The 109,225-nt window shown below is 35.1% G+C and overlaps 1 protein-coding gene, 2 long non-coding RNA genes and 1 pseudogene across 4 annotated transcripts; 2 read left to right on the forward strand and 2 right to left on the reverse strand.

The window, feature by feature from the left end:
• The first annotated feature begins 10,755 nt into the window (after positions 1 to 10,755).
• Positions 10,756 to 11,332, forward strand: LOC119071822. Its single transcript, XR_005086725.1, has 2 exons — positions 10,756 to 10,903; positions 10,985 to 11,332. It is a non-coding gene; the product is annotated as an uncharacterized LOC119071822 (long non-coding RNA).
• A 25,710-nt stretch (positions 11,333 to 37,042) lies between these two features.
• LOC119071732 lies at positions 37,043 to 96,901 on the reverse strand. 2 transcript variants are annotated; one of them, XM_037176762.1, is made up of 5 exons: positions 96,343 to 96,901; positions 52,018 to 53,648; positions 51,587 to 51,949; positions 38,314 to 38,475; positions 37,043 to 37,580 (listed from the first exon to the last, which is right to left on the reverse strand). In XM_037176762.1, the coding sequence occupies exons 2-5, from the start codon at positions 53,357 to 53,359 to the stop codon at positions 37,462 to 37,464; spliced, it is 1,986 nt and encodes a 661-aa protein (XP_037032657.1). In that variant the 5' UTR covers positions 53,360 to 53,648; positions 96,343 to 96,901; the 3' UTR covers positions 37,043 to 37,461. The 2 variants fall into 2 exon arrangements, with proteins under 2 accessions (XP_037032657.1, XP_037032658.1); XM_037176763.1 differs by lacking the exon at positions 38,314 to 38,475 and having other exon boundaries at positions 96,343 to 96,708.
• On the reverse strand, positions 42,264 to 42,399 carry LOC119072111 (annotated as a pseudogene).
• Positions 55,637 to 74,737, forward strand: LOC119071841. The gene is made up of 3 exons (XR_005086745.1): positions 55,637 to 55,647; positions 59,172 to 59,177; positions 74,617 to 74,737. It is a non-coding gene; the product is annotated as an uncharacterized LOC119071841 (long non-coding RNA).
• Positions 96,902 to 109,225: the final 12,324 nt, after the last annotated feature.

Below are 109,225 nucleotides of genomic sequence, written 5' to 3' on the forward strand. Positions count from 1 at the left end.
AATTCCAAGGCAGTTCAGTGCAGCACTGCCTCCAATTCGGTCTCTAAGAAAATAATATGATTGGTCCAAGAATGAAGTTGTTTGAGTTACGCTTCAACTATTCTGGACAATTGAGATATCGCATCGCTCTAGTCAATACTGTCTTTTATAGAAACATGTGTGCTAAAATTAGTGAAGTAATAGATTTCGTTTCTCTAGAGAAAATTTTTTGGGTCAGAATATTGATAACTGGATAATGATACTGGTGATGTGACTGTTATGTGTAAACTAGGTAATAGAATTGCTTAAGGTAAGTCATAGACATTTTACTAACGTGAAAAACAGTCGACAACGGTGAAAGAGCCAAAAGATGTGTCGTAGGAAAATTAATATTTTCATCGTTGAAATGTCTAACTGTATCTTGTAAACCGAAACGAATTATAAGTGTCTTGACTACATCAGCATTCCGAAATTATGTAGAAATTATGGCAAACCATGCACCGTACCGTTTTTGGATTATAAATTTTAAAATTGAATATCATAATACCATTTGCAAGACCGAGATGTTTACATAACATTTAAGCATCAAGTCCATGATTATTTTCGTTTATGACAAGCGCACACATAATTCTATTTACTCTTGATCATGAACACTCGTTACTTTTTATGATGATGGTGAATGCATATCGTGACCATCTTAAGATTACAAATACATTTCTTGTAAATATATTTTTGCTTTGTAACAACAACACAAGCGAAAAAGATATCGTTTAGGATTTTTTGTTGTTGTTGCGATCGATCGTCACGAATCGAACAACACAGAAAAAAAGACAATAAAATGTTCAATGCATGCATCAATGCAATGCCACAACAACAGCACCTTCATCTTAATAAATTCCATTGTGAAAAGATCTATCCGCTGAAAGTGTAAGTGATGAAAATTTCATTCTTTCTGATCAATCGCGCACGAGAAATCATTTTAATATCAAAACAAGTTCATTGCAATATATCCATCCATATGTGTGTAGGTGTTCAATTTAATATATATAAGAACAAAAAGTCATCCGAAGCAGACCCAGAGGTTGTGCGATTATTTTTTTTTTCCTGTTTTGCTGTATAAAATTTCTGCTGTAAAAATTCATTTGTTCTGCACAGCATAACGGAGATATTTTGTTGGCCGATCTTTGTGATAATGATTCCCATGTTAAATGCAAAGAAAAAAGATATTCAATACTGATATGGTAAGGCGAATAAAAAGTTGCATAGGTCAAAACATATGAGAATGTTTTTAACTGAATAAAAGCCACATAAAGTTCTCGCTGCTAAAGATTGAAGCTATCTCGTTGTGCTAGTAGGTTTATAATACGATTTAAACTTATATTAAACGAAAAAAAAGGGAACTAGAGTTCAATGTGTGTTACTGCTAACAGATCGTGTTTTATTTTGCATATTTAAGGCAGTATGTGAAGAATGTTAGAACCATATGTGTAGTCCATACATCGTTTGTATACCATCATTTGACTTAGTTCGATAAACCATTTCTGTGTAATTCACCATTTTATCCATTTAAACCAGGTCGTACATGTTGATTATCATCTGTGTCGTTTGATGTATTTTGTCTGCACATTAACCATTCATAGTTTTAACATCAAATCTGTTACTTCTTTTGATCTATATAAATGTTCAACGGTTCGATACAAAATCTAGTACTTCATTAGATTTGACATCAATTTTGCTATATAAGAAAGTGCTAGCCAGAGTTTTTTTTTCGCCGTTGTCGTTAGCAGATGTAACAGATTCACGCAGCCTCATTATAAGCCCACAGATTCGTGAGCTATGTCTTAATTCAGAACCTTGAAAATTGAAATAAAACTGGAAAGTGATCTTGTTTTGCTCGTTTTGACAACTTTGGGTCGTAACCGTGTCGGGGGTTTTGATTACTGTTTTTATGCTTTGCCATAAAGGCTTTGGCAAAATCTAGGTTTCATTTATAGAGGCTACGCAGATTGCTAAAGGAATAAACACAAATGCGGTCTAAGTAGCCTGCTGATATAACTACGTGGAACATACAATGTATGTGCAACTTCGAAAAACTGACTTTTCCAATCCCTGACGATGCTTCGTCTTACACCTTGATACCATGGCAGAGTATAGAGTAAACCAGGTAGGAGCAGAGGACGCAAACACATTCAAAGGATTGACGTAAATCCCGTTACAATCGTTATTAATTAACTTAATAATTAAGCGTTTCGCACCAAAATCAAAGGCGTATGCGTTTAGGTCCTTGTCTCATCGACTACTCTTGCCTAGTTAACTTTACACTGCCTTACTTAGTACAGATACCTAAAACGCTTAACCTTCATTTATCGAAAGTCAGAATTTTTGTTGCAAGGACATGAGTTCTGAAGACAGTCAAACTAAAACTTCTGTTTGTACCTAATCGCTTTTTGTTTTTCGTTTCAATTTCTACTAAAGATGGCTGGCAGCCTGGGCAGTATAACATCCATCTACGAGAGAGTCTAGGAGAATATAAGAGTTCATTAAGCAGCACATGATTTATTATCAGGGCATATACTAATTGCCGTGTAGCTGGAGATAGCTGGTGAACGTTATAGTAACGTTTGTTTAATTTATGTTCATTGAGCTGTGAGTGGATGGAGTAATGAGTGTCAAGCCAACCAATAAATGCAATTGGAAGTAGCGATGCTATATAGATATAGACCAGAGGAAGAGAAACCAGCTGTAATTCTTCATAAAATTATTTTTAGGACTGTAACGATAAAGACTACATGACACTTCAGTATAATCTAGGCATATGTTTTCTTGATCTGTTTCTCAGTTGGTCTACTGGTTACAAACATAGTGCTCATTTTATGATTACACAGTTAGAGATGTGCGGGCCGAGGTTTTTTCAAAGCCCGACCCGACCAGACCCGACCCGAATCGCTGGTTTTCAAACCCGAACCTGACAACTTTTTAAGGCCCGAACCCGACCCGACAGTTTTTCGGCAAAACCCGACCCAACCCGGCCCGACCCTCAGTTATTATACTGAATGGAAAACCCTAAATATAAATTAAAATCGCAGAGTTGTTCGTTTTTACTTTTAACATTAACTTTAAGCATTTGATTCATTACACTAGTAAATGTGTACATTGTAACATCATTTCACACTAACTGAAAAGGGCCTTCAGGGTTAGCATGTAAAAAGTACCCTTAAAGGAACTAAAGCTGATGATACATCATTCGAAAGATCTTGACCTAGAACTACTATTAGTAGAGTAGGAAACTCCAAAATGAAGTTATAAAAAAATTCATTAAAAAATTTGGCCATTTTTTTTTAATATGTTGGAGGTACAGAACTAACTCGGTATTTTGACCATTGATTGCTTTTATGCACATTTCACAAAAATTTTTCCAGATTTAAAAAAATGGTAGAACACATCCAATATTTCAAAACAATTTTTCTCTGAATTTCTTCACCCTTTAATAGGAGCCCAACAAATCGGTAAAAAAGTCACAGATGTTACCCCCAAACATTTTTTGATTTTTTTTTAGATTTTTACGTCAACAGACTTGAGAGAAATAAATGAAAAATAAAATTCACATTTTCGTCTATCACTCCACTGCATAATGGATTTGGATTTCTACAAAAAGTAGTTCCAGGCCAATACCTTTCGAATGATAAGCTTTAGTTCCTTTGGGCGCCCTTTTTCAGTTTATCAGTTTATCACGACTAAGTTAGTGAAGTGCTCTGAGAAGTAAAATACTTTTTCGATGATAACTTTATATAAATGCGAACTTTTTAGAAAAGTAGCTTCATCTTTTGATGCCAAAATATATAAAGTTTCGATAGCCACTGGAATTTTTCGGAATAATGAGTTCCCTTCGAGAAAACTTAAAAGATCAAAAAATGTGGTAAGAAATCACAAATTTATTGACTATTGACTATTCTCACTATCGAAACTTTATATATTTTGACACCAAAAAATTCGCATTGACACAAAGTTATTATCGAAGATCGAAGATTATCGCGGAGCAGAGATCTTAAGTAGATGATAAAGTCGTAATTGTTTTTGTCGGGCCGAGTAAAGTTTTTTCTTGAAACCCGACCCGACCGAACCCGGCCCGAATCGTTGAATTTAAAAACCGGACCCGACGAATTCTTGAGACCCGAGCCCGAATCCGGCCGGGTCGGATTGGGTCGGTTCGGATCGTTGTGTTTCGGGCGGCCCGCACATCTCTATACACAGTAGCTATTTCACCAATACAAACAAGTTTAATACACTTTTGTTTGTACGAGTGAATCATCTGAATCATCATTCAAAGCGAAAAAAAACGGCTCGCATACTGCGCAGTCAGTAAAAAAACGATCTTTTCAATCAACAAATATTACAATAAATAAAAATCATCCGCTCTGTTACTTCCTAAAGTTCCAAGAATACATGCCGCATTGCCTCTTTGTATAGCAATAGAAATTTTCTGCAACAGATAATCTTTGGAACGTGGCTCCCCTGATGCTCTCTTCATTAATGATCCCAATTTGTCAATAAATTTCTTTGTTTCTGGACCCATGCAGCCTAATGATTCAAAGGCAAGTGGAGTCAATAAATAGTTTTCTTTAAGACGTATATAAAGATTATGTTTAAATCTCTCCGCTTTATCTGCAATAGACCCTGCTTTCTTAGAGGATTCACTGATGTATGAAGGAGCCAAAGTATCACGAATTGTTACATCCCATAAAAGTGATTTTCCATGACTCCATGGAACTACTGTCATACCATCAGGTCCTTTACCGTCGTCTCTAGAAACACCAGGTGGTTGCAAAATATTGGGAAATCCTGCAGCGGAAAATGCATGACCAAAAACATTATTGACAGAATCGTGTTTAGCAAGTACAAGTATACAGACACACAAATTAACAAATTTGCAATGGTACAAACGGTGTAAGAAAACTAAATAGCCCAACGTATTTTGAACGAGGCTAAAAAGTTCAACAATTTCTAATTTCGAAAAACATTTATTTTGTTATGACAGGTCTTTAGCGCAAACTCAAATTTCATGACCATTATAATGCTAAAAATTGGATATTCGAGACCAAAGAAAAAAAAACCAACCGACCAACCAACGAATCGTTATCTCGGTCTGGAACTTGTTGTTTACTCTGTTTACGCTGTTTTGTAATTTGTTTAAAACGAAAAAAAAAAATCGAACCACACCAGATAAAATGTTGTATGCGCTGAGAGACCACTTTTTAAACTTGAACTTTATTTATCGACAGAAATTTTTAGATTACATAAAACGTTAAAGCTTATAAAAGATCATGATTCAAAAACCAATTTAAATAAATAAAAAATAAAGGTAAATTAGATCGATGAAGGAAAATAACAACAACAAAAAACCGAACGAACTAACATTCGTGGTTTAATTCATTACAAAAGATAAAAAAAAAGTTCAAAGAACTGAGAGGCAAATTCGAGACGTGATTCTTTTTAATGAACTCTTTTGCATCGGTATTACTAAAGCATCACACACAGCATACATCATGCTCTACGTTTATGATGAAGTTATTCTCAAAGATTTTATTTAAATTTTGGAAAAATCTAAATCGAACTTTTGATACTTTTTCACCGATTTACTTAACCATGAATCTTAATTTAATATCATATGGCTACAGGCGTAACTAATTAAACTGCATTCTCGGCTGTTGTCTCTATACGTATCGAGTGTATCATGCAACATATCAACAAAAAAAAAACGAACAGAAAAATGTGTTTAATCTCCCGATGAATTGCTTCTTATCAAACATACCATCATCATCCGGTTACAAACAATTCTACATTAATCAAAATTGAGCCCATTAATTTACGGCTCAGCATACGTTCTTTGCATCCATTAACCAAAAAAAAGAGCATCAACTGCGATTCTCTTAGTGAAAATCACTTATCGCATTGTGGTTCTAATAAATCACTTGAGCTAATCACAGAATTCAATTAAATACAAAAAATTATCATAACTCATGTCCCAGCTTGTCCTCCCTCTGCAGCAAGCACATTGAAACGGTTTCTGAAATTAATTTAAAACTTCTTCACTATTCACCGAAGTGTGCGCCGTATAGCTAATTCAGATGTGTGGAGCACCATATATTATAACAATTATCCAACCTGGTGAGATAGATACAAAATATACAAATATATGCAACAAGGAGGAGATTATCTCTGACCGAGGGAAATTTGTCATTTTGAAATGACCGCGGAAATGGTTAAACAAATGAGAATTTTGTTTATGGTATGATACAGTCGCATAGATAGACGCAATGGAATTAATTTAAAGGAAATTAATTCGCCAATTATAGTTTAGAGGAATTGTACGTACAATGTCATATGACGTTGGTTTATGACCTTGATTGTATCATCGACACGCCGGTTGGTGTAAATATATTTCAGGAAGCATTAGAGTAGAATTTCTATTTTAAGCTTTTTTAATTCCATTTGTACTCACAACAGGATCAACTAAGCTATCACATACGGCTATTCATGTGTTATCGATAACGACGACAAAAATAATGACAAGTTCTGTGTAATATTGTCCTTTATATATAGTAAAATGCAAAACTGATTGAAAATACTTTGATCGATGGAAGCAATATACCAGATAATATTACTGGTCATATGTAACAGGTTAATCTCTCGCAGATGTCAAGTATATAATCACTTATAACTATCGAATATTTTAATTCTTTTGTTCTGAGTGTTGTCAATTAAGTCAATTAAGTGATACCTAGTATATGTGAGGGGGAAACTACGCGGACATATACTGGGACAGGTGCTATTTGCGATGATCGCTAATAGAAGGAAATAGTGGGCAAATATAAGGAAATTGTGCGCCAGTAGATATCATTTAAAAAATGCCCCCAACGGAACTAAAGCCTATGATACATCATTCGAAAGGTCGTGGCTAGAGGTGAGCGGGCCGAGGTTTTTTCAAAGCCCGACCCCACCCGAGCCCGACCGAATCGATTTTTAAAACCCGAGAACCCGAAATCCGACAGATACTGAAACCCGGCCCGACCTGAACCCGAACCGAATTAAATTTTTGAGACCCGATAACCCGAAACTTGACAGATACTGAGACCCGAAAGATACTGAAACGCGCTAAAATCGAAAATTATTTGGAAAACGAAAAACAAAAATCATTTTGAAACAGTTTCTTGAATTTCTTCCAAGAAAAACGAAATTGACTAAGTTAGATCCACTTTTAAGTGTCCAACGCCGTGACTTTACATAGAAAATTTTAATTGGGTCGGTTTTGGATCTTAAATTTGAAACCTGGCCCGACCCGAATTGAATTTTGGAAACCCGAACAACCCGAAGCCCGTTATAATTGAATCTGGTTCGGGTTCGGGCCGGGTCGGGTTCGGGTCGGGCCGGGTTTTTGGCCAACTTCGGTCAGCCCGCTCACCTCTAGTCGTGGCGTTATTGACGAAAATGTGAATTTTGTTTTTCATACACTGTCTAGTGTGTTGACGTAAAAATCTGTAAAAATTGTATTTTTACCTGTGGAAAATGAGTCGGCAGCATGACCAAAAATTAAAATTCCAGAAAATGGCAGATTATTATCATTTATGATCGGCAACTTGACTGGACTACACAAAAAAGTGTTTTTGGTAGAATATCAGCCCTAAAAAGCACGTTAGGGGTGAGTTTTTGGGTATGATGGTTAGTTTTATCTGTAATTTATATCTCTCGATGACTGTAACTGAATATTCTGTGATTTTTTGCAGAACATTTGGACCCCCGTTAGCTGTAAAAAAATTCATTCAACTATTCTTCGATAAATTGGGGTGTGTTCCACCACTTTGAAAAATCTGAAAAAATTACATATTGTACATCCCATGAAGACAATTCAATGAACCAAAAATGGTGGTAGCACTTTTTGTCTAACAGATGGAAAAAAATCATTCAATTTTTTTTCCATTTTTTCACCCTTAAATAGGGATCAAAAAAATCTGAAAAAAATCTCAGATGGTAATGTTACCCTCCATATAGACATTTTTTTAAAAACCTTTACAGATTTTTACGTGATCACACTAGACAGAAATAAATGAAAAACAGGACTCACATTTTCGTAAATAACTCCATCGTAACTCCATTTTGGAGTTTCACACTCCACTAAGAGTAGTTCTAGGCCAAGACCTTTTGAATGATGTATCATAGGCTTTAGTTCCTTTAAGGGCATTTTGCACATACTAACCCTGAATTTTCTAAGCGATGTTCAAATTTTGTTGTCTGGTAACATCGATGCCTTTTAAAGCTTTAAACGAGCCGTCAGAACAGTCGGAGCGTTTGCTGCGACTGAGCCCCGTACAAACCCGTACATCTATTGCGCACGTGACCCTACTTCGTCCGTCGCCCTACTCTTACCGTAAGCCTATTGCGCCCGTAAACGTCGTAAAATTCTTATGCAATGTGTACGTCTTAAAAATTGCGCATAGCGCAATTACGAAGCCCCGTACGACGTTCCTTTCAAAAGTAACACAAACTACACTTCCCACTGGTCAGTGATTTTGGAATTATCATTTTCACCTATTTATATTGATTTTACAAAAATCCAAAATGGCGGCCGACGGCCATTTTGTTAGGAGGTGGAAAGTACAACGGCTGCTTTACATTCGTTAGTACCTTTCAAACAAACAAAAATTCATGAAATTCGGTTAAATTTTACTCGAGATATTAACAAAAAACACCACCTTCACTGTACGGCCGAGTAGCCACATATAAGCTCACTCCAAGAGACCTAGCTCACGCTCCGGTAAATGGAATTTCATAAACTTTTTTTTCCCTGATTGGTACGGTCAATACCTATCTAATAAATTAAAATCTATCTAAATCCGTTCAAATTTGACTAACCTACAAGCAAAAACGGATTGCCGCCCTGTACCTAGTTCACACCAAGGGGTCTAACTCACGAGTCGGTCATCCAATTTCCATAAACTTTTTTTTTGTGGATAGGTATTGTAAATACCTTTCATTTGATGTATCACTTACAAGTGTAGCCTTTAAATGGCCAGAGAAATCTTTGGAAAACGTTAAAACACTTATGGGGCCCCAGCTCTGGCCCCATATTCGAACTTAGCCTCACTATTTCAACTACCTTTCAGGGAAAAAAAAAATTTTTGAAATCGGATTTGATTTACTCAAGATATCGACGGACAGACGGACAGACGGACAGACGGACAGACGGACAGACGGACAGACGGACAGACGGACAGACGGACAGACGGACAGAAGGACAGAAGGACAGACGGACAGACAAAATTTTTATTGCGGATTCGTTATCTATGAACATAGGCAAACACTTTGCCCTTACCGTCTGCTTCGAATTCCATCAATTACACACGGCATCGTAATCCTATAAGCCCCTTCGTACTTCGTACGGGGCTAAAAATGTCAATTGTGTTCAGATAAGATAAGATCCACCCTAGCTAGACGTCATTCTTTAATTGCTAAATGTTTGCCTCCATTTCGATACAGAGTTCATCGTTTAACAAAATCCTATGAAATTATTTTAAATCAATAAAATAAATCAAACTTTATCAGTGAGAGTTTTCGTCTTGCTGTACCTAATTTATTATTATTTTTTTAATAAATAAATGCTATACGCAGTTCATAAATGATAATAAATGAAAAAAAAAATTGAAATGGTAAAGTAAAAAATGATTTTATAACTTGTTTATCGAGTTACGACGAGATATGTATAGCTAGCTCAATGTACGGAGACAGAACCCCTCTGCTTGTACACAACACACACACCGTACAACCTTCTCTAGTGCTGCGAATTGAAGAGGAAAAAAAATTGTTTATGATCTGAGATCGGATCCAATATAAAATTATCTCGGTGCAAAATCACATAAATGCAGTTTCAATTTAATTAAAGAGTTTTAAGTCATTTAACAGGTCGTTTTATTGGCAATTTGTAAAAATAAATGTAATCAAACCAGCTGTGCTGTACAACTACATTAGGAGTTCGATTTGCAATTGCACATATGTATGTGATGCATTCAATGAGAACGCACTGTTAAGTTGCACACTGTTTGCTATAATGTTAATTTGCTAAAATCTCTTGATTAAAAAATCAGATTTCTTTGAAACGTTTACATGTAGTCGATAACTTATCTTGTATAAACGACATCGGTGGATTATTTTGCCATTCTTCTTAACAAAGGTCAAAACCTTTTAGGCCCTTAGAAGAGATCCCTGAAATATCAACATTTTGTTTGACTATCAAATCCATTTTTCACCTGTAGCTCCTGAAGTAAGAAGATCCGGAAAAAAATGATCGTTCGTCGAGTTTTGTTCCTCTAAATAAAACCTCTATGATCCCTGCTAACTCAGATTTAAATCTGCCTCTCCTTCTGTTTAGATTATTGCTCGATGGAAAATCTTCTACTTCATTAGTTTTAACAGACATTTTACTACTCATGGCAAGATTGACTAGCAGATGACCACCTGTGTCCCATCTTCTTGGACAAATGAATTTTATAGAAATTGAAAGTTGAAAATGATAAAATTGCCCTTGGCTCATGTGCTCATCAAAACATATAATTTAAGTAAATTTCGAAATAATGTTCTAATCTACCTAATAATTAGAGTGTCCAACATGCAACGCGTCAGTTAGAATCACCTTGCACTATATAATGTGTAACCTTGCACGGTTTGTCGCATGAGCGTTAATAATCAATAAATTGGAGAGACAGATTGGAATCACACGTGTTCACAAAACACTTTTAGTTTTTTTAAATGAAAAAGGTATAGCAGGCAACATTACAAAAAGTCGGTCTGAATACAGAGGTATTGTTGGTGTCGGCACTTCATTTCGATTCAAAGTCAATAATTAGCATACAGAAATCTGATTCAGATCTCACTGGTGAGTTGTTGTTATATACGATTCAACTGAAATCTGTGAATAATTTCTACTCGAACAGATTAGTCGTCTATATCTTGTCAGACAACTGTTAATCGTCAGAATGGCATCCGTCCCTGAAAAGGAAACTCTAGAATCATGGGAGAAAATGATGGCGTGCTGTTTTTCCTGTGGATTTGTTTGGTTCAAAAAGGGCTGTGGATCGTCCTGCTGTATCAATGTGCTACTTGGAATGTGTTTGGGCATGTGTTGTGTCAACATTTGCCATGCTTGCTCATACGTAGGTGAACCATCTGATTATGAGAGTCCATGTGCTGTTATAGCAGTTCATGGAGAACGACGGCCTATTACAAAACAACCACATTAAAGCACAAAAGAAAAACCTTAGCCTTTTAGCCCAGCAGAATAAATTCAAGTTCACATTTTGGTAGACAAATTATTGGTTTTCTGAAAATTAGTCAGCGACGTGATTGTTTTTTTAGAGTTATGTGTTATGATCCTCTACTTACCATATTTAGTTTTAATCTAACATTTACTATGTGACACCGAATTTATAGTTTTGATAGATTTTGAATCATTCATGAAACATCAACTCTTTTCTTATTGTTGTAGTCAAAAAATTCCTCGAATTCATTAAAGTTGCACTGGCAAGCCTATTGATTTTTTTCATTCTTACCGTCTCACCATTTGTCAATTTCATGTTGTAAGTATTCTGATTGCCCGAAATTTTATTGAAATATAATTCTGTAGTTCTTGCAGCTTATTTGTTCCCATTCACTGCCGGAAATGAAAGCACGTAAATTATTGTCGAAAGAAATGTTTGATCTAAACGACAAGAGATTCGATATAGTACTGGTGACTACTATATCGAATCTGTTGCTTCGAATTACCCAAGTATTTTCGACAGATTGATCCAAAATCTGTTACTTCGTTCGTTACATATGTAGCTCATAAATATTTTGTAGCTGTTATCGATAAAGGGCGACCCAGTACTGCCACAAAGAATGTCACCAGAATTTTATTCTAAGTCATATGTTATTGACAACGACAAAAATATCAATCACATCCTATAGTGAACCTCGGTTGGCCTGTAGAAGCGCCACAGTTTTCTTCAGCATTTCATTCTTTGCGCTCTATTTTCAGGTGAAATAACTTCACTCTGGTAAAATGAAGGTTCTGAGGTTCAAGATTCTGGTTATGACAATTTTGAGTTGATCACAAAAGCGGTGACACACAAATTAAGCGTTAGTTTCCAAACAGAATTTCCCTTATTAAAGCCAAGGTTCTGAAAGAACAGGTTAAGACACTCACGAAGTCGCGATAAACGCACTCGATACAGATTGTGTGTGAAATCAACTTGAAGAAAATGTTTTTTAGGAAAATTCGGAATTTTGTTTTTGTTACGTTGCCTTTTTCAAATAAACTTCGTTGCCGCTGAACTCAATTTGTGTGTCACCACCTTCGTGATCAACTCAGAGTTGTCTTAACCTGGTTCTTTCAGAACCTTGGATTTCTCACACTATCTGTAGTGAGTGCGTTTATAAAATTTGGTTGTCTTGGTTGTTGTCTTCCTATTCTTTCAGAACCTTGGGTAAAATATCGATGAAATGTCATAGCTATGAAGTTGGTTCACAAATAAATAGAGGGCTGACATTCGTAAACTTATGACGAAATAATAAGCTAGAAATGGAGTGGAATTCTTCAAAAAATCTACTACAACTAAGCGTTAGTTTCCAAACAGCATTTCCCTTATTACAGCAAAGTGAACGGTAAAACAAATGAAGTAATAGAATTTACATGATTCGGGGCCGAAAATGAGGGCAATTTTTCAAATTTTCTCTGGTTTTCAGCCCTTTGCATGAAAATTCACATGTGTACCTGTTTGGGACGGTTGATTTAAGGCAATCCGCGAAATTGGTACACAAATGACTATTGTACTGAAAATAGTTATACATCGAATTAACCGGAAGATTTGATCATTTTTTTTACTTCTGCTACGCTTTCCATCTGTGACGAACTATTACACACATTACGCACTTCACGTTGCTACCGCGGACCACATGAGTAATTAGTTTTGGGCACACTTAATGTCAGACATACACCTAAGAGCGATTTTTCAACCATACAAAGTTTCTTATTAGAAATTTGTGTTAGCAACCACAGTTAGAGGAAATAATCAAATGTCCATTTAACAAACTCTATTCCGAAGATAATATTACGCAGCCAGTTAGCTGATAGTCACGACAAATTGTTAAAGAAAAAAATAAGAGTCACAGAAACCGTTGCTTTGTAATGAATGAATAACGAACCATCATCGACGTTTTTCATATCAAATAATAACCATCTTAAATATTGATGATTCTGTACGTAATATCTGTTCTTCATCTATTATTAAAATAACTCATTAATTTAAGTACACATCATTTGCATTCTCTGCCTGAACTATAAACACATTACTCATACCATTGGCGAACGAAATTCTTTTCGTATGATTATCAAAATATGCAAAGTCTTCGGGCTGCTACCATCGGATCGTTTCTCCTCATCGAAGCATCAATAACATTACCATACAGCCACAAGAGATCTTATAAATAAAAGCAGAGAAGATGCTTTTTTACAATACCTTTGGGAATGAAGATAGTTCGTTACATCAGACTGCATTTATTTATATCTATTGGAAGAGGTCATGAAATATAATTTCGCACAACCGTAAAACAGTTATATATGCGCCTCTCTCTATGGTTTGTTCTTATGATCAGCGAATCTACCACACGAAAGGCGATCTGTTTGCAAATCTAATTATATATTTAAATATAAATTGTTTATTTGCGGTAGCTTCTATAATTAGGTAGTATTTTATGGCCGGATTGACACGTTCCCACAATTTTCTATCGATTCATTTCTGAGAATTTATTTAAGATTGGGACGTCGCTTTGATTGTAAAACAATGTGTGAGGTATAGAGAGGATTCAAATTCAGATTTTTGCATTACCGATATGGCCGTCGCCGGCTACAAATTTTGTTGCATGATTGCAATTTTGTTTGTAGAGTGATTGAATCTGTAAGGTGATGATGTTTCGGAAAAGGTTGAACTGTAGAGCTTTCGCCTGTGACAACACGGTCGGTTATTGTAAAAGATGAAGCTTGAAAAGCTTCCGATGAAATGGTTTACCGCCCGTTGTAAATTGTATGAGGCCTTCAAAGACGGTCAAATTGCTTGACCTCCGTACTTGTAACAATGATTGTCAAGGAAAAGTTGGTGATTTGAAAGCTTAAACAACTAGAACAAGAGTCAATATTCTATTTAGTTCCTGACGTTTTTCCACGGTTAATTTCTTTCTGTACAATTCGATTTCCTGTTGTACACAAAAAGTTTACTTTGTACAAAAAAAATCGAATTTGTAAACATGACTTTGTACAAAAAAAATCCATTTTGTACAAAAAATGTCCATTTTGTACATAAAAAGTCTAATTTGTACCAAAAAAATCGAATTTGTACAGATGACTTTGTACAAAAAAAATCCATTTTGTACAAAAAACTCTATTTTGTCCAAAAAAAAAACTTTGCTTTGTACATAAGATTATTCTTTTGTATATTTGATGACATCACAAAATATGTAAGCGTTAGTGGCGGAGGTATAAAAAAAGCGGGGATACAAAAACAAATTTCTAATCATTGTTGCTGCCAAATTGAATGAAGTTATTCTGTTACGTTTTGATAGTAGTAAAATTGCGACGCAGGCCTAAAAAAAGCGGGGGTCCAGGGGGCGGTAGCCCCCTGATACAAAAAAAAATCTAATCATTGTTGCCGCCAAATTGAATGAAGTTATTCTGTTAAGTTTTTATAGTAGGGGAATGGCGCCGCAAGCTTAAAAAAAAGCGGGGGTCCAGGGACCGGCAGCTTCCTGATACAAAAAAAATTCTAATCATTGTTGCCGCCAAATTGAATGAAGTTATTCTGTTACGTTTTGATAGTAGTAAAACTGCGCAGCAGGCTTAAAAAAAGCGGGGGTCCAGGGGGCGGCAGCCCCCTGATACAAAAAAAAAATTCTAATCATTGTTGCCGCCAAATTGAATGAAGTTATTCTGTTACGTTTTGATAGTAGTGGAACGGCGCCGCAGGCATAAAAAAAAGATGTTTCTACTCATTGTTGCCGCCTAATTGATCAATAAGTCAGTGTTTAAATGTGGCCGAATTTGGAAATTTCTCTAATTTTTTTGGGGTAGAGCCCCATTTAGGTAAGGCCGCCTGCGGGGCGTGGAAGAAAAGCTCGCCGCAGGCGCGGGGGTGATGGGGCAGAGCCCCCCAGCATAAAAGATAAAAGTTTCATAAAATACAAAACAAACGCATGTATCTTGTGTACAAACCAAGAATCTTATGTGCAAACCAAGTATCTTATGTACAAAACAAATCTTTTTTGTACAATGTCATCTGTACAAATTGGATTTTTTTTGTGCGAATTAGACTTTCTGTGTACAAAAAAGACTTTTTGTGTACAGAATTGAGTTTTTTGTACAAAGTCATGTGTACAAATTCGATTTTTTTTGTATAAAATAAACTTTTTGTGTACAAAATGGATATTTTGTGTACAAAATAGAGTTTTTTTTTGTACATTAGGAAATTGAATTGTACAAAAAGAAATGAGCCGTTTTTCCACACATTATGACTGAAAAACAAGTCCACTACCAAAAATGTTTTAACAAAAGTTATTTGCAGCAACTTTTTGACTTCTCCTCCTTAACTCCAACTCTCAAACTACATTATCTGTAATCTAGGAACCCATACGAATTCAACGAGCTATCACACGTTACTGCAGCTTCAAAATTGGCCGAGATATTGATGTTTGTATGAAAATAAGCAAAATTTCGTTTTTTCAGATAACTGAAATCGCCTACGTTAGTTAGTTAGTTCCTATGGGAAAGTGGATCCAGCAACTCCTAAACGTTTCTATAGATTTTCCTGAAATTTTGGTTATAGCCTAATATTGGCCCAAAAATAAGAATTGAATTTTCAAAAGTTGGAAAAAACTTCCTAATCTTCCGTCGGATTTTTTGATGGATTTGGGTTATATTCGACATTAGTGAGGTGTTCCAAGGTTGGTTCCTAAATTTTGGGATGACAGATGATTCCTCTGGCACTACCTAACTTCCATCGATGGATTTAGGCTATTTTCGATATAAGTGAGGTGTACCAAGATTGGTTTCTAGATTTTGGGATTCAGACTGATTTCTCCAGAATTTTTTAATTTCCATTAGGTTTTTTGTTGTTGTCGAAATGACATACTTACAAAAGTGGTGATACCAGTCAAAAAACCCTTAAAGGGTAAATGTGACGCAAGTCCTTTATCTTACTTACAAAATAACTGATATCGCTGAGGGTGACGCATTGTGCGTCGAACGCAAAAGTTTTATAAACAAAAAATTGACTCAAAAAATTTGTGAAAGAATATTTTACAACAACAAATTTGCGTCACAAGTGGCCGATTTTGAGGAACCTATTGTTAGGAAAATGGTTTAAAAATGCACTGAAAAAATGTATCGAATCATCTGCTACTTGTGACGCAAATTTCTTTTTGTAAAATTTTCTTTCACAAAATTTTTGAGCCAATTTTTTGTTGATAAATCTTTTGCGTACGACGGCGATGCACAATGCGTCACCCTCAGCGATATCAGTTATTTTGGAAGTAGAATAAAGGACTTGCGTCACATTTACCCTTTAAGGTTTTTTTGACTGATTTTATATTCTGGCGAACCAAAAATCTCACATTCTCTTGTCAGATTGAGAGCGAAAACGAAAACAGTGTTTCCCACCTTATCTTCCCACTTTTGCTTCCCAGGTATGTCCAATTTTGTACGATACTCGGACCAAAAAGGTGAATTTTTGACTACGACGTGTAGCGGGGTAAAAGCGTAGCGTAGTGTCAAAAATACAGGTTTTTGGTCCTAGTTACATAATATACTATTACGAATAAAGATCTCACATTTTTGTGAATTTTTTGCATTGTTCTGTGGAACTTTAGAATTTGATTTTTGGGTGAATCAGTGAATCAAACAGTCTGGGTTAATCAGTGGATCAAACAAATTAATTTAAAAATGTTGCTAAATGGCATCAAGGTCTTCACATATTTTAGCCATTCCTTGTTCACACTCCATCTCAATGGTTCAGAAATTTCATTCAAAAAACAGGTTCATCTTGTAGCATCTAAAAAAATTTCTCATTCGGTGCTACGTGCTTCTATGATGAGAACGTTTAATAAAGTCGCTGAGGTATATAATTTGAAAAAAAAGTGTTTTAGATACCTCCAAATATCATGATTCGAAATAACCACCCAGGCAGCGATTGTTTGGTTTGGCGCATGCATAAAATGCAGACTCTCAATTCAATTTACAAAAGCTCGGAGATATTAGTTTCCATCGTCGTCTCATAACTAGTCATTTGAGACATTCAAAAAAACGTTCTATTGATTTTAAATTGGCCCAAACGCAACCATAAGTACAGCTATTAACATGATTGAATACTTGTGGGCATAATTTTTGAAACTGTGGAACCCATCATTTCCCCCCATTGTTAGACTACAAAAAAGAAGTTCCAGTTAATCACCGCGAATTTGTGGTTTTCGTTCAGTTTTGATTTGATAGAAAAAAGGTGTAGCGCAGACACTGACAATTAGCACTTTGTTATAAAATATTCAGAAAATCATGTCCAAAAACGCAATGTAATTCATAAGTCGGATTTTAGATAGATTTAGGTACAACTGAGAAAATTGGCTAACTGGAATCGGTAGAGGGACATCTAAGATCAACCATGTAAAAATTATTTCTATCGGTCACTTGGTCGCAGAGCAATAAAAGCTGAAAGTCGTCATTTCCCCTTCTTCAAGGGTTGATGTCTCCTCGATGAAGTGCCCGACCCAGCCATAAAATAGTGATTCTAGACGTGGGTTATGTGCCCTTTCGAATGACAATAACAAAATTTTGAAAGTGGTTTGGTACATTTTCAGAAAAGTCACTTTTTTGCTACCCTCGGTGAACTTTGTCATATATTATTTCAACACGACATACCTTGTAACAGTTAGCCTTCAGTCTAAGCTTTCCAATGATACCAAATATGCCATTTAATAATTTCGTTTACGAGGGGCTCCAGATTTGCGAGTAGAATGACTTCGATTGATAAACTTAATCATCAACGGTATTTGTAGCGGATCAAGTATGGCATGTTTGGTATCGTTGTAAAGCTTAGTCTTTAGGCTACAATATTAGCGGCAAATAAGTTTGAAATAAAGCTGCCAGAAAGGTACAGAAGTGTCCAAATTTCACCGAGGGTAGCGGAAAAAGTAACTTCTCTGAAAATGTACCATAAAAGACCACTCTCAAAATTTCCGAAAAATCAGCTAACTTACACAATAAAATAAAATAAGTCCGAACTGTGTACGAAAGAGCGAGAATATTGAGCGATTTGTATCTACACGATCGATAAATGAACACTTCAAACCTTTGATCCTTACTTAAACTTGAGAATTTAGAAACGGCGTTATCAAAGACGTTCACACATTAACACACATTAATAAGTTGTTCGCGTATATAGGAGAAACAGTTCGACCTGTGCAATCAAACTAATTTTTCAAATATATATTTCCTCCAGAGTTTCGTTGCGCAACACACTGTGTATTTTGAACCAAATTGGTATAGGATTTTGTTGCACACGAAAGTAAATTCTTGAAAGATTTATACCATCCGCAACCGTAATTTAAGAAGTTCACAAAATTTATTAGGTCATTTAACAACGTTAATTCCGTACGTGCAGTGAATTATTACTTTAATTGGACATAATAATTTAGCAATAACTTTTTTTACGTGGTAGCTGATCACTTCACTTTTATTGGCAATCTTCATTTTTAGATTGCTACAGTTGGCTTGACACCCTAATGTGAGATAGGAAAATGAAATGAACGTCCGCCACGGTGGGGCTGTACGAACTTTAAATAAAAGTGTAAGTTAACATTCCGGGTTGTTTCATAAGTGAGCTGGGGGAGGGAAGTGCTAAACAAGTAAACAAGTCTTAGCAAAATCTCAGTTGAGAACCAGCATCAGCGCCAGCCAGTGCTTGTGAATCACTGAGGACTTAAGACTGACATTTGAATTGATAGAGGGACAAATTCTAAGATTTACAGTGTAAAAATTGTTGCTCTCGACATTTTCTTCATAGAGCAATAGCAGCTGAAAGTCAAAATTTCACCATATTGAAAGACTGATATCTCCCTTACGAAGCAACTGAGAGAGCCACTAAATGACAATCCCAGACGAGTTTTGCAAACCCTTTCGAATAGCAAAACAAATATTTTTGAATTGAGTTCTCCGTTACATTTTCAGAAATTGTACTTTTAGGCTACCCTCGGCAAACTTTGACCGCTTCTATACCTTTCTGGTAGGATTATTTCATATCAATGTGTTGCTAATGTGATAGCTAATGGGACAATTTTCAAGTCAACAAAGTGATTTTTCTCACATTAAATACATTGAGTGGGGTATCGTTATAAACGTATGACCTATGACTATAAGATAAAAATTAACTTTGATCAAAATATGTCCACTCTCGAAACTTTTGTGACAAAACGGTTTCAGAGAGGTGTATGAAATTTCATGAAATGAAAAATTTTGTATGGGGAAGGAGCTGGTCCGATTTTACTGAATGCTGTTCTGAGCTCCCAATCGATGTGCGTTCTTAGTTTTTGGGTGCATTTCGGAAAAACTTCTTTTTTGTTGAGGAGGGGCGTGCATTATGGCTTCATGGTAAAAAAATGATTTAAATAATGTCTCGGTCACTAAATTCTGCGCGTCTTTATTGAGAAATATCCCCGCAACTAAGTGGTGCTTTTCGGACGTATAAGTTTCGAAACACCAATAGCACAATTGAAAGACTAAAATTTCTTCTGTTTCTTACTTTTTTCTATGCTTCGTGACAGTTGACAATAAAATCCTTAAACCTTTGGGTCTTCTGAACAGCAAGACCAAACTGTAAGCGAATACTTTGTGACAATGTTCTCATAAATTGTAATAAAATTGCATTGATTTTTCAAAACTGATTAAATGCTAAAATTGCAAAATAAGATACGACAATATTGCCTACTATTGAGCATTTTTCAGTTTAACCTTCAGAATTGCTTGAACTTCCAATACAATAAAACACGCAATATTAAAAATAATACCAACCAACCAACCAACCACAAGAATATTGAGAATAGTATTTTTTACCAACAAGTCACAACAAACAAATTTATATCTCCATTATTGCCGATTCTCGTGAATTTATTTGTTGAACGAGTCCGAACGTACATTTATGCACTTGGTTTATCGTGCTATATTGTATACGGAACGCAATAAAAGCAATTCCATTCCATGGAACTGTGTTTTGTGCTTTTCAGATATTGGAGTGTGTCGTTATATTGCCAGTAATGTTTCGAAAAAAAATGTTTTCTTTTTCCTTCTTTAAATAAAATAACCGACCAAAGAATCATATATGCATAACATAAGAATATCCACAGTATCCAGAACAGTTAAAAAAAGGCGATTGCAAACTTACATTGCATTTAATACAACATGTACTCAACATCAAATCCAATCGTATTCAATGTAACTGCATTTCTACCGCTTTATTTGAAAGGGCGAGATTAATCTTGTTAAATTTATTTATTCGATTTCGATTCATATTGTTTATAAAGTTGGATAAGTATCCAAAGACAATCAATAATATGAAGAAAAAAAAGGGAAATAAAAACCCGAACGAATCCTATATGGGCGTCAAGTAGTCTTAAGCATAAATTGAATTTTAAATTGATTTTTGTCGATCATTGAATGTCCGTAAGCAAGGAGTAAATTCAATGTTCATTTCTGTTGATTATCGCGAGATGTTTCGGTTTTTTTTTCATCTTCTTCTGTTTTTGTTCTCGTCTCTATGTGTGTCCAGTTAACCGACAGAGAATTCGTTTTCTGCAGAAAAAACGTCACAAACCTGATTTTCTAGCGAAAAGGATGTATAATACGAATGAATATGAGACAATCTATAGTTATTTGGTCGGACGGTTTTTTTGTAGGTATGCATTTCCATCAAATATGCCATCGCAACCAATTTAGATGCCAAGCATACAGAAAATCATCATGGTCGTATTTTAGGACAAATCATCACGACTTGGCTGGACCGAGTGTAATTCTGACTAAGTTTTAATAGATATGGTTTCATCAGTACCTGAATTTTTCTGGATCGCATCATTTCTTTCTAAGGCTTACTATCGGGTCAACCTGAAAATTTCAGGTCAGGTCAAAACTGAACTGAAACCTGAAATTGACCAGAAAATCAAACCTGAAAATTTCAAGATTCTTCAATAGTTTTCAATAGCGGCCGACGTATCGCGTTATAACATTTTGAATCTGATACTTCTTTTGTTTCATCTAATATTAGATACAACATCTTTTACTTCATTTGTTGTAACAATCATTTTGCTGCATAAAATTAGATTACGCGATTATCGCTCATTTTTATCGTTTATGTCGATAACAGATCATTAGCCGTTTATAGAAGGTTGAAAACTCTTTTTAGCTTCTCAATTTCTTTCAGATTTGTTTGATACACTGTCCCGTTTCAGTACTTTATTTAGAGTACCACTCATGCTTGAAGTGCGTTGACAAAAGCGATGAATACAAATCCATGGCATGAATAAATGCCTCAATTTTAACTTCTGGGCTCCTCCCAGGTCAGGTCAAAGTCAATTTTCATATCAGGTCAACCTGACCTGACCTGACATGTCGTAAGTCTTAAATCCGGCCTATAGCTATAAAACATTGATTTTCCATCTGTGGCGCACTCAAGTGCGGTGAGAAAATGACGTTTTGTTGACACTTACTCTGATGACAGTTCGGGTAAGAAATTTTTTATTTTCTCACCTCTTGGGGTGAACAAGAGTTCTTCTCTTTTCAACTGTCACTTTGTTTTGGCTTTAAAAATGGTAAAACAAATTGAGGTGGGTTTTCTCTTTTCTTTCCTTAGTAAACAAATAACCATGCCTACGTGACCTACACTTTTTCTAACAATTGAGATATTTCAAAAATTCATTTGGTAAGGAATCATTCACCATGCTATTCATCTGTTATCGGCAACGACAAAACAGTATCTGTTGTTACATGCTGGACTAGTGTAACGTTAACAACTTAATTCGTAACAAGTATCTACATACCGACCCTATAGTCTTATATCGAGCCAACCTGAAGAATGAATAAAACATTATCTCTTTGTCATTACTCAAGAGCACACGTATTTTATTCAAGTTCCTAACCACGGACCCCTGGTGTTTTCTCACAGGTTATGGGCATTAGTTATTGCTAAGGAATTTATGCTACTTGAGTGGAGATAAAATAGTGAACGATTAGTTTTGTTAGTTTTTTCGTTCAAGTGCGTCGTGTATTGTGAAAGTTACGTATGTGCTGACATCCAACACACAGTTTTTACCCGCCATTGCTAAGCTCATCGGTCGCGACAATTTTACCACATGGAAATTCGCAGTGCAGGCTTACCTAGAGCATGAAAATCTATGGAAATGCATAAAAGGAGAGGAAGCTGATGAGGAAAAATTAACCAAAGCCAAATCAAAGTTAATTTTGCTGATAGATCCGACCAACTATGCGCATGTTCAAGATTGTAAAACTGCATCAGAAGTATGGGAGAAATTGAACACCACATTCGATGATTCTGGTTTATCGAGACGTATACATCTGGTACGGACATTAACAACAACAAAATTGGAGGCTTGTCCCAGTATGGAAGGTTATGTTCAGAACATCATGAATGCTGCTCACAAATTGCGTGGTATTGGCTGCGATGTGTCTGATGAATGGATTGGCGTGTTCATGTTGGCTGGTTTGCCGGAAAAATATGGTCCAATGATCATGGCGATCGAAAACTCTGGAATAGCAATAAAGGCCGATGCTATCAAAACGAAATTGCTGCAAGAGCCAAAATCGAACGAAACCAGCAGTGCAGTGACGCAAGCGTTTATGACGTCAAAGAAATCAGCGAACAAGAAGAAGTTTCGAAAATTCGAAAAACGATCTACAGAGACAACTACCAGTCAGAATCGAATTCGATGTTTTATTTGTGATGAATTAGGACACAAAGCCGTTGATTGTCCTGAAAGAAAGAAGAAGTCAAATGACAAATCATCTAGTAATGTCAACAAACAACAATCAAAGCATGGTGCGTTTGGAGTTTTTTCTCCTGGTGTTTCTAACGATGATGACTGGTTCATAGATTCAGCTGCTTCATTTCACATGTCGCATCGTAACGATTGGCTTGTTATGGATGGGAAGAAATCGATTGACACAGTGATTGCTGCGAACAATTCTCCGATGACCGTTACATCATCTGGTACAGTGACAGTTTATGTCGACAACAAAGGAAAGGAAAATCAAATTTCGATCAGCAATGTTCAGCATGTCGAAGAATTGATCAAATTTATTGTCAGTTTCCCAACTATGTCAAAAGGATCTCACAGTTATTTTCAACAAAGACGGTTGTCAAATTTTTGATAAAGAAATGGACCTGGTTGCCACTGGACGGCATGTGAATAATATGTTTGTGTTGAACAGATCAACGAATCACTGCTTGTTGACATTTGAAACAAAACAAAGTTTGTTATGGCATCGTCGCTTGGGCCATTTGAATTTGCAAGACTTATGTAAGCTGAGGTCTGTTGTCAACGGAATTGAATTTAAAACTCCGAAATCAGTTGATCCGTGCGTTGATTGTCTAAAAGGAAAACAATCAAGATTTCCATTTCCAAAGGCAAGAAATCGAGCTACATTTCCGCTGGAGATAATTCATTCTGATCTATGCGGTCCTATGGAGGAGTCATCATTGGGAGGAGCTCGCTACTTTATCACCTTTATCGACGATTTTTCGCGAAAAGTCTACGTTTATTTTATGGAGAACAAGACTGGTGTTCGTGCAATATTTGAACAATTCAAAAATATGGTCGAGAATCAAGTTGGACGGAAAATTCAATCGATACAAACCCGTTCCTCAAAAATTGTTCAAGACAAATCTGGGAAAACTATAAAGATTTTGCGAACCGACAACGGTTTGGAATATGTCAATCGTGATTTGGAAACTTATTTGAAGCAACATGGTATACATTTTCAACAAGTTCAAAATAATGGTTCCATCCCGTGAAAACTGGACCAACAACGAGGTCATTGACAACAACATAAATATCACCTGGTACTCTGACGGATCAAGATATAACAACCTAGCGGGCGCTGGAATCTACTGCCCACAACTTCAGATAGAAAAATCATTCCATCTTGGTTCCTTCGGATCCATTTTCCAAGCAGAAACTTTTGGTATTACCCAATGCTGCAAAGAACTGATAGGCCAGAACGTGTCAGACAAACGGATATTAATATGTTCCGACAGTCGGAGTTCCTTAAAATCAATTGGAGCTTACAAAGTGTACTCATCGTCTGTCCTTAACTGCAGAAGACTCACCCAAAAACTGGCATCTAACAATAATGTCACTCTGACCTGGGTACCAGGACATAGTAACATAGAAGGTAACGACATAGCGGACAGCCTCGCAAAGGCAGGAGTCAATAAACCACTCATAAGCCCAGAACCAATCATAAAAGCCCCACAATCATTTTTCATTGGTTTAATTGACAAATGGAAAAAGAAAACGTTCACTAAATACTGGTCATCCATCAACTTCGCCAGCCACTCAAAAAAATGTATCAAAATCTCTCCCAAAAATTCAAAATTCCTACTATCGCTAAGTAGAAGGAACATTAGAAGACTTACCGCCAGTCTAACTGGCCACTGCTACCTCAACAAACACCTTCACACAATGGGCATCACCAATGACCCCCGCTGTCCTAACTGTGGGGACATTGAATCGGCAGAACACTTCCTATGCACTTGCCCGGCATACGTATCAGCCAGATCAAAAGCTCTAGGAGCCTATATACTGCCGCACAACATCATCTGGAGCCTACCTCTCCGTAGCATATTGGACTACCTCAATCGTACATGTAGAATGTAGGTAGCTATTTGTGGGTATGCACAACAGGCCCATTGGAGGCTTAGGAGCCAGAGTTTTACTCTACCCACTCAAACTAACTAACTAACTATACGTTTTCAAACAACAACACCGTATACGCCACAACAGAACGGACTTGCTGAAAGGATGAACAGAACTATTGTGGAGAAAGCTCGCTGCATGCTATTTGGGTCCAATTCGGATAAAAGCTTTTGGGCAGAAGCAGTTGCCACAGCAGTCTACGTGACAGATCGTTCGCCAAGCCGAGGTTTGGATGGCCACACACCGGAAGAAATTTGGACGGGAAAGGTGCCAGATTTAACTCATTTGAAAGTCTTCGGATGCAAGGCGATGGTACACGTACCGAAACAACATCGTAAAAAATGGGATGCGAAATCCGAAGAATACATTTTCGTTGGTTATTGCGATGAGACTAAGGGTTATCGTCTACTTCACCCGATAACAAAGCGATTGGTCAAAAGCAGAGACGTCGTTTTTCTGGAAAATCAGGTGATTCAAAACGAAACAAATTCTAACGTTCTTATTACAGACGATTCACATGAAGTCGTTGTGCAATTTGACGAGAAACAAGAAAGTTTTGTGGCTGATCAGTCAAATTCTGGATGGAATTTTACGCTCGACGGTTTGAGTGAATTGACTGATGCTGAAGAAGTGAATGGTGCTGGTGAAGGCACGTCAAGTACGATAAATGCTCCATTGGTGGTTGAGCCTATGGTTAGGCGCAGGGCCTATTTTACGGAAACATGTTTCTCAAGTTTCTGAAAGTTTCCAAAATGTTTCTTAAAGTTTCCGAAATGTTTCTTAAAGTTTCTTAAAGTTTCTTAAAGTTTTTTAAGGAAACTTTTCTAGAAACTTTAAGAAACTTCAGAAACATTTTCGAAACTTTCAAAAACTTGAGAAACATGTTTCCGTAAAATAGGCCCTGGTTAGGCGATCAGAAAGGTCACCAAAGCCAAAACTTTGGCCCGATTTTATCACTTACTCGGCAAGAGCAATCGTTTCGAATGATCCTGAAACGGTTGAGGAGGCGTTGTCTCGTTCTGATGGAGAACATTGGAAGAAAGCGATGCTGGACGAATATGGGTCGTTATTACTAAACAAAACATGGGATTTGGTCACTTTACCTTCGAATCGTAAAGCGATTCCGTGCAAATGGGTCTTCAAGACAAAGCGCGATGGCGATGGAGCTATCGAAAGGTACAAAGCACGGTTAGTAATAAAAGGCTTCGCTCAACAACGTGGTATCGACTACGAAGAAACATTTTCGCCGGTCGTTCGATATAATTCATTGCGATATTTACTATCGTTGGCTGTACAGTTTGATTTGGATATCGATCAATTGGATGCTGTCACAGCATTTCTACAAGGAGAAGTAGAAGAGGAAATCTACATGAATCAGCCGGAAGAGTTCGCAGAAAATACGAAAGTTTGTCGTCTTAACAAGGCAATTTACGGTTTGAAACAGGCAAGCCGTCAGTGGAACAAAAAATTGGATGGCGCGATGAAAGAAATTGGTTTTCATCAATCGGCAATGGATCCTTTTGTGTGTATTTTCATATCAATGGGGATAAACGAACATATGTAGCTGTTTATGTGGATGATTCCATGGTATTCTCGAATGATCAAGACATGAAATGTTTTCTAAAGGCTGAGCTGTTTAAACGTTTTTTTCATGAAGGATCTGGGAACGGCAAAATTTTGTCTCGGAATGGAATGGAATTTTATATTTGGATCAACGTCGACACATCTGCGATTTGCTAGAGAAATTTAACATGGCTGATTGCAATCCTGTTATGACACCAGCTGATCCGAATCAAAAATTAACCAATTCTATGAGTCCAGTGACATCGATAGAAAAGGAAGCGATGTTGCAAGTTCCATATCAAGAAGCCGTTGATGGCTTATTGTACATCGCCCAAGGTTCGCGACCTGACATCACATTTGCTGTACATTCGGTTAGTACAACTTTGGACTCGAACACTTCGGACAACATTTTAATTTGGTGCGATAACAAGAGTGCAATTGATTTGTCGAATTCGAATGGGTATAATGCTAGAACGAAGCATATCGACATCAGGCATCATTTTGTTCGACAATCAATTGAGGATGGATTGGTACATGTTGCGCATGTATCGACGGATGAAATGTTGGCTGATATTTTTACAAAGCCGCTTGGAAGAGAAAAACATTTATTTTGTGCGAAGGGACTCGGTATGTCTTTCTAAAGTTTTTTTTGTTTTTCATTTTGTTTGTTTTTTGGATTTAATTTCTCATCTTTTCTATGAAGTGAATTTTTTGATTTTATTGGACAAGTTAGTTAACATTAAGAGGGAGTGTTGTTACATGCTGGACTAGTGTAACGTTAACAACTTAATTCGTAACAAGTATCTACATACCGACCCTATAGTCTTATATCGAGCCAACCTGAAGAATGAATAAAACATTATCTCTTTGTCATTACTCAAGAGCACACGTATTTTATTCAAGTTCCTAACCACGGACCCCTGGTGTTTCCTCACAGTATCGATGGCACATTTAGGAGACCTCTATGGACTGTTTGCCACCGACCGATGAGTAGCAGTTCCTAGAGCTACTGAATGACGAAACAGGTTGTCTCTGTTCATGACTTGATTTCATCAAGATCACCTTCTCCTTAACGGAGTTCCATGTATAGGCTACAACGAGAGTTCTTGTTTGTGGCGTTTGTCTGAAGCTACATGTCGTATTATACTTAAATGGTCCGTTGCCAATTTGCAACGTTAAAAAACTGAGTGAATTTGTGCACTCCCTGACTGAACGAACTTTGACAACCCGAAAAACGACAATTTCATCCATAGCACTGTCGCTTACGTGATATTTCATACAAATCGAGCAACGTCGCCTACGCGATTTACACAGAAATATTATTGAGGTTATGGTTCTGTGGATGAAATTTGACAATTCATATGGCCTTGGAACAAACCTATTTACGTAGAATCGTATTGAAACTCTTAATCAATCATCGAAAATCAAAAAGATTGTACATACTATGTGGCCGAGTCGCCAGGATGTCGTAAGCTGTCTTCTAAATGTTCTACTTCATTTTTTTCAAACATGATCTTTGCGCATTAGTCAGAGCGGGATATGTTATTAAATGGGATTTTTCGCAATTAAATGGGATTATTTTGATTCTCAATAAAAAGTGTTTGCCTCCTCGGGAACAGCTCGTTTATTCCTGTTCTGGTAGAATTCCCCGCCCGTTCGAAACAAGTTCTGGTAGAATATCTATTTGACTACAGACAATTACTGGAGAACACTCTCTAGTTGCTAATTTTATGTTTTCTCTGCTGCCACGGCAGAGTAAAATAAACCAGGCAGGAGCGGTTCATTTTCGAAACGTCAAATAAGGGACCTAATACATGGGATGAAAATGAACTCAAATGAACTTTGACATAAATTGAACAATTTTATTCGCAAAATATCAAGGGCTACTAGATTATTCATGTCTCTAGTCAAACAAGCGCTCCTGCCTGGTTAACTTTACTCTGTCGTGCTGCTGCTTAACTTGTTACAAATATGATCTGTCATCTATAATCGAAACGACTAATAAACAACGAATTTAGGCTGGCGAGCTTTATAGATTGTGGATTTGAGCCCTATTTCACAGAACTCTCAATGATTGACGCTTTCGGCAAGTCGGTCACTTCCTGTCACTTCACCGAACAACATTTTCATTTAAATTTCTTAACAAATGATTTGTTTTTTTAAATTTTAGAGCTCAAAAGACCGACTCGAAGTCTGCGTTATCTTTAATATTTGCGGTTGTGACGATAACAATTTCTACAATCTATAACAAAATGTTGATCGAAACCAACGTACTTCAAGCAAAAGTGATCATAGTCGACAGCTGCCAATTAGAGTACTTTTTTCTAAGAAATTGTTGTTACTACAGTGTTTTACAAATGTTTGATACACTGTCCAGTTTCAGTACCCTATTTAGAGTGCCACTCATGTTTGAAGTGCGTTGACTGAAACCAATGTCGTGAACCATTTTTCATCACTAGGCGATATATTAGGCAAGCAAGGTAAGTGAATAACAGAATATAATGATTATGTGTCGTGGTAACGCTTACCGTTTTATAAAGAGAATGACCAAAAATTTCTAAAATGCTTGGACCATTTCACACTGTATGACTTGTGGCGTTATAACATCTGATATTCAAATCAACAAAAAACAAGTTGTGTGTGCAGCACAGCTAAGAAAAATATTGAAGAAATTTATACAAACACAACTGATTCGTATCACACATCACATTGCAACACATCGAACTTATAAACAATTCAATTACGTTATTCGACAATGTGTAACACACATTTTATACGAATCATTAATCATTTTGAGGGGTGTGCCAATTCTCAATCCTACGAAAGGCTTCTTTCATATCTCGTCTGGTAATCGATTACACACCAGTATATACTGTGCGATGTTCATCAAATTTATGTCGCTGTTCGAGAAACTTTCACTTTCATAGAATTAAATTGTTTATTAATGCATTGGATATCTGACAAACAATTTCAAACAATGATTAATTACAGCAAACGAAAAAAAAAATATTTTTTTTTCGTTGTGCTCGTTGCAAATACATCAGCCGAGTTATTAGCCAGCCATCAGATTGTTGTTTGATTATGTCAATTGCTCTAACACTTTAACGGATTGTATTGGTCTAAAGACAAAATTTTGAAAATTAAGATGAATTACGATATGTTGACCAGACGTTAGATTTTTAATTCTCAAGCAAAGGCGGCAAGCAATGATCTCAACAAGATCTGAGAAAGCATTGCTGCAAGCAAAGTTTTAGAATTTGTTGTACAGCAGATACATTACTTACCAATGGAACAACAGAAGTCAATGGAACTGCTTTAGTGAAATTTACCTATCCGAAGCGAAACCGAGAAGTGATTACCATAGTTAGCCCCAAGATATGTACTTTTCTCGAAACGTTGAGGTAAAGTTTCGCCGTCGTGTTACAATGTTTCGCTAAAAAAAATCGATCCGTCCCTCCCTTTTTGGCAGAATTCAACAAAATTTCTGAGCTTTGAAAATGAGAATGTCATTGATAGCGAAAACTCTAGTAGAGCGACCGAATTCTTTACTGATATCCGGAACTGATGGCTCGCCGGGAATGAGAGTCGAGGAAGTAGCTTACGGCTTGCATTTATTACTCATTTTTTCGACCCGCTTGAATATCCTCGTATAACACAGCTTTTGGTGTCGCGGAATCTTGCACACGCGAATCATAGCAGGGCGCATGAACTTTTTACGAACTTTTTAGAGGTGAGTCTCGAACACCATGAATTTGTGTGCAACTCCAGCTTTTGAATTCGCAAATAGTCAAAAATGTCATCTGTGATCAATAGCTACGACAACAATAAACGACGAGCTCTTGCCGTAAGTTATGTTAAAATACATGATAAAACTAATGAAGTAATAGATTTTCAATTGAAGTCTTGTTCATTGTAAGAAGTATCAGATTCGATAATAATAATGGCGATATATTGACATCCATGAGGGATCACAGTTTCTCACGTCCCATATCTATTGTGTTGTGATAGCTATAGCGCAACAGATCATCAAACTTAAAGCGATTGCACTTATGAACCGAGTCGACTTCTTCAAAAAATCAACAAATTGATCTTTATTTCTTGTCATTACGCCTCAAATATTTGAGTCTCTTTCTAGCTACACATACCAGTCACACTTTTAATTGAGTGAAATGAAGCTCGTCGAAGACGAGAAAACAATGCTTTTCCGATTCGATTATCACATCTCTTTTCTTTAAAAATTTAAAATGGCAAAAAAACATGCACTTTTTGCATTACAAACATTACGAAACAATCGGAAGAGGAAGAGATAATTTGCAAAATGTAGGTGAATGAAAGACAATTGAATTGCTGATTTTAATTGATAAATCAGTTTGCTAACGATCTACGAGCTCTCTCAGAGCTTTTCTTGCTTTTGAATTTATCGAAAGATAAAGAAAAAAATGGAATTGCATTACAATGAAAGTGTCGCACACTGATAGACAGGCTGATGTTACAAGTTACACTTCAAGTGTTTTAATGGAAACGTGTTAATAATTGTTAAAGTGAAAGGCGAGATAATTTCGTCAATTACATATGCTTCGGTTCGTGCTATTCTAAGTGTACGAACGTACACAATTTTTATGATGCCATTAAAACAGCTTGAAAACTCTAAAACCTTGCGAGTGGAAAAAAATTCTGGAAATGTTGGACTTAGCAACAACAGAACATAACAACTAATAAATCCAACGACAGGCGAAATCTTATTCATCTATCTTCTCCGCATATCTAGCCATTACTCATACACCACAACTTGATGTAACAAAATTGTTTTTTTTTTCAACAGGAACTTTTATGACGATAAGCTCTACATTAAAAAATTTATTTAAATTCATTTTGAAATTACAAATTGAGAACTTAAGTACGTTACAAGCATTTAAATAATTTCTTTTATTTTTACAAAAGAATCTATCTACTTGTAGAACCATATGAGTGGTTACATGAACATTATAACAAACATGAACAATAGTTAGTGGATACGTATATATAAACGTATGCATTCAATATGGTGAGGAGGATCGACCAGATATTTCGTTAAATATCCATCCACGCCACAATTTATATGGTTACAAATGAAATTCTCAGCATGATATATCCACGCGTTTTGGATGGATTATCGTCTCTCGGTTTGCTTGCTTTTATAATCATTATTATTGTGTATGAGAAACGATCATGTTCTATTCAGAAAATATTTTTCGCTAAGATTTATTGATACGCAATGTCTTTTTCCGAGAGAAGAAGAAAAAAAACGGAATTTGTGCAGAGAACATATTTAATCATGGTGCATGACTCGTGTGTTATGTGTTATAATAGGAATGGAAATGGAAGAGATTATTTTCTATCTTAACTTTCGTATGTACTTAATGGCTTAATATTTATGCACATTTTTGAGTTTATTAATATTGACATAATTTTGCTGTGGTGTGGATGAATCAAATGAATTATTTAGGAGCATCACATGAAATTATCCTTTTTAATATCGTACACGTAGAGATAAATGACGTGTGGGTGTATTTTGATTGGATTTGATAAACGAATCATATGCAATCACTTTAAATCTACGCCTTCGTTGTAACGGTCGTTAATTTCTTCAGTCCATCTTAGTTTAATTCATTACCATTGGATTTGTGGCATTTTTTTAAATTCTTCTGATGTACACATTAAAGTACTTAGATCACTGTCATTAATCGGGGCTAATCCTCGGGGGAACGAAACAAGGAAGGTGAAATTGGCCTGTAGTGCTCTTCTGATATGTCGGGCTACGAAGAATTTCTTATTCATTTCTATTGTTTAAGCTAACTGCAAAGGTATCACTATATAAACAGTGATGTCTATTACTTCTATTGTTTAAAGCATCGCCTAGTATTTGATTCAAAATCTTTTACTTCACTTGTTTTACAGTCGAAGAAAAGTAAGAAACTGGCAATACAATCCAATCAATCAACGACGTGTCCTGAAAAATTCTGCTTTCATCAATAGTTACGAACTACGTTTTTTAAACCGTAAGAATCATAATGAGACGGAACACACAAACAATAACAAGGAAATCACTCTACAACACTTTGACTTTTACTTGGCTTACCCGATAGCATCCGAAAAAATATATATGAAAATCCATTGTTGGCTTTGTTTGTCGGCCGACAAAGTTACTTTTTCGGACGCACATATGTTGCTGTATACGCAGTACTTTGATCAAACTTTTCGATCGTAAGTACAGTGACAAAAAACGTCAAATTATGATTATAAGGCACAAAATAGTTATTTATCTACCAAGGTAGGTATTTTTTCGCACTAGATGTCGATTGTCGACCCGAGGCAGGCGAAGCCGAGGTCGACAAGACGTCGTGTGCGAAAAAATACCGGGATACATACCGTGGTAGATATACAACGTTTTTCGCAATTTCGGGCCATAATCACCTTTCCAATGCAAAACATGTCCTACATTTTGTTCCAAAATTCTTGTGTATACAGAAATTCATTTGAACGATCAAGAAGGCTGCATTATAATACACATTGCTATGTGATGTTGGTGTGTTTGGGACTAAACCTACCTAGCCCAAACACACCAAGAAAAGACGAGGAGGAGACGATTGCTTCATGGATCAGCGAGTTATGATTCACTTCAGGTTATACTCTTCAATGAGCATATAGAAGAGAAACGGGCAAGGTAGGCTTAGTCCCAAAAACACCAACACACCAAGGTAGGTTTAGTCCCAAACACACCAAACACACCAGGTTATACTCTTCAATGAGTATATAGAAGAGAAACGGGCAAGGTAGGTTTGGTCCCAAACACACCTTAAATGAGTTGCACTGTTTTATTGGAACATAAAGCCAAGCTTGTTAGTCTAAGCTTTAAAGAAAGTCATCAAGCATATAACTAGTAACAACTTTAAGTCTACTACTTCTTTGGACCTGACAAAGTATTTTCAACAGATCGATTGGAGGTCTATTCATTCATTAGTTTTTTTTAACAACATTTATTTAATTAATTTGGTTTACATACGGGTTGTAAGTAGTTATATATACACCGTAAGGCGACCATCAGCCAGAAGTTATCGACTATTTTTGTCGTCACTGCCGTTAACAAATAATAGTAGAGGTCCTTAGCATAAAAATAGTTCACTTTATAGTAGAATGGTGAGCTTTGGACCAGTGATTGATATTGGTAGCCTGAGTCCAAAAAGATTAACACCCCTCAAAAAACCCCACCCCACACCCCAACACCCCTCACCAAAGATTTTAGTGTAAGGGTCACTTCAATGAATTATTGTGATGCGCCTGTCAATACTAGACTGTCGATATGGGGCTTAAACGAAAGGTAAAGGTTCATACTTTTTTTATATGACCAAACGCTTTTCAATTTTTCATTTTCCACATCAATTTTTCGAGCTTTCCATGAAAATCTATGAAATCTCAAATATAAAGGGTGGTGAATAAGTTAAAAAAGTTTTTGTGCATACTTCCTTCTGCAATATGGTTATCCAAAGACTTCTTCGCTAATTTGACGAAAAAAAATTAAATAATGTGTCAAATACTTTTTTACATATAACTGATGAAATATGCGAGCTGTGTCATTGAATTTGCGAGATTATCATAGGATAGTTTATTGACGCATTTATTGAACTCTAGGAGAAGCCAATACACCATTAACCTCAAGTCACCCACCTCCCACTCTCCTATTATTGAACAAATTGTAGAAAAATTTTAAAATAGAAAGCAGACTATTTTTGAACTTACAAATTTACGCTGTAAATGTTTGGAATATTGCCTGCAATACCTTTTTCAAGTGGACTGTGGAAATAATTAAGAGTAAGTATGTAAGATACTACATTTTCAAATAAATATTGTTGTGCGATTACACTGCAAAAATGCTCCAGAGGCAGTTTCTGTCTACGTAGTAAAAATGATTTAAATGTCCCACATTCAGCAATTATCACTCACATTCCACATTATGTGGTTTAATTATTTTGATATCATTTATGAGTCAATATGTTAGATTTACCAATCATTTTTGATCGATGCACACAGATCTTGTGATCTTTTGTACTACCCTGTCATCCTAAAAATCTTGAATCCGTTGGACATTAGATAGTGAGATTATAGGAAGAGTGTTTTATCAAAAGCAGTAAAGTCCACCATTCTCTTAACTCTTCTAACGTAGGTAGAGGAAATATAGTTGTCCCTTTCTGTCTCACGGTCTATATGGGCAGTGGACTTAACTGCTTTTGAAAATGGTAGATGCTTGGAGATGATTATAGCGAAGTAGAACAATCAACTTTCTTTTAAATTTTGCCGCATCAGACCAATAAACAAAACCAACCATGGAGATGATTCCATCAAACTTTCTATGAACAAAATAATCTACTCGCATCTCCAAACATCTGGTGTACCACTAGTACCCACAGCTCATCTCCAACTAAAACCATTGCCTTACTCCAGGCGAGCAAATGGGTACGTATGACAGTCATACTATGACTAGCTAATCTATAGGACCTTAAAAGCATACCTCGCAGTCCTAAGGCGATGGCTGACGGCTTAGGTCTTCACTATTGATAGCTGGTAAGACAAGATTGTCCCTATCATTGAAATTGACACAGCCTGTAACATTTAGTCCAGTCTTATATTTCCAAAACTAGCCTGTCCGAACGTAACGTTTCTCTGCATTGAACCAACATAACAGCCGAAGCCTGGCACAAAAGCCACTGGCGAGAGAGTGACAGAGTGTCCAGAATCAAGATAATCTAACGTATTTTGTTATTAAAATGTAGATACTTTTATTACGATGGGTATCAGACGAGTATTTTTGATTGTAGAGCAAATCAGATAGTAACGAGCTTCTCAATGGTAATGTTCCAATACGTCAGTTGTAAATAAAATAAAGAGGATGTTATTAATACTTATAATTAAAAAACTTAAAAATTAAACGTGAGATCTCGACATATGAATCTTTTAGACGCAAACACTTCCTAATTCTTGAATAGAATAGAAAGGGAGATAGGCTCACCGCCACTAAATTGCAGTAGTGCTACCAGAAGCTTCATTTACAAAAGATATCAAAATAATTAAACCAGATAATGTGGTATTTATTTCTGCGTCTCAAAGGTTGGTGTCGAATAGCATCAGCTGTGTTGCCTAGCCAATCGACACCAGTGTCAATTAGCATCTACTGTGTTACGTGGCTAATCGACACCAGATGCAAATAGCATGCACTGTGTTGTCTGGTTATTCGTCACCGGTGTCAAATAGCATGCACTGTGTTGCTTGGCTATTCGCATCCGGTGTCGAACAGCCACACAACATGCATGCAACGGTGTCGAATTGCATCGGCCTAGACAGAAACTGCCACTGCAGCATTTTTGCAGTGTAATCAAATATTCATTTGAAAATGTAGTATCTTACATACTTACTCTTAATTATTTCCACTGTCCACTTGAAAAAGGTATTGCAGGCAATATCCCAAACATTTACAGCGTAAATTTGTAAGTTCAAAAATAGTCTGCTTTCTATTTTAAAATTTTTCTACAATTTGTTCAATAATAGGAGAGTGGGAGGTGGGTGACTTGAGGTTAATGGTGTATTGGCTTCTCCTAGAGTTCAATAAATGCGTCAATAAACTATCCTTTGATAATCTCGCAAATTCAATGACACAGCTCGCATATTTCATCAGTTATATGTAAAAAAGTATTTCAATGAAATTTTCCGGCGGTGGAAAACTGAGCTTATCTCCAAGTCTAAGACACATTATTTAATTTTTTTTCGTCAAATTAGCGAAGAAGTCATTGAAGAACCATATTGCAGAAGGAAGTATGTACAAAAACTTTTTTAACTTATTCACCACCCTTTATATTTGAGATTTCATAGATTTTCATGGAAAACTCGGAAAATTGTTGTGGAAAATGGAAAATTGAAAAGCGTTTGGTCATATAAAAAAAGTATGAACCTTTACCTTTCGTTTAAGCCCCATATCGACAGTCTAGCATTGACAGGCGCTTCACAATAATTCATTGAAATCACTAAAATCTTTGGTGAGGGGTGTTGGGGTGTGGGGTGGGGTTTTTTGAGGGGTGTTAATCTTTTTGGACTCAGGCTACCAATATTAATCACTGGTCCAAAGCTCACCATTCTACTATAAAGTGAACTATTTTTATGACTTTTGTTCTACAAGGACCTCTACTATAATGTCATTGGATTTACTTACCGTCTTTCCGGTATTGTATGGTTATTGATGATCATTCGACCTTGTTCACATAAAATGCTATTTGAAGTAGTAGATTCTGTTTGTTAAAATTCGGTGACATTTTCCTTTCACTTTTCGTTTCGCTCTTAAGGATTATGTCAAGGTCTATCGTAGTTAGGCAGTGAGCACGTCGAAGCTTTATTAAAATTTAAAAGCTTTTTCACAAAAAAAAACTCAGAGTTAAACAACTACAAATGGATTTATTTTCTAAGAATAATATTTACACAAAGTTCTTAATAAAATGAAGATGTGATTATGCGTTGGAAAATAAAAGGTCTGGATGAAGAATACTTTCATTTCTTACCAATGAAACATTCAAAGTCCAGGAGCAGATAAAAATGGCCTTAACAACGATTTAAATGATCAATTTTTTGCGTAGAAGAATTTTCTGATTTTTTTAATTTTTTAATTTTATTTTACAAATGAGCGAATCTCTGTATGTAAATGGATCTATGATACTTAAATTAAAGTCTTTTCAGCGAATATTTAAATTAATACTGAACTTTCGAAGTCTTTTATCAATGGAGCTGTTTGTTTTATTTCGTTTATCGTAAATAACTATTTTGCAGCAAATGATTTCAATTTCCATTTTCATTTATTCAATACATCATTCCTGGATGAACGCCGCCTCCACGCTGAAAGTACACATTGGGATTACTGCTGAGCGTAGGCTCAAGCGTTGTGTATAGATTTGCATCATCTGGACGCATGAATAGACCTAGATCAAGTGATAAAATAAAATGTTAGACAAAAATAAATCAAAGAAAATTTAAATTAAAATTTCGTTTGAACCACGTCCATATTTAGTTCTCTTGTCATTTAAATCAGGTGCCAATTAAAAAAAAAGAAATATTTTGGAAAACAGTTGTTTTTTCAATTTTTATACAAAGTTCCGTGTCCATTTTTCTTGATATTAGTCATATTAAAATGTGTGATTCTGTGTGATGGTATGATGTTTAGTCACAATGATATTTCATGTACAAAATGTGGTTGATGGTTTAGAGTAAAAAAAGTTTATTTTAGTCAAATCAGCATAGTTGCTCCAATCTAGAAAATTCAGTGAAAAACGAATTCTTTGTTCAACTTGACTGCAGTGGGAAATCAGTTGAAATACACGCATTTTTTGTCCACAAGCTCTCAGTCATTGTTAATTAGTTCAATCAACAAACAATCTCTAGCCAGACAGTGTCTTTGTTACACCGATATGTGTAATGTGATGACGTCAACGTAGCAAAGATACTGAAAGACTACCTGCCTATAGATTCTGACTATACAAAAGATTGTGCGTTTTGTGGATCAGCTGCACATTTCAACTTATTTCCCCCTGTACCCTAAACGTGTCTATAAAATTGTCGCATATCATTGGTAAATGTGTGTAGGTCGTCGAATTCAATCAAACCGCAATGTCTCATTCATTTTGGCTATTACTTTAAGTCTTATTTAAAGATCACCTCCATGCTTTTTGTCTCCGTTTATTCGAATAAATGCTGTGCCTGGATATCGTGCAGTTTGTGGTGCTGGAGGATAGTAGCAGAAAGGATGTGTCAATTGTGCCGGAAAGTAATGATACATGCGTGTATAGCTCGGTGGTGCGGCAACCAAAGCCACACGATCTATAATTTGGTAAAATTATCATTTTCGTTGTTTCAAATATAGCGCCAGTCGAGGCTCATTTTCTTTGTGGTAAGAAGGGTCTGTTGGAATGGTAACAATTTTAATGATTCAATTATGATGTGAGCGAGAGCACTACAACACTAATTTGTTCCAAAATATCAATAAGTCTAAGTCTAAAATTGATTAACTACGTTACACAAAATGGCGTTTTCTAATTTGGTAGACTACAAAGAATGAATAAGTCATTATAGATGGATTCTATTCAGCTACGATCTGTACTGTTATCAAATCATTTTAAGTTTTAATTGAGAATTTCAAGGAATTTCTCAGATTTTCTATACTCTTTAGTGAAGTTGATAGCGTCGTTAAGTATTTAATTCTTCGTTTTCTTCTACATGGAGAAGTCTTTCTGGTTGGCCATTGCCATTAAGAGTTTGATTCTTTTACAAAATTTCTTCTAACAATTACGTTATCGGATGTTTGTAAGTGAAAAAATATGAGCCAAAATGTAAATCAATTTTAGATATTTGAATCTGTTACTTCTTTTTTTTAACATTTTTCAATTTTAACATGATACGAAACACGAATGTAGACTGAATTAAACCAATGCTTGACCCGTTTCAAATTTAACTTGACCTGACCTGAACTGTTTCAGCTTTGACCTGAATTGACATGATTCATTTTGCATATTCTTTTTGATTTTCGTTGTTGAGGACTTCTAAAACTATGTTTCTCGTCTAGCAGTTTCATGCGATATATTTACATATTCAAAGTTTCACATTGTTTATAAGTTATTGTAAAAATTGGTAAAGATCAGGTCAGGTCAGGTTTCTGACTTTCAGGTTCAGGTCAAACCAGGTCAAGGTCAAAATGTATCAGTTCAGTATTAGGCCGAATCAGGTTTCAGGTTTGCAAGGTCAGGTTTCAGATTGACCTGACTTGTTCCGCGCCTAAGGTATAGTTAAATGCTAAAAAAAGCTTTTCTACATGTGTGTAAAGTACACAAATAGTCTTTCATATTCGCGCGCGCGTATTTCTAGCTCTCGATTGTATTTGTGCAATGTGCATTTAACCAATTTTGAACTCAAATCTATTACTTCATTAACATATCGCTTGTTTATGTGGTCGTTGTTGATAACATATGTTCTTGAAATGTCACCGACTGATTTCCATTTCGAAAACCCGACCTGACCCGAATGCTAAAAGCTGCGGCAACAAATACTAACATAAAATATGCGAATCAATCAGATCAGTCCAGTCAGGTTAAATCTGAAACAGATCAGATCAGGTCAGGTCAAATGAAAATCAAGTCAGATCGAATTTAGGTCAAATCAGATTTTCGTTTTTCAGGTTCAGGTCAGGTCAAAAACCGACCTATTCCAAGCCTTAATTATGCTGACTCATTCTAAGAACGTTGAAGGTTGGTACTTTCCGAATCGTAAGCAATGTAAACTGCTTCAAATATAAAACTTAAAACCCATAACTTTCATTGGCTTTGCCCTTCACATAACCATTTAAGAGTTGACCATAGACAGTGTCTATTAGACATGATTCATTTAAGTTAGTCACTAATGGAAAGAAATGTGATTACGATACGCTTCATATCTACACTACATTCCCCTCACATTTTTAGTTGGTTGGATTTCTCTATCTCGCTCGTTGGATTATTGTTAAAGTTAAAAATGTTTTGTCAACGGCTTGGAAAAGCTCCATTTCTGGTATGTTGAAATAAGCGACGAGCTATGCTAAGAACTAATTTATAAACTTTTGGTTCTACAATGATGTTTCAAATTTACGAAGAAAAAACAGGGAGTATTGATACAACAGCAAGATTCTGCACATTTTATTGTAATAATACAAAAAAAATGTGTAATTTCTAAACAAACAGAATGTTAACCAAGTGTAATAACAACTATGTTTGAAATGTAAATACGAAATGGTCTTCATAGAAATTATATACAAATTTAACACATTTCAGCCATTCAACGAAAATTCAGTTATAATATCAAAAACCGTTGTTCCAACAAAATTCATAAAATTCTCTTTCCAAGTAGTTCTCTAACCCATTCGTCGTTATTTCAAATATTTATGGTGTGAATAATCGGCTACATAAATGGTTTCGGACAAGCATAAATTAAAGTCTTTATCAAATTGAAAACGATATTTTTGTACCATTTCGGAATATTTACGGGATATTTTACAGGTAAAAATGTGTATGTGAAATGAAATAAAAAAAAAGTTATGGTTTTGAGTGTGTGGATAACGTTTTCTCGATCGAACATTGAAAACATTTTGAAAAGATTAATTTAGAAAAGACATTTTTGTGTTTGGAAAATGTTTTTTTTCGTCAGATTACAATGCCGTGATATTTCTTTCATATTTAAATAAAACGGCACATTAACGCAACCATAAAGCATACATGTAAACAAAGTTACTTTTACTGTCGAAGAAAAGAATAACAACAACAGAGCTGCCTAATAATTATGCGTAAAAATTTTCCACAGACAAAAATTGATCAAACAAATATTTAAACTGGAATGACCCGAAACGTAAACAGAATTTTAAAAAATTTGTACTTTTGGAGAGATCAACGATCAAGATATGATAATTGGGTGCGTAAACATGATGAATGATGATTATTAGTTTCTATTTACATAATTTTTAGATTATGATTAGCACTTACAACTATAGATACCACACAAATTGATATATAATGAAGTGAAGATGTTACAACAAACAATTAAAATGATTTGATGATACAGACAGAGGCAGACGTATATACACAATTTTGATTGTTTGAGTGGAACACCTGAAAAACATCTGAAACAAAAATTCAAGCTGAAATTTCACTGCCTCTAACTGTACGATTCTTACTGAAATTTATAATTAACTAACCAAATAACTACTGCTCCATCCTATGAATTATATCAACGTTCAGCACATAACGAGTCTGTGTTAAATCATAAACAACCTCAAGGGGAAGGGAGTCTATAAAAATCATCGTTTCTAGCGTACGAAATATTTAAATATCCCGTTGACGCTGCGCTGTACGTTTTATGTGATTTTATTAAGAGGCATCTATGCTTTTGTTTACTTTTGATGATATTGTTCGACCAGAATCCTTTTTCAAAAATATAGGACCACAGACGAATGTGTTAGCTTTCAAAAGAAAATAGATTTGGTTGTAGCAGTTTGACCAGATCCGACAAAATTGAACTTTTTATGACAATTTCGTTAAACTGCTGACTTTTCTCAGAGCTGGATAAGAGTAATCTACACATGTCTAAATTGTTGCCTACATTTGGGGGAAAATTATCATTATTTTGATGCTAATTTTGGACTCTCATCCTTTTTGGACAAAGTACTACCATTGTTTGGTGTTAAAATGTGTAAGTTTTCAGCAAAAATTTACTATTACCAACTTTCTGCTACAAACATTTTACGGTTTTTCGTCACACATTCGTGCATTTTAAATCATAGATCACATTTTGAGACTGATTTTCATCCATAATACCCTAACTTTCAGTCAAGGTAATAATGACAAATAAAAATCACAGTCTATGGTAAGACTGGCAATGTAAGTAGACTCAAAACTTAAGTCAAATTAAAAAGGAAGCGAAGGTTATTCGTTTCCATTGGAAACTATCGACACACACTTCTGTCTGACAAACCAAATGAGCCAATTTTATAATTTTTAGCTTTGGAATGCCATCTATCTCGACAACGACAACGACAATAATAAAATAAGCAACGAGATTAGACTTTGTGGACTTATTTTACAAAATGTATGCTCAAACTAATGAGGTAAAAGAATTGCGTTTAGAGTAGTACTAAACTTTAGACTCGTTTAAGTGCTACTCTGCACGGAAATTTTTAGTAAAAGGCGAAATATTTATACGATTTCTGAAGAGAAGCCAGGGTAAAGAAGTAACAGATTCGGTATTCATGGTTGTGATATGCTGGTCTTTCATAATTTATAGTCTCAAATTCCCGAAAATTGTCTTTGTAGTAGATGTAGTAGACGTTTTTCTTTTCCTGTAATTTCAATTTATTTACATTCATTAAGAATTACAGATCGTAACTGCCTGCACTGGAAAAAATTACAAAATTATAAAAGCTGTCCACATTTCTAGGAGCAAAAATTATTACGAACCGACGACTTCTATCCTTTCATAGGAGAATGGAGTTTAGAATCTAAGGGTAAAATCTATTACAATTTAGTACTTTTCTTCATCAAAAGTCTGCTGTCACTGAATTATTTTTTCATGAACAAACTTCACTGCAGTGACATTTCATGGGAATGAACGAATGTGAAGTTGTTACACAAAAAAATAGTACAGTGAGAATGAAGTACTATAAAAAATGTGGCGCCTCTACAGGCCAACCGACTAGGCGAATAGTTTTTTTTTCGAATCTGTTACTCCTGACAATAATGAAAAACTTTAAGTCTTTTTCTTCATCAGTTGAACCATTTATTGTGCTATAAAGGCCTGCATTTTACATGACGCTTTGCTTACTTTTGTCGTCACTGCTAATAACAAATATTCTTTCCAGGTAATAGCAACGTGCAACGTGGTTTCACTGTACAATAGAAGAATAGAATTGAAAAGAAATCAATAAACCAATTTTGCAAATGACGATTTACGTGTCTCTGCCAGGCATTTCCCTTCCAACCAAAAATTATATTCACAAATTTATTACCACTTTATTAGACAAAGAACACACAAAACATTATGGCTAGAATGAAAATCAGCCACAGAACTATCATTACCTACTTAAAATGTAATATGAGAGTCTCGCTTAGATTGTCTTACATGCTGAGGATGTAAACAGAAGAACAATTTTTCGAAATTATGCACAAACATACATAATGCCTCACAACAACTAACTAAACTCTCTTTCCAAACTGATCAAACGTAATATGAATTTCAATTATAGAGTTAGTGGAGAGGAATAAAAAAAAACGACAACGAAGAAACATCAATAACAACGGTAATAATGCTAAAGCTAACAACATTTCCACAGCCGAACAAGACGAACATTCATTTCACATCCAAAGTTACAAGTATAAGACGAAAAAAAGAAAAATTGTAAAGAAAACGATCGATTTTATGCAATTTGCTACAAAATGCAAATTTGATTGATGCAAGATTTGATGATGCTACATTTAACTTGGCTTATAAGTGTACAATGTGCAGATCGTTTGTACAAAAATGAAAATAGTTTACAGCGAAAAAAGGCTCGTGGCAATCGCACTTGACCTTTAATGGCAACATACTTACTTCTTTGCCATTATTATAATGGGTTTAAGGTATATATATATGAGATCAAATTAGATTGTTTTTCGTTGTATGTTTGCTGCAGTGGTTGCGGATGCAGAGTGGAAAGAAAAAAAAACATTGCATGCGTTTCGTAACGATATGTATACGTTTCAGAAATTTAAATTTGGAACGTTATGCAAAAATGATCGACCATCAAGCTGATCTTGAAAATAATGTCAATGTTCTGTAAAATTTGTATTCTCGACGCATCGGAACCACTTAGTTTTCACTTTAAAATTATTTTTCACATGCATCTGTGTATTTGAAACAAAAGAATAACTCAGAGAATGAGTTCTCAGCTTACAATATCGTCCACTGCAGTTTATCATATAATTTAAGGATTTTTTCAATCCTTTTATAGACGTAAGTGTATAACAATGTAATCATCAAATCTATTCCATCAAATGTTTAATGCATCACCTAGGGTTTGGTACACAATCTTTTACTTCATTAGTTTTAACAGAAGCTTTGGTACAAGCCACATTAATCATAGTAGATCGGAACATGCTGTTAGAGACGTAATGACAAAATACTACAAGGCCCCCAGGGTACAGCTGAATTTTTTTATAAAAATAATTTTTGACAGTTAAAAATTTGAATTTTGTATGAAAATTCAATTTTTTTTCGTTGTTATGTTGGATTTCCATACAAGCCTGACTGTCAAAATTATTTTTTATAAAAAAATTCAGCTGTATCAAAGAAAACTTCATTGCAAAAAGTGCATTTTTCCGACGATCATAAATTAAGCGATGCCAATGTTCTCTATACCATTCCGTACCGTTCGGTACAAAACGAGAAAGAAATGATGATCTCATATACGAAAAAGAATACTTAGCCAAAATGCAGTGAAAAAGAGATAAAAATATCGAGCAAAAAAAACCCGAACAGACTAATTGGGCACGCTTCAGGGTTCACAGATCAGAATGCACCGTGCGTGACCAAAACATGAGATTTAGGTATACGTTGTGGAGTGGAGCGTTCGGCGCTTGGTAGATGAACAACTGGTAGTATTGAAGTTAGTCGACGCGCTTCTTTTCATGTCGTTTTTGTAATTGGAGAAATTAAACGGGAATTATATTGCTGTACCAGTCAGAGTCGTTCATTTTTGTAATTTAATTTGTTTACTTTTAATATTATTTATGGAAATTATTTACACTGACGGCTGACGGCTGAAGTGTATTATGATTTTGTGACTTAATTTAAAACAAACAAAAACAATGCAGATATTTCAAGGGTTATTAACTCTGAAGTGATAATATCATGTTGTGTGAAAAATACAGTGGTTAGTTTCCAGCTTTACACGTAATTACGTTTTTATGAGTGCATGTTTTGGTAGCCGAAAAAGAACAGAAACTGAAACGATTGAGTGTTGGAATCGGACAAAAAAAATTGAAAAGGATAGAAAAATTTTCTAAAGCCATCATAAAGGGTCACAAATTATTAATAATCACCTACTTCTTTTGTCACGTATCAGTCACGTGTGTGATGCAACATTACTTCATCTGCTACTTCGTTATTTTTAAACATTTTAACATTTCAGACAGCAAGCATATCATTTGTTTTACAACCGTATAACACTAAGGATTTTCAAGTTGCGTTTATTTCAAATCTTTTACTTCATTTTTTTAAAACATGCTTTTTGTTATGTGACAACCGTCCTAGTTGTAAGTAAATTTAGATCTGGCTGAGTTTCCAGTAGTTTTAAGTTAAAACAATATTTGGTATGGGGGATATGGGACGATGGTCCTAGTCGAAGAGTAGGTTAATCTTTGCGAGAAAAAATGTGTCGTTTTTTCTTTTGGTGTAAACGAACTTTGGAGAGTACTGGTTGTAGAAAAGTAGAATCAAAGTTCACGATTACGAAAGTACGCATTTGACCGACAAATACCTATGTTAACCATGAGTATAGATATGCACAACCACCGACGATGATATTTTAAAGTAGTTTACGTGTTACGGCATGTTTCATTTGCGTCTACATTGCCTAATCACGTAAAGCATTGTACTTACGAGGTTCCAAGTTGTCATTTGACAAGTGGGGAATACAGCCCTCCCCTTCGGGTCGGGCTGTAACACCCCACTTATCAAATACACAACTTGGTACCTCGGAAATAATATACTATTACCTGAACGCTTGTAAGAGTTTTGCGATGATCAAAACCAGTAGAAATTCAGAGTCACTCACTTTCTTCGCTTGTTATGGAAAAAGTGAATGTTTTGATCATCTCAAAGTTATTTGTTACGATTAAGAATAAGCATTTGTCGTGAATCCACCGATTATTTCATTGAACTTCGTAAAGTTCAATTTTTTGCCTAATTTTCATCCAAATGTTTGTCCGATATTTATAAGTTCTGTACGCAAAATTATAAGGTTTCATGACATTTTAAAACAAAATATACAGAAAATGAATCCACGCTAAGAATACAAATCCTTCTCAAGGCGAGGTCAAACCATTCCATATTCAATTTCGTAATAAAAATTAGATTTTCCGAAATCGGTTGTCTAGAAATAGTTTCTTCACAAAACTTCCAAGTCAAACAAAATTGCAACATTTTAATCCAAATATTGATATACCCCGCAGCCCGATGTGGACCAATAAAATATATATTATGGAACAACGTTTTGTGCCATAAAAGATGAAAAGGCATTTAATATGTAAATATAAAATTTGAAATGAAAATGAAAAGAAAATAATTCTTCAAACAGAACAACAAAACTTTGCATAATATAAGAACACTGGCCAGGCCATGCACTTAATCTAATCTAATATGTTGTTAGTTTGCAGTGTGCGCCTCGTATACAGTGTGTATGCATATTTGTAAATCGCTTTATTGTACGAATAAAGTTGTAAAAATTATCTAATGACATGATCGTGAATTCATTATTATTGCAGACCTTTCTTCAGTCCGTTGGATTGGAACAAAGTATAAGAATGTTCGGTTCAATTTGCCTTCCAACCTTATCTAGTTATTGCCGTCTTATACTCATATTTGTGTTACTTTGAATTCATTTATAATGGTCATGTAGTTATTGCGATGGCAATTAATTAAAATAAATTTCGATTTTATTATTCGCTGTTTTTGTTGCGCATATAGTGTGAGCCAGAACTATTCAACAGAAAACAAATAAGTTGAACTTCATTTTACAGCCTCTTAGAAAATGGAGACACGTGCAAATTAGTGAGATGATGTTCAGAGATCAGCACGATATAATAATGATAATGGCTGGAGGAATGAGCAAAATGTTTTACAATTTTACATTTTAGCATAAGTACAAACAATTAACTGAAGCACAGACGGATGGTGAGAATAAGAATTAATTAGACGTTGATGTTTTGCGTGGCGAAGAAATAGTTTTGATTAGATATACTAGCGCCGCGAAAACGATGCATTCAGCAATTTGTTAGCATGCTACGAATATTTTTGTTTTGCACAATTTCTGATAGCTACAGAGCAAGATGACCTTATAATCTTTAAGCAGGGATGCTTCTCAAATTTTTGTTTTTTTTTAGTTGATTTTTGGACCGGAAAGTGAGTAATTTCGGGAAAAAATTAGTAAGTTTAGGAGAAAACTGAACGTCAAGTACGTATTTCGGATGGCAGTAAGCGATGTCTATCATATTCCTCACTCTTTTTTAATGCATTGAATTTCAAGGTTGGATTAAAGTTAAAGAATTATAGCGACTATCTCCAAAAGATGGGAAAAGTATGCCAGCAGAACAAAATCAAAGTTTACTTTCTATTTGCGGCAACTTTTGTGGATTAGTCGAGGTAATTCTTGCAAGTTCTTAATCCATGTAAAAAAATCATTCTAAGCAAACAATTGTTCTACGGCTCCTCTAAAATGTACAGATTTTTACCTACATAAAATTTCTAAATGGCCGACACAATATGGTTCAAACTGTTTTAAGAAATTCTTCTGATTGGCAAACTCAAAAATATACGCCTGAAAATTCGAAGAAATAAGAAAAAATGTGAGTTTTTAGTTGAAATAGTGGGTTTTGGGTGCAACGAGATGCTCACTTCAAAATTTCTATCGATAACAAAGACAAAAATAATGACAATCTCTGGGTATTATGGTACTCTTTACTGTAAAATGCATGTTAAAAAAATTGAAGTACAAGATTTGAAATTAAAAATGTTTTGATCGATGGAAGTAATAGACGCAATAACAATACTGTTCATATGCTTGCTGTCTGCAAGAGGTTAAGTTGATGTCTAGCATCACCGTTTTCGACCCAACCTCAAATAGTGAATGAAGCGATGAACATCTTGAGATGCTCCGAATCATCAACAAACTGTTTCTAGTAAAGGTCTGCATTGATACTTTTATCCAAGGGAAACAACCTTCAAAATCTTTAACCACCAAAAAGGAAGTAGCGCGTAAGTAGAACCAATATTCAACATTCCAATTTGAAATGAGATTCTACCTCTTGAGTTCAAGAATTCGGAACGAAGAAGAAAGCCTTGTGCCAAAATACTTTTGAAATTTTATCTCCAGCCTGCCTATCGAGGAATTAGGATATATAAAGTGATGGAAGCAGCAGGATTGTGTTAAGTTAAAAATTAGTGTCAAGTACAGTCGACTTCACTGAAATTTAGGCATGAATTTGATTAAGATGTTTTTCAGCTGGCTCACCGTGAACCGTGAACTGGTATACAAGCAAGACTGCTTATATGGGTGAAATACTACCCAATTAATAAATTCATGCCTAAATTTCAATGACGTCAACTTTAGTGTTAGGTACTGAATCCACATTGTACACTTTAGAACTCTAGAACGAAGCCTCGTAGCCCAGTGCCAAGTAGAAATATTCTTTCTTCTGTCTCCAACTCAGCCTATATTTAGATTTTATCACCCTTTTCTGACATCGACGAAATCTACCTATAACAAGGATCCGTAATCCGTAGACTATGCAATTAGATAAATCTTAATTGGTTCATATCCTGAAGAGTGTAATTCAAGCGTCTACCAATGTTCACCATTTCCCATGAAAGTATTGTAAATTGTACATGCGCATCGTTACTATCTTTTTCAGTTCATTAAATTTTTTTTTTCGTTTCGTTTTCACGTACAATTTACATTATACCATACAATTGAATTGAATTGAATTGAAATTAACCTAAAGCAATGTTTCATACCTTCGCCTTCGTTAACAACAATCCATACAATATTCTCACTTAGCACCCGTAGTTTAGCATTTTGCTTCTGTTTGCATGGAAGGAAAGTGTTAAAAAATAAAAGCAAAATTCGGTTAAAGATAAATACTAAACAAATATACCAACACGTTGGTTGGTTATATTGAACAATAAATACCATAGAAAATTGTGTTTACTAAACGTATATATGAACAAACAAAACGAACCACAAGAGACGAAGAAACGAACGAAGAAAAAAAATCGTCGTTTGATAAAAGGAAAAGGCGACAATATCTGTACGTGAATGTTAAGTACGGTTTATTGTTTCAAATATTATTAAAACAAATGTGTGTTCTTTGAGTCTCTGGATTCTCTTTTCAGCAAACCACTATCACGTTTCACACAAAACGTTGCATTAGAAAACAATTTTAAATGCAATTTCATAAAACTTAAATAACTTTTTCTGTTACCATATACAATGCGTTTTGTTTATTTGTTTTCTTCAGCAAGCAAATAATGCAAATCGGTGAATAGCTTTATGGTAAAAGGTTTGTCAAACTAATAAAAGCATTGGGTACATATATGCGGTTGGACTGTAAGTGAATTTTAGTTTTGAATTTACGATTTTCTCACTCATTTCAATTAGATTTTTTATGTCGATAGAATCGTCGTTCTCAACACTGTAGCGTCAATTTAAGAGTTTCTCGTCAAGAAATTTTAAGTTGCTAAGCCCTATTATCACCATCGACGTCAAAAAGAAAGCGACAAACTTTGACTAATTTGTGTCTTCCCATAGTAAACTGCATGTTCAACCAATCGAAGTAAAAGATTTTGCATCATAAAATACACCCCGTTGCAAAAGGGCAGCGTAACAAATACGTATACACTTAAGAGATAACAGACGACTTGATATTTATCTTGTGGAATGCACGGCGTGAGTGAACGATTATTATTTTATATCTCAAGCAAGAACTCCAGAAATAGTCACGTTTCCGAGCAGAGCCGTTCTACATACTATAAAGGTATTTAAGTTCTACTAAGTTATAGGGAAAAGGTTTATAACAAATTATTAGATTTGTGTAATTCTGACGACCCAATAACATATTTAAATAAATAGGATAGGTAATCGTCGACAACGACGACAAAAATGAACTCTTAGATAGACCTCTATCACATAATATGTTTAAACTAACGAAGTAGATAATTTTGTATCAATCTCTAGATGGTGCTAATGAAGTAGCAGATTTCATAGGAGGTACCAGTCACAACCAGTTTGTCACTTCTTTTGATCCAAGCCTTTTTGAACGATTGACGAAAAATCTTCTACTTCATTAGTTTTAACATTTGCTATATAAGACCGCATATGTCAGAGAAAATTGCTTAGACATGTAGTCGCTATCAATAACAGATGCATCTACATTTTCTTGAGGTTTTATGGCTTTTTTGCGAATTTCGTATGTGAAGCTTGGTGAATGGAATTTTGGAAAATAAGCAGCGAAACCCCTGGGTCAATAAACTTAGTGCGAGTTTAAGTCATTTAAGTCTCGCGTCTGTAACAATACAAATTTTCCATCACAAAAACATTCTTCATCCAATTTTTCGGATTCTGTACCGAACGGAACGCAACATAAAACAAGCAAGTTCTCCTATTCAAACACAAAAAAAACAACAACAAAAAGTCAAAAGAAATATGATTATTATGATGTTGATCTATTGTGTAGCTCAGCAAAACTATTTGTTAATTGAATCAACGTGTCTGTCTATACTACACATCCAGCAAAGATATATATTCAATCATTTTGTATGTGAAGAGGTACGTGAACGAAAGTCTCTCTGTCTCTCATATATCAAACCCGAGTTTTTCATGGTAATATGGAAATATTCTATTCAAATTCACACACACACGAAAAAAAAAACAACAACAGCGAACATCAAAAAAGTAATCATTTTATGTGGGAAATTAACGTTCTGAAATAATAAATCAAATCAAAAGAGTTTTCATTGAAAATGTGCGCATTATACCATTCAGTGCAACATAAGAAAAATCTTTTTATTTTTATTTTCAAATCCACAATGAACGATTAAATGGAAATACAGTCAGGAAGCCAGGTAGAGACTGGCAGAAAAATAAAATACAAAATTTCCCATACCAGACCGAAAGCGAAAGAAAAACCATCCAAGGGAAACATAAACTAAGAAGTTTCTATTTCAAACGCAAAACACATTAGCAACTGTAAGTGCACAAACATAATACGCTCTACGCACGTTAAATGGTTGATGTTACACAAATGTACACTTTCCTATGCAGAACTTATGCGTTTAGAACAGAATAGCATTAAGTAAAATATCAAACTATAAATGACGGATCAGTTGTAATTCTAACCGAATGCAACATGCATTACATTTATACGCGGAGTGCATATTTCAGAATTGTTACATTTTCGCTCACACATATTATTTATGGTACATTACATATATGTGAAGACGAAGAGAGGCCATTCCACTTATTGCTACGTTAATTAATGACATTTAAACTCTTTTACGTTTAGAATTGAAATGGATGATACCATGGGGATAGCTTTATGCATTTAATATATTACAATGTTAAACACAGCGCATTAACATACTCTACTGTTGTCAGTTTACTTACCGCCTCCTAAAGTTGCTACTGCTTGATGTTTTGTGCTCGTTCCCATACCGGTATTTGTTGTCGATGTGGGCGCTGGACCCATAACTCCGTATTTTATCGGTTTGAAATGGAAAAATGACGGCGAATAACCGGATCCAGCTCGACTCAACGAACTGAATTGTTCTTCACGGTCTTCCATGTACAGACCTTCTTTTCCCATTGCGGCTAACTGTCGACCCTTTGGCATAAACATTACCAAAAAGACAGTAGCCGATGTGGCGACCAGACCGAATGCAAGGCAGGCGTCTTTGTGCCGATCGGCTACGGCCAATCCACACAGAGTCCAACCGAGCCAAATGGGTATCGAACCACCGATGGCCAATCCTGTGTGTAAGTTTAGACGAGTCAGTAAGTGCACCGAACCACACCCATACAAATCTCTTTTATCTCACCTATGTACGTGGCCTCTCTATAATTGTCGCGGATTCCTCTTGACTTGATGGCTAGGACGGCCACAAACAAAATCAGAAACACGACGTATATCAGAGAGAACAGCAACTCGGAAAATGGTGTTTTGCACAGAGGAACCGTTGTCGTTATATCCTGGGCTGTTAGTAACAATGGATAACGATTTGTCAGAGATGTACCAGTGCGGGATGCTACTGGAACATGTTCGACAGCAGGCGGTGCGGAAAAGAGCCATTGCACACCGATAGCCACTTGAATCAATACCGCGAACAACAATAAAAGACCTTGATAGGGTGCGGGTAAATAAACGCCGCCATTTAGGCTGATTAAAAAGACACATTTGACGAGTAGGGAGGCGAAGACTAAAGCAAATGCTACACCAGCACCGAATCGGACTGCAGCGCATGAGAGTAGTGTCGGTGAGGCTGTTAGGATCGCTGCTAATCCCGCACATGAAAACAATCCCAGTAACAGCATTTGACCGAGAAATAAATGTCGTCTGCTCGGAGAGGTTCTCCATGCTTTGCACAGAACAAATACCTCGAATGCAGCCATCATAAACATAGCAATGCTAGACAATACCAGCACTGGTAGCACCCACGGCTCTTTACGAAGACTCGACGTATTTGTACTAACAATTGTTGGTGGTGTTACAATCCTATTGCTCGTAGGATTTACTGTTGGTTTAGCAGCTAAAACAACTCCACCCGGTCGTACGGTCGACCTTGTAATTGATGAAGCTGTCGATGGCACTACAAAAAATTCTGTTGACATTTCCAGACGATGTGCTTGCGCTGACGACACATTGCTATCTGTTTCATCCAATCGATTACCGATAACCGGTAATTCAACATTCGTGACCGGCACACGAACCACATCATCACTTTTTCTGTTTAATCCTAAATTATTATTTTTATTTACGAAAATAACGGATTCACTTTGGGTAACTGTTACCGAACGATCACTTTCTTTACTCATGGATGCTGATGCATCATCAGCATCACCTTCATCATCATCATTGTAATAAACACTGTCAGATGTTGGATGATTTCCTCTTAAATAACTATTGCTAATATTATATTTGTTACTCGTCACATCACTGGTATCACTACGAGACGAGCGCGGGTTTAGCGTCGAATTCAATTCTAATTCAACAAACGGTCTATGTCGCGGTAATATTCGATCACCAAATTTCGGACCAACAATAGCAGAACCATCGTTGCCCGTTAAATCGATTAAACTGCCTGATACAATCGCTATGCAACAACACAGACCAACGGCAATCGTTGCCAGCGAAAAGGCCGACCGAGCTGGCTGACTGGCCATGCCTAACTGACAAGGTCTTAGGTAAGTAAACACCGTCGACGGTATACGCGTTTCGTTCGTTAAGACCACTTGCTTGCATGCACTTCATCAATATACTGTTCGCATAAAATGGTATTCAATGTCTACGAAGGTATAAGATCACGGTGCCTTATTTTTCGAGTTGGAGAAATGATCGTAAGACGGCTGGAAGGTGGGGTGTAGCACCAGTTGATGACGTCATTGGCCGATTGAGTGTATATGCTGAGATTTTAGCACGATGGTATTATATTGGTGTAGCTGGCGTCATGGTCTGCAAAAAGAAGTGAAGAGGAAAAAAACTGTTTTTATTATCATTTCACGTGTGTGTTTATTATTTTATATGAACTTGTGCATGAGTAAAAGATTTGAGAGAAGACGAAACAAAAAAAAAATAAAAAAAAGAAAAACGAAGAAGAAGAAGAATGAAAGACAAAAAATGTAATTTTAACGGCGATATTGATATGGATGATTATACTGCCCGCCATCGCCAACGAGAACGAAAATGTAGAAAAACGAAAGACATAGACACAGGCGACGAACTCTTGTTTTTTTTTTGTTTTTTTAATCTTTGCGTTTCGGTTCGATAAAATATTAAAGACTTTGTGCAGCTAGATGTTATGTCGTTAATTATTTAATTTTGATAGAAGACATGCATTATGAATGCATGAATTCGCGTCTTATATCTAGAGAATTCTTTATACATCGCAGATCGTTTGAACGGAATTATAAACCATTGTACTTATTGATTTATACGGTAGGATTTATTTGAATGTAATTTTTTGATGTGCGATGTACCATTTATAAAAGATTTAACGATTTACAACAACAGTTTTATGATGACAAATAGGTTTCGTGTTGTTCTTGAAAAGTTGTTTTTCTGAATTGATCATACAAATCAATTTGAATAATCAATATGCTTGAAGATGTTGAAGGGAGCAATTTTTTTTTACGTTCCGCCGTTGTTCGTGTTCTTTCCTTTTGGAATTTTTTTTTCTTCTCCAACGTTCTTCACAGTCATTGCATCGGACAAGAGTTGTCATTGTAATGTATATTTGATATTGATGAATAATTCAGATAGGCTGTTTAAAAATACAAATTTCTAGTTTTATACTTTGTATAATAAAATCAACAATTTGTGCTTAAGTTTTCAGATTTTGAAAAATCACTATTTGATTATGATTGACGAGAGCAGGTACACATTAATATATGGTTGAAACTGGAATGGTGTGTACATGCATTTTGTTGTATGTTTAATCAATCGAAAAAAATCAGTGGAATATTGGTAATATGTTGGAACAAATTTACGTTGGTCTAATATCCTGATGGTGTAACCAGTTTGTACATTTTCACAACATTGGCTGATGTGCTAACAAAATGAAATCGATTATTTGCTGGTGGGAGTTGAGCGGCAAAGTTTAGCTTTGTCACATTTCAATAGCTGAGACAAAGGAACTTAAATAGAAGATGATAGAAGGAGGATACCGAATCAAAAAGTGGGAGAGCAGCTCCTCGAAAATCAAGTAGTCTTTTGTTTATGTGGCTCCCAGTCTTTCGAAGTAGTTGCAAAAAACTTATTTGTTTACCGAGGAGAGAATTAGGAAAATCAAACAAGGGAGATGTTTGTGGGCAGAGCGAAGCGAGTTGGAACTTTCTAATTTCTCCCAGAGGTGAACACAACGTTTTTCATCTGCTTTGCTTTTGGATAAGTGAAGAATAGAAAAGATCTTACGTTTCAACATGAACTCCTTAACTGGACGCATCGTAGACAATAAATCGTAGACTTAAAATACAGATTAACAGATTTCCAATGGATCAGGACAGATTGCATGACTGAATTTAACAAATGGAACGTATAATATCTAGTCGACAGCAGATAATCTGTCATCACAAGGTGCAAGTTAGTTGTATTTGGGGTCGGTCGTTTGAGGAGAATTTAATTTTTAATTTAATTTAAAGCAATTCCAACATATCAACCACATGTGACAAGCATATCTCTAATGTAATTATCGAAATCATTTATTCCTTTTGATCTATGAATTCTTCAATGAAAAAAATCTATTACTTCATCAGTTTTAACATAAAGTTTGCTATAGACGGCATTAGCCAGAGTTCATTGCTTACAATCGCTGTCGTTAACTACAGTTAAAAATGTAACGTTTCCCTACCCGGTAATTTTTGCGACGTTTTTCATATGTGCGAGGTGTGATTCATGAAACAAAAAACACCAACTAATCATAACACTTAAAAAAAAAAACAAAGTGACAGTTCAAGTGAGAAAAGTTCTATTTCCTCAACACGGAAGAGAAAGTGGAAAAATTAAGGTAAATCACACCGCACACATGAAATAGTTAGCTAGGAAAAAAAGTTGGAAATTTCATTTCGATAGTGTTACTTGTAACACGAGGAAATGACATTTCCTATTTTTTTTTTACCGAGGTCAGCACAACGTTTTTAACAACAAAAGCATCCGAAGGTACAGATGAGGTGAAAAAATCACTAATTTCTCGCCAGCGTTGAGAAAAACCTTTTCCTTTTACACATTTTTCGACTCCTTACCCTGTCACAGACAGCAAGCCTTTTAACAGTTTCACTATTCAAACTATTACTTCATTTGATCGAAGATTGATTTTAGAAATCTTTTACTTCATTTGTTTTGAACGCGCTTTTTGCTATATGAGACCTCATTAGTCGGAGCTTGTCGTTTATTATTGTTATTGTTGTCGATAGCAGATGACAGCAGTCTGTAACAGGTTGAGATTGCTTCACCGCTTCGTCTCATCCAAAAAACATTCGCTCCAAGTGCCATTACATGATGCAAATGACAATGACAGGAGATTGTGTAGATTATAAGTTACATCATACCAACAATAAATTGTTGATTAACAACTTATGAAATGTTAAATTGAACGGAGAAGAGCTAAAGGATAGTCGTAAGTCTTTATTTTGGTCTTGACACTGTTTCATGGCATATTCTTTGGAATTCGTTTACTGAATAAAATTTTCGTAAAATCAATAAAGTGAAAATTGCTGCGAGTATTCCAAGGAACATTACCTATCCTAAAAAGCAACTCACTGCAGAGCTTAATCAAAATCATATTGAAATGTATGTAAATATGGATACAGTAACTGTACGTACACTGTGTAGTATATGCAAAGAACCGTTTTCCAGAAATAAAAAACCAGAAGAACGATGCGGTGAAAGTAAGAACTTCTTCGTGTATATTATACATTGAACATCATCATTTATTTGACCCGTACGAAATACCCGGGCTAGTGTATTTTTTGCTACGTTTTTAAGCGACTTCCCTTGGTACTCGTCATCTGTTGTCGACAGCGACGACAAGAATAAACGATACAATCTGTCTATTACTGTCTTTTATATGTTAAAATCAGTGAAGTAATAGATTTTTTAAAATTTGCTGGAAATACCTTAAAAGAAGTACCACATTCGATAATATTACTAGTGATAAGCTTGTTGTCTGTGAAAGGTAAGGGTGTCAAAACCCAATCGATTTTGTAAATTACGATCATAGTAGTATTAGATTGAAGAAATATGTTTAAAGAAAACCTGAGTGCCTGAGTGATAAATTTGTACTGAAGTTCACTATTAGCCCGTAACACATATATTTTCTAAAGAATTTTTTTTTCTATTAATTGAACAAACGTACACCACTCATTGGTTTCCATTATTTCAAATGCATTAAACCAAAGAAAGAAAAACGGTCCATGCATAATGAAACAAAATAAAAGATTGGCTGCAGATATGCTGCTTCAACTGCAACTGGTAATTTTTTCCACATTTCTAATGGTTCAGAACAAATTTATTGAGTTAAACATAAGACTTTTAGCACACAATTAAGTCAAACACTATAAGAATCTCATGTGGAATAATTAACTTGTTTCATGGTTTTTGCCAAAGATATTGCGATTCACGACTTAATTCTATTTTTCCAAATAGAAAAACATGGAAGCAAAAACATTCGAAAACAAATAGCGAAAATAACTTCTTTTTTTTCCTCTCCATTCTATATATTCGTTTACATATGCACACCAATTGGTTCATAAAGAACAGTAAATTAGTTATTATCCGCATGCACATGCTAAACATAATTCCAAGCTTAAGATCAAGGCATTGCATAATCATTTCGAGTATATTTCGCTTGTGAAAAGGCATAAAAGAAATTGCGTACAGCAGTGCCGGTGTATAAAATGCAGAATTCTGAGTCTGAATCGAATTCTAGCATTTGGATGTTATGCTAATTATTTCCATTTTACTTGTCGAAGAAATTAGCAACACAGTTGGCAGTTGGAAAATTTCTTACTTCCACATTCCATCGGCAAATGCTTGTATCAAGTTCATTGAAAAAGCATTCCATTGTAATGGAGGCGACACCGTGAACGCAAAGAATTGAACAAATAAAACAAGCCATCAGAACAGTCGGAGCGTTTGCTGCGACTGAGCCCCGTACGACCCGTACCTATTATTACGACCCTAGTGCGTCCGTAACCCTAATTCGTCCGTGATCCTCTTCCTTCCGAAGCCCTAATACGTCCGTAACACTTATACAGCTATAACCGTTATGCGACCGTTACCATAATGCTTCCCACCTAATTCCTAGATCAATGGTGGCACGTGCAATTTTTTGAAAAAATTCATATTCACCTTAAAAATTGAACATAGCGCAATTACGAAAGCCCGTACGAAGTACCTTTCAAATAAAACAATAATTTACGAAGTAATTTTAGGAACGCAAATTTGAAACTTTTTTTATCACCATGTCCATATGCGTGATATATGTAATGCCTGAAACACCCCACACACATAACCAATTACTTCTCTTTTTTTGCAAAACAGCAATTTTGTTAAGAGACCGGAAATAGAACTGACATTCGTTAATACCTTTCAAACAAAAAAAATTCATGAAATTCGGTCAAAATTTACTCGAGATATTGGCAAAAAAACACCACCTTCACTGTACGGCCGAGTAGCCGGATATGAGCTCACTCAAATGGACCTGGCTCACGCTCCGGTGAACCAAATTCATAAACTTTTTTTCCCTGATTAGCACGATCAATACCTATCTACTAAAGCGAAAACATTTGAAATCCATTCAAATTTGGCTGACCAACAAGCAAAAACTGCTTCACGCCCTGTACCTGGTTCACATGAAGGGCTCTAACTCACGCGTAGATCATCTAATTTACAAAAACTTTTTTTTTGTCGATCAGTATTGTAAACACCTTTCATGTGACCTATCAGTTACAAGTGTAGCGTTTTAACTGACGTAGATATCGTAGAAAAACCATAAAACTCAAATATCACCATTTTCATATGGGGTCTCACCATTGTCATTACCTATCAGAGACGGACAGACAAACAGACTTTTTTTTATTGTGGATTCGTCATCTATAATCATAGGCAAATGCCGTCTGCTTCGAATTCCACATGTAACAAACGGCATGGTGTTCTTATAAGCCCCCAGTACTTCGTACGGGGCTTAAAATAGAAGAAAAAAAAAACGTTGACTAAGGTTTATACCTCCCAAGAACAATTTTGTTTGCCATTTCAACTAAACAAATCAATTTGAAATGTCACCGAAATGGAAATGAGTCGTGACCATTACACTGTGAATTTCAGTTGAATTAATTAATTAATTAATATCTTTACAGTCCAAAACTAGTTTCACTCCACATGAACTCTTTTCATTTTGTATGAATTTCCGAAACAATTACCAATTATGTTAACAGACCGTTTAAATATCTACAATAAAATCATAATCATAACAAAATTCAGAAGCGCGTGCATTAATCTAATATGATGTATGGCAAATGGGTATACAGTTTTATAGGAGGGAAAAAAGCTGCCGTCTGTAAACGTTTGTCTATCGAAAACTATACACCAATTTTTCTGTGGCGGCACATATATAGTATATATTGCTCTTTAATAGCCCATATCCGTGTGTGTTTACAGCCTACCGTCGATAAATAATTTATAATTTCTGCTGTCGGTCCGTCAACTCTATAAATATTATCCAGTTACTCACAACAGTCTATTAAAATACCGATTCGATTTTTATTCGATTTTTTTTATTTTGTTCTGTCCAATTTTGTTTTTACTTTCTGTATGGAACCTATTAGTCAACGTTAGCACAGTAAGTTGGATGGAATGGACTACAAGTTGTAACAACGAATGCGATATGAATTCGTAAATAAATAGGGTGCAGCATGTTCTGTACATTATTATACCTTTCAGTCGTTATATCTTGATAGTCGTTCTATTCAAATGCAGACAATGCGTTATGAAAACAAATGAATTTTAAGATTAAGACAAATGAGTTGTCCCGTTCGCTACCGTCCACGTTCACAGTATTGTACACACAGTGGGACTGTATCTTTAATCTATGATAGGAATCATCTGCTTTGCTTTTGTAGAAGTGAAGAAAAGATCTTACGATTCAACATGAACCCCTTAACTGGACGCATCTCAGACAATAATCACACTTAAAATACAGATTTCCCATGGATCAAGACAGATTGCATGTCTGAATTTAACAAATGGAACGTATAATATCCAATCGATAGCAGATAATCTGTCATCACAAGGTGCAAGTTAGTTGGATGTAGGGTCGGTCGTTCGAAGAGAATTTAATTATTTTTTTATATTAACGCCATTCCAGCATACCAATCACATGTGACAAGTATATCTCTAATGTAATTATCGAAATCATTTACTTCTTTTGATATATGAATTCTTTACTCAAACAAAATCTATTACTCCTTCAGTTTTTACATAAAGTTTGCTATATAAGACGGTATTAGCCAGAGTGCATTGCTTATATTTTTATCATCGCTGTCGTTAACATATGATTATGTAACGTTCCCATTGTCGTTCGCATGGCCATTCCCATTCCCCTTCCCGGTAGATTTTGAGATTTGAGATGATTCACTATTAATTGCCATTTATCACTAGGCCCCACCTCTTGGGTGGGGCAGGTCCCTTGACTGTTTTTAGCCCCGTACGAAGTACTGGGGGCTTATAAGATTAATATGCCGTTTGTAACACGTCGAATTGGAAGCAGACAGTAAGGGCAAAGCATTTGGTTGTGTTCATAGATGACGAATCCGCAATAAAAAAAATGTCCGTCCGTCCGTCCGTCCGTCCGTCCGTCCGTGACCCCTCTAGCTAGAGTAAATCAAAACCTTTTTTCAAAATTCTTTTTTTCCCCGATTGGTATCGACAAAAGTAAGGTCAAGTTCGAAAATGGGCATGGTAGGGTCGGCCCCTCCAGAGCTAGGGCCCTATAGGTGTTTTTCAGTCTTTCGACGATATCTACCGAAATACGCACGCAATAGCTGCTTGTGATATATCAAATGAAAGGTATTGACGAGTAGAACAAAGTTGCTGAACATTGTTTTTGGGTAAGATGCAACGCGAGCTTGTTGGGAGGGCTCAAAGGTCGTTACTCGGCCCTAAGTGTTTTTTGCACATAAATCGAGTAAATCTCATCCGATTTTGCTAGATTTAGTTTTTTATGGAAGGTAACTGAATACCGAAAAGAACGTGTCGAAAAAAGTTTCAAATTTGGGCCCTTGGACTAAGGCCGCTACTCGGCCCTAAGTGTTTTTTGCACATAAATCGAGTAAATCTCATCCGATTTTGCTAGATTTAGTTTTTTATGGAAGGTAACTGAATACCGAAAAGAACGTGTCGAAAAAAGTTTCAAATTTGGGCCCTTGGACTAAGGCCGCTACTCGGCCCTAAGTGTTTTTTGCACATAAATCGAGTAAATCTCATCCGATTTTGCTAGATTTTGTTTTATTTGAGAGATAATTGAATACCGAAAAGAACGTGTCGAAAAAAGTTTCAAATTTGGGCCCTTGGACTAAGGGCGCTACTCGGCTCTAAGTGTTTTTTGCACATAAATCGAGTAAATCTGATCCGATTTTGCTAGATTTAGTTTTTTGTGGAAGGTAATTGAATACCGAAGATAACGTGGCAAAAAAGTTTCAAATTTGGGCCCTTGGACTAAGGCCGCCACTCAGCCCTAAGTGCTTTTTGCACATAAATCGAGTAAATCTCATCCGATTTTGCTAGTTTTTGATTCATTTGAGAGATAATTGAATACCCAATAGAAAGTTGGCAAACAATTTTAGGTTTCTAAAATAATATCGTAAATTGTTGGTTTTATTTGAGAGGTACTTCGTACGGGCTTTCGTAATTGCGCTATGCGCAATTTTAAAAATGAACACTTTCAGTAAATTTGACCATGCCCAACTTGACTTGCATTTTGGTAACAGACGCATTAGAGGGTTGTAGACGTATTAGGGTTCCGGGCGTATTACGGCTACGGACGTATTATGGTTACGGACGAAATAGGATTACGGGTCGTACGGGGCTAAGTCGCAGCAAACGCTCCGACTGTTCTGATGCCTTGTTTTTTTCTATAATTCCGAACTTAAAATCGGAATTATCACGATAACAAGGAAAAGCATCTGAGTATAATTTCTCCCATATCTTGTAACAACGATCACAAAATTGGACCTGCTTAGGCTGAAAAAAGGGCTTAATCAAGCATCTTAGAAAATCGTTATAACGATGATTGTAGGTTGTTCCGTATCGATTCCTGATTCTAATTTGATGTGGGGCCAAGACGGCAGCTCAATGGTTCTCTGGTGAGCGGCCGTTATGTCCCCTTTTTTTCTATGATTTTTCATTCGTAAGCGAGAAGAGATATCAATCCACTTCCAAAGGATAAGTTATAGAGAAAAGCCTAAATTTTTTTTTTGTGAAATTTATTTTTTGACATTTGAATACAAAATGGCGGAAAAAATTGGTCAAAGTCGAAAAATATTTTCTTCTCAAAGGAAAATCTCTGAAACCGATAGAAGGACTGTAAATTCGCAAAAAGTTTCTTCAAAAGGTTTATAGAGAATTTAAATAGCTACGTTTTCGTTTTTTATTGATTGAAATCGGACAGCTCGTTCCGGAGCTATGTCCGTAACAGTTAAGTCACCACATGTTCTTCATGTAAACATACATCGAAATTATTATTTATTTAGAGTAAATAATCACACGTATTTCCATGACAATCGACCTAAAGTTGTATTTTCTGTAAATTTTAGTAATGTGTAACCGAGTTTCATATTTTCACGGAAACATGCTCCCTGTTCTAGAATTTAAGGATTTTGAAGGCTCTCTTAATTTTTTTTTGATTCTCTTCAGGATTTATTGAACTATTGAGGTGGTATAGGGTCAGTTCCTAAAATTATGTTACTGCACATGCATAATATGTTCCCAGCTCTAGAACGTAAGTATTATAAAGGATTTCTGAGGTTTTATTGGGTTCCCTTCTGGACTTTGGGATTGTTGAGGTTATATTATGTTAGTTCCTAAAGTTCCAACACTTTACATGGTATACCATGCTATCAGTTCTAGAATTTGAGTGATTTGAAGGATGTTTCAAGTTTTTCTAGGTTTCTATATAACTTATCCTTTGGAAGTGGATTGATATCTCTTCTCGCTTACAAATGAAAAATCATAGAAAAAAAGGACATAACGGCCGCTCACCAGAGAACCATTGGGCTGCCGTCTTGGCCCGACATCAAATTAGAATCAGGAATCGATACGGAACAACCTACAATCATCGTTATAACGATTTTCTAAGATGAACGATTTTTTGCCTAAGCAGGTCCACTATCGCTTCGCTCTGGCCGCAAAGTTCACACTCGTTCAAACATTTTAGGAACGAAAAAAATTCTTTTAAGAATACGGATTTCACGCAAAAATTGTCGTATATCCCAGATTACAAGTCCAATTAAATTCCAATGTTCGAGTTTTCAAAATATCAAAGTGAACTTAGCGTTACGGACATTTAAGGGTATTTTCTTTCATAAGACCCTGACTTTCAGTCAAGGGAATTAATTTAGAAAAAAAGGAATATGCAAAACAAAAACAAAGAAACTCCCATCCTGATCCACCGGTTAATTTAGCTTTATACCACCAAGTTATATAATTTATCGATCGGCTTGAATGTTTAATAAAATTACAATACAGTTATGTAATGCATGCCTATAAAATCGAGTTTTATCAATTTATTAACACACAACGCATAGTCTTGTCTAAAATGTGTTAAGCATTTTAATGCCGAACACACTATCCCATATTAAAAATGCTTTACAAGCTCTAATCTAAAGAAACTAGTGTAGCGCTCTGGTTTAACCGGTACAATGTACACGCACACAAAAATACAAAAAAAAACAAAATTGCGATATACAGAGTGTCTTCCACACGATTGGCAGGGACACATGGCTGTTTTAATATGTGTGCTGCAATATTTTTGTTTATTTTATCAATCGTGGCAGTTTTATTGAGGAAGAAGTTACTTTGCGTCTGATTCTCTGTCATTGAGTGCATTTCCGTCGATAAAATATAGAATGTAGAACTTGATATGTGTGTAGAAGTGCATGTAAGTCGTTCTAATGATACTGTTGAGTTGCATGTTATGTGCAGTGTTGCATCCTTGAACCGAACAGATTTTTGTGCTGTGGTTGAAGCTTCTGTATATCAGTAACAGCAAATGAGTGATGAAATCATTTGGTGTAAATTTTCTTTACATTTTCTTTTTTGATTGGGAATCAAACATTTGATTTCATAGCAAAAATTCATCCATGTATCGAGACATGTGAGTAACATTTGCATGGGTTACAATTTTTCCTACTCAATTAAATACGAAATGCAAGTGAAACCTCGCGAAACCTTGCACCGCAAATAATCAAAACCACACACTGATTTTATTTCCAAATTAGCCAGCAATCAATAAAGCGAATGACAAAAGTAATGTGTTGCCGACAACATAAAAATGAGAAATTACGTTGAGGAACATACAAAAAGCATACCACATGCAATTTTGGTAATAAACTCACGATCCGGGCTCATAAAAATACCATGATATCGACTGTATCGTATCTACAAATTAAAAAAATTATTTTCCCTTGACTCTCGTTGCTGGGTTAATGCGCCGATAATTTATAAAGAAAAAACACTTGTTACAATAAATTCCTTTATGCAATTCAGTGACGGAAATGAATCTTTTCTTGTTTGCTTCTTATTAACTTGCTAAATCCAAGAAATCAGTGCAAGAAAAAACATTCTAGACTGGTTTTACTTGACAACTGTGTTGTAATCAACAGGAAACATCCCATGTCTAGTCTGAGTCTATGCCAATTTAAAGATTGAGTACAAGACGATCGATTGTTGGATGGTTTTTCGATAATAATTGCGGCTCTGATGTTTCATCAGAATTTTTATGGATTTGCATAGAAACCATCGCATCCTAATCTCTTTAACATTCTCGCCTTGTAGAGACTGCCATCACACCTTCAACGGTACGCCGCATAAAAAACTGGAAGTGAAATAGAAAATGTTGAATCGTTTTAGCTGAGGACATGGTTGTACTGGCGAACAAATGTGCCAGTACTGTGACTGTGGACTGTATGTCATAAAAACGACAATCTATAGTATTGTCCTCCTCGAAAATTGGCTGGCGACGTCACAGCACTCAAGCAACAGCTGAATCAATTAATTCACTTCGTGATCCATGTTTTACTAAGACAATGGCAATTAGGCGTTTAAGTGAGTGAAATTTAATTATTCCCCACCTCGGTGCAACTTGGAGCTGGTTCACAATGCTAGGTCAGCCATAGAAGTTGACACAGGAAAACATTTATCAACAAGGATGACAGAGAAAATGAGCTTCTTTTACAGCAAATGCTATGTTAAAACTAAAGAAGTAATAGATTTTGTATCAATCTGAAAAATGATTTAAACAAAGGAAGTAATAGATTCGACAATACTGATGATGCTGTGATTGTGACGGTCTGTGAAAGATTATATATGAAATTGACAACCTCCTGTTCTTCTTATTAATTGTAGGAGTCTGATCATAAAGGGAACTTTTAACAACTGAAATACCAACAAAAGTGTCTGTTTCACACCACGGCCATAGAACGAAAAAGAATGGTTAAACCCATATAGAAATTACAGTCAAACAAATCACTTGAAATAAATCATACTGTCTGGTAAAAGAATAATGGTAGCATATATGCAATACACCATAAGCGCCTGAATTCAATAGTTATGATTACAGAAAACGACGAACAACACAAAAGTGATTGATGAAGGTGATACCTAAGAGATGAATGTTGCGCTGATTGTTTAACTGCAATTGCTTTTTAATACTCTGTTTATTATATGATATGGCATGAAAATGATTATTATGATGATGATAATGATGATGATGAGGATTCTTTGTTCTCTTTTGTGTATTATACTTCGTTTACGATCTCTCGTGCAAATATTTTAAATGATCGTTTTTGGACTGTGTAAATCAAGTACTAGATAGTTATAAATGATTGGTATTTATAAGAAATGTCTGGTGCATACAATGTAATGGAATGGATGCTACACATCGTTCGTTTTCATTCCTTTTTCGTACACATAGATCTAATCTCATCTGATGGAGATAAATGATTTCCATTTATCTGAGTGTCAAATTAACGCTCATCAAGACTTACAATATTTTCTATTTTCGTCACAAAAAAAAACCGACAATTTCCGATTCAAAACATTTCCCAACTGAATTATGAATTAGCAAATCACAATGCATCCCAATAAACGAAGTGATTGATTGTATGTATATGTGCGCACACTGAACAAAAACCCATCGCAGAGATACAGAATTAATTTTAATCGGAGACGTTATTGCACCTGTTTTGTAATCAATTTTAAATTACATAAAATTACAGTTCATAAACTAATTCGTTTAAACTTAATGCTATGTTATTGCCGTGCTGTGACTTGACTGGGGCAAATGTGAGTAAAAACCAAAAGAATTACATGCATTCACAAGATTTATATAATTATAAGCAATTTTTGTAATTTTATTTTCGCTGATTAAATTGTAGCCTTGACAGTAGGTTATGGTGTTACAGTATCACATGGATTTTAACACAGTGTGAGGACGATAATTAAGTTACCAGTTTGAATCATTCTTCTGTTTCTTTCAATTAATGGGAGAGAGGCTAAGAACAGTCAAGAGAGGAGTCTCCAGAATTAACGCCATCTGCTATCGACAGACGACGAAAATAATAAAATGAACTCTGATGTTGAGTTTTATTTTATAACAGCAAAAACGGGGTTCAAACTAATGAAGTAATAGATTTTGGCTTGTTTGTTTTAGAGACCTCACAACCTAACAGCCTTTTTCAGCCAATAACAAGTGCAGTCTGGACTACCGGCTTAACGTGACCACGTCTCGAAGTATGCAAATACTCTTTGAGTAAGGTGCTTAATTGATATCTCACCTAAATGTAGGCTAGACCCTAGACACACAAATTCATCGTATTTGAGTTACGTCAAACGGGTCATTCAGTGTGTACGTCGTTGCAATCAACAAACACACTGCAACTACGCAAATTATGAAGCTTGAGTGAACTTTACGACGTTACCAATGTGATACAATCGTTAGAAAAATTCCATGTGGAATTGTCTGACACGGGATTCGAACCCGGATCATTTTGGTGGCCGTACTAGCCGTAACCACTAAGCCATCCCGATCTGATGATTTATCACCTCTAGATGTAAAGCTCCTTAACGAGTCCTTGTTTAAACCCTGGAAATTTCACTGATACTGAAAGGGAACAAACGTACTATGATCTGGGCGTCTCCTTCTCAAGAAGAAGTGTCCTTACACTCTAATCTATACAAATCTTAATAGGGTAGTGGTAGTGTGTCTTGTACGAGTGTGTTGTTAGCCAGCGACTCTACCAATTTCCATACTCTATGACCGGTGCATAGTACAAAATAATGAAATAAATAAAATGTTTTCCTAATCATTGAACGCGCATAAGCGTCACTAGTTCACTATTTTCTCATAAGTCATTTCCAAGACACTAAAAAAAATAATAATCGTACACGTTGGTAACGTTGGCATAATCTTTAAACAATATATGAATTACAATTACGTGACTCCCCGTGAATTACAATTATTATTGTATGTGTAGCGTACATACTACATATGGGTATATCTCTATAGAAGGACCCCATGACGATCTTTATTATATTTCAGATAATAACACGACATGGGCAGAATAGCTCAATTATTATGATTCGCATTCTTTCGTACACATAGAAATTCTAGGTTTCGTTATTGGAAACATGATGCGTAAATAAATATTATTAGCGATTGATTGAGGTGTTTCGTCTTTGTGAGATAAAATTATGGTAAAATGTAATTTTTCATAGAAAATATTTCACACCATAAACCAAAAAAAAAACAACTGTGGATAGACCGTAGAACCCGAGATATTTCTTTTCTCTGATTTTTGTTATGTACAACAATTCATATGAAAGTAACTGAATGAATTCCTTGCATAATAGTCTGAACTTCAATATAATTATTTACAAGTTCAAGTTATCATGATTCAATGATCATGATCAATGCCTTTTCATACATTTTATTTTATGGGTTTCAGATGTCCGCTTCTTATAAGAGCAAAAGATAAATTTAATGTCAAAGTCATTCGTTATGTTCTTTGGCAAAGAAATAATGGTCACAAATTGTATGTTATGTAATTCGAAAAGATATTAAACGAAAATATTTTTTCATTGTCCGAGAGTATACACAGCTCAAGTGTCTTATTATTTCTTCGGAATTATATATCATTACTGACAAAATATTATGATGATTTCTTCAAAATATAAAACACTGACAGAATATGGCGGTATTTGAATAATTTGAAAAGTTAACTGATAGAGTGGAGATGCAGCATTTACCGCGTGAGTGAGTGAGCCTTTCCTTTTTTTTTGCTGATACGTTTTTATGGTCGCATCAATTTTGTTAGACTATTTTTTGATTTAATGGAGGTATTGATGCACTGCGCACCTATCTGTGTGAATACAATAAGGTCTATGTTTCATGGGGTCATTTCCGCGTTCGTCGCGTATATCGTTCAAACTTGATCTACTTATTTCTAATTCTTATGAAATTCTTCAGTAAATACGAAATAAAGAATTCCCCTCCTTTTTCCCGCAACAATTCTTTGGAAATGTTCCGAATGCACACTCGTACGTAACGTAAATGTTCAAATATCTTCTAGAGGAATTTTTAACCCGAGCCGAAGGTAAACTCGAAGATAATAGTACTTTACTAAAGTAAAAGCATCCAAGGGCTTCAGCTTGAGGTACTTTTACTCATCGTGATACGAGATATCAAATTATTTCCAGACTGTTGTACACTGGCAAAAAAGAGTTGAAAATCTTACCTGTAGCAGGTAACTTTGTCTCCACGTAATCTAGAATAGCTACCACAGCTGTGGCGCCTCATACAAAAAATACAGCTGTAGCAGCTATTCTACAAAGTTATATGCTACAGGTAAGATTTTGAACTCTTTTTTGTCATAGTATGGTGGTGACTTCCTTACGAGCGATTTAAAGAGTTTTCCCTAGGGAGGGAATTTTGTAACCCGAGCCGAAGGTAAATAAATTTTCCTGCATATATGTTATACCTAAACCTTTTATAAACATTACCGTAGCTTCACGCAACGACATGCGTGTATCGAATTTCTTTTGTTCTATTTCAAATATTACATTTAGAACGAAAGAACAGAGAGTTGATAATCTGTCATCTGTTATCAACTCTCTGCAAAATTCTATAGGTACGTCGATGTGTGTAAGGTGAGTTAGCAAGTGCATCGTTTTATCATTACTTCTGCTTTTTTAGCCCCGTACGAAGTACGATTACGATGCCGTGTGTAACTGATGGAATTCGAAGGAGACGGTAAGGGCAAAGTGATAGGCCAACATAGATGACGAATCCGCAATAAAAATGTTGTCTGTCTGTTTGTCTGTGAGTCACGTTGATATCTTTTTCCGTGAAAGATAGTCGAAATAGTGAAGCTAAGTTCGAAGATGGGCATATTCGGGTCGGCCCTTCGTGAGTTAGGGCTGCCTAAGAGTTTTAAGGTCTTTTGGGGATCTATGGCAAAATAAACGATGAAAATTTAAATGAAACAGCAACAGATAGGTATTGTCAATACCGATCCAGGATTTTTTTAAAAATCGGGTGAGTGGACCGTGAGTGAGCCTTAGAAGTGAATGGCTACTCGGTGTATTTTGCATAAAGCTCGAGTAAATCTCATCAAATTTTGCTAGTTTTTGTCTTATGTGGAGGTAATCGAACATCGAATAGAATGTGGTGAGAAAAACGTTTCAAATTTGGGACCTAGGATTTTGATCCGTTTTTCTTAATTTGTGTTTCATTTGTAAGGTAATTCAACACACACCGAATAGAATGTTGTCGGAAATTTTTTAAATTTGGACTAAGCCGCTACTCGGCCCTAAGTCTATTTTGCATACAACTCGAGTAAATTTCATCCGATTTTCCTATTTTTTATTTTACTTGTAGGGTAACTAGGTCCCATCTTTTGGGCGGGTCAGGTCCCTTGACTGACAATTTTTTCAATATATTTTCGACCATTTTCATTGTTGAACTTCCGAAGCATCACTGATACAAATGCCTACATTTAATATATCGATTACTCTAAACATGACAACGAAATTTGACAGAAAATGTTCTTCAAATAAACCTTCGAAGACCGAATGATCTTTGAGTTCTCATTTTTCTTATAAATTTGTAGCAAGATTTTCAATCAACCACAAATCGTAAATAAAATGCGACTCGTGTGAGCTATCCCACTCGTATGAGCTATCTATTATTCTGTTTGATTGCCATTTTGTCAAATTTAATCAGAGTAGATGCGAAGTTTTACAAATGTGGAACGATGAGAGGACTCTTTCACTTTGGTAAAAAATTAAAAAAAAAAACGATAGATGTACTTGCCGAACTTACAGTTTTGTACAAAAAGGAAGTCGTCCGGTATTTTACAAAACCGTCACTCGTGAATAAAATGTGGATGGTAATAAACGACCGATAAATTACAGTGAACGACATCTCAAATGTCTAACTGTCAAATTTTTCTGAGAATTTTATTGTGTCATTGCAAATTCACAATGACATTCTCTGAAAAAAATGACAGTGAGACATTTGAGATGTCGTTCACTGTAATTAATTTTTTTTTTCGTTTCTTCACTTTTGTCGATTCAGAAAACGACAAAAGTGAGGAATTGACAAAACGTCTTTAAGTTACATTTTGTAAAAGGATGAATTCCCTAGGAACGAACAGAACGCCTTCTCATTACATTTTGTAAAAGGATGAATTCGCTAGGAACGCCTTTGCTTTATATTTCCAAAATCGACAAAGAGTGAAGGAAAGACAATTTTTTTTACTTTTTACTGATTTACTGAAGAGGTGCCAGCGACATGTACCACATTTCTATCGGTATTTTATTATTTTTTATCGGTAAAATTGAATTTTTCTATTGTTCGAATATAATATCCCATAAAATTATTACGACTCGTGAGAATTACTCCACACTCGTATGGGAGTTGTAACATATTTTGTTTGATTGTTGGAATAATGAATTTAAAAAAAATATTCAGAAATTTGTTGAGAATGACTTATATCTTATATTGCCTACAAAGAATGATGGTTACATTCAGCGTTTTTCAAAAAATTTCCTACATTTTTCAATCATAGTGTGCTCATGACATTTTTCTGCCGTAAGACCTTGAGTAAAAAAAACATCTTTCTTTGGTAGTAGACGCATTAAATTTGTTAGTCAACTATCAAATTTGATAGTCAACTATCAAGTTGTTAGTCAACTATCAAATTTGATAGTCAACTATCAAATTTGATAGTCAACTATCAAGTTGATAGTCAACTATCAAATTGTTAGCAGTTCACTAACAAGAGATGTTTACCGGTTAGAGGCTGGGCATGTAGTGCTGAAATTTTTCTTTCTACTTGTTTCATGCACATTATCGAAAACATACTTTTTTTGATACCAACATTGAAAAATGATACTTTCGCCCCGCATATGAGGGGCGAAAGTAAAAAAATGCATCCCACGGGGAGAAAGTACTTAACGAAGAGCGAACGCAACTGAACGAACAGCGAAAGTGACTGACGTCACAGAAAATGAGAGAAATGAGTCGAGTTGTCAACAAAATCCGCTCATATTATGCAGAATACTTTGATCAAAATTGTAAAACACTGTGCGCCAGTGTTCTTATTGAAATTAGCATACAAAGTTGATACTTTTTGTTACTGAATGATTTGTTAGTTATATCTTAATTTTTGTGTGTGTTATTGTTGTGATGGCTAAATTATTAAATTTTTCATATATCAGGGGGCTGCCGCCCCCTGGACCCCCGCATTTTCTGGCTAAATGCCTTTTTTTCAACATTTTGTTGCGATGTTTGCGATACGTATCAATTTTCAATGTTGGTATCAAAAAAAATAGTATGAACGACTCGGGGCAAAAGTAAAAAAATTCAACCTGTGCGATTAGAGCCCTTGCCTTCGGCGCGGGCTCCAACTCTCGCACACGGTTGAATTTTTTTACTTTCGCCCCTTGTCATTCAATGTACTATATACGATTTACACACACTACGCAACAAAATCAAATTTCATCAAAGTAATCTTTTTCGATTGAGGCTATAATCAACAGTGTAAAATCCTGTTTTTCTGGGATAGCTTCCAGATCCTTCGTCCCACATAGCCCATCTTCGAACTTAGCCTCGGTATTTTACTTCCACAAATTTAAAAAAAAGATTCATCCAAATTGGTTAAAAATTACTCAAGTTATCGTGCCCTCAACGAAAAACTGTTACCCACATTTAACGTTTTTCATAGCATTTCATACATTTTCAATCACAGTGAACCTTTTTGTTACCCACATTTTTCGGTATTTTCTGGTGTAAGACCCTGACTTTCAGTCAAGGGAATAATGGAAGGCCGAATAGAATGTTTTTGACAAAAAATTTAAACTTGGTTTCTTGGTCTGAGGCCGCTCCTAGGGTCCTATGTGATTTATACTCAATAAATTAAAATTTTAGGTCAGTTTGAAATTTATGCTACGTTTGAAAGGAACGTCGTACGGGGCTTCGTAATTGCGCTATGCGCAATTTCTAAGATGTAAACATTTCATAATAATTTTACTTTAACTACATTTACGGGCGCAATAGGCTTACGGTCAAAGTAGGGCGACAGACGCTTCGACGCCATCTGGCATCTGCCATCTGTTACGAGATCTACTACTTAAAAAGTTTATATTCGTCGATGTCAACAACAGATGGCTTTGTTGTTATTAAAAAGGATTTTTTTAGCTCTAATCCAGACACGTTTAAAAATTTAAAAAAAAATGCAATGTAGTAACAATAGTGTGAACCGAAATGAAAATAAAATTTGAGCCAATAGCACCTTAACGTTCTGATAATGTTTTAAGTCTAAAAGTAGTCAATTAGCTGCGATACCTACAATTTGTGCCATTGTACGATTTCGTGCGTCGTGTGTAAAATGAGCGCATAAAGAATTTATGTTTTAGTTCAATGTATCCAGCGCAGACATAATTTTAATCTTCATATTCATGAAGAAAGAAATAATAACGAAAACAAAGTGGCGTGAATAATATTTTCGTCATTGTGCTGGTAAAATATTAGGCAAACATTTTTTTTATGTTAAAACCGATTCAGACAATAAACGAAAGAAAAATAAAAACATTGATATTCAGATTTACCGTGACATGAATAAAACTTTGAAATTAAAAATAAAGTCAATTGAAAATGACAATAACGTAGAGGGATTAACATTATATGAATATGATTTTACCATTGATCTTATGCGGATGTTTGTTCAATGAAAATATTCCACACTGTACTCACTAATTGCTACACAACACACTTTAATATACACAAAATAGCAACAACAACCGAAATGTTGTTCGCAACTTCTTCGACGAGATGCAATAAATTACTAAACTCAAACATTTTATGTGTCTAATTAAAAAAAAACTTATGGATCTTCAATCATTCGATATGAGAGCATTAAAACGCAAAGCACAATAATTCAAATATATCAAAAATGCGTACCACTCAGACCCATCAACGAAAGCACATTTTTATAGAAATGCTGAACCGAATGAGTGTATTAATAAAATACGTGGTTTATGATTGAGCGGTTGGTTGCTCCATTATCCATGGTAGCATCAAATTATTAGAGCTTGAATTAATAATTTCTGTTCAGCACCGAGAGCGTAATAAATGAAAATACTTGAACTTCACTCACAATTTTTATCTTTTCATCTTAATCACTTACTAAATGCATCACAGCTCAATAATTAAATGATGAAGGTAAATCTCATGGATTTGCGTTCGTGCACGTAAAAATTACAATTTTTGTTGTTGTTGTTGTTGTTTTCTTATTCATTATTTTTGTGCACATCTACATGAGCTCAAATCAAATTGCATTGCATGGTTTAATTGATTTTTTATTGAAGAAAGTGAAAAACAAAGCAACGGTAACATATCAGATTCGATTTCTTTTTGCAGTTTACAAATTCGATGTTTGTAATGTAAATTAAGAGAAGGTTTTGTTTTTAAATTTAACTGAAATTCGTCTGCATTAAAATGATTGCAACAACAGTTTCTTTACAATCTATCACCAACAGAGATGACGACAAATAAAGCAAACGATGAGCTTTGACTAATGTTTTTTTTTGTGTGTGTTGATATAAATGAAGTGAAATATTTTGCATAGAACTAGTGAATTAGAGTTAGTGAATTATAATGGTTAGAGGGACGCCTCGAGAGAAGCAGAAGATTCAATAATTAGACTGGTACATTACTCTTTTTCTTTGAAAAGTTAACAATTCTATTTATAAATTTCTTAGAATCATTTAGCTACATCTGCTAGTTGGACAGTTCATGAACTTGTTCCTTCGGTAAGTCCAGAGACCAAATAGGAGTTTACAGCAAGTAACTATGTTTTTACAGTGTACCAAGAAAAGCTTTTGAATCTTTAGGTAAACGGTTCACAAGAATTGCTGCTGAATCTATTACTTCTATTTATATGGTTTTTTTCTATTTACTAACAACCAGTCCCTACCAGTCCCTATTTTGCGAATGATTTTGTGGAGTAATATGAACTTTAAAGAGTACCCAGCAAATCATCTAAATATAAATAACAGTGGTTTCGAATTGTATTTTGTAAAAGGTCGGTCGACAGATCCTTTGGCAGCCAGTGTTCGTCGTACCCAAATTAGTCAAACCAGACAAATTTAGACATGTTCAATAATTCATTCTATTGATAAAATATCGATTATTTCCCGGGAATCGATTATCGATATTTTCAGAAAATCAATATCAATCGAATGTTTTATCGATATATCGACTGATAATCGGCAAATATAGACTGATAATTCGATTTTCAGTGGATATTTGTTAATTATCAGTCGATATTTATCGATTATCGATAAAACATTCGATTGATGTGGGGCCGTCCCTATAGTATCGATTATTTGGAAATTTTATCATCGATTGATGATATTTTTCAGTGAACGTGAACATGCCTAGACAAATTATGATTGGTCTAAGATATAGATAAATGGGTGAGTAATTCGACGTCGCGAGAAAATCATTAGCCAGCAGCAAGACGTCTTGGAAAGAACGGTGATTTTTTTAAAGATAATTATTGACAGTAATTAGTAAAAGATTAAGAAATTAATTAAAAAAGCCATAAAAAGACGCTAACAGTGTGACTTTAACTGATTGGAAATTGTTTCTGAACAATAAAAATAACAAAAACCCGTAATCTCATTAATATCTAATTAAAATCTAAATGATGTCCGTGTTTCGTTCATAATATAAGTGTCCATCCTCCATCAAATGTTTTTTTGGAACTTTCAATTAGCTCGTCTTAAAATGTATTTGGTATTTCGAGACCTGGACGACCTCTTGAATGGAACAAGCTGTCTTTCTATCACTTTATTCTACCCGGAAAGTTCGAACTCTACATTTTTTTCATTTTTGTGTTCTGTTGAAATGACAAACTGCAATACAGTGTAATTTCGACACTGTACCGAATCTGTTACTTCTGGCTTCATTTACTTCATCTCCTTCATTAGTTTTGTTATTACATTTTGTTATAAAAGACGATATTTGATGGATACCATCGTTTACGTCTTTCGTATGCAGTCGCTGATGAATCGGATGAATACGGATTAATCGTAAAATGTTAGATGGATCGATGTACCGAGTACAATAAATGCAGTCATTCCTGAATTATTCATCATCAGCCCCATAGGTCGTGGTGTAATTTATCGTTTAAATTTTGATTGCCTGCATTCAAATCTGAACCAAAAAAATTGCTTGAACACAGTAATGATGTGTAAGGTTTCGGTGATCACACGACAAGAGCGACATATATTTTCTTATCCCACCATCAATGATACTTTCGTAACACCTCGTTTTCGTTTTTGTATTTTTCAATCCTCTCTCCAGGCAATTCATTCATATCCTATCTCTGACACAAAATCTAGTTTATTATAATCTCTAAAAACAATTAGCCGTAATTTTGTAAATGCGAGACAAAGTAAAAAATGTTTTTTAAATAATTAGTTTAGAGCTTATCAATTCATCCCAAGTATAATTTAACAACACTCGACCGGGTAAGTGTATTCATGCTGTCAGATAATGTATATCTCCATTAATAATTTAATGAAAATGCCTTCAAGATGTGTAATTACAACCATCAGCTGTAAACGTTTTCGATTATCGCGATAATAAACCAGAGAATTTATTAGTAATTAAAATGATTTTATCAGAAATCCATTAATCACAACGCGAAAACAACAAATTTGTAATTTTAAATGTTTGATTAAAACATCAACTCAAATTAAAACGAGACTGGCGAGCAGAACATCCATTTTTAATAGACTTCATAATTATAATTTCTAATTTTTGTTAATTTTTTTTTTGTTTAAACTTTCCTAGCCACATTAACAACATCCATTAGTTGTAAACGTTTTTGTAAAAAAAAACATTGTCTTTCACAGCAGTTATCATTTTAATTTATTTACTTTTTACCTCGTAGCTAAAACTTTTTTATATTTCATGTTTTTTCTGTGCAACTACTTTACCGAATCGTTGATGATCATTAAGTTAAATTAAATTTAAAAAAAAAAAAAAAATTATGTTCAATTGTGTAATATGGTGAAATTGTTTCCGACTATTCTTTTATGTCTACTTTTAGTAGTTGTGTTGTTGGTTGTTGTTTCTTAACCGTTTTTTTCCTCTAGTTAAACTAGGCACCACCTTTGGGGTGGGTCCGGTCCCTTGACTGACTGATTTTCTCAATAGATTATTGGAACAAAAATATCATAAAATATTCTTGCCACGGCAGACTAAAATAAACCGGGCAGGAGCGGTTCATTTTTGAAACGTCAAATGACGCAAAAAAATCTTTTCGGAATAAATCCAATATTTTCTATTAACGAACTTAACATGAGGTCATTCAGTCTTAATCAAATATAGTATATCAGTCAAAAAACCCTTATTACCCTTTAACCCTGTGACGCAAGTCCTTTATCTAACTTACAAAATAACTGATATAGCTGATATCAAAACAAAATGAACCCAAAAAATGTAGAAAGAAAATTTTACAAAAAAAAATGCGTTACAAGTGGCAGATCCCCCCAAAAAAAATAAACTTTTTTGGTAGTGGACTTGTGTCACGCCCGCTTACTAACGTGCGGGCATGATTTCGTACCTAGGACGAAAAGTCTTTTTTTTAGCGTGTGAGAGGTTTCCAGACAATACGAATAATATTTTTCATATTCGACGGAGAAAAGTGAGATGAAGTGACACTTTTTGGGTATGAAAAAAAGTTTTTGGAAAACCGGAGAAAATTACTCAAGTTGTCGTATGACAAGAGAGCAGGCAGCTATTTTGTTGGAAATATCTTTCAGATCGCGCGTCGTCGAATTTAACCTCACGAATTTCCTTCCTCTTCGATTAAAAACGCTTTTGAAAATCCGTTGAGGATTACTCAAGTTATCTTGTTATGAAGCAACGAGAAACGATACAAATATACTTTTGGGAATATCCCTAACATCACCCGTCCATAATAGCCCATCTTCGAACTTAACCTCAGGGACGTAAATCCCCGTTGAACAAAAAAACGTTTTTTGGAAATACGTAAGGTTCGGAACCGGTCGACCGAGGTAGACCGCGTTCAAAATAATGACTGACCTGAAACTTCAGGTCAGCTCAGGTTTTCATTTTTGAAGGAACCTGACCTGACCTGGATCTGAATTTCTGAAACCTGTCAGGTCAGGTTTCAGGTCAGGTCAGACCTGATCACTTACCTTTTCAGGTAAAATCAGATAATATCAAATTTGATTGAATCAGGTTCAGGTCGACTTTGGTTCAAACATTTCTAAGTCAGGTTCAGGTAAACCTGACCTGTTTCGAGCCTTAAAAATCCGTTCAGAAGGTAGAACCGTATATAGAAGGTTTATGGTCATGCATTCATGCATTTTCAATCATAGTTAACATTTTGTGACAAACATTTTAGAGTGTTTATCATCCGTAAGACCCATGACTTTCAGTCAAGGGAATAACTGAAGCATAAAGTGCAAATGTCGGAATATAAAGTACTTTTCCATCAGACACCGCTCACGGTAAGACACTTTAAAGCCGAAACATAACCATTTTCGCCCACTGAGACCGCGTCAGTCAAATCCCATTATCTCGTAAAGTCATATCCATTTTGACAAAAAACATCAATAATTCAGGTAAATTCGTACCACAATGTTGAAAGAAAGAATAAAAATCCGAAACAATTTGAGTGAGAAATTGCATAGAGTGAGATACATCATAAGTCTCGTTCAAAGACCTTTTTCGATATTGCAACATTGTATGTTACAAAAAGCAGGCATATATACACAGCTGAACACAGTGTGTTCGCCTTACCTTTTTTTTGCATATTAGGTCATAAATTTCAATGAAATGTATTATAAGTCTTGAATTGACTTATCTCACCTAATAAAACATTGCTTTGGCACTTTATTTCATTTTCGTTATTTTTTTTCACTCGTACTGTTGCTGGTATTGAGTATCCAGACGGTGTCTGTAAGTTTTTATCTTTTCCATATAACCCTACCGACAAGTAGTAATAATAATATACTTACTATACATTTATAACAACTTGTCTTTGGTTGTACTTATCGAAATACCTTTTATGATTTTTCGCGTGCATTCATATATGCGAACGGATGAAAATTTTCTTAATAATAAACTGCCAGTGTAAAGAACTTAATCAAATGGCATTTATCAGCGGTTTTACTTGACAATATTGAAAAAAGGACATTATTAAGGTTCTGCGAGTATTTCAGTTAAGAATAATTTTTTAGTCTTATCTCTACGAATTAATGTGTAAATGTCCTCGTAGAACCGCAATGTAATCATTGATCCTATCTTTCTGTTTGTTTGAAATATCTGCTAGGAATGAATAAACAATCTATTACTTCGTTTGTTAAAAGCAGCGCATAGCTATTTCAGACCATTTCAACCATATCACATCGCCTTATTTTTGCTGTTTGTCGTTAATAACAAATGACTAGCCATTTTTGAAATTTTAAAACAATTTACTCGGGTAACTCTGGTACATCTGTTATTTCTTTTGTTCCAAATATATCCAACAATATTTTCAACGGATCACTTTGTAAGTTTAATTTTATGGAAGAACTATGGTTATGGTTTCAACATTTCTTTTTTGCCGTAGCTGTCAGGGCCTATTTTTCAAAAACGTGTTTTTAAAATTTCTAAAAGTTTCCAAAAGTTTCTAAAAAAATACTAAAACTTCTCAAAGTTTCTTAAAGAAACTTTTAGAAATTTTAGAAACACGTTTTTGAAAAATTGGCCCTGGTAGCTGTCTATACAATTGTTAAAAGTATCCAATGTGCATAATAAGTACCAGCTGATCTACTAGCACACACTTGCCGTATGATAAACAATCAAAACACATTCTGAACAATTTTTTTGCTTCAATCATACGTGTTATGTGCGCGCATAGCTGATGTTAATGTAGAAATGCACTGTGTGCAGGTTGTCTTTGAATTGTTGACAATACAAAGTGTTTTTGTTTGTACACCAGCTGGTGATATTCAGCTGGTGCTTATTCTGCACATAGGAAACTTTTAACAATTGTATCAGTTAGACCATTCCAGTCTCTTTGAACTGTTTTATAGAGTTTGATACAAGTTTTGTGTGATAAAATCTAAGGCTCGGAACAGGTCAGGTTCAGGTCAGGTCAGGTCATGAGAAAAAATACCCGAGGGAATCAGGTCAGGTTCAGGTAATTTCCAAACCTGACCTGACCTGAACCTGACCTAATATGAAAAATACCTGATCTGACCTGATCTGACCTGAATTTGATAAAAGAAAAATTTGAATATTATGGGCGTTTTCAGCTTAGATCTGAGTCAGGAAGCATTGTTTTGAAGAGAATACCAAACGATCTGATTAGCCAATATATTGTTATTGTTTTCTTCGTGATTTATTGAAGAAATAAGTCGAACATTTTAAACGGTAGAAATCATAAATATAAATAACAATAATTCAGTATTTTCGGAAGAGGAACAAAATTTGAGAGTGCTCACCCCTTGGCAAATTTCTAGTCTACATTTCTGCGCAAAAATATTCGTTTTTTGATAATTTCTCTGAACCAAAATCTGTTTTTGAAAAAGCACAACCATTAAAGCATGCAAGAATCAGTTACTTTTAAAGGAAAAATTGGTTTGTGGTTGATAACTTATCCCACTTGGCGAAACCTTTGCAAAATGTGTAAATTAGACATTTTTCAAAGGTTTCTCCAAGTGGGATAAGTTATTAACCAGAAATCAACTTTTAAGGTAACACATTTTTGCATGCTTTAATAGTTTTACTTTTTCAAAAAAAGATTTCGCTTCAGAGAAATCATCAAAAAACGAATATTTTTGCGCAGAAATGTAGGCTAGAAATTTGCCAAGGGGTGATCGCTCTTAAGGTTTGTACAACGATTTAACGCACATAACCGCGTGTTTAGTTTTGTGTGTGAGAGACAACAGCTCCAAACAGTTCAACAAAGGCCGATCCGGACTGAACCGCGAAAAAATCGCGGGCTATACTCGGCAAAGAGGGAAATGTTCCAGAATAGGAATTCCAGTAGTCCAAAACATTAATGTCGTTGATCTTCAAGGACAATTTATATGACGCTTGTCAGGACAAAACAATAGTTCAACAAAACAATAAATCATTTAGGTGGGATGTATTGTACACTGATAAAAAAGATTTTGTCGGTGTACTTCGGATATGTATGATATACTTCTGTTATGCATAGTATGCGTCGGGTATGTATGGCATACCTGTCGTATGTAAGTTTACGTACGATATGTGTGCCATACATCTCACGCGTGTAGTCGACGTAGGACATGTGTAAAATTTTGGTATGTGTAACTTCATCGCAAAATTACCTCATACGCCCGTTGTAACACGTTTGAGAAAAGCACACGTTTAGGATGTTTGTATACGCATGGTAAGTATGATGTCAAAAGATCGTACTTGTTGTGCGTTAACATTCGTACACTGTGCATTTTATATTAATAGCAACTATGTCAAGTCCTTTACATACATGAGATGAATGTATCTGTATCAGGATTTTAGGATTCACTTAAAAACAGAAATATTAAATTCAGTCATTTAAATTTCAAAACGTTTCATTCCCTGAGTTCCAATCTCATACTGTTGAAATATCGAAATATTACGCAAAAAGAAGAAGAAGGAATTACGATTACGATTCTCGATATTAGGTCATTGTCATATACCATAGTTCTAATTAGAATAAAAAAAAATATTTTCAAAGTTTCATATGTGTGTCATGTAAGTAAACGTATAGCATGTATAAGTACTTTGTGTGCAAACGTGCTCCACGTTTACCTACTTCTACCAACGCTTCACAATACAACTATCAATGTAGTATGTCTTAATTGCAACATTGGTTGAAGCGCCGCTTTGAGATCAAGAGGTCCCCAGTTCAAACCCAGCACCAAACATGGAGAAAATTTTTATCTAAGAAAAAGTTACGATATAAATGAATAAAAACACGAAAAATAAAAAAATTAAAATTAAAAAGAACGAAATTTGACGAAATAATGTACATCAAAATTTCATTTTATTTCGGATACCAGAGCAAACGTACTGGACGTTTACTGACGCAGTGCACGTGTACTAAACGTTCCCGAAGTTCGATCCAAAAATAGCTGTCTGCCAGCCAATTTACACGTCCACTACGTACAGTACACGTCCAGCGCGTTAACTTTTCTATCAGTGTAGTAATTGTGTAGACTTGCCTCTTAAAAGTACCCGAAATCAACATCAGGCTCGTGTTTAAAATAGCCTTCATTGCTTGACTGTTTTTCAAAATGTTTTTTTTTCGTTTTTAATTAATAAATACTTACAATCGCTAAACCGAACTGGTGTGCATACGTTATTTTGCACCAGCTGGTCACATGCAATTTCAAATGGGACCAGCTGGTGCAAACTAACGTATGCACACCAGTTCGGTTTAGCGATTGTAGCAGAATAGAACTTTTATATAATTTTGACATAATTTATAAAATTATCAGAAATGTCAAAAAAAAAAAAATTCAGGTCAGGTCAGGTTTTTTCAGGTCTGGTCGAAACAGGTTAAAGATCACTTCAGGTCAGGTCAGGTAATTAAATTTCAGGTCAGGTCAGGCTAACAGATAATTCAGGTCAGGTTTCAGGTTGACCTGACTTGTTCCGAGCCTCAATAAAATCATTTACTTCATGAATACAATCATGGGTTACCACATGTGACAAAACCATATCCTGATTGCAGATGATCTGCACTGAGCGAAATTTCGTACGTGCTATGCGTATATCATCCGTTCCCCCTGTTAAAAAGTGTGGTAAGTTATACAGCGGGCTCGAATATAATACGTGCGAGACGTATTTCGCTTTGACACAGATTTGAAAACATAAATTTTATTGAATTCACCTACGATATACACACCATATTAACAGTTTACAGTTGTTATTATACATTTTAGAAGTTATTTGTAACAAATATTTCAAGAGTTGAACCGGGAACCTCTGGATCATGAGCCAACGATCTTTGACATTTCTTATTGTTGAATGGTATGTACTTTGAAAGCCATAAACGTGTGTGGCGTTTAAGTTACGTAGAGCACGTTAAATGATATGACATGACGTTTGTTTAACATAATTTATTTTAGGTTCATAAATAATGAGGAAATAGTTACGACTTGATGGCAGGATAGTTATGGACCAGGATCAATTATAGATAACTTTAACTTAAACAACTTTCTGATATAATTACTTCATAAAAATTGAAAGGATTTTGTCGAGAATTTTTCTAATTTACAAAAAAAAATTGTGTTTGTAGTTTATCTTCTTCGTGTTAAGAAATTTAAATATGGTTCCAATTCAATATTCAAGACCAACATCCACTGTATACGTTTGACATATGTGATGAGCGTTTAACTTCTGTCCCACTCGTACGTTATTCACATTCCACGTACATGACCACAATACGTAACACATGAATATTTAAATGTGACAATCGAAATACGTAACTACGTTTTCAATGTGGCTCACGTATAAGAAACAGTGCCATCATATACGTCAGTGAAGTATATTACACCTCTCCGAGAAATTTTACACACACCCGGAGTATTGTCTGAATTTTCTTTTTCTGGGTGTGAAATTTTACCTATCGCAAATGAGTAAGATTTACTTGATGCAAATGAACAGTTTGTTTTTTACAGTTTTGCCATCCCTGTAAATAAAAGTCTCTTCTTACATCTTCAATAATGGCAAACTACATACACACATCATACGGGACTATAACCGAAATTCAAACGATCAACTACATGATGAATATTCGCAGAAAAATTTCAAAGACTTTCATGTAAGTCGAATCGTGTCAGTTTTAATCATAATCTAAAGTAACTTAACCGAAACAAACAAAACCAAATAAAAAACGTTGCCCTTGAAGAAGAATTAATCCACGGAAGTCCAGAAAACCGTTGTGGCAAAATCACATTTTATTCTATTCAACTATGCTAACCTCATTTTTATTCCTTCTGACCTTGATGTCTGTCCATCTTCTTAAACCGAAAAAAATTTGACATAATTTGGTTCTCGTAACTGGAGATTACGGTTTTATAAAAACATTTTTAGCGAATTTTTTCTTCAACACAATGGGAATGGAATTAAAACACACTCAATGTCCGAAAAGATTTTTGTAGTGCATTAACCTGTTACAGACGTCATCTGTTATCGACAACGACAGCAATAATAAACGACAAGCTCTGACTAATGAGGCCTTATATAGCAAAAAGCATGTTCAAAACAAATGAAGTGAAATATTTCTGAAATCAATTTCTGAAAATCTTCGATCAAATGAAGTAATAGTTTGAATAGTAAAACTGTTAATATGCTGCAAAATTTACCGGTAATTTTTTCATAAATTTTGCCAATACACCTTATTGCATTAGCATTTGTCCCAAAACAATAGGATATCTCACGACAACGACAATATGCTAATGACAATAGTTCGTTAATTTACATGATCTGTCCTCCAGGTGTTATTTACCGAAGTCGGTAAATGCAATCTCTAAACTAGACCGCACTTTAATAGCAAACAATGTATGTTAAAAATATTGAAGTACAAGATTTTGCATCAAATAGTACGCGAAACTTTAAATAAAATAAGTAAAAGATTTAATGATTGTATTAGGCTTCCAGAATCGATAACGCCGATTGTAAAATGTTGATTATATCGAATCCAGCATTCGAAATTTGCACCCAACACTTAGTGCAGAACGATCATATTTGGTTTCGGTTATTTCAAAGCACCTGTGTAGCAAAAAATATAAACATGCAAACGAAATCAAAAGTTGTGCATAAAATTATGAACCGAACGGCAACGTAATATTCTTTTGACGACTTAATTAAACATATTCGCCACATTTGCAGCAAGAACATGAGGCTAAATTTATGAGTGTTTATCGAAAAACAACAAAAAGAACTTTGTTTTCAGAACTCGCATCTGATAAATAAATAATTCTGTAAAAACCTTTGTGCATATAAATTGATGCTTGTGTAGTATAAACACATAAGAGATGCTCAGATTCGATTGTCATAAAGGCAACAAAGCTGAACCCATATCGAACGCCTTGTAATTAATCAAATAGATGTTTCGTTTGAATATGAGGTTGGTCTTGAGGAGGAACCACAATGTTAGGGATTTTCTTTTCTCTCTTTTTTTTAACTATAAAGCATTGGCTAACACCTTCATTAATTCACATAATATTCGATTGTATTGAACCGTGCCTCAAGAATCTCAAATAAAATAAATCAAACTGGAAATACTTATTTCATACAACCGGGAACATTTCTCAGCCATGCAGAGAAGTAACGTACTGATACAAAATTGAATATCAAAAACATTTATTAAAGATGAATCGATCTCAACTTCAGGACATGAAGGCAATATTCGCTTTTCGGTTGTATGGTATGCCAACACAGTGCAAGTTTAAGTCTCTGAGATAATGTTGCAGGAAGTGGGCAAACATCCAAAAATATTCTGTATTTTTAACTTGTCGTTGATTAAGTATAGTATACCTCTATGCGAAAAACTTCCACAATGTGCCTACCAATGGGAATACCAAACGCGCTGCAATGTAGTTAAGCCGAAAAATCTCTAAATCCGATTGAAAAAAGTCGCTCGGCCCTCGCCTTTGATTTGTAGGCATAATGTGGAAAGGGTGGTTAAGAGTTCCGATTATTATCTTTCAATATTTGCGCACTTCTTGTGGTATTATCTACGAATCTATGCATTTGATTGTATTGTTTCTTTTTCAAGTAAAAGCTCTGGGTAATATGATCCTTTCTATGGTAAAATGCATGTTAAAACAATCGAAGTACAAGATTTTAAATCAACAGATTGAAATTGTTTTCGATCAATGGAAGTAATAGGCCCGATAATACGCTTGCCGTCTGTAACAGGTTAAAATGCATAAGCAAAAACGCCCTGCAATGAGTTTAAAATACCGTAAAAAGAAACAATACAATCAAGAGCATAGATTGGGAGATAATACTACTGGAAGTCAGCAAACATCCAAACATAAATCGGAAATTTTAACCATTCTGTGAAACGGAATATTGTACACTAGCGATTTTGTCTTGCGTTCCTTATAGTGTAATCCGACAGTCATTCGGTATTCAATGCAATAAATCCTCGAATAAATCACTACTGCAAATTATTCAATTTATATTTTGCTAAATACAATTCACACAAATGCCTTTATTTCCACTACAATATCTCAGCTAATTCGTCGATCAGTTAACCCTATTTAATAATGAACCGCGTGTTCTATCGCAATAAATAAACATTTATAATACCGCCCGAACAACAAGCCAATAATACTTCCAATTAATTTGCCATTCATTAATTGATTTGTATAAATCTAATTTTCTCGTATTTTACTACTTTTATAAGAATTGATTTCAATTTTTCAAATTTTATCGGCTTTGTTATTTTGCCCATTTGTATTATGTACGAACGGTTCGATTGCATAAGATTTTGACCAAATGATTGGTAAATATTGCAATTTGCCTATACAAAATTCGTTAAGGAACATTATTTTTTTCGCTGCACAACAACACGTCGATTAAACTGCTAAAACAACTTAAGAGACACAAGGCGCACCACATTATTGTTTAAAATTATTACCCAACAATTTTACGAATGCATACACATTTAGATGTAATACCTCTTGTGTGTGATACTACGTAACATATGAGAATTATATATAGGAAATCAATCGTTGCATGGCGGAAAGTCATAAATTTAAAAATAAAATTTCTGCTTTATATTGTTGTTAGGCGAGATTTATATATTTCATTTCATTTTTGTTTGTTGCAAAATTTTCCCCGAACAGTGACTCGTATCGCGCGACTTAACAGCATATTAGGGAACGTTAGCTAAATTGGCGGCTAACGATAATTTCGAATGGTAAGGTACCCACTAACGATAAAACCAACGTTAATGCCCCTATCAAAAATAGCGACTATTGTGAATGCCTAAATGAAATTTTCAGACTATTATTATGTAAGCAGATCATTATTTTGTTGCTGCAATTAGTAGATCTGACTTGTAGGAAGCTAAAGGCATTGACTTCGAAATGTTTTGGTTGTTGCAACCAATGATGTCCTCCACACGACCCAGTTGAAAAATGTCATTTTCAAAACGTTCAATATATTTTATATAAAACCTTTCCAGCTATATTGTGGAATGAATTTAAATAAATTTTCCTTCCAGCTAAATGCCACTGGTTTCGTACAAGTCAGATCTATACTAATTGCATTCAGAAAATATAAGGCTTACGCCAGGCCATGACCTGATACGACCTGCAGGTCATCGACGACCTGAAATTGACTTTTGGAATCAAATTAATTTAATCGAATATTTTTTATCAGTAATAGTGACTGAAATCTAGAACTTAGAGTTTGAAGTGAAATTATGAGAGAAGTTGAATCAATGAAATTAAATCTGAAATAAAATTTTGGTGCCACGACTGGGACCCGAACCCAGAATCTCCACCTTGCCGGGTCTAACCAATTGAGCTACCGTGGACATTTTAATGTCAGATCTAATTTCGAACCGTTGTTACATTACTGAAGCTTGTATATGTAGCCAAACCAAATTAATTTAGTTTGGATCAAGTTGTTTCACACAATTTTGCATGAAATATGACTTTGAAGGAGCCCAGGAGTTAAAATTAAGACATTTATTCATGACACGGATATGTATTCATGGCTTTGTTTAAAAAAGGTGAAATTACGGATCGCTATACAACAGATTTTTTAATGGTCATCATAAGAACTTTTTAATTTTTTTTACTAAATTATGAAGCCAAAAAAGGTCTTCAAACTATTATAATCGGCCAATCATCTGTCATCGACAGCAACGAAAAAAATAAGCAATCACCTCTGCGTAATGTTATGTAGCAAAATGATTGTTAAAACAAACGAAGTAAAAGATTTTGTATCGAATTAGATGAAATTTTAAACAAAAGAAGTAGCAGATCTAAAGTGTTGTTACGCGATACGTCTGCTGCTTTTGAAATGATTGTATATGAAATGTAAACTATTCAAGAATTTTGAAAAATCAAGCCACACAAACATATTAGGGTATCTATACCGTTTCAATATCGGCCTCGTATTTTATACCTTGCGAAATAGTACATTTTGTTACGAGTGATTTCAACAACCATTTCAACAACAAAGCACTTGATCGCGGTCGACAAAATATATATGAAACTCCATTTTCGGCCGGAGAGAGCGTCCGAGAACGTACTTTCTTGGCCGTAATTACCTCTACCTGAGAACTACAGAAAAATTGAACTTTTCGATCGTACAATGCGTGTCGAAATCCGTCAAATTTCAGTCTTCAAGCACAAAAACGACTTTTTCGCAACAAGTGACGAAAAGTAGGACTTTCCTTTGCCTTTATTGCGAAAAACTTTGTATACAACTCGATGATAAATGCTTTTTAGGCACGACACGATGTGTATGTCACACTCGGTTGTATAAATAACTATTAACACTTGTCAATATATAATACACATTCTCAAGGAGTTCAATGAGTCAGTATATTTTGTTGAAATTTAAAAATGGCTTTTTCTTGAATAAACATTTTCCCAAAAAGCCTTGTGGGAAAACCAACATCAAAGATTTTTTAGTTTTTCAATTTCCATACCAAAACAATTTCAGATCATCAGGTCAACCTAAAAAATGTTAGGTTTGATTTTCAGGTCAATTTTAGGTTTCCGGTCACTTTCATTTTTAGAATTATAAGAATTTTGTCGAATCACTTCTTCGAATATACCAATTTTAAAAAGAAACTCATGTAAAATGATCACAAATTTACTTCAATAAAATAAAAGATATTAACTTTCAAAAAAAAAAGAAATTTTTGCTTAACCTGAGACATATGACAATTGAAATTTTTGGCAGGGCATTAACGTAGGTTTTGTCGTTATCGTTGGAAATAAGAGTTAGCGGCCATTTAGCTAACGTTCCCTAATATATAGGGCCAGTGGAAAAAAAAGCGTTAAATAAATTGGTGTCATTGAAACTATTTATATATTCGATGCAACGAGCGCAACAGAAAAAAAATCTTTCCGTTTTATTGATAAAATGTGCATGATACACCACGACTTCAAGGATAAGTAAGTTTTAATGACAAATTACATCATGAAACGGATTTTTTTCTCTCTTTTAAATCATAGAATGAAGAGGTATAATACAAGAAAATCAAGGAAAAAGTTACATAAAATGGATTTTTCATGCGATTAAAAACCCCTTGGAAACATTTCGAACCCATCCGTACTTTACTTCAAGAATAATAATCTACAAATTGCTGTACATTAATCTCGACTTCAGTTCATATAAAAGAAGAAAAAAATTATCTCGCGAAATAAATATTTAACATTTTCCCTTTTGCACAGAACATTCTCAAATAATTTTTTTTTATCGCGGTAGGTATAAGTAACAAAGCAAATAAAGTGCGAGCTATTAATTTTAAGGATTTTATATATATATTCTATAATACACACACTGGGTGAGTAACACAATACCCATATAATAATGCATCCATGCATCCATTATGTGATTTCTATGCTTTACATCCAACACGTAAAGGCAGATGAGAAAATAGCCTCATATCGCTTTGCGCACACACAAAAGGTCGCCGATGTTAACAATTGCAATAAGCTTATGATGCGCATATGAAAGCCCATTTCAATTACAATTTATTTACAACAATTCAGACGTAAACAGTTTATGGTTTGTTTGAACTCGAATAAAATTTATTTCAAAAAGCGTTTAGTTTAATAGATATAGATACATGCCGGGCCTGTCCCTATGGTTTCTTTTTTTTTATATTTTTCGTATATATACAGAACGGCTATTATGGTCTCCACGACGACGAGAGCGTTTAATGTTTTTTTTTTTTAATTCTTTTATGAAAAGCCGATTTTCCAATTTATCATCGAGTCGGGTTTTGTAAATTATTTTAAAGTTCAGCTGTCTCAGCTGCAAAATCGACATAATTCAAATGGAAAATTTAATTTAATTTTAGTCCACCTAGCGGGTTATTTGGCATAGCATTACAGAGATATGGTACATAGGAAATAGCTTCTTCACTCCTAGCGTGTATGATAAACAATAAACACGTTCTGTTTTCCAGTTCACAGTTGAATTAAAAGACTTGTTTTTACAGAATTTAATACCCAATACTAAAACTACACATAAGATGAGGTCATATGAACGATTATTAAATATCATCTACTTCTTTTGCTTGATGCAAAATGAGGCGAAATCTTTTACTTCATTTGTTTTAACAAACATTTTGCTAAATAAGACAGTCTGATCCGTGTTTTCCACTTAATTCTGTCATCGCTTTCGTTAACAGAAGTACAAATTATGATACAATTTAAAAAAAAAACAAACATATTTTGTAAGGGTCTAAGGAACCTATTTACGGCAACTTTTTGACTCTCCTTGGCTCCAATCAGGGACGTAGCTACTAACGGGCAAAGGGGGGCATTGGATTTTGAAATAGCTTAATTTCAGTCTGTTGTTTTTTTTTGACTTAAAGCAGTAATTATATTTGGCGAAATGCCGCTCCATTAACCCCTAATGTATGAAAATAATCCCTAATTCCAAAATTTTTGGGTTTATTTTGCATACAGGTGCAAAATGCGTCAAGGACTTGCGTCACTCTTTGATTGGGGTTCTTTGATTAGAAATACCTACCCAGTGGGTTGTACCCACTATATTTCGCCAGTTCTATTCTTTAGCTTAATGATGATTGAAAAATTGGCAAAAATTTCTGCTCAAATTTGAAGAATTTTTTTAGCAAAATTTGGAAAATCTTTGCAAATTAATTTTCTAATCAGTGCCTATGATTAAAAGTGTTAAGTTGAAATACAGTGGGCTATACTTTGAAATAAGTGATTCACTTTATTTCAGCTGTTTTTCAACTGATTCGAACAAATAATGTGCTAATGCGTGACTTATTTCAAAGTCGCTGACAGGTCTGACCACTGACACTTATTTCCATTATTTTATCTCAGTGCTACCAGTACTGCAAAAGGACAATGTGGTACTGGTGCACACTATTTGCAGGGAAAATTCCCAATGAACAATCGCCGCTTGTTGTAGCGCGAGCAGAACGAGAGCTACATGCAGAATTGCATCGACTTAACCGTCTTAGACTTATCATCAAAACCATCATTCAGGGACAAATAATTTCTTCATAGCTAAGGGAAGGTTCACTTTTCGTGTGATTGATCCGAGGCGAAGCCGAAGTCAATGAACATAAGCCACGTGTGACTTTTCATAATTCATAAATCGGGACACTGTATTTTGACAAATATTATCACAGCCCTTGGCATAAGTTCCTGAAGTATGGACATGGAAAATGGACATGCAATTCGAGAAAATGTGTTTTGTTGATGGTATGGTACTTTAACTCTATAAACAGCAAAAAATTATTTTCAATCAAAAAGAAATTCCGAATAAAATCATTGAAGCGCCATATTATACCGTCTAAATTCAACAAATTTTTTTAAATGAAAACTGACTGACCAATTATTATTGTAAGAAAGTGAAAACACAATGTTAATCAAATTATTCAGGCTGTAAACTTTATTCATAAAAATCATAAATAAACAACAACAACAAAAAAGAGAGAGAACAATAATATGATGTATTCATCGCGATATTATAATAACAGAATATAATAAAATTATAAACAATAAAAATGAATGTGAAACCATAGATGAGTGAGCAAGCTAAACCGTTTGTTAATGATGTTGTAAAAATATTTTCATTCTCTTCAATCAATAAAAAAATTATAGTTTCCAACAATAACCACCACACAAAACGTATCTTATGATAATTTCTCTAGAAAGCACTCTCGTCAGAAAATATTTTTTATCGTTTTTTCGACCGCTATTCTTGACTGCACCTTGTATTGAATTAAGCAGGGCCGGCATGACTAACAAAAGAAGCATTGAACTGGGCCGTTTTGCTTAGAAGATAGATTTATGTAAAGGGCACAAATTGTATGCGAAATAGGGACCGATGTAGATGTTTTAAAAATAGTGAAGTGCAGATTCGGTATTTGCCTACGGAGACCATATGATGGTCAGTACGGGCCTGGAGTTTAATTAAAAATGAATATTTATTTTCCTGACATGTACCCAATGGGAAGTTCTGCGGAAATCATTTGAATATTGTCAAGCAGAGTTGAAGCTCACACGTCGCGTCGTATGTTTAAAATATGACATTTTCTTCAAAAATGATTTCACTGCAATTAAATCTGTGAATCTGTGTCATAGAATATGTTTTCTGAAGCAATACAATGTCTTTTTACTGATGAGTATGTAATGTCCGAACATACAGCAGAACCTTTTAGAAACAGTAAGTAATCTATTATAGACGATGACAAAAATAAGCGATGAACTACATGGCAAACTCTCATATAAAAGCTATAAAAGAGCTCATACATTTCAACATCCGGAACATTTATTTGACAGTTGATCTGTCAAATCGTATAGCAATTTTAATATGGTGTTTATGTCACTCATACTGTGTGCAAGGGTCATTAATAGTATTTTGCATAACAAGGGGCGAAAGTAAAAAAATTCAAACGTGTGAAGTTTGCAGCCCGCGCCGCAGGCGGCAGCCCCTTGGTATAAAAATAATAGTATTTTGCATAACAAGTGGCGAAAGTAAAAAAATTCAAACGTGTGAAGTTGATTTTTTTTACTTTTGCCCCGAGTGATGCATACTATTTTTTATGCCAAATACTGCGGAAGATTTGTATTTTCGGTCCGAAACAAAACATAATTTTAATTAAACTGTTGAGTTATCAAAAAAATTTGCTGTAGAAACACCAAAATGCCGAAAAGCGCGGGGCTCCAGGGGGCGGGAGCCCCCTGGTATAAAAATAAATAAATAAAAATAAAAACAATTTAACAAATGAAATTACTGTAAACATACATTCACTTGCTCACAAAACATTTGGCTATCGTCAACACAACACTACACTCAATGCGTACTTTCAATCAAAGTGAACATGTGTTTTCGAGACATATGACGACCGAAAGTAAAATGATGACAGTGACATTTACTTTCGGCCCGCAAATACGCAAGCCCTCGGGGCGAAAGTAAAATGATGACAGTGACATTTACTTTCGGCCCAAGGCCTGAATTTTTTTACTTTCGGTCACCATTTGAGGACCGAAAATACAAACTTTCGCAGTATTTGGCATAAAAATTTTATTTTCATGTGTCGGGGCCGAAAATGAGGGAGTTTCGATATTTTTCTCAGGTTTTCGACCCCTTACATGGAAAATTTTTTGAGTATCTGTTTTGGACGATTGATTTTAGGCACTTTCGCATGTAGCCCGAACGAAGTGAACAACAAGCGAAATTGCCTAAAAACAATCGTCCAAAACAGATACACAATAGTTATTTGTGTATCTGTTTTGGACGTTTGATTTTAGGCAATTTCGCGAGTTGTAGCCCGAACGAAGTGAGGGCAACATGCGAAAGTGCCTAAAATCAAACGTCCAAAACAGATACTCAAAAAATTTTTCATGTAAGGGGTCGAAAACCCGAGAAAAATCTCGAAACTCCCTCATTTTCGGCCCCGACACATGAAAATAACTATTTCATGCTTCGGGCCGAAAATGAGGACAATTTTTCAAATTTTCTCGGTTTTTCTGCCCTTTGCATGAAAATTCACATGTGTACCTGTTTGGGACGGTTGATTTAAGGCAATCAGCGAAATTGCCGAAAATCAATCGTCCAAAACAGGTACACAAATGACTATAGCTAGATTCATGTTAAAAGAATCTGTTTCAGAACTGCAGAAAAGGTATGTGTTTCTATGCGTTACACTGCGTTTATATGGGTTTTCATGTTAACATTGACGTTGCGCAATTCAGAAACAATTTGTTAATTTGTTTGTCAATTATGAAGTTTTAGAATATTGTTTAGTATCAGATACAGAAACGAAATCGACATTCTTGAAGAAGGGCTGAAACAGATTTTTAGCCCCTTACGAAGTTCGAAGGGGCTTATAGGATTACGATGCCGTGTGTAATTGATGGAATTCGAAGCAGACGGTAAGGGCAAAATGTTTGCCTATGTTCATAGATGACGAATCGGCAAAAAAAAATTGTCCGTCTGTCCGTCCGTCTGTCACGTCGATATCTTTCGAGTAAATCAAATCCGATTTCAAAAAAAAAAAAATCCTGAAAGATAGTCAAAATAGTGAGGCTAAGTTCGAAGATGGGCTATTTTGGGTCGACCCCTTCCGAGCTGGGGCCCCATAAGTGATTTAACGTTTTCCGAAGATATATCTGGCCATTTTAGGGCTACACTTGTAAGTGATACGTCAAATGAAAGGTATTTACAATACCGATCGACGAAAAAAATTGGATGACCGACTCGTAAGTTAGACCCCTTGGTGTGAACTAGGTATAGGGCGGCAAGCCGTTTTTGCTTTAGATAGATTTTGCTTTATTAGATATGTATTGACCATACAAATTCGGGAAAAAAAGTTTATGAAATTCGGTTTACCGGAGCGTGAGCTAGGTCTCTTGGAGTGAGCTTATATGTGGCTACTCGTCCGTACAGTGAAGGTGGTGGTTTTTTGTTAATATCTCGAGTAAAATTTGACCGAATTTCATGATTTTTTTTTTGTTTGAAAGGTACTAACGAATGTAAACACACCCCCCTGAACCAAAATAAAGTTTTACCGAAAATGCACCCAAAAATTGATTGCTGTTCTAAATAGAGGGACCCTAGGGGAGTTCAAAACGATGGTCCGTTAAGCTGGACCAGATGCTTCCACATCCCATACATTTTTTTTCTTAGTTGTATCTCTTAGGTGTATGGGGTTGGGGTAGCATCTGGTCCAGCCTAACGGACCATCGTTTTGAACTCCCCTAGGGTCCCTCTATTTAGAACAGCAATTAATTTTTGGGTGCATTTTCGGTAAAACTTTATTTTGGTTCAGGGGGGGGGGGGTGTGTAAAGCAGCCGTACTATTCCATCTCCTAACAAAATAACCGTCGGCTGCCATTTTGGATTTTTGAAAAAAACAATATAAATCGATGAAAATGATAATTACAAAGTCACTGATCAGTGGGAAGTGTAGTTTGTGTTACATTTGAAAGGAACGTCGTACGGGGCTTCGTAATTGCGCTATGCGCAGTAGGCTTACGGTAAGAGTAGGGCGACGGACAAACTAGGGTCACGTGCACAATGGATGTACGGGTTTGTACGGGGCTCAGTCGCAGCAAACGCTCCGACTGTTCTGACGGCTCGTTTTAACGTGAGCAGGGCTAATGCTTATGCCAAGTTTCAAGTAACAGTAGTAAGCTTTCCATTGTAGAAAAAACGGCAAAATTGGCAATTAGCTCAAAGAATCGACTTCCTTTAGAAATGTATTTATTGACCTTTAGTCAAGCCTTTAGCTCTATATGAGCGGGTATATGACCCGAACTTTATTTAATTTTACCGGTCCTTTGCGTTATCGGTCTTCAGTAAAATTCTGCCTAGGTTAGAGTTTCCACAATCCTCGCCCCGCTCATCTCTGCAAAATTAGACTAAAGTTAACCAAACGACCAACAGCATTCGATGAATATTCGGTCAATGACGACAGCGGATTTCACTTCGAAACCTTCTTTTTCGTATGTGCGAATCATAAAATCACTACGGTAAATGTAAATTATTAACCAAAAACTCTCGACAAAAATGAAATCTACCTCAATGCAATGACATATTTTCAAGCATTTATTTGGTGATTTATGGTTTTTTTAAAGAGTTTTTTGTCTGAGGTTTTTTTTTAAATTTTCTGTTGTAAATTTATGATAAAGTTAGCAGGAAAACTTTACATGATACCACAAAATCTTGTCGTCAGTCAGTGAATTGAAAGTAATATTTAACATAATCGATATTCATTGTGGTAATTAAAATCTCAGCGAATTTTTGAACCAGAAGTCTCACTTAGTTACCAGCAAAGGTAAATCAAACAACATTAAGCTATACTGTTATAATCACTTATTAGTCATAATTGCTAATCAAACCGTAAATGATATCGCATTTACTTTTAAAATCCATTAATACTGTACCAAGTACAATGCTACCACAGTGCAGCAGCAGCAACTGAGCGGCATTCTCGTAAGCACCAATTTCATGTACAATAATTTATAGATCGTGTATTGGGATCGTATACCAAACAAAAAAAAACTTTATCGCTCAGTGGTAGATGCATACATACACACACACGGAATATAACGTAAATTTATTATAAAAAGAAGCGAAGTGTGATGATCACGTATCGAATGTAACTTGGCTGAAACAACAACGTTAGCCTGAAGTACATAAATTAGCCGCGGTTCGGCATAAATTCTGGAAAAAAATAATAATAATTGTGGCATCACTTTCTGCGAGTCGATCAGTTTTAATAGAACCAGACATTGGAACGAATGTGAAGGAAATAACGATGATAACGACTTACATGGAAATTATGTTTCAGATTAGCTTGGAATTGAGTGAGGGACTAAGAAATGATGTAAGAATTAACGAGAGCAGCGATAGACTTCTATAGATCAACGTATTTTTAATCGGTTGATTTCAAATCTTGTACTTCAATTTTTTAACATGCATTTTACCATATAAAGGACCATATTCACACAGAGCTTGTCATTATTTTTGTCGTCCTTGTCGATAACCGTTGAATAGTCGTATGTGACAGGTTAACGTAAAAGTTCATTATTAACATTGAAAGTTAAAAAAAAAGTCAAACAAATTGCTGATGAACTGTTCAGTTACCTCTTTTTCCATAGTAAATCCATTAATCCTGAATGACAATTGAGAGTGATATCCATTTAATTTATTCAGTCACAACACTGATAAACATCACAGCACATAAACAAATTTACACCTGAAACTATAACTGTTCGGCGGAATAATAAATCAGCAAGTCATCAGCCGTCCTCTTATGAATTTAAATAAATTTAACACGGCGCGATTCATTCATAACTCTTTTTTTGTTGTTGCTTAATTCATCCGCTACAATTTAACGAAAGAGATTAATTAATCAAATTATGCATTGCGAAGAGGTGGCACGTTTTTTCTTCTTCTTCTTCTTTGCAATTCAGTCAGTTCGATTTGCTTATAAACACGTGCGTTTCGTTAAACCTGCTGATCGAAACTGTTCCAATCCACGTACCATGAGTTTTTGAGTGCGCTCAGCTCGAGCCACAGACCGTACAAGTGAAGAAAAAAAAAATGAAACGTAAAAGTTATATTCAGAAATATACGTAAATTAAAGTAAACGGAACAAATTTGTGTGTACACACATTGTACTGTACGCAATGGTGTTATGTCTGCGGATCGGTGTGGTTGCTTTTGCTGAACAAAGTTCAACAATAAAAACTATAACAGATTTAGCGTGTATGGAATGGATTATAAATTGAAGAATATTTCTCGGAGAAGCATTAAAAAAAACTCTTTTTTTCGACTTCACTTTGTTGGCTTAACGAAACACATAATAAATTAACAACGAAAAAGTTGAGATATGTGTGTAATTAACGGTATCGAGAGTTTTTAATTTTTCAGAGAAAAAAGAAACACATTTCGAGGTGTACCATTTAAGTATCACCTTCGTAGATGGTCGGTGAAACGGATAAAGTCGAAAAAAAAACCGAAAAGTTACAAGTAATTCGATGATCCACTACGATTTGTCAGCGGTCATAAAAAAGACCTCAGAATAGATCATTTCCATCATCTGTTTTATTTCCAGAACGAACATTAAACGTGTTCAGAAAGTCCAGAAGGAAACCCAGAAAAAACTTGACTTAATGCTTCAAATTACTCAAATTCTAGAAGTGATAGCATGGTATATCATGTAAAGTGGTGGAATTTTAGGAACTAACATAATATAAACTCAACAATACCAAAAGTCCTAAAGGGAACCCAATAAAACCTCAGAAATCCTTCATAATACTTACATCCTAGAGCTGGGAACATATTGTACACTACCACCTCAACAGTTCAATAAATCCTGAAGATAATCCAAAAAAAAACTCAGAGATCCTTCAAAATCCTTAAATTCTAAAACAGGGAGCATGTTTCCGTGTAAATATGAATCTCGGTTACGCCTTTGAGTTACTAAAATTAACAGACTTTACAACTGTTAGTCGATTGTCATGGAAATACGTGTAATTAGTTACTCTAAATAAATAATAATTTCCACGTATTTTTACATAAAAAGGTGACTTCACTGTGACATATCTCTGGAACGAGCTGCCCGATTTCAATAAATAAAAAACGAAAACGTAGCTCTTTAAACCTTCCGAAGAAAATTTTTGCGAATTTAGAATCTTTCTATCGGTTTCAGAGATTTTCGTTTGAGAAAAAAATATTTTTCGACTTTGACCAATATTTTCCGCCATTTTGGATTAAAATGTAAAAAAAATTCCACCAAAAAAAAATTTAGACTTTTCTCTATAACTTATTCTTCGGAAGTGGATTGATATCTCTTCTCGCTTACGAATGAAAAATCATAGACAAAAAGGGACATAACGGCCGCTCACCAGAGAACCATTGAGCTGCCGTCTTGGCACCACATCAGATTAGAATCAGGAATCGATACGGAACAACCTACAATTATCGTTATAACGATTTTGTAAGATTCACGATTAAGCCCTTTTTTCAGCCTAAGCAGATCCACTACTAGTTATCTGTTGTTGACGTCTACGACAAAAATAATCAATGAGCTCTGTTAAGACCATACATTATATTATATCAAAATGTTTGCTAAAATTAATGAAGTAATAGATTTTGCATCAAACTTTAGGCGATGTTTTAAACATAACAAATTTTATTTAATAAATAATTGGTGTAATCCAATTTATGGAATTTCGTTTTGAATGGGTAATTTGTTGACTTAGCCACGGTGCGGTTGAATAAATTTTACTCACTCATATTGGATGCACTTTTGATATTTTTTGGATAATATTAGTCAAAAATTTTTGTGGAACCTAGTTCAGAATTCCGAGTAACAAGGTTTCATTTATTTTTTTTTATTTCCATCCGTACCATCGGTGGAAGTGGAACATAGGTCATCCAGTCTACAAGGAGAGTGTTTGGAAACTGGTTGGGGTTGCAATTGGTAGTGGTTGGAATTTCAATAGCAATGATACAAAAATGATCTGTCCCTTGAGTACAAAAGAAGCCGCTAAAGTTTAAAAAACATGATTTTCTAAAGGAGCCAATGAAATGTTGTATTAGTAAAGGGACACCTCTATCAGCATCCAAAAATTATTATCGGAGACCGTTTATGAAGAGACAGTAACTCAAAGTTTTTCCCTGATATTTGATCACAGTCGCGAAACTCAGCGTCACCTGGAACACACTTATGATAATTTTTCGCAATTAAACGTACTGATTCTGATATGCTGACCGTCTCAACTTTCTATCGACATCACATTTGTTATGACGTACGTCAACGACATTCTAATCTAACGACCATTTTTACATGACCAAATGTAAAAAGAGAAGACGCGAAATTTGGTATCTAATAGTTGAATTGTCATGATAGCAGCGATGTCTACCGACAACTCTATACATTACCCAATAGAATGTGAAAGTCTTAATTCAATTGAAATTTTTACTTTTTTTAAACTTTAATGTTTACTTGTTTGTAAGTTATTGTTATAGGTAAACAACGCGTAATATTACATGTACGTATTATGCTACAATTTCATGAGACTACGGAGACGTTACAATTACATAAAATTATATGGAACAATTGTGAAGGCTAGCAATTTTTAGCATTGTTGATTTTGTAACGAGTGATCAGTGTGTGAAATGTTTCTTACCATCAGTTTACTTCCTTAACAGAACATAATTATTGATAGTTTTGTGAAGTGCGTTTTTATGGAGAAGAAAAATTAAATATTGATTTACTACGCCCAGCTTATTCTCGGACCTATATAGTTGGTTACGTCTGATCTCTGTTAAGATTGTAACAGCGTTTTACCTAAGAAATTGTCCTTTCGTTTCGTAACATTCGAGTTACACAGTCCATTCGCTGAGAATATAAATGGTGAACGGTAAAATCAAATTAGCCTCCCCGTGGTGGTCGTTAACATTAATACTCGAGTATGTTAATGGCGTGTATTTATGCGACCGATGAAATTTAACACACATTTTCATGTTAGATATTAATTGTCGTAATGGGTTAATAAAACTTAAATTTTAGTTTAGTTCGGTATGGATTACATTAACGTTTAATTTCGGAAATGGAAATTTATGACCCGTTCAAGGTATGTGTACCTATTTACCGGCAAAGAAAGTTGCAAATTACATCAACTGATTTTTTATTTTCTTTATTGTAATTCAAAACTGGCATGCATTGCATTCATACGTCATGTCTTTGATAAACCAAAGTTCATTGGAAAGGGTCAAATGACATTCAATGTATTCCTTCTTTGTCTTCTCTTCTACTGTGTCATCTATTATCGACAATGACGACAAAATTGAAAGATGAACTCTAGCTTATGTGATCGTATTTTATCAAAATGTATGATTAAACTAATGAAGTAAAAGCTTTGCTGTCAATCTGTTGAAAGTACTTAGATACGAGTGGCACCCTAAAACTTTCGGGAATCGGATAATTGCGATTCATGAAAGTATTTGATTTCAATATATTGGTAAATTTCATAATTTTTTAAGGTAATAGCCAACTCAATTCGAAGAAAGGGTGTCTTCAGACATTATGGCTTACCATTTAAAATTTGAACTAAAATTTCACGACTTTGGCAAGTTTAGACCAGGGTTTCTATTGTTTCGGTCGCAGTATCGATGTGATACCAGCATAGTTCGATAAAAGAATCCTAAAAGTATGTATCTAAGGAATCCTAACAGATTTCATCAGAAATTTCCGGAAAAATCGAAAGAATTAGATTCACATGCAATTTCACTACGAGAGCGGCCCTACAAAATGGATCAGTTTTTCATAAAATTTGGGATGGAACATGGGCTTTTTCCTTGTAAAATAATAGCTTATGTTTCAGTTATGAACAGGGCCTATTATTTGTGAAATTTTTGCGAAATTTGTGAAATTTTATGAAATTAGCGAAATTTTATGAAATTAGCGAAATTTTTGCAAAATTTGTGAAATTTTGCGAAATTTGTGAAATTTTTGCGAAATTCGCGAAATTTTTGCGAAATTTGTGAAATTTTTCGAAATTTGCGAAAATTTTGCGAAATTTGTGAAACTTTGCGAAATTTGTGAAATTTTTGTGAAATCCGCGAAATTTTTGTAAAATTTGTGAAATTTTATGAAATTTTGATAGAATCATACCAAAATCGGCGAATCTATTAAACGAGAAAAAATACAGTAAATGCAAAATGATCAATAGTAATTTAGAAAATAGTATTTAAATCTGAAAAATAACTATTTTGGGACACGTATGAAGTATACTGGGTGCTGCGGGAATTGGTCCACTTCGGAAATTTTGTATCTTTTGTATCTGACTATAATATGCTTGTCTGTCTGAGTCATTGAAAAATCTGCTCACAATACTGAAATGGAAATTTCAAATTTTCAATCAAAATTATTTCCATCGCAACATTTTTTGATTGCATCGCTGCTGGTTACGTCTCAATTCAACATTTCTAAATTTCCAAATCGTTTGCGACCATAACGTATCCAAACAAATTCATTCAAAATCAATCTAGTTACACATCAAATATCGCATTATACACGCGCACAAAGTATGCGCGTATGTTTTCATTGTAGTGTATTCGTGGACAGTTTTGTGGGCATTTTTATGATTTGCTGTTCATGCCCACAAATTTCAAAATTGAATACGAGCTAAAATATTTACCGTAGTACAACCGAACTGGGGAAGATCGATAGAGCTCAAGAGTCTTCCCCGATCTTCCCCATAATAACATTCATAATTATTGGTTTTATACATATTTGCACTATCTAAACATAGTCGTTCCCGTGATATATATCACGGGAACGATACCTTTTACTGAGTTCGTTCGCAATCAAAACCAATAATTATGAATGTTATTATGGGGAGGATCGGGGAAGACTCTTGAGCTCTATCGATCTTCCCCAGTTCGGTTGTACTACGGTAAATACTTTAGCTCGTATTCAATTTTGAAATTTGTGGGCATGAACAGCAAATCATAAAAATGCCCACAAAACTGTCCACGAATACACTACAATGAAAACATACGCGCATACTTTGTGCGCGTGTATAATGCGATATTTGATGTGTAACTAGATTGATTTTGAATGAATTTGTTTGTATAGAGTTTATGTGATAAAGTGGTAGTCTCGACTGGATACGTTATGGTCGCAAACGATTTGGAAATTTAGAAATGTTGAATTGAGACGTAACCAGCAGCGATGCAATCAAAAAATGTTGCGATGGAAATAATTTTGATTGAAAATTTGAAATTTCCATTTCAGTATTGTGTTGTAAATTCGAAATTTTTAGCTAACAGCCATTTTAAGTAAAGGGACCACACAAAGGAACGTTGTCTGGAAATATTTACGTTTCATTCTGTGAGCAGATTTTTCAATGACTCAGACAGACAAGCATATTATAGTCGGATACAAAAGATACAAAATTTCCGAAGTGGACCAATTCCCGCAGCTTATTTGTGTTGTTGAAGGTTGACTAAGGGAAAGATAGATATTGATAATGCCTATGAAGCCAAATGAGCTTCCCATATAATCTAGCCCTGATATGGTCTGACTCACGAAACTTTGTTTCAATCGTTCCTGCTCTATGCGGAAGGCTTAAGACCAACCTAAAAAATTTATTATTGTAACAATTTTCCACAAATATTATCAACATTGCATACTGAAAAATATCTTCAAAATCTGCCCAAATATGCAATATTGTGGTGACATTGTTGTGACATATCCATTGTTCTCAAGACATATTGACAAGTACTTTTATCTAAGAAGCCGATCATTTCCAGGCACTTTTATTGGGTCACACCGATTTTTTCAACTTTACCGTTAGTTGTATTTTTCTTTGATATTAAATATTAATGTGTCCTCAAAAATCGATTTTATTTGAAATTTGGAATGATTTATGCAAATGTACAATATTTTTTACTCTAAAACCCAAAGTTTTCAACAATTTACTTTTTCGATAACGACATAGATTAAATTCTCTCTTGTTTCGATCTTAAGAGTTGACCGGTAGCCTCCGTTGCGGGAAAATTTGCATGTCCGAAAGCTGAAACTGTAGAACCGCGAGTTTCGCTCCAGAGAAAATATTGTTAAACTAATGAACAAGTCATGAAAACGGAAAAAATTCAGAATGTAAAGTGTCTTTACTTGCAAAGGCCTCGGAAAACGAGTTTTAACGCTAGTGTCCGTGAAGGAAAACGAGTTTACCAATGGGAAGTGAGGGCTACATGCGAAAATACCTAAAATCAATCGTCCAAAACAGCTGGGAAATTTTTATTTTGACTTGTGACATTACTCCCAACTAGCATGTAACCGACATTTTCGTGTGTCAAGCACATCCTTCGATTCCATTACATAACTCGAGATCAAAATGTAAAGTCTAGTTTTCGTGTGTCTCGGCTTCGCCTCGAATCAACCAAATCAGACAAAAAATCTACTTTTCATCGTTTCACGCAAAATCTTTTTTATTCAAAAAATAAGTTTGGCAGTTCATAAAATACTATTTCATCTGACTTCAACTTTGCTTATTCTGTTGGAATATGCACTTGATATAATTCTATCTAGTGATAGACAAGTAGTCTAAATGGATCACAAGGTCTAAGTGGCCTTAGTTAAGAGCAAAATGTTGTTAGTTACTTTTCAATAAACAGCCGAAAGGCAAAGTCGTGATTTATTGGAGGTCCGGATACAAGCTCTTATCCGAAATATCCTGAAGCCAGTCCATACCTTCCGACATATTCACCGCCGTATACACATAATACGAGTCTTATTTTATGTCTTCTGCTGTTCTCGAGGTTCATTGCGAAAGATTGATTTTTTAATTCGTTTCGTGAAATTTGTGAAATTTTTGCGAAATTTGTGAAATTTTCACGAAATTTGTGAAATTTTGCGAAATTCGCTAAATTTTTGAGAAATTTGTGAAATTTTGCGAAATTCGCGAAATTTTTGCGAAATTTATGAAATTTTGCGAAATTTGTGAAATTTTTGTGAAATTTGCGAAATTTTCGCGAAATTTGCGAAATTGAATTTCACAAATTTCACAAATAATAGGCCCTGGTTATGAAAGTCCCATCCCTTTCGAGGCACAACATTTTTCCGCTTCTGAGATATTCTTCTTCTTCTTCTTCTTCTTTTTCAGCCTGTTTCTATCCACTGCTGGATGTAGGCCTCTCCAACTTCTTTCCATTTCGTACGATCCATTGCCATTTGCTGCCAGTTTGTACCTGCAATATTCTTAATTCCGTTTGTCCATCTCTCTGGTGGTCTACCTATAGCTCGTCTTTTATATGGTCGCCAGTTCATGATCTTTTTGGTCCAACGTTTGTCTGTCCTTCTTGCAATATGTCCCGCCCAGCTCCATTTCAGAGATGCTATTCTTTCCATGACATCAACGACCCTGGTTTGTTGTCGAATCCATTGATTCGTCATTCTGTCTCTGAGTGTTATTCCAAGCATACTCCGTTCCATGGCTCTTTGTGTCACTCTCAATTTATCTTCGGATGCTTTCGTTAAAGTTAACGTTTCCGCTCCATAAGTGAGCACTGGAAGGACACAAGTGTCGAAAACTTTGCGTTTCAGACTATTATTCATTTTGCTTTTGAAAATTAGTCTGAGTTTTCCGAACGCTGCCCATGCAAAACCAATCCTACGTCTTATTTCTGCAGTTTGGTTGTCCAGACCTAACTTCAGTTTATGTCCTAGATATACATAGCTGTCGACTCGTTCAATGACAGTGTCACCAATTTTGATTTCTCTATCGTCCCCGATGTTGGTCATGACTTTTGTTTTCGATAAGTTCATATTGAGGCCAACTTTGCTTGCCTCTTCACTTAACTGTTGTAGCATAAGCTGAGCCTGACCTAGATTCGCTGCTATCGGTACAATGTCATCAGCGAAGCGGAGATTGCTCACTGAGCAATGCTCAGGTACTCTCCATTTATCTTTATTCCCATTTTACTCCAGTTTAACTTCTTAAAAATACTCTGCAGAATCGCCGTGAATAATTTCGGTGAAATAGTGTCACCCTGCCTTACACCTCGGCCAATTCTGAATTTCTCCGTGCTCTTATGAAGTTTTATACTTGAAGTAGCATTTTTGTACACATATCGAATTGTGTTGGAGTACCTTGAGTCTACTCTACATTCGTCTAATGCGTCCAATATCGACCATGTTTCCACTGAATCGAAAGCTTTTTCGAAGTCTATGAATAGCAAGACTATGTCGATGTTGTATTCACGACACTTCTCAATAAGCGTTCTCATCACCTGCAAATGGTCGTTTGTGCTGAAACCAGATCTGAAAGCAGCTTGTTCAACAGGTTGGTAGAAGTCGAACTTGTTAGTGTTCCTCTTCGTAATGATTTTCATAAACAACTTGTAGAGTGTTGACAATAGGCTTATGGGCCGGTAATTTTCCAGCTTTGTTATGTCTCCTTTTTTATGCAGCAATGTAATTACCAGGCCCGGACTGGCCATATGGTGAATTCGGGCGATTCCCGATGGGCCTTTTGTCCTGATCGGGCAACGTCCCGAATGGGCCTTTTGGGTCTTTCAAACATGTGTAGTCAAACCGTTCATTATGAAACCCCTAAAGCATTATAACAAGGCCCACGTATAAGTACTTTTAGTAATAATTAAATATACTTAATCAATTTTCTGAAAAAGTTTTAACTCAAAATTGAGAAAAATTCTTGAAATTTTTTTTTGGCTCGCTCCGCTCGCATTTTAACATAGGCGTCATTCAAAAAAGACGTCCGCTTTTTTTCGTCTTTTTTCAGAGTGGGTGGGTCCATAGTCACAAACTGTCCGTTTTTCTCGTTTTAGAGTCCGTCCCTGGACGTCCGAGCAAAAAGAAAGCAAATTCAATTAAAATATCGAAAAATATATTCATTTCATCAACGACATTGATTTTGAGAGAAAAATTTCAAAAATGTTCTTACCAAGAAATTTGAAACGTTTTTGCAGGCGCCAGTACTTAGTTTTTGTACGATAATACGATTTTTTAATGAAAATTTACAACATTTTCTCGTTTTTGTATGATGAAAAATAAGGACGTCCAATTTCGCCAAATATGGGTCCCTACGGACGTCGTTTTTGAATGATCCCATACAAAATCCACACTTTTAGAGTAAGCCTTAGTTCTTGAATTGTTGCCGAATAACAGTACAAACTGAGCTAATTTTTTAAATCATTGATGTTGACCGTATCTTTAGTGAGAGTGTCGAGAATGTGAGAATTCAAGTTCATTGAATAATTACCGTTGGGTAGCAGGAATTGTCAATGACATGAAAGTAAGAAAAAGTGTAAACTTTAACGTCTTTGGGAATCGTAGCTCAGCGAGATGTATAGGTCAGGGGTAAGCATAAATCAGTGTAGCTTATCAGGAAGTATGACTCAGTGAATGCTTGGCTTATCAAAAAGTATCCAATATACTTGCTTTTCTTCGAGGTGTAAAACCCGCTGGCTGACCGAATACGTCCCCGTATATCTTGCCGCGAAACGCATCTCAAGGTGAAGTACAATTTAAAGGGAAGTGTAGAAAGATTGTGAAATACAATTTGGCAAGAAGCATGTTTCAAAAACGTGATGGTATGTTTCCCGGGTAATCATTAGAATTTTAGAAATCTGTTTAAACTAAAAGCTTCGAGAATGGGAACATAGTTCCCGAAACTCGGTTAGCTAAATAAAATAAATTTGGCACAAATTAAAAGCGCGTTTTTACTCAGAAAAGTTGTTTTCCTCGTCTTGTGAAAGAACCTAATGACTTAGAAATTTCTGTTAACCGTAAGTTTTTTTTACTATATACTAGAAAACGATAACGAGTTAAATAGTAGGTTTTAAAAAAAAATTGTGGAGCAAGCGCTTCCACTACTCTTAAATTCTGAAATTAAAGATATTGGTGGTAAATATTATAAAGCGAAGCTACTATTCGAAGAAAGTTTGCTCCGCTCGCGTTATACCGCGTTTTATAATAAATAAAATAATTCTGTTTTGTGTTAAAGTCTTTTCTTGGACTTAGCGGCGATGAAAGCTTATCTATTCTCTGTTTCACATTGACCAATTACTTTCAACATAATTTGATTAAAAATTTCTCTTTGATTCCTTTTTTATTGGGGATCAAGAACTTTTCAATTTAGGATCAAGAAAATTAGAAAATTAAAAGATTAAAAGGTTATGCTAAGATGAAACCGCACACGGAATGTGCACACGTTGAAAACAAATTAAATTTTTCTCATACACACCTAAAATAAATATTTCCACACTACAGCAGAGTACACCTCGTGTCATAATTGCATATCTAGGGCATAAGGAAGCATTCTTTACACAAGGAAACGTGAAACGATCTGACAATAGCATGGGTTGAAACAACTTATCAGTCAATCTAACTGTTTTCATTGAGCTGCTAAAAGATATAAAAAGTCGTGAAGATACACGGGCCTAAGTGGAAACAGTCGCCCGAAAGAATGGGCCTTTTGAGTTTTTCCCCTAAGGGCTTTTTTGAGCCAGTCCGGCCCTGGTAATTACCGCATTTTCCCAGGCTTCTGGTACTTCTTACCATTGGAGACATTGATTAAACAAAGCCGTGATTGCCTTTAATAAGGAGTCTCCACCCAGTTTAATGGCTTCCACTGGAACACCATCTTCTCCGGGGGACTTTCTGTTTTTCATCTCGGCTACTGCGGCCTTGACTTCATCAACAGTTATGTCGGGCATATCCTCCGATCCCACGTTTCTTATTATTGGTCTATCTTCGGTTTCTTCCGTTGGACTCTGTCTTGCTGAAGAAAACAAATTCTCATAAAATTCTGTTGCAATGTTTAATATCGCATTTCGATCCGTTTGGATCGTTCCTGTTTTGTCTCGTAATTTGAAAATTTCTTTTTTGGTGTTTGTCATTTTTCTCCGTAGGACTTTCATATTGCAGTTTGCTTCAATTATGTTTTGAGCCAATTGGACATTATATTTTCTTTCATCTGATCTCCTTGCTTTGTTGATACTTTTAGACAAGTTCCGGTATTCCACCGAATCTCGCCCTCCGTTTTTTACCAACTCTGCTCTGCTTGCGATCAGGTCTAATGTTTCTCTGCTGAGTTTTGATTCTTTCCCTTCTGAGATATCTTCTGAGATATTGAGGCTGAGAAATTTAGATCACGAAAAAGCCTGATACTGAAGTCTCACTTTGGGATCACATTTTGCGTGCCTTAAGGCCTATCTCGTGGCTGTTTCTTGGTTAATTTGCTTTGAGTAAATGTGAGGAATTTATAATCTAAAAAAAATACAGTAAAAACATAAGTTCTCGGAAAGTTTTTAGCGAAATTGTTCAAGGACTACACAATTTGTCAAGGGACACTGACAACGATCAAACTGGTTTTATCTTACGTATATCAAATTATTTCACATGAATTATGACTTTTCCGATAGCTGAGAGGCCAATGCAACAGCAAAGTATATTCAGTCATCAAAACCTGTTTTTGAGATCTGTGGAGCTCTGAATCCGTCAGCAGTAGGTGTTTTTACTTTATCGCATTACTACGAAGTGGCAACATTTGAAGGCCGCGTATATGAATTATTACTACTTAGATGGACCATACTTTCAATGTAAACATAAAAATACTGTAATAAAAAATATTTACGAAGTGACCATTCGCCCGCGCGTGCGAATAGCATATTATAGACTATTCGCCCGCGTGAGCCTGTGTTTAAAGGCTTTTTTAGAATCAAATTCGCTAAAAAAAAGCCTTAAGAAAATTATCGGTGATAATTGTTTTCGTAATAAAAAAATCAATTTCTTTTATTTTTTTTCTCTTACAAAATATGATACAAAGTACTTACGATCTGCTTTACAAAATGTGACACGTGGAGCTTATACGCCTTTTACACATGCCCCCTTCTAAAGAATGTGATGCAAGTAGCTTTTAAATAGTGTGATGCAAGGATGCTTCCTTTTACAAAATTAGCTTATTTTACAAAATTTTAGCTTATGGTCCCGATGGCATAATGTGACACATGGAGTTTATGCCGTCTTTTATAAAATTGGACGAAGAAGCTCGCACTACTTTTTGCAGTATTTAACTTACGAAGAGAAGTATGTCTTTTAGAAATTGTAATGCAATAAACTGAAAGTGTGAAGTGATTCACTTTACAAAATGTAACAGGAGGGACCATTGGCCAAAAACAAAGACAAATATAACAACAAAATTTGATAATTTGATGAAATTTAGAAATAAAAGTACATTTCATTTGTTACTCTTTCACCTGATTTATATTTTTCTACGTTATTTTCGCACTTCCTTAGCATTTTCACTAGTCTATAAAATACTATTCACCCGCGCGGGCGAATAGTCTATAAGATGCTATTCGCCCGCGCAGGTAATTAGCAACGGCCAATTAATTATTTAATAAAAAATAAAAAACGAACAGAACTTCAGAAAATGAATTCCTTCATTTTCAAAAAGGACCGACAAGCCTTTTTATAAGTAAATGT

This window comes from Bradysia coprophila (genome assembly GCF_014529535.1).
Source record: "Bradysia coprophila strain Holo2 chromosome IV unlocalized genomic scaffold, BU_Bcop_v1 contig_5, whole genome shotgun sequence".
NCBI classification, from domain to species: Eukaryota; Metazoa; Arthropoda; class Insecta; order Diptera; family Sciaridae; genus Bradysia; species Bradysia coprophila.

What these genes read in the sequence shown, in the direction of transcription:
- LOC119071732 (XM_037176762.1), bottom strand. Translation starts at nt 53,359, where the DNA reads ATGGCCAGTCAGCCAGCTCGGTCGGCCTTTTCGCTGGCAACGATTGCC. An exon ending in TAGAGAGGCCACGTACATAG is followed by an intron (nt 51,950 to 52,017) that starts GTGAGATAAAAG and finishes ACTTACACACAG; the next exon opens with GATTGGCCATCGGTGGTTCG. An exon ending in AGTAGCAACTTTAGGAGGCG is followed by an intron (nt 38,476 to 51,586) that starts GTAAGTAAACTG and finishes ACCAAATTATAG; the next exon opens with ATCGTGTGGCTTTGGTTGCC.